Source organism: Vanacampus margaritifer, chromosome 20, assembly GCF_051991255.1.
Source record: "Vanacampus margaritifer isolate UIUO_Vmar chromosome 20, RoL_Vmar_1.0, whole genome shotgun sequence".
In the NCBI taxonomy this organism is placed as follows: domain Eukaryota; kingdom Metazoa; phylum Chordata; class Actinopteri; order Syngnathiformes; family Syngnathidae; genus Vanacampus; species Vanacampus margaritifer.
In genome coordinates, this window is record NC_135451.1 from 4,593,498 (window position 1) to 4,737,676 (window position 144,179).

General features: G+C 40.5%; 1 protein-coding gene across 2 annotated transcripts; it reads right to left on the minus strand.

Annotated features, from left to right (window-relative positions):
• Positions 1–5,788: 5,788 nt before the first annotated feature.
• zfhx4 (zinc finger homeobox 4) lies at positions 5,789–99,344 on the minus strand. 2 transcript variants are annotated; one of them, XM_077553986.1, is made up of 12 exons: positions 99,164–99,344; positions 73,156–75,685; positions 72,793–73,005; positions 72,067–72,358; positions 69,082–69,623; positions 49,940–50,174; positions 24,994–25,092; positions 17,741–17,874; positions 16,461–16,661; positions 16,112–16,229; positions 10,629–16,001; positions 5,789–10,159 (listed from the first exon to the last, which is right to left on the minus strand). In XM_077553986.1, the coding sequence occupies exons 2-12, from the start codon at positions 75,637–75,639 to the stop codon at positions 8,607–8,609; spliced, it is 11,244 nt and encodes a 3,747-aa protein (XP_077410112.1). In that variant the 5' UTR covers positions 75,640–75,685; positions 99,164–99,344; the 3' UTR covers positions 5,789–8,606. The 2 variants fall into 2 exon arrangements, with proteins under 2 accessions (XP_077410112.1, XP_077410110.1); XM_077553984.1 differs by lacking the exon at positions 99,164–99,344 and adding an exon at positions 96,353–96,729.
• Positions 99,345–144,179: the final 44,835 nt, after the last annotated feature.

The following is a 144,179-nucleotide window of genomic DNA, read 5'->3' on the forward strand; positions in this document are numbered from 1 at the left end:
GCCAGCCAATCATAGGGCACACCGAGACAAACAACCATTTACACTCACAACCACACCTAGGGAGAATTTGGAGTGTTCAATTAACATACAATGCATGTCTTTGGAATGAAGGAAACAGGAGTACCCGGAGAAAACCCACGCAAGCATGGGGAGAACGTGCAAACTCCACCCAGAAAGGCCGAAGCTCGGGCTTGATCTCACGTCCTCTGCACTGGGAGGCGGACGTGCTAAGCAGTCAACCACCGTGCCGTCTCAGTTTTGTATCTGGTTTAAATAAATTAAGTTAGATTATAAACATATGCTCATAGAAGGCGGAATGGTGGCCAAATGGTTAACATGTCTGCCTCCTCGTCCAGAGGTTGTGAGATTGAATCTGGCCCTCTGGCCTTCCTGTCTGGAAGTTGAATGTTCTCTACGTTCCTGCGTGGGTTTTCTCCGGGCACTCCAGTTTCCTTCATTCCAAAGACATGCATTGTATGTTAATTGAACACTGAATTATCCCTAGATTGTCTGTGTGTGCCCTGCAATTGGCTGGCAACCAGTTCAGGGTGTACCACGCCTACTTCTCGAAGATAGCTGGGATAGGCTCCAGCATTCCCGGGATTCTCGTGAGGACACACAGTGTTCTTATGGTTTGGACTTAATCCAGTGGTTTTATAACATTTATAAAATAGTAACTGAGAATAATTGAGTTGCTGTAACAGAAAGCTTCTAAGTAACTATGTATCAAAAAAAATATAATTTGGTGTAATCAAACCATTCTAGTTCTGCAAAACTTTAACTTTTGAGTTGATCAACTCAAAAAAAGCGAGGCAACAACTCAAAAAAAGTGAGGCGACCCATTACCTCACTTTTTTTTTTTTAGTTCTGCTTACTTATTGGGGTTACCAGTGTAGATCGACCAGTAAATCGAGAGCTTTGCCTTTTGGCACAGCTACTCCTTCACCACACCAGACCGATATGGACTCCGATCCACCTGTTGATCTCCTGCACCACTCTTATCTTACTCATGAATCAATCTCAATAATGATCTCATCCCTGACCTGAAAAGGGAAATTCCACCATTTTCAGTACCATGGTTGGTTTCAGATTTGGAGACACTGACTTTCATCCCAACAGCTTCACACTCAGCTGCGAACCGCTCCAGTGAGAGTTTGAGATCGCGGCTTGATGAAACCAACAGTATCACATCATCTCCAAAAAGCAGAGATGTAATACTGAGGCCACCAAACCAGATTCCAACCCTCATTGGAAACAAATCCAAATTACTGTTGGTAATGCAGACCTGAGATCAGTTGTAGATGGACAGATCATCCCGTACAAGGGGGTTTGGCACCCTATAGTCCCAAAACACATGTAGACTGGTTGGCGAATTCCCATGCACCCTCGAGGACCCTTCCAAAGGGTCCACAGCAAGGATGGAAACCACACTGCTCCTCCTGAATCTAATATTTGATTTCCTCCTCTCCAGCATCAGTGACTTCAGCCCCAATGATAGGAGAGGCTACCTCCTTCCTAAAAGGAAGTTAAGGAGGTCTTCGAAGTATTTTCTACACCGATTCACAACGTCCAAATTCGAATTCGGCAGCACCCCATCTCTACTGTATACAGTGTGAATGGCACAATGCTTCCACCTGCTGAACTACGGGATGGTGGACCAGAATTTCTTCAAAACTGTCTGGAAGTTGTTTTCCATGGCCTCACCGAACATCTACAATGCCTGTGTTTTTGCCTCGGTGACATACTGTACAAAAAGCAGTATTAAATCAAGCTACCAAACATGACTTAAAAGCATCCTCTCCTTTCACTGTTCATCCTTTCTCTACTCTGGTCTCCTAATACTCAGACAAGGTGTGTATGTGAAACAGACTAAATATGTGATGATGAGCTGTTTATCCTTGTTAAATCCTGACAACATAGCAATGCCAATACACAAGTGGCATCAGATGTGATGCCAGTCAATATCTATTGACAGGCAAATCAGCGTTGTTGTTCTTTGGTTCTGTCATTGTCCAGGCCTGATGCACGATGGGCTAAACTGGGAGTAAATGTGATTGGATTTTCAGTCTCTGTCATTAAATTCCCATGCGGGGAATACTAATTCCAGTATTTAGTGTGGTGATGCTAGGGCTTGCTTTCATCTTAAACTGATTCCAGTCTAATTAGATTGGCCATGTGGGGGGTGCTGGATGTATCCGTCTGGACTAATCCCTGCCTCTCTGTCCCAAACATTGTATTATCCAGAGAAAATCCATTGGCTGCAGGCTATTCAAAGCCAGATCAGCCTCTGCACTGTATCATGGAGAGAGCCGAGAAGGGCGCACCATGCAGTGAGGGTGGAACCTAATGGTCATGAGTGATGTATGGCTTGCAGAAAAAGCCATTTTGAATTCACAATAAACCCTTTATCACTCAGTGGAAGCAAACACATGCATTTTGACTGATAAGAACACTGACATATGGTCTTCATAGCATTTCTTAAACAACGCAGCTAATGGTGCCTAATGTCTCCTTTTCCATTACAGTGACTACATGCTGTCAATATTCGGGTAGGTCTAAATTTCGTTTTCTGAAACATTTGGGATAACCCATTTACGTGTGAGCGGACAACAGTTACTCCCATACACATGATCTTGAAATCGCCACGCATGGACAACGTCATTATGCAAATAGACGTAATCTCCGCTTTTAACTTTTTTTTGTCAATAAAAGACTTAATATTCATGTCACTCACCACGCTAATAAAGTAGTCGTTTTCTTCACTCCTAGAGAGTTACAATGTTAAGCTGGCAGCCACACATACAAATAGTTCCTGTACTCAAAAGATGCAGAACACAGACCAATGCTCCATTCAATTGAGATAATATTCAGGTTAAAACAGGGGTAACCCAGTGGTTTTCTTTGCGTTTTTACAAACAAAGCATATTTGTTTTTTCGCACGTCACCAACTATGTTTACCTGCAGTCAATAAAACCCCACATAAGACCCGTGAGTTACCCCATTTCTAACCTGAATATTTGGACAGAAAAACGAGGCCGTGGCACCTCCTTTGAACAGAACATTGATTTTTGTTGCACGCATGCTCTAGTCGCAAGGAATCTTGGTCTTTGAGAACAGGAAGGACTTGTATGATTGGTGGTCATCTTACGTTGCCATTTGCTAAGCAAGCCTAACTTGAATACATTGATTTCTCTGCACCATTTTTACATTCTTTTCTGTCGCCATGGCAAAAATGTCAACGTGTGTATACAATATATACACACATATGTAGTAGGCTCCAGGCCAAAAGTTTGTGGTTACTTTGTAAATTCTCACTGAAGGGATCAAAACTATGTATAAACTGATGTGGCGTTATAAACTTAACAAAAAGAAAGCTGAAATAACTGAAAACATGTTTTATATGATAGATTCTTCAAAATAGCCATCCTTTGCGCTAATTACTTTTTTGCATACTCTTGTCATTCTTACCTCTGGGAACTCCTTAAGACTGTTGGAAAATTGTTTCAGGTGACTACCTTTTGAAGCTCATCGAGAGAATGCCCAAAAAATTACTAAAAAGTAATCAGAGAAAAGGGTGGCTATTTGTTTATGCATTTATTTTAGTATTTTCACCTTTTTTTGTTAAGTACATAACTCCAAATGTGTTTGTTGTGATAGTTGTCGTAGTTTTGATGCGTTCAGTGAGAATCTACAATGCACATAATCATGTAAGTAAAGTATTGAATGAGAAGGTGTGTCCAAACTTTTGGCCTGTACTGTATGTGTGTATATAAGACCGTGCGTCTGGCACGCAAAACAAGCAGAGGTAAACAAACTTGGCTAAACATGGCGACGCAAGCATAGAACCACACTTTTGGAGCAAGGAAGAAACGCAATACTTTATTAGAACGGTGAGTGACATATAATGTCTTTTTTTTTTAAGGCAGAAAGTCGTAATGATGTCTGTGCATCGTGTTTTAGATCAGGATATGTATACGGAAGTAACATGCATATAAGTGTTTCAGACAGAATTTTGACCTCAACCCGAATATTGACTGCATTTAAACTTAGTCACTGTACCTACTTTGTTATATACGCATCCACTGGCAAAGATTTGTTTGTTAGCATGTCTCATTCTGAATGATACAATTAATGCAATGTGGCTTTCTACAGTTTGTTTCTTGCTAATAGGATAAGTAGTAATAGTGTTTTGAAATGAAAAGCCAACTTCCACAAACCGAGGCGATACTGTGCAGCAGAAAAGCACCGTAGGACTTATTATTCTATATAATTTCCACATACATTATGTGTGTGTATATGGTGTACTTCACTGGATCACACAGTGATTTAATGGCAAACCTCAGTGAACAAAAAGTGTACAGGGGTCCTTCTTTAAGGTGTCTGAGAAGGCCAGAAACATTGAAAGGCCTTGAGCCATTGTTCTCCACAAAGGTCAAATGCAATTCAATCCCATAATATAGCAGGGGGGAGCCCTACCTTGGCAACTGCTTGCACTTGAAGGGTGGGCAACGGCAAAGGACCATTCAGCAAATCGCTTGCCCGCTGTGAGCCGAGCACATTTGTCAAGGGCGACGAGTAAAGTCGGAAGGGGGCAAAAAAAAAGGGGGGGGGGGCTGTTTTTGAGGCTTTAACACATCATGGCTGCTTCTCCACAAAACCAAAAGTGTTGGCGCTGAACATTAAAGGGCACAAGTCATTCTTGCTAGAGTGAAAAGATTCACTTTATTTTTGCTGCCCTTGTGAAATTTCATTAGGCTGGATGTAACGACTTGTGAATGTCGGCTCTCTATGTGACCCTGACAGGGGTGCCGTACACATTTGGCAGGCCAGGATGTGATCTACTGTATTGAGTGAGGTGTTTCACAGGACCAATTCTTAATGTGACAGCATCAGATGACCTTCCAACGGAAAGCTGCATTCTGCCCCACACACTGGTATCCCTTTATCTTAGAGGTCTGCGACATTAAATGAATCATAGTAGTGAAAATTTTGATCAAGATTAGACGACCTTTCAACAAATATATTTTTATTCCTATACCTATACCAGGGTTATTATAGTTTGTGAATTTTTATTTTAGTTATTTTTTATTTGGTTATGTTTTTAAATTTAGTTAACCGAGGCATTGGAGCCTATAAAAGTCAAGCAGGCAAATCTGTCGCCTATGAGCGACATAATCTGAAGGTGCTTTTCTATTGGCTGCTGCTAGATGACATTACTTCTGCCCACTTTCAAATGTCTTTAAAATCAACCCCAAAGGCTCATGTATTAATTGCCAAAGACTAAAACAAAGGACATTTTCACCATAATTATAGTTATTTTAAGTTTTACGTTTTTTAAGAAGCATTTTTGTTATTTTACTTCACTAGAAATTTTATTTTATTTTTTTATTAGTATTTCGTTAATTAAAATAAACGTGTCCTTTACCTATTACTGGTACAATTCAAACAAGAAAATACTTTAGAGAGGGTATATAAATAAAACGGAACAAGTAAAAAAAAAAAAAGTATCTACCTACCTACCTACCTACCTACCCACCCACCTATCTATCTATCTATCTATCTATCTATCTATCTATCTATCTATCTATCTATCTATCTACCTATCTATCTATCTATCTATCTATCTATCTATCTATCTATCTATCTATCTATCCATCTATCCATCCATCCATCCATCCATCCATCCATCCATCCATCCATCACCTACCTAAATAGTAATTGGACATTTAAAAATGTATAAACTTAAAATAACGCTAAAAAACACACATAATAACCAAAGAGACAATAGTGTTTTGCAGATACAGTTTTTAATGTATCACAACAATGAGCAACAAACATACTTGATGAACTATTTCCAGAAGTTGTTCAAATACCATCTACAATAAACGTCATTTCAACTATGACAACAGGTCTGTGACAAATTAAAAAATAAAATAAAAGGTTCCAAAACCATGTTATTACCGTGATACGGTACAGTTGAGACCTCAAACAGTACAGTAACAAAAACTAATGCGACTACTCTCTATATATAAAACATCAATAACATTTTTGGTTTAGTTTATTTAAAGTTTTAGCCATAGGGGCTTCTTCTTAATAAAACCTCAGGGTGCATTTCCTATGTTACCCAGATGTTGAAGACTACATATTGAGTAGGATATGATTGCGCCATGAAAATCCCTTTGACATCCAGAAGAACAATTCCAATTTTCAACCTTTTGAAGGCTGTCCTCATAAACATGACACAATCCGTCCACTTTTTTTTTTTCCAAAGTTCTTTTTTTTTTGGCTGCTGTGCAGTTGCAATAACTATGTACAGTTGCTGTTGGACCATCCGTTTTGTTGGTTTGTTAGCTTTTACCAGTCCTTGGTGTGGAAAGCGTCCTGTCTGTGATGCTAGCATCTTAGCACGCGATGCTAGCAAGCGACAAGTTCAGTCTTAAAATGCTGAGCCACCGAGTGGGGAAAGGCAAAAAGCCAAGTTGTGAAAGCCTTTGGAATCAGGACAGTCGCTCATGTTTGTACAATGGCAGAATTGCACCTTGGGAGGCCAGAATGTCTCTTAGGAAACACAATCGAAAAGTGTCTTCAGGATTAAAGTAACTGATAAAATACTAAAAATCCAAATGGACAAAAAGCTCACACAGAAAATCAAAAACGGACATTTGCTTTAAAACTTTGGGAAAGAACACCTTTATAGTAAAACATAAGAGGAAATGTTACTTGATTTAATTGTTTGAAACAATAACTAAGCATGATTTGATTTAACCTGTCAAACAGTTGCATTACATGCTACTTGCTCATCTCAGAATAGGAAATACCAAAAAAGCAATACATTTTTGCATTTCTTCATATTAATAAATTTGTACCATGCACAGCCAACTATGAATATGTACAACAGCTTTGCTCTTTTTGTTCACAAGCCTTTTTCTTTCATACAAATAGCCTTCTGTTACTTTGGAATGAATCACATAGTTTCAATGACCAAACTAGAAAGTGATTCTTAAAACAACAAAACAAATCAAACAAAAAATAAACTGAACACCCTTTGACAGTTTTCACATTCTTAGTTCCACAGCAAAATGAACAACATAACATAAAAAAAATAGCAGAAGCAAATTAATTCATGGATCAGTATTTTGTTTGGTAGAAGTTTTGGGAGAAATAATGGCAGGCAAAATACAATTACACAGTAGCAGCAAAACTTTTGTAAGGTAATACTTTGCAATGTTGAAATTCTTTCATTATATGCAGATGATCACAAGTGCCCGGAGAATTGATGGGATGTCCACCTATGTACTCACTAGCGGTACATACTGTAGGTGTAACACTGTTTTCAGTCCTACAAGTACATGAAATGGTTGAGTATACAACACAAATGCTGTGTTTTTTAAAGCAGCATAATTGCAAACAAATGATCATACCTTTTTTTTCTTTCTTTTTCTTTTTTAAAACATCGTGACCAACTTGTACCTTAACAGTTTCAAGTATACAGTACTGCTTTCATGGATGCACCAATTGTTAAATAGATTGTTAGGCATCAATCATGTAACACATATGGACCAATATGCTGCTGCAATCGACACAAATAATAATTAAAACACATACGTACAAACTTACAAAACGAACAAACAAAAAAATCGCTATTAAATTAACAAATGGCCTACTTATATGATAAAAAGACAAATAAAAACGAAATAAGTGCACTATAGTCCAGACACAAGCAGGTACCGTAACAGTACAGCAATTCACCAAAGAAAAAAATGTTCTATTCACATGATCGGAGAGTCTATCAAAACTAGAGTTATTACCTCTTCAGAAAAGGGTGTGAGCAGAGGTACAAGTGAGAAGGTTGGCACAGATTAGTATAGAGTACAAGAACAAAAAGGGGGCAAGGAAATAGTTACCGCTTGTTGTATTAAAAACTGGCAAACACGGGGTCGTCATACACATTTACTTCACCATCCTAAAGTCCCTCAATGGCAAAACCACACTGTCTTTGTAGGGCGCAATTAAAAGAATATGCACATCGTCCATTGTAACAGTTATATTGTCTCTTGGTACTCTATACACACCAAGGAAATGCGTCCGATAAAGCTTGACATGTTTTGGTTATAAGCCAAGTGTACCCAGGCTTGCTGCTTTAACAAATGAGAAATGTTATGTTATCTGACCTGAGAATTTAAAGCTACTGAATTACACCTATCTAAAAACTAAGAGAGATTCTCTTTGAGGGTTCTGGATCGTCATCCCATACAGTACATGCTAGCATTTGGAAAACAATCCAGCTGAGGTGCAATTTGCTATCATGAGAGTTTTTTGGCTTGAAACAAACCCCCCCATTGAGGGAGCCTGTGAATTGTTTTTCCTACTCCGTGTTATTTGTATACAATATAAGCTCAGTCAAGCATCTGCAACAGTTCTGTCCATAACAAAAAAGAAAAAAGAAAAAAAAAACATCAATCAATATCTTGCCAGCATATCAATATGGGAAAAACAATCCTGAGTCAATCATTTGGTACTGAATTTTTTTGGGTTAAGAGAAACTTTGGAACTGCAGTTTAAAAAGTCTTATTTTTTTCTTTACGCAAGGGATCCTTTTGTCACTCCTACACACTGAACATATCCATTCTGATACTACTGAAGCTCGCGTCTAGGCCAGAGGCCGGCTTTGCCTTGACTTCCAACGCGTTATCTAAGTCGTCCAGCTTCTGGCTTAGCTCATTGTCAGACTCATCTGAACAACTCTCGGTGGGTAGTGAAGTTGGAACCCCTGAGGTGCTGCAGGAAGTTGAGGTAACCGTTGACGGCGAGGACAGGGGTGGGGGAGGAGAGGCTGACGGGGAGGAGGAGGAAGCAGCTTTCTGGGCTGTGGTGGTGGCCTCGAACAGGACATTAGGCCAGGACTTCATGGACAAGCGAGACAGATGAGGAAAGGTGTTATTAGAAGAAGCTGCAGACTGCGAGGTAGATGTGGTGTTAGGAGTAGGGGAGCAGACAGAATGAGGTAATAATCTAGTATGCTCTTTGGCATTTCTCATTGCTTGTTTGATTGTTTTCTCTTTGTGCAAGCTCGACTGAAGGTGTTGGCCAAGTGCTTCGTTCCCATTGACGACCACATTGCAGGCGACGCACGTGTAGTTGCTCACTGCCTTTCGAAGCACCGTCTCTTGCGCCTCACTAAAAGTGTGTCCAAAGTAACAGAGGGATTTTTGATGACGCACCACAGAATCCTCGTCAGCAAAAATCATCTGGCACTTCCTGCATATAAACTCATGCTTGATGGACGGTACGATAAAAGCATCTGGAAAATCCTTGGTACTTTTGGTATCTATTTTCGGTTCTTCTTTTGTGCTTTCTGTTGAAGAGCCTGTGTTGGTGTCATCCTTAGTATTATTAGCTTCTTTTGGTTTGAAAGAGTTGGTTGCGGTGCCCTTCATGCTCTGGGGTGTCTTCACATGGGTTGGTTTCTGTTGCTGCTTCTGCTGTTGCTCCAGTTGTTTCTGCTGCTGCTGTTGTTGCTTCTGTAGAGAATCTTGGAGGGACTGCTGGTACTGCTGATACTGCTGCAAAAGAGCGGTCGGGGAGAGACCAGCAGCCATGGCAGCTTGTGGGACTGCTGCAGGGCTGTATGGGAACAGATTCTCCATCCCACAAAGGGGTGGGAAGTAGCCCCCTGGTTGGACCCCTCTCGGTAGCTGGGGTGAGAAACAGTTCGGGAATCCAGGAAGAAAGTAAGGCAGGAATTGCCCTCCCAAGAAAGAGCTGGGATCACCTGTGGCCAGAGCACTCTGAAGGGCCTGCAGCTTCGCTGTGTCCAGTGGAGGCTCGCTTCCTGGTTTTCCCGCAGCTAGTTTCTCTCTCTTCTTGGCCATGCTGGGGGTCTCGGGCCGTGAGCCGCTTTCTTTCTCGCTGCCCTTCGGCTTCATCTGTGGTGGCTTGTCTCCTGTCGTTTTACTGTTGTCTCTCTCTGAGTCTTTGCCTTGCTGCTCTGTATTATTTACTGCTGCCAAATGTGTGGTGGGAACAGGAGGAGGAGGTGGAGGAGGAGGAGGAGGAGTCTGCAGAATAGTCTTGGTTGGGGTAGTGCTGAGAGACATGGCAGGAGATGGGGTGGCTGGTGTAGGGAACCCAAGCATGCCAGCACCAGGAGATGCTAAAGCTGAAATACAGTAGTATATAGATACGGAAATATTCAATATTTAGATATTCAACCACAAATTTGGGAAATTTGTTGTAAAGTTATTTCATTTATCTTGTCATGTTTATTTAAACCTTTTTATTCAAATTTTGTTACGGATCAAAACTGTCACATGTGCTTTAAGACAACGTTATTCAGTCTTCATATAATGCTATAAATATGCTGAACTAATAATAAGGAAATGGAAAAAAAACGAAAGTCATGATAAATATACATTTGTTGTACAAAAATCTCATTACCAGTTCGACTGGTGATGAAAATCATGCATGCATTATACCAATCATTTGTAATTTCAAATTTGTATTTAAAAATAGGACTTTCTGACTAACCCCACTGTGATACAGAGTAAACAGCAGTATTGGAGAATAAAACAGTGCATGATCAAAATCTGTTCATAAAGCTTGTAGTCTATTTTGTCATACTAACTCACCAGGTGTGTTGGGTGGGAAAACAGGAAGTGATGATGGCCCGTTGACTCCAGGAAGTAGCACTGGCGGAAGGCCAGAGATCCCTGGGTAGCCTGAGGGCAGGCTAAGGCCATGAAGTGCATTACTGTTGTCAACTGCTGTCTGTTGCTGCTGGCCAGGCAGGCTGAGTCCCTCACCAGCTTTCTTCATGCGATCAAGCTCTTGCTGGACCATCAGCTGTCGGACAGTGGTTGGCGCTAGGTAGTCCTTTTCCCTATCCACCTGGTTTCCCAGGGTTTCTTGCACTTTGGTGATGTGCTGTTTGGAGAAGATGTGGTCTCGGATAGACATACGTGGAGTGTACTTAATGCCGCACAAAGTACACTCTGGCCTTGGTCCATCTGGGGAGCCTTGACTTATCATGAATGGCTTTCCAATGTTTATCTTGAATTTCTTTTCTTTAGCTCTGGCATTCTGGAACCACACTTGAACGACACGCTTGGGAAGTCCAATTTCATTGCCCAGCATCTCACACTCTTGCATCGTAGGAGTGCGGTAATCGCTAAAACAGGCTTTGAGGACTTTGAGTTGCAGGTTACTCATCTGTGTTCTGAATCGTTTATGGCCTGGCCTGTCCCCAGCATTTGTGCCTTTACCAGACTTGAAGGGGTTGCCTGCCCCAAATGGACTTGGAGAACTAGGATCAGCTAGGCTTGACGATTCACTTCTGTCGTATGTATCATCCAGGTCATCATAAGAGTAAGAGTCACAGTCTTTCCCAGAGAAACTGAGGGCAGGGCTCACCATACTGAATTGGAATCGATCATTGCCACCATCAGAATTTGACACCATGCCACCCTTGTTGTCAGTCAACTTGTCCCCTCCATTAGCTGTGAAGCTTTCAACCTCATTGTTGTTGCCCTCATCTCCAGTCGTAGCATCACTAATGGCTGTATTAATTGATGATGTCTCATCAAAGTCCATCTTGCTAAGATCATAAGATGATAGCTCTGCTGCGTTAACATTAGGCCCATCAGTTTCATCACAGTTTTCAGCTTTTAATGATGAAGGGCTTAAGAAGTTTTTTAGTTGCGCTTCAGTTGGTTTTACTGGGGTTGATGATGCAGTAGGCAACTCGTAGTCGTTTGGCTCTGTCTTTGTAGGCAGCTGTGAGAAGTCAAAAAAATTATACTTTGGGCTATCCCCTCTGTCGTCTTGATTCATCATTGGGCTTGGTGGCAAACTAAAGCCTGCTTGCTTCGCCTCGTGCCAGTGTCTAGATCGTATGTGACTATCAAGAGCTGACTTAGCTTTGAACAGTGCCCTGCAAAAGGGGCATTTTTTGTGGGACTGGGAGGGTCCAATTGCTCGAAACTGCCCCTTTCTCTCTCGAGCACGAGTGTTTTGGAACCAAACTTGTACCACTCTCTTTTTTAAGCCCACCTCTCTTGCAATGTGATCCAACATTTTTCTTGTTGGGTTAGAATCAATTAGGTATTTGTCATAAAGGACCTCAAGTTGTTCAGGTGTGATCGTGGTTCTCAGGCGCTTATCTCTGTGCTGTTCTTCACTACTGTTTCCACCATCTTTATCATTGACACTTTCATCCTTATCATCCAATTTTCTTTTCATTGACCCTGACCCTGCAGCAGTAGTCAAACCAGAACTGCCTTGTGAAGAGATTTGGGAGAGGCCTCCAGATAATAGCTGGCTAGTCATTAGTGGGTTGTTTGGGTCAAATATCATATAGGGCATATCAATGGGTCTTTCAAGGAATTGTGAGTGCAGAAATTGGTTCTGGGCTGCCAAGAAATGCATGTGTTGATGTTCCTGCCATAGCTCCACTGTCGGGAATGCAATCTTACACTGGTCACACTGGTATTGAAGCATCTGATGCGGGAGGCTGTTTGTGAGGGAGGAAAGGGCCAGTGAGAGAGGACTAGAGGGCACTGTGGCTGCCTGTGGCTGGGAATGGGGTCTTGACACAGGGGGCTGGGCAACTTTCTGAGGAGGCGGCTGAGGTGTGCAAGCTTTAGATGGCCTTGGTTCCGGTAGTGATTTGACCACTGGTGAGGGTGCAGTCTCAGTTTTATTTGGGTCACTTTCAGAGCGAGCTTCAAAGTCTGGCTTAGGAGAGGCTTTACCAATGCTGGCACGAGGGGAGGCCATCACAGGGGAGCTCGAGCCAGAGCTGGTAGCAGTTCCCTGGGAATATTTGGGTGGCTCCAACGATTGTAGGGTCATTCTAACCGGAGGTTGATCATCTGTGTATTCTTCACATTGGAATTCCTCATTACCTTCCTCATCCTCATCCTTGTAACACAGCCTCTTCTGGTGAGTGATGAGGTCAAAGATACGTGGGAAAACAATGCTGCACTTTTTGCACTGGTACTGCATGTTGCTAGTTCTGATGTAACGTTCATTAGTCAGCTCTTTTTTCTCACTGTCTTTAGAATCGGCTTGGTTCTCATAGCTTTTACGAGCTTTCTGGCGTGCGTTCTGGAACCACACAACAATTACTCGTGTTGGTAAATTAAGGACAGTAGAAAGTTGCTCAATTTCATCATCCTTGGGATAGGCATTGGTGTCAAAGAAATCTTGAAGAACCCTCAATTGGTAATCTGTGAATCTGGTTCTGGAAGACCTCTTGTTGATGGCTGAGTCGGTCCTGTAGTATTCATTGGTGCTTAGCTGAGTCTCTATTCGGATGTCATCCAAAGTAGTAATGGGAGGAATATTAAAATTGTAGGGGGAGTCTTTACTACGCTGTCTCTCTTTGAAGAGGGTGTTACGGAACCAGTGCTTTATGACCTTTTGAGGCAAACCAGACTTCTCTGACATCTCCTGAATTTGCTCTTCATTGGGGGAATTGTTGATGTCAAAGTTGGCACGAAGGATTTTAAGCTGGTCATCAGTTATACGAGTTCGTGGTCGCTTAAACTGGGACTGGCGGAGGAAGTTCGGATCGAGCCCCAATTGCTGCTGGCAGAGTTGTGTAAGGTCGGTGGAGAGAGAATCCATAGTAGGTAGCTGGAGGGCCAATTGAGGGGGCAATCCTGGGTGCTGCACGGATTGCATCATGAGTGGTGAGAAAAGGGGCAGATCCAAAGGAACAGGAAGTTGCACTTGAGGAGGTGCAGGAGGAGCAGTGGGTTTTGGGGGAGGATGTGGTGGCTGCAGTGGCGGTGTCTGGTGAGTAGTTTGGTGTGAGGTCTGATGAGGGACAGGAACTGGTGACGGTGTTGGTGTTTGGGGCTTGGTCATTGATGTTGAAGTTGGTTGCGGTGTTGTCACTGAGGCTGTCACAGAAGCAGGTGGAGGAGGTGGAGGTGGTGGTGGTGGCGGCGGTGTCTCAGGTGAAGCAGGGTTGATTGGGTAGAGTTTGTCATAGGCCTCTCTGTACTGCTGGGCAAACTTTTCAAGCTCTACATATGGGAAAAACTGACTGTGCACATGCTCTTGATGGCTTTTGAGGATAAGCATATTGGAGAAAAGCTTTCCGCATATTCCACACTCAAGCTTATCAGTGTTCATATCCATTTTTTCACCTCCATCTTTATTTTTCTTTTGGTTCTTCTGTCTATTTTCATTGTACTGGATGACAAGTTCAAATCCAAAATTCTCCAACAGTGCTTTGGCTGCATTACCCCTAGCTCCTGACACAATGCGTGGAGGAGGAACCAATGGCTCTGAGAATTTTGACTTTTTACTGTCTTTGTTGTCTTTTGCTCCATCCATTAAAACATCACATCCATTCTCCAACTTTGCTCTTGTGTCTTGTTTTTCAAGGTCTTCTGCCTCTTTTGGCATTTGAATGTCAGAGACTGATGCATTGCTGGACTCTATTTTAGGCTTTTGGTTTAAGATTTGCTGATTCTTCTGCTGCTGAATCTGTGACTGTGTCTGAGAGATTTGCTGTTGCTGCTGCTGTTGTTGTTGCTGCTGTTGTTGCTGTTGAGCCTGTTGCAGTTGGTGCTGCTGTTGCAACTGCTGCTTAAAATCTTCTAGGAAAGATCCTGTAAGACCTGGCATACCAAAAGCTGCTGCTGAATGCAGAGCAAGCTCCGGACTTAGATTGAACTCTGCTCCCGGGATGTAGAAGGGGAATAAGAACTGTGGTTGTTGAAATTGCAGCAATGCTTCTGGGGTCATTGGGAAATGAGGGAAGAAAGCTGGATTAAGAAATTGAGGCTGGAAGAAAGCAGCCTGTTGCTGGAGTTCATGTTGGAGTTGCATTTGCAGTTGCGCTGAGGACTGAGCTGACTGGTGGCTGCTAGACTGTGCTGACACATGGTCAGTAGTTTGTTTTGTGTTGTTTTTGCTATTAGCATCTTTGGGTTCCACAGTATTTTCTTTGTTAACTGACAGTGGTCCACTTTGAGCAGAGTCTGTGTTACTGTTGTTTCCTTGTGGGCTTGGAGCCGGACTTTTTGCTAGCACTGGACCACTAGTACCAGTGCTATGACCGCTCATTTCAGATTTGGCTGTTCGAGCTTTAGTCTGGTGGAGTACTGACCTCATGTGAATCTCAAGTGTTGAACTTTGGCTATATGCAACATTGCAAATATTGCATTTGAATGGTTTGTTGTCAATGTTGTTGCCTGTTTCTTGGGGAACTGGGCTTGATGCCTCTTGAAGGACTTTCTTCAACTTGTGCAGATGGGAAACAGAATTATAGTGGACTAGTAAAATATTCTTCTGAGTGAAAGACTCTTTACACACTGTACACTTGTAAGGTCTAGAAGGATCTAAAAATTTCTCCATAGTAAAGTTTGGCCCTTTCCTAAAAGGTAAGGTCCGTTTTGGTTCTGCTCCCATGTCATCTAACAGAGAGCTGCTGTCACTTCCGGTAGGACTAGGTTTCTCTTCCTGATCCATTTCATCATCCTTGTCCAAGTCATGCTCAAATGTGTGAGCTTCCTCCAAAGCCCTGGCTTCGCTTTCGGTGATATCGCCATTCAGAGGGAGATTTCCAATCAGTTGCTGCACTTCAGCCTCTGTTAGTTCAGGATGTCCATTCTCTAAATGCTTCCTGAGGGCCAGGAATGTCCTGAAGCTGCGCTGGCAAAGGCTGCACATGGTGGCTGCTCTGATGGCATGGTACTGGGAATGTATCTGGAGCTTCTGCATTGTCTTGAAAGCCAGGCTGCAGTGATTACAACGATATTTGTAGACGTGGCGATCAGACACTGACAGCTGCTGCTGCTGCTGTTGGAGCCTCTGGAGTTCGCTGAGATGATCCTGAAGCGCATCAGGGGACTTGCTGTCATGTCCTAACCCGCTTGCTCTCCTCCAGTCTGGAGCCTCTGATGCCTCCTTTGGGGGCTTCATTTCCTCGCTTTGGAGGTCTAATTCATTCTTATCTTGACTTGCCAATTCATCTTTTGAGGAGTTTCCTAAAAGCAGACGAAACAAATTAAATTTGTTAACTCACCATCAATAGAACAGAATGTAGGGATATCAACATACAGTATTTGAACTAAATGTTGCGCAGAGTGATGATTACCTTGTGATTTTCCAGACTCCTCAGCAGAGGCTGATGGATCTATTGAAGGCAACCCTTTGTCTTGTCCAGTCTGGGGATGAATAGTACTATTTGAGGCTCCCGTATCAGGTCCAACAACCTATCAAGACCAAATAGTTTTTCTTTCATTACGACAGCTTCAAATTCAGTTATATGACAGGGTGGGTCAGCTCTAATTTCTGACAGTGAGGACAATAGTTTCAAAGGCAAATGTTCCGTGAAACTTTTTTAATTGGCAATGAGGACAGCGAGGTCACTCTGTTGCCGTGATGAAATTATGCCATGCAATTACAGGCAATTACACGCACACATGCACACAGTCTTTACATACCGTCATAATGAGCTTTTCTACACAGTCAGGTGCCACACTGTGAAGGTGGGTGAGATGCAGTTGCAGGTGAATCTTGTTGCTGAGGACATCCTGACATAGTGGGCAGCGGATCACTGGCTGCATGGAATGCTGGGACATCACATGAAGCTGCATACGGTTGGCATCTTTACTGCTGAAGTTGCAATAAGGACACTGCTGAACCTAGAACAAGAATGTAGGTGGGTTGAGTTACATTTGCTTGTAATCCAATCAGATATTTTTTTCAAGATCCATATCTTTTGCACTGCTACGGGTAAAAATGTCCATGCATCTGGGACATGGAATCTCCATACATACTGTAATCTCTCTCTAACATAACTCTACGATTACAATTTTTCATGTAATTTATTTCAGTCAACTCATTCCACTTTCTTTCACTGAAAACATAAATGGCCAAAATTTTTAATCAGGAGATTACAAATGACGAAGTTGGGTACTTTTCCAAGCTTCGTCCCCAGGTGCTCATTACATGGAGTATGCACGACATAGCTGCCTCTGTACCACCTGTCTTAATAGAATCCATTTCTGAAATGACAGTCTTCCATTCTTATTGGATCCAGACAGGCTAATACTTCATAATCTAATTTAAAAACACATATAATTTAAAGAGATGCAAAATGGGGAGCATCAGGGAGGGAGTCACAAGATGACAGCAGGTATTCTATTTAAGAGCACGATGAGTGTTCTTGATAGTAAAAAGCTCTACCAAGGAGGGAATGGAGGGCTGTGTTTAACCCTTTCCAAGGAATATTGGAGCGTCCTATCGTCCCATTTTTGTACTGTTTGTCCCAACTGACTTGGGGTGAAAAACAGACAATACTCTGGACTGATTGGCAGTCAATAACAAGGGTTGCAATGGAGTGGGAATTGATCTCACTTCAACTGCGTGAACGGTCAGCTTAGTGAATTACTAAAGAACTAATGGCCTTGAAACCAGTGCTGGCAATTTCAAAGTTCAGCGAACTTTGCCTTCTAGAGTTCACAAGTTGAAAGGTTGGATATACTGTATATTCATATACATGAAATAGTGCCTTTTAGTCACACAGTCAGACATTTTAAATCATTTCACAAATAGCTAAATAAACCTGCATTTGTGTTAAAGGGTCAAAACAGTAACAAATCCCTCAGTGCCCCTGAAACACGTTGAGGATCAGTTGGATCAAACCTTCACACTGACTGGGAATTTCTACAGCATTGTTTAGCTTTGTGTTGCACAACTGAAAGATTCTGCAGACCGGTACCTGTTCAACGGCAGAGTGCCTTGCTTCAACAGATTTGGGTCTTTTGGGTGGGCTTTCAATCTGGTGATCGGTCTGGAGTGAATGTTTCACCGCTGTGTTCTGTCCAGTCGATTCTTTGGATGTGGCATTCACTCCTTAAGTGGGGGAGAGAAGACAATTCATAAGAAAAAAATAAAAATTTTAAAAATAAAAATAAAAAGATTTGTATAAAATCTCATTATTTGTAGAGAGGAAAATAGTGTGCTGCTAAGCTAAATACATGCAAATGTTGTCGCTCTAAGCATGTCTATACAGTATTCTTTCATTTTTTAATGCAATAATGAAAAATGGCAATTGTTATAGATGCAAATCCTGTTTAATGTGAAAATCAAGTAAAATTTCAGAAAATTATGCAATATTAGCTGTAAAAAAAACCAAGTTTGTTTCACTTTCATTACAAAATAAATGACAAGTATTTTTTTAATTTTAATTAATTATCCCAATGTCTAAAATTAGAGCCAGCTCAAAGAAATTGATATAATTTTCGGACTCAGCAGCCCAGAATAACTCAAATAACATATCTTCGGCACTCTGAAAAAAAAATATTGGCCAGTATAATCAAAAAAAGGATGCCAGCAAATCAGAAGACCGTATTATACAAAAGCACAGAGGGAAAAAAAAAAACTTTTTAAAGCTGATTTTGGGTGGGCGTATGATAACACGGGATTATTACGGTAAATAATTGAACCATGTTTAAATAATAAAAATTGTGTATTGAAAAAAAAAAGAATATTATTCTTAAATATTTTAAACAGATTGTTTTTCTTTTTACAGAAAACAATGCTATTTTCACCGTGCTGTGTTCATGTACTGCATACGATCAGTTTACAAGGGGACAAATAGGTGATCATTTAAAGACTTTGACACCGCCACAACATACGTGCGCAGGCACGGGCTGTATCACTCATGCACATCCGCTAACACACACTTCCTGCCCTCGGGCCATGTGAAATGGAGAAAACTCAGGCAGGCTCATTATCACAGCACGACATACATTAAATGTTATGGTAATATTATACACTTCATTGGATCATATACATTTCCCCATTTGCCTCAACTATAGCTCTGTCTGTACGAGATGCAACATTTTCGTGGGGTGGGGGGGTGCTTGTCGTCATGGTACAGTAGTGTGTGTGTCGATTTCTACGTGCATGTGCAAGTGTGTGTGACGTTAACAAACAGCGCCCGGTGTGGGTAGATCAGCCTCTGGTTGCATTTAGTGATAAATCTTTCATTAGCTTCATCCTCACATACGGCCGCCGCAGCTCAACGCAAAACAAAGACCCGGCAACAGAAAAAGACTCCCAGCCACCCGCACTCCCCATGTCATCATCCACAAACCCCTCCCTCGCCTGGTCACTCAAGGCAATATGCGAGCCTCACTCTTGCGAATCAACGCTTCATGCTAGATGCACAAAGGGAAAAAAGGGGGAAATCAAAGCACTGATACATCGCGAGAGGGTTAGAAGAGAGAGGAAAAAAAACATTTTGTATTTCATATTATTCCGTGGCTCATGTTTTTATTGGGTGCATATCAATTCCTCTGGCCCGTTCATGCATTTTAATTCTGTTGCATTAAGTAGGCGTTCCACTTATTTTATTTGTAATCCCCTATATCTGGAGCCTGAAATATTGGCCTGTCAAAGGAAGTGACAAGAGAGAAGGAGGGAGGGTGAAAAGGGGGAAAAACACAAGGGCACAATGTGAATTTCCAAGAACATCCGAAAATTGGACCGCAGCTGAGAATAGCGAGGTAATCTTGTCTTACGCCACTTGCCACGCGGCTCCTGCAGGGCTTCCATGTGTGTTGCCGTGCATGTATGTGCGCACATTATGCCTTCCATGACAGGCCTCTGACACTTTATTGCCGCCATCATATAAGCTGACCTTTCTGCTCTCCACCTCCCCTATTCATTATGACCAATTCTAATTTCAACTTTCAATTTTTGCCTCACTCAATTTGCAACTAAATTGCATCCTTGCGAGGGGAGATGAGGCGATTGTCGGACAAGAGGCTGCAAACGCATTTACATGGCGGATGGGAGCGAGCCCACACATCACCATTGATTACTGTCATAGTGAACGGCGATGTATGTTTGTGTAATGTGTGTCTGTCTGATGTGGATTTGTCTTCGTGCTTTCATTAAGAAAAACAGTTGGGCTAACCTTGAATGTCCAGAGAGCCATTCTCTCTGGGGCCACTTAGGAGATTTAAATGGCGAGCCCTGCCAGTGCATAATGAAGCTGTTTGGAGAAATGCCTTCTAAAGTCTAGTGTCCTTCAAACATACCTGAAGCCCAATTGTGCACAATGGGGTAAAAGCACAATTCAAAAACCATCTACAGTTTCATGAGAGAAAATCAAATATCCATTTGCTGGTTTTTGCTCTCAAAGTCTGCATGGATAGCAAGAATCATTCAAAAATAATAATGGGAGTGAGCAGGATCCAGAAGAAGATGCCCCCCCCCCCTTTTTTTTCTCCTTTGTCTGGGTGAGTCTGCATCCTACCCTTAATGACTCTGCCCTTTTTCCCTCCTCCCTCTTCTTCACCTTCCCTCCATCCTCATGTGGACTCCGCCAGCTGCAGCCCAGCGAAACGGCGGGGTCGAATAAACCTGACGCCCCGTAACCACTGCAAGCCGCCCCTCCCACCTCCGCCGATGACAAATGTCCGCATGCAGCTGGACCTGGCTTGATTAGATAAATCAAAAGGAGATTTATGACACTCACCCCCCTTTTGCATTTCAGTGGGGAGAGCACAGCGCACTCGCCACCCATCTTTATTTGCAACTGTCAGTGGTGTTTAGGGTGTCGCGGACGCGCACTTAAAAGCAAGTGATCTCAGATGGAGAGAAGCAGTAAAGGGAGAGAGAAAGAAAAAGAAGCAGAGGATAAAGAAGTGTGGAAGCTTATCTTTACTACAACATTAGGTACATTTGTGCCATCTAATGCAGGGGTTCCAAAAATTCCAAAAATCGTAAATTTTGGATTCCAATTCAACATAAATCTTCTTTTGGTAGGGATTGATATTGATTTTTTATTTTTAGGCTGATGTTGATTTTTACCCCCCCCCCCCCCGCCCCCCCCCCCCCAAAAAAAAAATCCGATCATAGATTAATTAGCCAATCAAATTAAATTGAAAAATATACTGTATATAATGCATAAAATACCCAACAAAAAATATGCATTTCAATTATATGCAGATTTTCACTATTCCAGGGTTCCCCCAAGTGCTTTATAGGCCAGGCAGACCGCCAAACTTTTCTCTGAATAGTAATCGCCTGACAGCATGCGCACTCCCTTCCCCCATCTACAAATATGATTTGGTGCATGTTTTTCGTCAACCCCCGTTTTGAATTTTGTTCCCAGTCCGTCCCTGACCACCAGGCAAGTTTCCGGGTCAAATGTAAACACATTATTTAAAAAAAACTTTTCGGTTCACAAAATGCATTGTGTGTCGTAATACATTCAATTAATCAAGTTATAAAGACATTAATTAGGGATGTCCCGATCCCGATCACCTGTTTGAAAATTGGGTCCAATCATATAATTTTCAGATTTTTTAAAATGTGATTTAAAAAAATGTTATTAAGGGCTATAAATAATCCAGAGGTACACAAGAATTCCCCAAAAATATAACATATTTATGCATTTTATTCTACTCAACATCAGAACACAGACATAAACAGCAGAAATAAACAACCAGTGGGGAACGTTGTGGTAGTTGTTGCGGGAGGCTAACATGATGCTAGTGTCTTTTAACAATGATAACGGATGCAGTATGGAAATGTTTTAATGTGTTAGGCGGAGGACGTGCAGGGTATCAGATCAAGACTTGGAATCGGCGTATCCTCAAAACCAAGTGACTTGGACTTGGGTGCAAAAAAAAAAAAAGCGATCGGGACATCCCTGACATTAATCCTTCTCGTATGTGTGTTTGTGTTACTAATATTTATTTATTTATGTATTTGTTTATTTATTTATTTATTTGTTTGTTTATTTATTTATACTTTTTGTCGTGTGTAAAATAATGACATCCAGGTCACACTAAGAAAAAAAATATGACCTGATCAACAAATCTAATCATATAGTCAGTATTTAGTGATACAAAGTTAGGGTATAGATTTCTGTGTATGAAATAATGAGACAATTTGCACTTTTGTACATCTGCTTTTAAAAGTTTAGAGTATATAAAGGCAAAAATAATCAGCAAATGGCAATTTAGTTGGTCAGCTGATTAATTGGTCGGGCCCTAGCAATGTAGATAAATTATGTTATGGCAGACAATAAAAGGGCTGCATGATAAATATTGATAATTACTGACATCAAGGATATTAATGTCACAATATGTTCATTATTGTGGTCTGCAAAGCAGTACAAATGCGCTGTAACATGCTAAGATCTTTTTCAAATTATTTTTTTCTTTCATGCAGTTAAATACAATATATTAGATAGACCTCTCAGTCCAATATGGTGCATTTTGACACTACTACAACTACAAGCAAAAGCATGCTTTTGGTAAATGAATTACTCTTTGTCAGAAGCATCAAAGTTGAAAATTAGAATGTTCGTAACAAGTTTTTCTTTGGTGGAAATTTACCTACTTTGACCTTGCGCAAGTGACTTAGCAATTAAGAGTCCATTCCAGACGATTTCATGAAAATACGAAAGGATCCACAACTTAAGCGAAAGCAGGCTGGGTGGCGGCAGCCTGGATTTAGTATTCAATTTAGCACTGCTGAGTCCTGGCAGACTGGCTAAGGTTATGAAGCAGTAAATCTACAAGGGGGAGCCAGCCAAAATGGACCGGGGAGGGTCGGTTGACATGATTTACTTGTCTCTTGCTCTGAGGTTACGCATTAGGCTGACCCCCGGTCACTTGATAACATTACAACAACACACTCTGAACCCCAAACTCCCACCGAAGCACTCAGCGGGCGACAAAAGGAGAGAGAGAGAGAATGTTAAAAAGCAACTGTCTTGCCATTTATGTGTGTTTTTTTTAATGACTTGCCTTCCTTTCTGTTGCAGTTGCATCTGATAAAGGAGATGAATATGAACAGGGCCTTGTCAAATTTGACAAATCGGCTATGACGCACAACAAGCTGACGTTATGAAAAAACACACATGCATACAAGAATAGCTGCAGGCCTGTAATTAAACATGCTAATATCTTTAATATATTTTAATCTCATCTCGGAGAGACTGAAAACAAGTGGAGCCCTCATCTCAAATTTGTTAGATGGATGCAAATTTAAAAAAGAGAAAACATGGAATACATAAAATCGAATATGGTTTGTGTGCTATGCTTTTAATAAATTTGACTGCGGGAGCCATGAGTAATAGCTCTGCTAATTTGAAGCAGGTAGATATCTGCAAATTTCCTTGGACCCTATGACGGGCTCATTTCCATGTTGGGGCCTTTTGTTTAGTTGGTTATTTATAAGAAGTAGGCCCCTGAGCCATGGTGACATGCACTGTCTACACACACAGCACAAAGCTATCTGGAAGTAATCCACATCAGAGACATTTGCATGGAGAATGTAACATGGATTATAATTAATCTAAAGTGACATGGGATTTAAAAAGACAATGTAAATGAAGCTAGGGAAAAGCCCACTCTGCCTTTCCTTGCTCCTCCCCCCTCCTCATATCTCTGCTTTTTTTTCACCATCTCTCGCTTCCTCTCTGCATCTATATGCGCCCTCTTTGTTTAAAGCGTCTCGGAGATGAAGTGTGCGAGCAGCAGACTGCTCACTTGGCCACACTGTAATCCCTCCCCTCCGTAGGGAATCACACATACACACATCTGAAGCGTGCCACAGACTGGAGGCTGAGGAAGGAGTCGCTAAATTGTGCTACTTCAAAGTTGGGAAAAGAGGAAAAAACAGTATAGATAGATAGATAGATAGATAGATACAGTAGATAGATTTTTTTGCATGTGTGCAGTGGTGTTAAATGACATTAGCAGTAATATACGGTGGTGAACGCATGGATGGTGGTTCCGCCTGCCAGTCGCTCAGATAGGACTGTCAGAGAGATAGAGCTGAAAGATAGATGACGAGCCAAACTAATAGGCCCCAGCCTTGCTCGGCTCGCCTTCTGCCTCATTGAGCCTCACATTATGGAGCAAGGTATGGCATGCTCGGATGCAGGAGGCGGGCAGGGGAAGGGGGGAGGTTACTTAGAGATGGACGGAGGGTAGGAGTTGGAAGGTGTCTGCATGGTTAAGGTGGAAGAGGAAGAGGAAGAGGAAGACATTAGTGGAGAGAAAGAGGAAGGGAGAATTCCATGCGATGAAATGGAGGCGCCAGGTGCCATGTGATATTCATCCCCGGCATTGGATTTCCATCTCATACATAAACGAGCATATGAATTTGTATTTGGGTGAATCACATCTAACAAGGGCATGGCTAAAATGCCATCACCAACCAGAATTTATTCTTATAAACCAAAGACCATTTCTCTGCTATTTTACATCTTAAATTAACACCTGGTGAGTGTTACATATTGGCCAACAATTAAAGGATTGATTGAGCCAGAGGAAAAAAAAAAACTAATTTAGGGGTTGCAACGATGCAATATTAGAAAAACATATACACAGCAGCCACCTCACCCAGCCCCCCATCTAATCTCAAGCTTATGAAAAATTAATATGTCATCGGAGAGGGCACAAGAACGGGAAAAGATTAATGCAAGGCGCTTATAAATTACAAGCACGCAAACTGATTTGATTAAAAAATAATCTGGGGCCTGGACATTGCCTTGTAATAACCACAACTTGTCCCTCTCCTTTTCTCTCTGTTTTCCTCTTTCCCTTCTCTCTCTCTCTCTCTCTCTCTCTCTCCCTCTCTTTCTCTCTCTCTCTCTCTCTCTCTCTCTCTCTCTCTCTCTCTCTCTCTCTCACTCTCGCTTTCTGACAGATGGAAACGATTAAAGCAGGTCACATGGAGGCTAGTCAGCAGCGTTCACATGTTACACACACATGTTTAAAACTTACTCCTGAGAGAAAACGAGGGAATGATCACTTGGGAAAGATGGGATGCTTTAAGCTAAGAGGTGTGTGTGTGCATGCGCTGTGTGTGTGTGTGTGTGTGTGTGTGTGTGTGTGTGTGTGTGTGTGTGTGTGTGTGTATGTGCGTGCGTGCGTGTGCGTGTGTGTGTGTGTGTGTGTGTGTGTGTGTGTGTGTGTGTGTGTGTGTGTGTGTACTCACGGTCAGTTCTTCTACTGTCAGTCAAGTCTCGGTCAGTGAGGTTGGACGCGGGCCTGGTAGAAGAGCCAGGAGGTCTTTCACCATCCTCAGCGGTCTCCTCTGAAAATGTAACAGACTAAATTACCCATGATGCTCTGAAGAGGGAAGATACGACACTAAAACTGACGGGAAGCTGACACATTGAATGATGCATTTACATGCGTTACAAACAATTATCGTCTAAGGCAACATAAGTCAAGTTGACTCAATGTACAGTATATAATAACTGAAGAGAAATATTACATGTGCCACTTTAAACATGAAAATATGCCTCACATGAAAGCTGTATTTGCCATTTTGGTCAAGTTTCCAACATGAAATTACATTCTGTTTATTAAAATACATACAACATACATTATTTACATTACCACTGCATTCTGTTTACACTGGTTTCAATACCTTGAAATAAGCCCGGATATTGGCCAAATGTCGATACCTGGTAAAAGTGAAAATGTTCCAAACTAGTCTGTTTATCCAGTATACCTTTCTAACAATTTCTGCATGCAAACGTGTGAGGGGAATGCTCATGCATGTGCGTGCGTACACACATAGATACACACATACGCTCACTACTATTAGCAGATTAGCTTAGCCATCTCTGAGAGTTCAGCCCCTTGTTTGATAATTCTGTGTATCTGCAGTGTTCTGCCAGTGGATTAAAGCCAGTGTGTGTGTGTGTGTGTGCGTGCGTGCGTGCATTTGTGTGTAAGTGTGTATATGTGTCGCCAGCACAAGCTAACACTAATCCTAGCCGAGCTCCAGCGCTCCCTTTCATCCAGCCATCATTTGTCTCCGGCTGGGCTGATGTCACTTTGTAATGAATTTTGAGTAGTCTGAGAGAGGCCAGATAACCAGGCGTGCGGGCGCGCTCGCGCACACACACACACAAACACATGCACGCACATATGCGCGTGTGCATCTCCCCATCCAGAGCCCTCCTCCATTTCAGAGCTAGCAAATGAATAAAAATCCCAAAGTGAAACACTTGCAGCCAGGCGTCAAATCACACAAACTCAAATGCGCACACACTCTTACACATGAAACTAAATGCAAATAAAAAAGGAAAAGCGTTAAGACTGTCATGTCTTCTTAATGTGTGTGTGAGGGGGCAAGGCAAGTATGGTAAGACGACTTCTTACATATATAAATATATATTAGGGGTGTCAGGCAATTAAAGTTTTTAATCATAATTAATCGCACTGTCTAAACGTAAAATAAAATGTACAATGATTTTTGTTTCAAGTTTTCATACTTGTTAACATAAAAGTGAGAAAAAGTTAAACTAATAGAAATATGGTTGCATCTTTCAGTCATTCATAATAATTCAAAAAATTGGGTAAAAAAAAATAAAAGTACTGTACCGTAAAAAAACGAGTGTGATATTGATTTGTATTGAGGTCATTTTTCTGCCACTAGCTGGCATTATTGCATTTGTAAGATGTTGTTGACAGCTCAGTGCATTTTTCTTTTCACATTAAGAGCAATCTAATCTTTAACATAAAGTAACTTGTGAAATTCTGCACATTTTAAAAATTGTAAAATACAACTTGACCCCATTTTCCACAAATATATGCATTATTAATACATTTATTACTACAAAATTTTGATGTGGACGTGTCTGCCGCATTGTGAATGGAATTGCCCCAGTACAGGCCTTCCAAGTAAGGAACGGCTATTAATCGCACGTTAAGAAAACTAGTGGAGTTAGATTTTAGCAGAGTGGATAATTAAAATGGCGGTGCGCATCTTCTGCGCCTGCTTTGGCTTATAATATACAGGGATGTGATTTGACCAAAGTGAAATTATCTGAAAATTTAGCCAGGGGTCTGGGGGCCCGGGGGTCTGGGGCAGTGCCCTGGTGGGGGGACACTCATGGGTTTTCCGTGTTTTTAAGTACTTTCAATGCACTCACATGACAAAGAAATAGACAAAACAACAGCATAAATTTTCAATGTATATTGAACTATCCCATATAAAATGGCAGTTTTAGTCAACTCAAAATCAGTCACATTCAAAAACATTGGACTGTCTTTGCTTTTAAAAACTATCACTGAGAATATCATCATATCTAACTAATGTGATTACTAAGTTAACACATAAATAATGTTGAAGAGTTCAAATTTCATGAACAAATAATTGTATCATGACCAAATGAAAAGTAACTCATATTAGAGCATACCACAAATGTCTTTGTTATAGCTGAAGATGTTATCTGTCGGAGTCATGTGCATACACAATGAACTACAACAAAAAAAAATAAAAAAATTTTTTTTGGGGGGGGGGAGATAAAAAAAGCGGAATTCCGCGAATTAGCGGAAAAATCACATCCCTGAATATATCCTTCAAATAAGAACTAAATGACATCAAAACCTGTAGAATCTGAAACAACATCTTAAATTTTCTATAAAATACAGTATCCAGTTTTAACATGTGGCCACCATTCATGCAGTTTTTATCCAGAGTTGTTTCAAGTGAGAATGCTAGTGTGAATCATGTTTTTGCTTGTAAAATGTACACTCATGTTCATTAAAAAGCCTTACAAAAAATAAAAAATTGGTTTCATTTTTATTTTTTATAAACACACCTACATATACAGTACACACACACATACTCAAACCCAGGGTCATAGTCATAGAAATCAAGTAGATGGTGCACTGGGATCATCTTGCAATTTGCCTGCAATCACTTTGGCAATTGAATGATGAGCACAGGTGTGTCTACATGCACCTCCTCTTTGGAAACAGGAGATTATTAACCCTTTCAAATACAACAATATATGCAAAAACAGGCAAATATGAACAGTCAAATGTATGTCAATGCATGCATGTGTGTGTGTGTTTGTGTGTGTGTAAAGAAAGACTATAGAACTGCTGATGTTTTATTAATACGTGAGTGACAGCCAAGAGAGGCCTGACTGCAGAAACAGCCATTTTAACGGCTGCTTCTGGTGCGTCCGTTTCGTATTTTAATTTCTCCCCACCTTTATTTATTTGTTGTCAAAATAGTCACAGAGGGGGAAAAAACAAACAAATGTATGTTATTAATATAAATAAATGTTAGTTATTCCATGCAAGATGGAATATACTTCTCAAGCAGTCCTGGATCATTACATTCCCCAATAGGGGTCCATACAAAAACCTCTAGAGGACACTCTACCTGTAAGCAGAACGGGACACAAGAGAATGAGGGACAGTGAACAGACAGGAAGAAGCGGGAAAATATAAGAGTGGAGAGGAAAGAGGAGAAGGGCCATCATCTGGGCCTCATCAGTGTTTTTTTTTCTTTCACTCCTTTAACACCCCCCTCGCATCGGTTAGATCAGTGGCAAGTGTGTGTGTGTGCATACGGGAATGCGTTTCCACGCTGAGGACATTCCCAGACGAGCTCTCTCAATACATCAGCACAGTGTCTGCCCTCTGACTGACCCTGACAGTTACACACCACATGATGGTGTAGATGCGTACGACTCGGCGTGCGTGTGCGTGCGTGTGTGTGCGGATGTGCGCCATTGATCAAGTGAGTGAGACAGTGACTGCATGTGTTTGCATGTGAGCTGTCATGTGCAAGCGTGTGTGTGTTTATGCGTGTGTGTGTGTGTGTGTGAAAGAGCAACGACTATCAACTTAATCACAACCAGAGCAAAACTTTCACAGCCACCTTCCACCGCCTTGTGGACACACACCCACACATGCACAAGCACACATAAGCACACACTCGCAGTGGGTCAGGCAGTGGGTGTGAGTTTGGATTTTGGCAGCCTGGCGAGATCCTCCTTTGATGTGGCTCGGCCGGAACATTAAAGCCGGCCGGTGAGCTCGATTCTAACCACACGGCCCGGGTCCGATTACCCTGGGCGACCAACGCCGGCCTATATTTAACTGTTAGGAGTGGAAGAAGAATTAAGTGACGCTTGATCAGCTACACACCCAAATGGACGTGGTTTTACGTTTAGTTATTAATTGGAAGCACTGGCTGTGGCCATGAATAAATAAGAAATCCGCAAGGGCAAAGACAGGCATCTTTAAAAACTAAAATGTTCTGCCTTTTGTCCACAAGTTTAAAAAGATATATAAAATCCTTTTATAGACAGCTTTTCCAGAAAAAATGTGATCGCATTTATTTATTGTATTACTACAGAAGTTTTTAAAAGTTTTTTTCCCTAATACATACATACCTATTGCTGAAATAATCTACAAAAGCAACATTTAGTTGGTATTATTTTGAGATTCATAGTACAGTACCATGACGAGTAAAAATGACGCATGAAGACGGAAAGCAAGAAATAGATGTTTAGAAAGAAAATAGAAGAATAGACATATGGGAGATGGATACAATGGAGGTTGTATAGTGTGTGTGTGTGTGTGTGTGTCTCCTCTGGCTGTATAATGACCTGCTCTGAGACCACTCGCTCCCCCTTCAGTCTCCCCCTAAGGGCCCATAACCACCATGCCGGGTCATTATGTGCCCGGTGGAGGACTCGGTCGCACAGCACAACAACCACAGAGCAATAACACGCCAACAAACTGAACTCGGAGACTCCAAAATGGCTGAATTCATTAGCGGGGGGCCAAGCTGCCACTAATTTGCTTCTTTAGGGTCTTGGATTGTGCTCATTAAAGGGGAAAACCAGGAAAATATATACATGTGTGTGTGTGTGTGTGTGCGTGTGTGTGTGTGTGTGTGTGTGTGTGTGTGTGTGTGTGTGTGTGTATATTAGGGGCATGCCAGCCGATTTTTTTTTTTTAAATTCTAAGTAATCGCATGACTTCAATAGTTAATTTACGATTAATCCCAAATTGTATAGCTGTTCTAAATTTATAAAGTACAATAAAATATTTTTAGTTTTCATACTCTTGTTAACATGAAAATGAAAAAAAAGTTAAACTAATAGAAATATGGCTGCATCTTTTCGTCATTGATGGAGTAACTTCATATTAATTCTTAAAATTGACTTAAAATTAAAAAGATGTACTGTACTGTAAAAAATGAGTGTGATATTGATTTGTGTTGAAGTCATTTTTCTGCCACTAGATGGTATAATTGCATTAATAAGACATTGGTGACAGCTCAGTGCATTTTTCTTTTCATATTATTTAATCTTTATCTTGAAGTAACTTGTGAAATTCTGCACATTTTAAAAATTGTAAAATACAACTTGAACCCAGTCTCCACAAATATATGCATTATTATTACATTTATTGCTGCTAAATTTTGACGTAGCCGTGTCTTCTGCATTACGACTAGAATTCCCCTAGTACAGGCTTTCCAAGTAAGGGGCGGTCATTAATCGCACAATAAAAAAAATTGTGGCGTTAAAGGAACTTCAAAGGATCTTTGTGCAGTCACTTCTTTTTACTCACGACTGCTACTTCTGGCGCAAAGCGTAACTGCAGCATCTGTGTGTCAGGCTCATTCATGGTGTGCCTGAGAGTACACGTGCACGATCTTAAAGCAATAGTCGCCGTTGACAAACGAAGAGATGATTTCAAATGAAGTAAGAAAAACTCTGCCCCTCCCCTTCCCAAGGAAACTGTGGAGTGTGAGGGTCCGCACACTCTACTATAAAAGAAAGATAAAAGCTGATAGGTGCAGTCACAGTAGAACAGTCAGGGCTCTTTGTACACAGGCATTGGTGGAGCATGCATGATGTAGAAAAAGCTTTAATATTTTATATATATATATATATATATATATATATATATATATATATATATATATATATACAGTATATACATATAGCAATGAATTAGGTATAATCATTACTTTGACATTACTACCAATTGTAAAGTAATAAAAAACAGTAGATAGTTTACGTATGTGCATTTTGTGGAAATACTGTCGCTCTCATGGCCAGTATGTTTCCTGCACTTAACGCTGATGTTGATCTTGATTTCTTCTTACAATCATGTCATGAGTGACCATCTGCATGTGATCGTGCACAAATGCAAAGGGAGCCCTGTGATGTCACATTTCTGTTTTGCGCACGTGGCTCCAGTTCGGCCTCTTGGTTCTAAAGGGGAAAACTTTGAAACACTACACTGACCCACACAGACGCACACGCACGTACACGCACAAACCGAGTCAAGGGCCAGCGGTACTACTGCCAGATTAATAACCTTATAGACTTACTGATCTCCTTCCCTCATGTTCTCTCACCCTTAAATCTTTATTTACCCAACTCTCCCCTCTTTACACCCCCGCCGGCCCACTCTCCCTGTACCTTTCCCCCCGAATTTCAGCGCATTTAACAAGCATTTAGATCTTAACCAGATGTTGTTAATGTAGCATGTCTAAAATACTAAACATCAACCCAGCGGAGAGGGGCTGCAGCTCCTGCACAACAGGGCCTGGGAATAACTCACACACACATTTACGCCCACGTACAGCTCCATGTATTTAACGCCGTGTTCCACAGCACACATGCTAACATGTAAACACACGTGTTTCCATCCACACGCTCAAATCCACCCACACCCGACTATTTATTGCGAAAAAACACAGCCGAACATATTACGCCAGCAAAAAAAATAAAGTGTTTAGCTTCTGCTCAAACTGGAGCGTCAGACAAAAGCATTGTCACATTTAACACACTCCTGGTGTGACTGTCAATGCCGGAATACGCTGAAAAACTACTTTTGTGTGGAGAGGGGGGAAAAACGCTCGTATCAGCAGCTTCAAATTTGCTTTGTTGTTGTCAATTACGACTTCCTGAGACACCATATTGTATTTCATTTTCCCTCAAATTGCCCGCTCCGCTGTCTTGCGGGCAACTAACAAAACACGTATTAACGTTCAGGGGGAAAAAAGAAAGGAATTTGTATAAACATAACCTAGATTAAAGGCTTGCTTATACAGAAATAAGCTGTTGTTGCTCGTTAACAGAGGGGGAGGTTCATTTTCAGTTCTGCATGGATGAGAGGTAATGTTTATGATTCTTTAAGGAGGAAGTCAACCCAACAAAAAATCTTCACAATAATATGTTGTATCCACCCGTGCTAGTCTAAACACAGCATACTGATTAATATTTAGTGTGTGGAATATGAAATAAGCAACAAAAGTTTTTATCCATCTCAGGGGCTGGCAATTTTGCCACTTGCTGTAGACTGAAAATGACAAGCTTTTCAGCATTCCCACATATGTTATTCTGATTCTTTATTATACTTATTATAATTTCAGGTACTGTTTATTTTCCACACTTCTTCAATGTGCCAAAACTCCCACATAATACATCCATCCGATTTGCATTGTTCAAATTTCAACTTGCTACAAAAATTCACACCTGCCGGGAATTATATCACCTGATTCCACATTGCTTACGGTTTTCACACATTTTAACGTTTAAAATACATTTTTATCCATTAATTTTCAATGGGTCTGACATTGAATTTTTTCAGTCCCACTTTCCACACCCACTTCCATACATACTGCTGATCATCATACTATACTACTCAGTGGGGCAGTTGGTAAAGTGCATTGTCCAGTACCCAGTAAGCCGTGGGTTCAAATCTCACCTATGACTGTAAATTGCAAATATATCTATGGCAATTATGCTAAGTGATATTCATGTATATCATCTGACTATCATATCCAGAAATGCATTATAATTTCACTGAAATTATTACATTTATTTTAGCTTTCAGCATCAGGTGACAGCTTTAAAAACTAAATACGCTATTAGCCATGAATTTGAACAATTCAAGTTAGCTCAGTGCTTAGAGCATTTGCTTTCCACCATGGAGAACATGGGTTCAAAACCCGACTTGGATCACATTTTAGTACATTCGATGGTCTGATACCAACTGACTGATCATATCAGGAAATGGATTATAATTTCTCTGAAATGATTAAATCCCACTTTAGACAGATTGCAGTTCAAATTTTATTTTTATTCGTCATTTAACTACAATTAAAAATGTGTAATTTTCACATAATCTATCTTTCTATTTACTTCATAAGCACATGCATTCAAGTTTTATCATTCAGCTAATATCATTCAGCTTTTCAGCATTCCCACGCAATTTCTGTAGAAATTGCACTTTGTCTAATTATACATTGTTTTTTGTGGGCCGGGCTAGTCCCTATCCACCGTGAATGGTGGCACTCAACTGTAGAGTAAATATACAAAGTGAAAGTTTTTAAAATATAGTGCTCCATCGTCTTATCAAATCTGTGATTGACATTCTTTTCTTTTTCTTTTTTTAACTGAATTGCTGATCGTGATTGGCCGAAAAATCCTGATCATCTAAAGCAGGGGTTGCCAAGTTTAGTCCTCGAGAGCCACTATCCAGCCTGTTTTCCATGTCTCCATCCTTCAGCGCAGCTGAATCTAATGATCAGCTCATCAGCAAGCTTTGCAGAAGCCTGATAACGATCCTGATCCTGAGGCAGGTGTGTTAGTGGAGAGAAACATGGAACACAGGCTGGATAGTGGCTCTGGTGGACCGAACTTGGCCACCCCTGATCTAAAGGCTAATATTTAGACTAATGGGGCTGCATACGACATACTGTAAAGAAACTTATTGGGTTAACTTCCCCTTTAATGCCAAATACAAAGACATGATAACAATATGGCTTCAAAAGGTTCTGTGGTGCAACACCTGACCTTATCCAACAGCGCTTGCACACATTAACATCTGCGTCTTACACAACAGCCATATTGCATTTCGCCAGCCTGGATCACCTGAGGCAGAAGGGCAAGAGTGTTGAGGCGGCACGACAAGCTCGCAGGGAGATTTAGGAATCATCTGCAAAGAGAATTCCTTTCCCCTCTTTCATTCCGACTCTATTTTCTTTTACTTTTTGCTCTTTTATGATAGCTTTATTCAGCCCCCGATTATAAACATCTGGTGGACGAGGCAGTCCACGCACGCACACAGCGAGGTGGCACACACAGCGGAAATACCACACACGCTCACGAGGTTGACCCTGTCAGGTCCAGTGGATGGAGGGATAGAGGGAGGAAAAGAGGGAGAAACTGCCACAAAAACACACAACAAGGAGCTGAGGGTTAATGGCGTTCCCATCTCTGTGATAAGAATTCATTCTCTTCTATTACCAGCACTTATCTACAGACACTGCCTTGTGTCGCCGCTCTGCTCCTCAAATACACACCCAAACACGCACACACACAATCATGCACAGCGAGGGTCTCAGATCGATAGATGATCCTAATGAAGAAAGCAGCTGTTTCTCGGCATACCTGCCCGACTCTATCAGATCTCGCCGCCACGTTTGTCCTTCTTTCCATCCATCCATTTAGCTATCTATCCATCTACTTTTTAATCTTTTCACACAGCTAGCCGTCCACATATATCCTATTTGTCCCTCCATTTATTCCTCCTATCTGAACATCCATCGCTACACTGGTTAACAGCCATACTGGCGAGGCAGATATCGTTTGTAATTGCCCAGAGTGGCTCTTGTCATGTAGTCAGGGTTTATTTCTTCTTCTCTGAACTAATACCAGGCCAAGAGGGGGAAATCAAATTTTAAAAAAGCAGCGGTTTTAAGAGCATATGCCCTCTGTTGCCAATGTGTGTGTATCTATGGTGTGCAAATGGGCCTGTGAAAGCAAGGAGACGAATAGATGTTGTTTAAAAAGATCTTTATCCTATTAGGCCGCTGTATTGTTTTAGCAACATGGAAACTGACTGCTTTCAGAGCCCTCAGACACAACAATGTAACGATGTGTGACAGTCAGAAAAAAAGGATGTAATTCAAAGCTTGAAAGACTATTTTTTTGCGAATCAACAACTTAATTTAAGGAGCAACTTTCTAATTTTTTGGAAAACAACCCTACCACCCCGCTCCACGCCCCCCCATTCCTGAACCAAGGTTTTGATGAATAATATGACAATATAACAAATTAATTTATTTTATTTTTATTTTTCATATAATCAACAGTTTTTATTTCTTGAATTACTGGTAATATTATTATTATTATATTACATCATTTGTGAAGTGGAGTCAACCACCCTAAGCACTTCGATGCGCTACCTGTGTCAGTTTTAGGCTAGTTTAGCAATTAGCATGACTTTTCCATCTTTTCTCGCAATCCCTTCGTGAGAACAATACTTGTCAGATGTGTAGCTTATTTGCTGCTATGGAGGTGATGACTACTGACTCAAGAGCGGGTCAGTAACGTGTTCAGCCGCAGTAGTAGCCAGTAAAGCTTGTTGCGAGCTAGATGGTTGTGGCGGAAGTAGCATTGAGCGTGTGTGCGTAGGTGGCGGATATGTTATCATGCATACGTACAGATCAGCAAAACATTTTGGACAGTCTCCGCTGTTAAGAATTTTTTTTAGTAGTTAATAGTTTTGTTTTTCTGATAACCGCTGAATAGGGTTAGGGTTGGTTGAAATGATTTATTCACTTTAATTGTGGCCTTATCTACTATACTTGTGTTGGATTCACATTACAAGGGAATGCATTCGTGTCAAGGCAACATTCCTGAATGATGGGCGCTACCATTTAACTAGTCATGTGACATGATACTTCCCTTTAGAGAGGAGGGCAAAAAAATGCCTTGTGTTATTATGTCTTCTGGAGTGCGGCATGACTTCTCAACATAAGAAGAATATCTCTAGGCAGAAATATTCATTAGGTTGCTGAGAATCAGCTGCGAAATGACCACATGGAACCTGTAATACACAGGCACAGACCTGGGGCAAATGCCCCGGAGAAAATATTCCCAAATGGTTATAAAGTCGAGTGTTGGCTTTCCTTAGACCTTCTCAAAAACATGCAAAAAATGTCCATTTCATTACTAGCTAAACAATGTCATATGGGCCCCCACCAGCCCTAATAGAGGCAGACAAAGACGGAGCAGCACACATATGCTTCGAATAAATCAGATTACCCAGGGAGCGGGGGTGAGGCGGGGAAGGGAACGAGGGAGCGAAAGAGGGAAAGAAAGGGAGACACCGCCAGACACTTAGAGGATTGACAATATTCCTGTTTTTTGCTACCTCTCCCCCCCTCCCCGCAACCCTCACTTTCCTTTCCTACACCTCCCCCCCGTCATGCCCCCCCCCCCTCCTGCCTTCTTCAGCGGGATCTGTTTTAGATTTGAGCCAGAGCTTCAGCCATATCTCTCCCTTATCTCTGCTAGCCGTCAGAAAACAGAAAGCTCCGTGTTTCCATGCATTAGACTCCCAGTTCCTGACACGCCACTTGAAAATCCCCACAGCCCCTCAAAATGGACGAGCAAAAGTGCAACGAGATGATTTAATCAAACGAAAGGCAGGTTAGCGGCTTGCATTTGATATGACTTTTTCTGGATTGGTCTGGGATCATATTTTTTTTAGGAAAAGTATTATTATTATTATTATTATTGTCTTAAAAAATAATTGATTGATAATCCATTATCAAATTAATAACTATTTTAGTAATTGAATAATTATCCCCAAAAATGTATTATCCAAAAATGATCAAAATCCTCTGATTTCAGCCTCTCAACATTTCTGTCAATGATTTCTGTAGTCCTTCATGATAGCAGACTGATATATTTTGCATTTAATGCAAACATCCGCTTTTAATTGACTGAACGAGTAACTGAATCCATTTAAAAAATGTTGTTGAGAACATCAGTAATCCCCCTATTTTAATAATTAAACAATACCAAGTAAACAACAATAATTGGTTAATAAGCAGCAATTAGGGAAATGTTTTTACATTTTAATGTAAAATAAAATATTAACCAATTATTTGATTTATCTAAAAATATTCAACAGTTACAGCCCTAATTATTACTGTTGTTATTATTCAATTTTTGTGTATCAATTAATCACATGCTCTGAGAATAACATGCACCTGATCTAACTATAACTGCTTTCAAAGCAAACCCAAACAAAACATTTTAACGGTAATATAGGCAGAGGTGTCCAAATGTTTTTCTTTGAGGGCCATATACAGAAAACTTGAATATCCAAGGGCCACTGTCATTTTTTGTATACCTGTATGGCATGGACTGCTTAAAAGTGGACAGCGGGCCACTAATGGCCCCAGGGTCTTAGTTTGGACACCACAGTTTTTTGGTCTTTACTCTTTATTATTATTACACACGTATTTTCACAGGTACAAATATGCCCACATATACAGAGCTTAACTTTTTGCACAATTCCATAATAATAAATAATTCAGCATCGCGCCAACAAATGTCACTTTAAATATCCTTCACATTATCCTGTATTCCCAGCTAAACCAGCATCCTTGTGCTTGAATCACAATTTGAGAAGCGTCAACACGCGCTGTTGTTCTTTTCTCTCCAATTAGCACTTTTGATGACAGGACATGGAATTATCGACTCCCCTTGAAGTTTGAACAAAAACATGGGAAAACTGTAGTGGTGGGGTGTATGTTCAAAGAAACAAAAATCTATATTCAAATGACTCTTTCTATTGATTTATAATTAAGTCTTAATTACAACTGGGCATGGACATTCAAACTGCGCCGTCACAATAGCGGGAAAGGAGATAGGAGAGCATTATTGATACACTTTAACAGCGGTGGTCGCCCAGACATTGATTCAGACATTTTGCGGTGCCTTTGGCATGCTTGGAGGATTTAAATGAACAGGCAATTGAGGAAACACACACACACACACACACACCCTCTACTGTGCACCTGCATGCACAAACACACAACTAAGTGAACTACACAGGATAATTAACCTTCATTGGGGAAAAGTCAGAGCTGGCTTATCTGCAAACTAAACTGTCTGTGTGTGCCCATCAGGTGTAATTACATTATTAGGTGAGGAGCTGATTGACTTCAGGTGGGGCTGCAGGAGGGGGAAAATAAATAGGTTGTGATTTGTGCGCGTGTGTGTGAGGGCCCATATTTATTATTGGCTCAGATGCTTGTGGCGTCTTTTGGCGGCATCTCGCCACATGGCAGTGTATGTCCCCACGGGGCTAATCAGGTATCTGATACCTTTTGTTTTGGGAGCTCATTGATGGATGAAATCTTTATCTGCGCTATTGATCAGGGAAGGGTGCACGGGTCCTAAACTGTCTGTCTAGCAGCCTGCCTGCTCCGGCTCTAACAAGATTGCCAGGGCCGAGTATATCAGTTAACATTTAATCAATGGCAGCTTAAGACACTGGGGCACTGGGAGAGCGGCCCGCCGCTTCAAGCCTTCTGCCCCAAACCATTACCTGGGATTGAAGGCAAAATGTGTGTGTGTGTGTGAGTTAGATGGGGGTCCGGCAGATAATTACGAGGGATTTGGACGGGTAGATCACATGTCTTCGGGGGACAGCGGTGTGTCCATCTGTGTGTTAGTGCATTTGTGTTCACGGATGTGAGTGCGGACTTGTCAATAAAAGAAATGGGAAACACACGTACTTGCAATATGACATATAGGTAAAGCCATTTCTTTTCTTACAATGCAAAATAAATACTACGGTAGATGATTGACTGTAGGGATGTTTGATAGCATTTTTTTCAGACCGATAACAGTACGAGTACTCAACTTTACCGATACGTATCAAGTAAAAAAACTGATATATTTAATGAAAGACATATAATTTAATTGCAATTTTCTATTCTTCTAATTTCTAGTTTCTGATATTAAAACGGCCAGAAGAGGCTGGCAGATAATGGTATCGGCTGCTGTCGCGCATACTGATACCTTGAAATATGGCAGGTATCGGCCTGATACTGATATCCGTTATCAAGTTCTCGCCCATCCCCAATCAAATGTAACCTTTTGATACTCTATAGAAACTTATCAGTTTTGATGAAGTAACAGTTACATAATAAAACACTAGTATTGGCTGCTCTCTTGTGAGCTAGAAAGTAGAAATTAGAAAAATAGAAAATTACATTAATTTCATGAAATTTTAAGGAACGATTTTGTGATATATAGGTCTTTAAAATTTAACGACTCAAGACGGCAGCTTACACCAGTATCGGCTATCCTTTTGTGGCCATTTTGCAATCAGGTACGAGAAATTACCAGAATAGAAGATTGCCATTCATTTCATGCAATTTTAAGGAAAAAAGCTATATCGGGTCTCTTTTTTTAAAATCATCTGTCTTGTCATCTGACTTGAGTACTCACACTGGTATCTGTCTGAAAAAATGGTGGTATCAACAGGATTGTAAAACACTGTTCAATCAATAGCACATATTTGTCAGCCTTCGTCACTGGACTCCATCATCATCATCATCATAATCATCATCATCATCATCAAATCACAACTTTAAAGACTTTTCAATGAGACCATATACATTGTCTTGTATCTGTGTGTGTGTTTGGTCTTATTTAACGGGGGAAGCCCCTCGTTTTATCCAAAGCCTGGGAGAATCCCACCACCGAAAATCAATGTTTGTGAGAGCAGACTACGTGAGGTAGCGTGTGCGTGTGTGTCAAGGTTTTGTAAGACAAATCTCTCCAGCGCGCGTCGCTTTAGTGCTATTGAACCAAGCTTCGATCACTTGGCCGCTGTGAATAATGCAAGGGAGGCTACTTGCTCACTTACAGCACAGGACTCTAGCGGCCGTGCGAGTGTGTGTGACAAGATGGCCCCCTTTCTCCTTGCAAATGCAACACGGCAGTTCCCCGACATTCTTCCAATTGGCCTTCTTAATCTCGTGTCAGATACAGGAACTCCCACATTGATATTGTCTCATTGAGTGTGTGTGCCACATATGTGTGTGCACGCACGTGTGTGTGTGTACGCTGGAGGCTCCTACAGTAGATGGGAAGAGCTTAACTCAAGTGGACAGCTCCGTGGTACGCACTTTGACACAACCTGACTCATTGTTACATTAGTGGAATATCGTCATTAAAAAAAAGACAATTAGAGACGAGAAGAGTAAAAAAAAAATAGGTGAACACGCTCGTCTTCATGTCCTCAGGTATGTGAAGCATATATATTAATAAACAGAGCTACAGAGTAATTATTTTGATTATAAATGATGAGAGTCGTGTGTCCTTCTGCTAATTAAGCTGAAAGATGTGGAATGGCACAAACCGTAATACTTTCATGGTTGATGTGGCCGGGGGGGACAATGGACACACAGATGCTTAATGGCTCCGTCTATGAACAACATCTTCTCTTTGGCCATAACCATCCCTGTCATCACTTATGAGGCAATTAAACAAAACATCACTTCCTATTTCCTCTCTTTCTTTTTCTCTTCCTCTCCCACTTGGCTGTTCTTCTTCCCTTCCCATGCGACTCAAACAGGGTTTCAATTTCAGAATGCTGATTGTCTCATTGCCGACTCCATGCATGTAACACTCACTGGCACTCTCGGGACTGGCCTCTTTGACTCCCACAAGATTCACCTGCCTGTGTGTATGTGTGTGTGTGTGTGTATAAAGGGGTGATGAGGGTGCAAAATGCCTATTACGTTGAGAGTGCGGTTCCTCTTACACTGGAGAGAATTCTCTGGTGCCTAAAGAGCAGAAAATTGCAATGCTCCTCTTCCTCACTCCCCATTAACCTGTGTTTGGAAACAAAGAACTAGCCAAGTTGTGTGTTTGTGCGTTTGTGTGTTAGCACTGAATTTAACTGCAGCTTCCTCCTGTCTAGAGCTGAGAGTACCTCACGATGCGGTATGATGTCGATATTTTGTCAACAATTGTATCACGATATACGTAAATCAGAGTGTTCCCTCCCACAACAGCACAAACAAAAACTTTTACCTGCGCTCGTCAAAGAAAATACCAAAAGACGTCATCAATTAGACTCCACTCGAAGAAATTAGTTGATTGAAAACATGGCAATGATTTATCCACAGTTAAAAAAAAGAAATGAAAATGTTGGGGTAAAATAAATAATAAATAAACAAATAAATAATAATAATAATAATAATAATAATAAATAAATAAATAAAATAAAATAAAATAAAAATAATTATAATTATAATAATAATAAACAGTACACTGGTTTGGTAACCTTAAATCTTAAATTTATGTAGAATTTTTTTTTTTTATAGAAAAATAAGGGTGTTTTTTTTAACTTATTTTATCTTTCACCAGCAATGCTCACCAAATTGAAGATTAAGGAATTGACCTGGATGTTACAAATTTACACACAGCCTAAAGTCACTGTTTGTTAAAAAAAAAAATAAAATGTGAGCATTAAATATGACACACATTCAATTAATGGCAACACAAACACACATATCTGACAAGGATTAATGTCCTTATAACTTCATGAATTAAATATATTGCAATGCACTCTTGGAACAGAATGACAATAGTTTTGCCCAAATTATACCATAAAATGTATGATTTTCTGACATTTTTAATGTCACACATTCTGTAAATTATCATTTTAACGTTAACGGGTATTCGGTGTATTTAATACAGTAAAACAACATTTTTGGTTTTGACAGTCCTTTACAATGACGGTATTGTATTTTTAGTGACTTTTTTTTTTTTACAGTGTGCACTATGGTAACACTATGTTGCAGTTGGTGCGTAGGTGCGCAAATGTGTACATTTGAACACTGGATATACTGTATCTGATACTGGTGTATCAATACAGTACTGCGGGAAATATTAACATATCACGCCATTTTGTCCCAAACCTTCTCCATTCTTTATTACGTCACTCCTATTCATTTTTCAGATCTGTATGCATGTTTCCAAATGAAATGTTTCCTCTTTTTTGTTCCTCCCTTATGTCCCTTGTTATAAAAGAGCAAACGAGGAGATGTCATCTTATGAAGAGCTTGGAGATGAATCCAAGGAGGCATATTTGTTTAATTTACACAAAGACATCCTACATCAAAGTCGAGACCCCGGGATCATTCTGTGGATTTTTCTTCCGTTTCTCTCCCAGCATCCTTTTTTGATTCAGTGTCACATTTTTTTGTCTGTCTCTATTTTCACAGTGTTATTAGTACATGATAAAAGCAAAAAGGGATGTCATGACACAAGACCCCCGGTAAGCATTAGGGGGTGGGTGAGAAAACGAAAGAGAATGAAGGAGAGGGTAGGGAGGGTGCAAAGGGGAGCAGCAAAGATGAAAGAGATTTTGTCTGGAAATGATTGCTCACAAGGCATTGATTCTGAGCTTTAATCTCACATCGGGCGCTCAAATTTCCTATTAGGGAGATGAAGAAGTGAGAGAGAGAGAAAAGGGGGATGGGGGGGCGTTGTCTTCACATACTGTAGGTGGGAGGTGAAACTTGGCAGGAATCACTATTTGGCAGACAAAACTTGCATTTTCCTTATTCTAGACACTTGCTTGGCCAAAAATATATATTTTTACACTACAGTTCAGAAAGCGAACGTTGAAGACTGACACACACACACACACATACAACAAGCCATTGACAGGGGCTATTGCCGCAAAGCTTCCTCCAGTTAGCGACGATTAGCCTGAGCTATAGGTAATCAATAGCCTCTATCAATTCCATACCTCCCGCTGATGGATGAGGTAAAGGAAAGAGAGAAGAGTGAGCAAGGAGGGAGGGATGACAGAAATTCTTCCTGACAATACCAACTTATCATGTGGATCTGCATGTGTGTGTGTGTGTGTCAGCCGCCTCCGATGTCCATCTGCGAATTGTATCATCGCCGTCTCAGATTAGCGGCTGCTTGGACCAAGCCACAGCATTGCCTGGTTACCGTGGCTCCGGCCCCGCACGGGCCCCCTCCCATCACCTGATTGTTTGTCTTAATGCTGTGTGACACAGCCCATTGTTTTGTCCATCTGTGGTTAAGAGTCAATGGACAGAGGGTGTATGAGGGGCTCAGGGAGAGAAAAGAATGGAGGTGAAGGAGGATGAAATAAAGAAGAGCAGGGGCTAAAAAAAAAAGGAGGGGGGTAGGAGGGGGAAAAAAAGCTGAAAAAAAGCTGAAACAAAATGAAACGAAGGAGACTCCAAGTGAGGGAAAACATCGGCTGTAATAAGCATTGTTCATCAAACCGGACTTTATATTCAACACTTCCTGAACCATAGGCTCCCGGGTCCATATGGACCTGAAAAGAGGCCTTTTGTGACATCATAGACGTCCTCTTCAAAAGACTTAAGTCATATTTAGTATGCGTCCTCAGAGCCCTACGGCTTTGTATTGTAAATAAGGCTAATGTGGCATTGGTCAGCTATGCTAATTCAGATAATCAGCGCAATTTTTGTAAATTATAACTGTCAGTGTGGCAGGGCGCAGAATCCTTGGCGGAAAACATGAGGGAACAATTTAGCATGGGTAATACCCCCTCCACCAAAGAGCTGCCTCCACTCAAAGAAAAACAATCGGGCCGCGATCTGACCGCCCCCCCGACACACCATTTCAAAAATAGTTTATGGTGAACGAGGCTCATTTCTTCAGTCAGGCTCTCTACAGTATGTGCACACACAAACCGCACAGTAATTATCATTTGCTTGCATGGAATTATTCAAAAAATGACCACACTGCCTTAGAGAGCTTGGTTTTGGGGAATTTTGGAGTAAATTACTGCTTGCCCAAAATATATTAATAATACATATATTCATCATTTGCGTGCAGGGTCTTATTCTCTTTTGGCTAATTCATCATTTCACTTGTTAATCTTTATTCTTTATTCTCTATTCGAGAGGGTATGATGCAATGACTTGTTTGTTGTCATTTTACATACATTTGAATGAATCATGTAAAATATGCCATTTTGTTCTAAGATATAACTTACCAATAAAAGACGATTTGATACGTGTCTCGATATATTTCAAAGTGATTTGGTTCGGTTCTCTTTTACATGATTTTTTTTTCAGTTCAAACCAGGTTTTGTCATGTATATATTAGAGCTGTCAAAAGATTATTATTTTTAATCAGATTAATCACATTTTAGAATTCTGATTAATCACGATTAATTAAATAATAAAAAAGGCTCTTTTAGCAACTTTTTCCTCCGCCAAATTTGACAAGTACCTGTTATCTGTTAATTATTTCAACATTTAATGTTATGAGGACGTCTTCCACATTTTTGATCCACTGCACGCTCTCATCTTCCTCTTTTTCTAATCAGTTAATTAACTTGCATAATTTAAAATAAAAAAAATGACGCCAATATTTTGACATGAAAAAATATTCAGAATGTCATTTATTAAATGTTTTACTTGAATGCATGTAGTTATGTTTATTGCTAAAGGATAAGCTAAAGGATCATCTGCGGTCAAAATTAATAGTGTGATTAATCTGCGGTCAAAATTAATAGTGTGATTAATCTGCGTTAATACATGATTAATGCGATAATTTTTTGTGATTAATTAATTATTTAACGCTTTAACTTTGACAGCCCTAATTAATATATATATATATATATATATATATATATATATATATATATATATATATATATATATATATATATATATATATATTGATCAGGCGTTGTCAGATTGTGCAGCTGTATCAAATGTTGTGGCCGGTAAGTATATAAACTAGTAAGTTTATCAGTTAGTCTAACTAGTTGTAATGTGGCCTACTCTGCAAACCAAAGGAGACGGACGGGTGTGTGTGTGTGTGTGTGTGTGTTGCATCCATTCTCCCGCTCCTCCGGCCATCCGTGAATGTTTATGTGATGGCCACAAATTACGGAGACAAACCCTGGAAATAGACTTCTGTCTGAAGAGAGACCTTCCTGAAAATAAAAGAGAACCACTGGAATGGCAAAACCATCCCCAGCGAGTAGAAAAAAAGATAAAGGAGGGAAAGTGAGCGAGACAAACCAAAAATGCCTCAAAGACATCTTGATGTCATCACGCACACATACAAAATGATCTATTTTCCATGCTGAAAATCAAGCGATCACATGTTTACAAATGCACACGCACACACAGTTGGTGAAGCGAGGATTCATCAAGGTCCAGCTCCTCATGCAAGTCCACATCTCCATTCATTTACAAGCACATCCAGGAATAATAAGTGTCCATTAAGCTCATTTTAGCCTACAGCCGCTAGGAAAGTGGTTAGCATGGTGACAATAATTTGACTCGAACCCAACATGCCCCAGAGCCTTATCACTTAACAGAAAACAAAAGGACACACGCAAAGTATTTTTGGTCTCCAATTTCGAAGAGGTCTTTTGTTTAAAAGGGGGACTCAGACAAAGAAGGTCCTCTCCCTCTCTGTTTATTGCATGTTGTGTGGTGGGGGCGTGTAGTGGGAGGTGGGGGAGGTCGCGGCTACGGATGACAGTCCCGGCTCTCACAAGTAATTACCTCCATGAGATCCCATCTAACATCCTTTTTTACGGAGGACAAGTGAAGAAAAGAAGAAACAAGTATGCAGGGGGGAAAAAAGTGTGCCCTTGTGTTTCTGCTTGATCTGACTTATGAGGAGCTTTGCACATGACGGTCACACGGCCGGCTAATGGGCGACGACACACACTCACATGCGCACACACCTCCTTACAGTACAGTTGAGACAGAGCAGCAAGTCAGAGCTAAATCCCTTAACTTCAGAGAGTCTCCACAAGTTTGGCTAAAAGTAAAATGAAAAATGTCATGCAAGCTGTCATATTTCACTTCTTCCGCATGGACTTGTTTAAACAGCTCCATTCAGGGCATAATTTTATTACAGAGTGGAGAAGCACACACACACATTTTTCCCAAAAACTTTTGGATGACCCTTAAAGCAAAACGGCCTCAAAGCTGAAAGGCAATTCATTTTAGCTAATTCTTATGATGCAAATGGGCTTTTTTTTCTTTTTTGAATCAACTGTAACACTTGTAATTATGCACACAGAAGCACAATTTATCACAGGGATACCAACACAGTGAGCTTTTTGTCTTTGAGGGAAACCACTAAAGGATCATAAGAATTTGTCCTTGATGAATTATGGGACAAATGATCAACCAATGGCATGAATAAATGTGGTTTGGAATTTTTTATAGTATGTAAGAATGTATCTCTGAACGTTCTGAACTTATGATCCCATGCTTGTGTTGTATTGAGCAAAATAACACCACCATAGTTGAGGCTTGGAGGTCAGCTTCCATAGTTGATGTAGACACCAAACTCGTTGAAAATGACAATGCTTACATGCAGCCAATAACCCTTACAAAACCCGCATATTGACATTGTGCCATGTAAACACACACAAAAACTTGAATATTCAAAACATGGAAATATGACGCTTGGGTTACCCCTTTTTTAGCCCGAATCATTTGGTCATATACCTACTTTGCCGAACATTGCTTTGTGTTCTGTGCATGCTCTATTCACAAGGAATCTTAGTCTTTACAGTCAGGTATGCGCGGCGGCCATCTTACATTGCCTTTCCTAAGCGAGCCTAACTTGAATACATTGATTTCTCCGTGGCGTTTTCACGTGAAAGTGGTGAAAATGCCACAGTGTGTATATATACGCACATATATGCTGGTATATACGTCCGTGTGTCTGACACATAACCCACCAAAAATACACAAACAGAGGTGAACAAACATGCCGACGCAGCACAATTTTGAGGCGAGGAGGAAACCGACTACTTAGTTAAAAGTGGAAATGATGTGTATTTGTGTAATGATGATTTACACGGGAGTAACTCAATCACAGAATATTTCACATATCAGAATTTTGACCTTAACCCGAATATTGACTGCATGTAAACATAGTCACTGAATCAACAGTGCCCCAATTTACCAGAATGTGATTGTTGATTCTCATATTTGGATGTATCGTGTGATGTTTCAATGTTTTTCCCCGAATATATCGATTAGCACAAAACACTACTTTAATAGTTATAATAGTTAGCGTTAAACCAATACAATAAACCAGCGCAATGAGGCAAAGAGACGCAGTAACAAAGCAAGAGAAGTGTTGCTTGCGTACGCCTGTCAAAACACCTCCTCCCCTATGTTGCGGCTCCACAGTGCTGTACCCTTAATTAGGCCATAAAATCAGCACCCAAATTGTTTAATGAAAGCCATTCACATGTACATAAAGTCTGGAGCATTAGAACCCTTATTCCCAAATGGGCCTGTAATTATCTGGCTCAGCGCCAGGTCCCGGCTTTAAGAGAAAGATACCGGTCAGCACTTAAATTAATCTTTTTCATACCGCTCTCTAATGAACCGAAAGTGCTCGAGTCAGGAGTTGTAGCCTCAGAAAAATAATAGCATGCGCACACATACAGACGAATACAGGCTCTTTAAAGGGACCGCTGGCTGGAAATGTTTCCTACACTGGAGTCGTTGGCCCCTTAGTTTCCCCCGAATCTTAACTCTTCATCTTTCCAAGACTTTGTGGGCAATTCTTTGTTTCTAACTTTGGTGAAATCATTTGGGAAGAGATTTTTTTTTTAGGATTAAACACAAAGCAAAGCCCATAAAGACTTGGAGGAGTTTGGTGTGGAACCACTTGCGAGTCCTAATCTCAACAACCATTGCAATCAACTGTATTAAAAAAAAGTAAAAATAATTTGAGTAACTCCATGTTTACAGTGGATAATTTTGTCCATAAACAACTGCTTATCTAACCATATGACTAGGCTGCTATTCCCTGTTTTGATCACTGACTAGGATTGAACTTTGGCTGACAAAAAAGGAGCTGTACCGATATGTACACTGTAAAAAAAAATACCCTTGACATTCACTCTAATCACTTTAAATATATAGCCTGGCCAAAAAGAGGGCAAAAGGGGAAACAAATAAGCCCAAAAAGTGGTTTAAATGCTGTGTGCTTTCTTTTAAGTATTACCGTAGTTTCCCTTGGAAATTCCCCATCGGGAGTCAAATCCGCCTATCAAAGAACGGCGCGGTGACAAATATGGTGCATTTGATGAGGAAGACTTTTGAATTAGGTGCAGTGGTCGAATGTTGCTTCTTTTTTTTTTAAATCTGGGATTGCGGCATCTAATGAGTAGGACAAAAAAAGGAGCGGAATTTTGTGCTGCAGCTCCAAAACTTACAGAAATGTGATCTGTGTGTAATTAAAACCAAAGTTACACCAGTAATGAGCGTCCATGTCAGGGTGGAGAGTGTGTGGTCAAGAAAGGACACTTTGGAATGCACACACACATACACACACATGGATGTCATGCCAAATGCTATGCTGGAATGCTATTCAAAGCATGTTACCTTCTTTCCCCCCAGCCCCTCCCCTCCCTCCACCCGCTCCGTCAGGTCAAGCAAAGCAAAAACAAGTTAAGCGCTCATTTTCTCCCTACAGCATTAACATAAGGATGACTAAATAATGGACCCTGACTCTTCTGGTTTAAATTACACCACGAGACCCCGCTCTCCTCCTCCACCCCTCCCCTTACACCCTCACCAACCATCAAACCCCCCATTCAAAGAAAACGATTAATCTTTCTCCTTTTTTTTTGCTCTCTCTGAATGTTTTACAGTTCTGTTACACTTATTAGCTGCTGGCAGGACGGAGACCCTTAAATGAAAGCCAAATTGCTTTGGTCATGAGAAAGGAAATGAAAGCTCACTCCAGGGAGAGGCTGCAAATGTGTGTGTGTGTGTGTGTGTGTTGTGTGTGTGTGTGTGTGTTGATTGTAAGTGTGCACAAGCTGCGAGATCCTCCCAAGGTGAAATTTCATAAGCTGCCCGCCTGCCTGGGATGTCCCTGTGCACGCAGCTTGTGTGTATGTGTGTGTATGTGTGTTTGTGGGAGATATAAGCGGCAGCCTAATAGGAACAGTATGCTCATTTTGGAGAGATTAGGAGGGAAGGAGGGCTCTGTATCGGGAGACGTGATGTGGATAGGAAGGCCAAAGGCGAGAGGGAGGGAGAAAGATTTGACAGCATGTAGAGGGAGTGGTGCGAGAAAGACGAGATAGCGGGACTGTTAGGGAGGAAAGTAAGGTGGATGTAATTATAGCCAAGGGCAATCACAGTGGAAAAAAATAACATAAGTGGAAAAATAAGCACGATTTTGTAAAGGTTGCAGAAGTAAAAATTCGGCACTCCAAGGTATATGCCAGAATTTTGATGTGAAGATTATCCAATTATTGTCAAAAAGTGGACCAAAATGAATTGCGATCTAGCTCTTTGTATTTCTGCTAGGTCAGTGGCTCTTAATCTGTGTTCAATCGAACCCCGGGGGTTCGGCGAGTCAGTCTTGGGTTCGGCGGCGGTCAAGATACACACCCAACTCAAATGATTCGTGGTAATTTGGCCGTCATTGGCTGCAGGTTATCAAGCTACATTGCTTGGCCTGTCTGCTGCAGGGAATTTGGTGCGCTCAGTAGTTGACTTGTGGCTGTTGTGATGGTACGTCGTGTGAATTCTTTATTATAGAAATCACTTTATATTTGGTTGAGCAAAAAAAATATGTGTTTGGACGAATTTGTGCAATATGAATTCACATGTATAACGCAAAATATGGTGTACCGCAGGGTTCAATTTTGGGACCTCTCCTGTTTTCATTGTATTCCATCTTAACTCATTAATTTCCAGCCATTTTCACTGAAGCAATCCCTTTTGCTCCCGGCTGTTTTATTGGATTTTGACTGATTTTGCAAGGCCCACAGACTATTGTGTTCTATTGCTATAAAAACATGGAACCTACCAAAAGAAAGATTAGAGTCTCTTTCATCATGAAGTACATTTCTATCTGTTTCCGTTTTGCAGCAATTATCATTAGAATATAGCAAAATGTCATCATTATTCACAAATCTGTTTAAAACAGTGGGGAAAGAGCTTTTTGCAACATGGCCCTGCTTGATCTCCTATACTCTGCTGCCACCTGCTGGCCATTTTTGTAATAACTGCAATTGCTTCAAGCATTCCCTTCAGTTCAGAGGCTGCATCAAAGCCTTCTGTATGCTCTAGTATAAAAAACAACAACATGAAATAATATAATTATGTCTTTGGGAGCATGGTAATATTTAAAATAGAACGTATTTATACATTTTTGGAAGCAAATGAGTTAAGAATTACTGTGCTAGGTGCTATACTATCTCCTTGACCTGAGGTAAAAAATAAAAATAAAAAAGACCAAGTCACAGACCTTGACTTGAGGGACACTCCTTAACGTGGAACAGCTCATGGAGGCTGAATCCATCATCGTCCGCTCTCAGGCCTTGCTGGTGCAGCTGCAACTTCCTCAGGCCTTCGTTCTGCTGGTGCCGGGCTGAGCGGGCATGCTGGACCAGATTGAGGCGAGCCTTGGTGGAGTAGTCGCACAACGTGCAGTAATAGACGCACGACTCATGGCTGTAGGCGCTGTCCAGCTTGTGCAAATACTGTTAGAGAGAAGGGAAAAGACAGGAAGCTTTTTTAGAAGCAACCTCAATCATACCAAAGAACATTTGGGGGAACATCAGTGAAGCAAGTTGCCTGAATCATGCCTATATCATTTACCACTTTATTGCTATTAAAGCTTTTCGTTCTGCTCTGGTTGCAGTTCAGTTCCAAGGATCCAAAGCCCAGAAATCCCACTTCCCTGGCTTCAAACGAGCCAGAGACGTCAATGGATAACGTCCCAGCCACTTTGTCTATTATTTCCAGCTATACTGTACATGTTAATTACACACTACAGTATGTGAGCTGAAGCGGCCCTAATAAAGCAAAAAATATATATTCTGAAACCCACATTGGGTTTTGCGCTTAATTTTGCATTTTATGACAGCATCATGTAGCAGTTAAAACATTATATTTATCTCCAATAAAATATTATATGACAACAAAGAAAAGGAGAAGAAAAACGCCTGTATGTATTAATTGGCTAAGTCTGAGGTGAGGTGCAGACTCAGCACATAGAAAAAGTCAAAATAAGGGCCTGGGAGGGGAAAGCTGTTTTTCTCTGAACATTCACATTGTCCAGCTCTTTTCATTGTTGCCAGCTGCAGGGGTTTCGCATTCAACGTGTGCTGTCATTTGCAAGGCCCGCATCTCCAGTTGCCTATTTAATGGCACTGCAGCCATGCAAAGCCGCCCCCTACCTCTTGCCCTGCCCTCAGCGCCTGCATGTGCACAAACTTGCAAACATGCACGCACAACACAGCGAGCCTCCCACCTCCGACCCCCACTGACCCCCTGGTCTATAGCAACCCACCTTGTCCCGCTCCCATACACCCGGTCAAACCAAGCATATCGAGTGTGCTTCTGTTGTTGCTGCCGGGCTAATGAACAATGCACAAAAACAAAAGAGCAGGGCAAGCTTTTATTATCTGATCCTCTGTGGAGGGAGGAGGGAGGCACAAGTGGGGGCTGCAAAGACACAGGGCAAATGTTGCATTTCATTTCATTCACTCTAAAAACAGTTGGGTCACAAATAATCCATTTAGGGTCAATTGTGTTATTTTTTGGCCCAACTCTTAAAACAGTTGGTTCACAAATAACCCCATTTGGACCAATAATGTACTGATGTCCAACGTTTTCTCCTGGGTTTTTTTTTAATCATAAAACCCTTTTTGTGGGGTTGTTTTATGTGATGCAACTTAGACATTTAAGTCAAATTGACCCCCCAAAAAACATTGAGAAAACTTTTGATATATTGACTCAAATATTGGATCTGTCTTTTTCTTTTTTTTCCTTTCTTTTTTTTTTAACCCAAATTTTGTTACTTCTGACAAAACTCAATTTAGAATATTTTTCTTTATGGGCAAAATCACCCATTTGCTTAGGTTATTTTTTAAAAAAAAACATGACCTGTTTAATGTGAAGCAATTTAGAAAGTTGGGTCAAATTGACCTACGTAGTGAATTGGTCCTTTTTTTTTTAAAAAAAAAACAAATTCGGTTATTTTTTAGCCTACAACAGTTGGGCAAAAAAATAACCTAATTTGGGTCAATTTTGTTATTTTTATTTACCCAACACTAAAAACCGTTGGGTCAAAAATAACCCAATTTAGGGCAATAATGAACTGAAACATTACTTGAGTCAATATATCTAAAGTTTTCTCCAAGTTTTTTTTAAATTTTTTGATATAAAACGACCCATTTTTGTTGTTGTTTTTTATGGACAAAACGACCCAATTTGTTGGGTTGTTTCAAACATGTTTAGTGTGCAGCAACCCATAAAGTTAGGTCACATTGACCCAGGTAGTGATTTGATAATTTTTTTTACCCAAATTTGGTTATTTTTGACCCAACAGCTCAATAATGGACTGATCCACTACTTTGGTCAATGTGTTGGTCAAAGTTTTCTCCAAATTGTGTTATTTTTGACCCACCTGTTTTTAGAGTGTTCTTTCCTGCTACATCCAAACATAGTTGCATAATCATAATGACAACTTTGTTGAACAGGTGGGGACAAAGGTGTGGGCATGTGTGTGTGTTTGTGTGCGGTGGGCTGCAGGTGTGTGAGCTTTAACTACACCCCCCCCCTCCCCCTTCTGTCTTTGACAAACAGGGATTAGCAACTTAGCTACAGCTGCTAACACATCTTTTCTTCATTTGTTCTTTCTTTCTTTTGTCGGAAATCTGACCAGGTTTTTCTCATGAGGCGGTGGGACGTCCCTGCGCAGTCAGAGGCCCTTTCAGAAGTCTTAAGTTTTAATTAAGTCCAAGTTGTCAGAAGAAAGCTCCCCTAGACCAGAGCTCAGGGCCATTAATTACAGCTATCTTTGTTTCTCTGTGAAAGGAGGCCTCCCTTGCACCCCCCCCCCTCTTTTTTTCCCCTACACTCCTTTTCTTTCCTGCCCTCCCTGGAAGGAGACAACTGAGCTGCAGTCATTGCACATACGTGTGTTGGTGGACACTCACAAGCATATGTCACATGTAAGAGTTGAACGTCTGTTGTCTTTCCCAATACCTTTTTTTTTTACTGATACCAATCATCATGTTCTGGCCTGTCATAATGGCCTTACATCATCACACCATATTCTATGCAGCATACACAAGAGCCCCTATAGATCCGCCATGTCTTTCATTCTGTCATCAATCATTAGTACTCCAGTGTAAAAACAATGGCGCCTTTCACCACGCCTTCGTTTTTGTTCTTTCTTGATTCACTTGGGATTTCACTCCAGTTACTTATTCTGTACATAAATGGAAACTAGCGACAATGAATGAAAGTCGTTAGCATTGAATAGCAAACTGACACTCAAACACGGCCTTGATTTTGTCCAGTGACAACAAAGCCTGTGTTCTTTTTCTTGAGCCTTGAGCCACTGATAAGTCTGTGAAAAAGAGTGAGGTTTCAACAGGAGTCATCCTTGACTGGTTTTCAAATGTTTCTACTGGCAAAGCCATTCAGGTAATTGAACTGGTTGGAAATTAAAACGCTCATACAAATCAGCAGCGGCCCCAAAAATGCTTCACGTGGTTCAACGTTTTGACTTATTTGCTTTTAGGGATATGAAGCGTCAGTCAGACAGAGTTGAATGATACACTTGGGGTTGAAGCGGGCTGCCAGCTAGGTTTAGACCTAATATTAATTCTCTCGCCATCAGCACATTCCAGAGGGTTTGTTTAAGACCTAAACTAGAGGGCTGTCTGTCTGTCGCTCTGGCACTCGGCAGGCGCTCTGGAGATCGCAGGCCAGAATATCCATGATTTATGAATGTTTAAAGGAGCACTTTGACTCCTGCCAGGCGTGGGCTGTGTAATGCATATTCAAACACACAAACAGACTGTTCCTGCTCCTGGGTTTGCGCTTGTGTCTGTATCCCATTTAAATGTGGATATAATGGATGAACCTGCTCTCTGGAGACATCAGCGGGATTTAGTTGTTTGGAATTAGTAAGAAACTGACATTTTTGGGGTGATGTGAGAAAGAAGATGACCATGGCAGATTAATGACGTAATGAAAACAATAAAATCTAACCCTTAGCCTACAAATGTGTGGCTTTAGATGATCACAGTGTCTGCTTCTCATAAGGCTGGGTATTTAATTAAATTGTAATCATGATTTAGATTTTTTCTTCTCACGGTTTTATAAACATAATCAAACAAAAACGATTATGATGCCGAACAGTGCCATGTGTGCATGCAAATTCCGCACCCTGTATACACTGTGTTGCTTGTAACAAGCGTGTGATGTATGTTTTTCTGAATTCTCTGAGCATGGTTTCAGCTGTTTGATGACAACCGAGTTACAATTGAATTAAAAACTTAACACACAACAAAAATAATTATGCACATTCTTCTTTTACAAACTTCCCCAATGCTAATGCTAGCATTCAATGGGGAAGCCTTTTGATGGGCTCACAGAAAATTAGCATTGAGATCTGGGAATATTATTTCTTCAAATAATGAATATTCACACACAAATGCTGTAGTAACAAATACAGAAAAGTAACATAATGATATATTGTCTTCCTAATCTGTGAAAGATATATATTTTTTATTGCTGTTACTTTAATTTTAAATTTATTATTGTACTATTTATTTTCTGATTGTAGTTTTAAGTTATATTTAAAGTTGAGTTGAGCATTTGAATTAAAACAAAGTTTTGAAACCAATGAAAAATAGTTTTTATTAATCATGATTTTAATATCATGAATCAAAAATAACTTTGATTGTTATTGTTTTCCATAATCGCCCAGCCCATTAGTGATTTGGTATACAGTATAAACACTGAGTGTCCCATAAAAGTTGTTTACCTATAAACCAAGGGTGTCAAAGATATGGCCTGTGGGCCAGATCCGGTCTGTCAGGGGGCCCAATTTGGCCATGAGGACAGAACAGAAACTGCAGTTTTTCACGAAAATTAACTGTTGTTGGTAATGTTGTCCAATGCTGAGCGCACTGATGACCACTTAAATGGTATTCTGAAATTTGGCTGTTACTCATGATTTGATACAAACAAATTGTGCTCATTTTTGTTACTAAATTTCAAGATTAATCTGTAGTAAGATAATAATGGGAATATTTTCAGAATGTATTTGTCATTATTTGCACCCAAAAAAAGAGGAACATTTTGACCTGTTGTTATAGATTGGGCCATGAACATTCTGGTCCGGCTCACTTGAGATCATATTTGGGTGAAAGTGGCTCTTGATTTAAAATGAAAGGGTCACAGCATCTTGCATGCTGAAGAAAGTAAAATAATAGGCAATGTAATACCTGGTTATATACAATTTTCTACCAAATTCTCAGGGGAGCACTTTAAATTAACACGTATAAGCATTAGTGCCACATTATTGCCTGTGTGGTTCCACAGAATTACAAAAACACTCACACGTCCTTGTAGCTTATGGCACCTCAGCACAGCTCCTGGTGGTGGTTAATTGTTGGAAATTAGTGTTTGGCAAACAACCAAATAAGCTAACATTCCCGGTGGGCCAATCAAGCTCATAAACAGCCCCCTGTCATGGGCAGAGCATTTTGTAGCGCACACACCTCTCTGGATGGTGGCGGATGTGCATGCTCACATCCCCCCAGCCCTTCACGTGGAATGCAAATTACCACACGGGGGATTTACTGTTTATTTGTCAGAAACACAACATTGTCAGTCTTGTCCATAAAACACACGCGCGAACACACACACACACACACACGCACACAAATTGGGAGAGGTTGGAGGAGAGTTAATTTGACAGGTGTGGGAAGCTCCCGTGCGGTGTTTTTGCTTGTGTGTGCGAGAGGCTGACAGAGGACTACATTCATTATTCTGAATGAGATGTTTACAAAACACCTTTCTGGCACACACAAACACAAGTACACACACCCCAGCGCGCGCTTGGTTCGTGGGGAGGGGAAGCGGCCGCGCTGCATCACACTCATTTGTTCTGTCTGTGGTGGCAAAGCTGTCTCATTAACTGAATTCTTAATAAGGCAAGGCAAAATACAGCCCCGCAAAAACTTATTTTATCTTTCTTCTTCTATGGTGTGTGTGCGTGTGTTTATGCATCAGTCATTTCCACAGCACGTTTTTTTTTTTCATTTTGCGTGTGTTTTTGTGTCTGCCTATATAATTTCAACTGTGTACGTCCCTTTTTTGTCTCTGCCTCTGATTGTGTGTGCAAACTTGTAACGACAAAAATATTTCAAAAGAAGAAGGCTCACTATTTCCTCCATAAACCGTATTACAAATTAGGGTATTCACAAACATGACTCCTTCCTATCATTAAGTGCAGAAGCTGGCTATTAATGAACACATACAGCCACCGCAGCTATGTCTTAATAACCGCTACGTGTGTGTAAGAGCATGTGCATACATGTTTTACATGTACTTACGTTCTTGTGTCCGCTGAGGAGTGGGTTGCACACATGCTAACTTGCCCCCGTCTCACTGCGACAAGAAATATCTCTTTATCTTATTTTCAGAGTTTTTTTGTGGAAGCACGGAGCTAGTAGTTAGCTACTCCTTGTAGAGCGTCACCAGCTTCCGGTGCTATCCCATGGGCCCCCCTGGGAGCCATCTGAGACAAAAAACAGCCCCACTTGGCCCGGCAAACAACAAAAGCGTGTTTTGTTCCTTCAAACTATTTTAAACACATACCAGCGCTGCCTGGAAGGCTGCCAAGTGTAGAATTCCAACCTGTGCTACTATCTCCCAAAAGCGTTACTGCCTACCACCACTCAGCCCGCGGGACAAAGGCGAGTGAGTAGCGAGATCACTGCTGATGAATCCGCGGTGCTAAAAAAAGAAGCTGAGGGCGCTAGGTACGTGCCACCTTACTTTAAATGTTAGCAAGAGTAGCGAAAGTAAGTAAGGAGTAGAAAAACTATTTTGAAACCACATACAAAAATTGTGACTGAATCGACTTGAAAATGAAAATGTGCAGTTGGCTAACAAGATTCTCAGTGCTATCTTGGGTGCATTGTTAAAACAGAGTAACTAAACAAACAATAGGTAGGTTTCCACCGACCTATTTCTTTTCAAATTTTCAAGAATTGCGAAAATAAGCCTGAATTTAAATACTAGAAATTCGAACAAAGGCATTTTTTTATTTACGGAAAGCTTTTTACACTGAATTTTCAGCGTCTCGATAAAAGGACACTGCAAATTTTGGCTATGGAAATAAGTTTTATGAATAAATAATGATAGGAGCGGATATTACGTTGCACGACTACATAGTACGTGACACATACATATTACATATTGTAGTCACGAAAAATGACGGTGGACCATAAAGTAAGGTATTATAAATAGTAAGAAGTAAGAAATTGAAATATTTCTGGAATTAATAAAAGAAGCAAACATTCTTCTTTTGTTTACAGTCAGCCGAGTGTCTTGTGGCAGTGAGATGCTCTCATATGGTGTCATCCCATGGCGCAATCTCAATATTCGCAAAATACACGTAAACGGGTATAAGTCATATGTTCGTTTTGGGAATTTTCACAAAATTTGCTTTAAAAATTTCATAGCCAATAATGCGGGCATAAAGCCAGCTTTTTAACTACTAGCTTTTGCTGCCTTGAACCAAGGTAATTTTGGTTAGCAAAAATATGAAATACTGTAACTGAAACTGAAATTGAGAAAACCATTATTAGTTATTAGTTATAAGGACATTAATCTTTTTCATATGTGTAGTTTAATGTGTCTCTTATTCGGCACGTTTGTGTTTGATTTATGTTGGTCTTTGTTTTTTTGTTTTTTAAACAAGTTATCTTTAAATTGCATGTAAAATAACGACATCCAAAGCAATACCGTGTACAAGTTGCATTGCTCATCATTAAACCCCTTTGCGGGCCTAATCCTGTCCGTGGGGCATATGTTTGACACCCCTGACATAGACCATGACGGTTTGTGCCACTCAGTCAATAAGAACACATGACAACAAAAGGACTGGCCAAGGCTCTTTCATTGTCACTCTTGTTATGTACAAAATCCCAATTATGTGTCTCTTTTTCTTTTTTTTTACATTATGACCTTTACTTAGAACATTGTGAGTTTTTATACAGTATTGTGAGCTTTTTTAAATCGGCGACCTCTTCAAAATGTTGTGATAATTATCTCGTATTGTCAGGTTTATATAATGATAATATTGTATCGTGACGTTTGGACATCGTTACATCCCTAAACATTATACAGTGAGAGAAAGATGAAAACGTTATACACTTATTTACAAGTCCCTTTTCAGACCTGAACTTTCTGGAAAAGTATGCTTACACATTCACATAGAAGGCTATGACAATATAAATTTACATTTGCCTTGCAACAGTGGCATCTTTCCATGAAATACCTCACTTTAAATCATGCTTGTCATCAGATCTGTATTGTACCTCTACACACTATGCAAATCTTTTGCTTTATTTTTCATTCCCTCAAGGCAACTTTGTCCTTTTGTATAACTGCTATGCTTAAGAATATAAAAAACCTAAATAGTAATAATAAAAAAACAACTTTTTTTTCCCCTTCTTGCTGATCTTCTTTCCTTGTTTTGCTTGCAAAGCTTCCACTATCATAAAAGCTAAGAAAAATATTTCCTCAAGCTAAATTGCTTCTCCTGTGTCTCAGTCCTGGCTGATGGCCGTCCCGTATAATCACAGCTCTGAGGCCCCTCCATGAGGTGCATGAGGGCCCGTGGGCGAGCTTAGCTTAGGTCACCCAATAATAATAAGCATCCCTTGCATAATGGCTGCCAAGGCAAATAAATGAATTATCACACTGAGTCTTTCGTATAAAGCCTCCTGCCATCAGTCTGCTAGTATGCACTCTCCCTCCCTCTTTCTCTCCATTCTGCCTTTACTCTTTGCTACTTGTCAGCAGAGACAATGAGGACGTAAAGGCGATAAAGCTTTGGGAAAAATAATATAACTCCCCAGGCCCACCAACCGGATTTCCTTTTCTCTCCCTTCCACACACATGCATACATTTTACACTCTTGCTGTAGTGATGTAAGTATAGCTGACATATGGGCCAAAGGTCAATCTGAAGTTCACAGCTTCCTGACCTTCCTGGCCCTCTTTCTTGGAAAAATCACTTCAGTCTCCCGAGCTCTCGTTTTTTCTCTCTCTCCCTTTTACACAAGCACCCTCCATACACACACACACACACACACGCGCAGCCACCCCCTCACAAAAGGAGGAGACAAACAGCCTGGCTAAGGATTTACATGATCCATTTCTTCTGGTTTTAGTCAATGAAGCCTAGTCACACATATTTTACATTGTACTGAGCCAGCAATTGGGAATAACAGACTAAAAGAAACGCAGACGCCAGAAGAGGGCTTACTTACTCATCAGTGCATGTGCGTGTGTGCATGTTGAGTGTGTGTATGTGTGTTAGGTGTCTTAAAAGCCAGTTCACCTCCACCCCCACCAAAATGGATGAGTATTTACATTAGCATTAGATTTAGACAGCAAGGCTCAGCCACTTATTCCCTATTAGCTATCCTGACCTTAACCCATTAGGGTCTAAAAGCTCCCGCTTGTCTCCATTGCTGCCAGGTGACTCTGACCAGACCTCCCCATGTCCCTAAACCATATTCTTCATCATCTCACAATTGGACAGAGATCATAAATCGCCAAGATCAAGATGGTTGAAATGCTAACATGCTCACAGGATAATGTTTTTTTCTTTTTCCAAATGCTGTGCAAGGCAAGGGATTCTGCGCAAATGCTAACACGCTCTTGGGCAGTGTTAATCATTTTCCAGTTTTCCTAACATGCAAAGATGCTTTGGGTGAAAATCAAGGCAAGGCCTAATTGACAGGATCTGTGAGAGACGTCAAGAAAAACAAAAATAAAAGGAATGGAAATCTGGGGCTTCAGCTAATTGCTTGGTACCATCAAAGAGGTTTGTACTACACTGATGTTGTTATATTTAACTAAAACCGAAAGAGAAGGGAAAATAATTTTGGCGCCGGGAGGGGCTGCATTTTTTATTTTTATTTTTGCCAAGTTTGGTTTTCTTTGCTCTCTTCATGATGCATGCTTGCAAAAAAATATCCAATAATGATAGTTAGACAGAAGGAATGCTAAAAATGCATGGCAAGGAAAACTACAGTAACCGATTGGTTTGAGAGACAAAGACAGTAAGAAACTATAAGTGGTGAGAACAAAAGAACATCAGACAGAATGGAGAGAGAATGATAGGGAAGAATCTAGACAAGCAGAGTCGGGTTCAAATCACTAATTACACATTCCTGAGCCTGTGAAGGGAGTATTGTTTTCCAGTTAGCCCCTACCCTGTCACATGGTTTCACTTAGCGCAAAACAAAAGGTACAGGGAACAAAACACGTCTAATACCGAGAGTCCTGCTAATGAAAGAGAAATGGGAGAAATTATCCCTGGGGTGGATCCTCGTGAGAAATCGGGTGGTGATTACAGGACAAAGGGAGTTCATTTTGAAACTGTCACAAAATGTCAGACTGCCTGTCTCTTTCCTCTAAGAAGCGCAGTAATTAAATGAGGCTCTCATCATGCAGCAACACTTTGCACATGACATACTTGAATCACACCTTTCAATCTTTATTTAAGATGAGCTGTTGTTGTTTAGTGATTACAGAGTCAGCACACTATTATAGAAGGCCAACCACCTTAGTATGAATACTTACAGTATTACCGGTACTAGGCCGAGACAAAAAAGAATGTGTGTCTGTAAGCGCACATAGATAATTCCTGTAACAATTACTTGCATGCCACATAAACTCAACCAACTGCATTTTCAACAACCTGATTTATTTAGTCTAACACCATAAAGTTAATGCTTCTTTCCAAAGTATAGATGAGTCTAATGCGGCGGGATGATCAGGGAGCAGTAAGATGATAGCGGTGGCATCATAGGGTAGAGTTGCCTGGCTGGTGGTGTTTGCCCAGGCCCCGGCGTGTAAAGGAAGGATATTGTTTTCCCTTGAAAAAGCCTTAGCCGTAGTCCACATACCAGCGTCCACTCAACATACCAATGGACTCTTTGAAGATTACTCAAATGTTTGCCTTTGTTCCCCCACCAACCCCCAACCGCCCAGTCTGCTAGCCTTAACCTAGACTCCTACTTGACTGAAGAGGCGGACGGATCAAGAAAATGTACAAAAAAAAGCATCATCATATGGCCTCTGCTCAGGATACACATCCATTAATCAATAAAATTGTCCATCAGAAAACTAAACAACAGCAAAGCAAGATAACGTTAATCAGCACAAACGTGCACAAAGTTGAGCACACCACACTAACTCCACAAATATGGAAGACATGTTGTGGTGATAATTATGGGCAGCTAAGCAGCCCCTATTACTATTCCTCATCTCATTGTTTATTATTCGAATGGTAAAAAAAATGTCCACAGACAAATTGTGTCACTCACCACTGAACATACCCCAAGAAATGAGACATCAAAATGTGTCAAGATATGTAATTACGCTGTGGCTTTGCCCTAGCACTATTAGCATGACATTTTACTATATGTTAGCATAGGCCTACCAACTGTTAGCATTTGAGCTCTTCTTTTTTAAAAGTATCTAACCAGAGGGCAGAGTGGAAAATGCTCATCGATGTGCCTCCACCCGTATCGCTATATACTGTTGCTGTTGTTAGCATTTGAGCTATCTGACAATAAGGGCACAATGTAAAATCCTGCCTTCACACTTTCTCTTCTGAGGTTGCCATCTTGCTATATGTTAGCATACAAGCTATTAACATTTTAGTATTTCAGCTCATCACAAAGTACCTGACCACACTTGCTCTGCCTTGGCGCTTTCTGTAATCAAGTTCCTACTCTACTGTATAATTGTATAACACATGTTAAAATATTAGCATGGTTATGCTAAAATGGCATTAATTATGACTACAAATAGCATAAAAGAAAAGGGAAAATGTAAAAACCTTATATGAGAGCTTTCTCCACTTGGGTGGTTATCTTGCTAAAAATTTGGCACAACTGTAAGCATGTTAGAATTTGAGCTATTCCTTTCACACACTAGTAGGCCTACATGACCACAGGGTTCAAACCTTATTGATCTGCCTTTGTGTGTTTTGTACTAGGGAAGCTATTATGCCATATTCTACCATACCAACTGTTAGTAACAGCCTACAGGTAGTCAAAATCCGACTATTGAAAGTTTATTATTATTATTATTATTATTTTAAGCCATTGTTTAAAAGTTCCACAAGCAAGCCAACACACAATATTCCCTTCATAAATGCGGGTTTCTGACATGCAACAGTTAGCAGGCCCATTCAAAATTTCTTCTGGAAATTTTCTAGTTTAAAAATGTACCTCAATCAAGCAATCCTGAAAAAAATGAGTAATTGCAGCATTTTTTGCACCAAATCCTATTAAGCATGGGTGAGAACGACGCTAAACTAAAAGCTCTTATCTTTTTTACTGCTTAATTTAAAAAAAAATCCACCACTGAATCATAATTAATTGTGAATGTGATTATTCCGAAATGTGCAGAAAACCAACGAATCGACACCCCCCAGCATCCTCCCCGTCATCCGACCCACATTAATCCCGAACAAGTAAGTGGGCTTTCTATCAGGTCTATTTCAAAGCATTAGGGATTACCTCACAGAACCTAAGCTGCTTGAACTCACTGGAGGTCAGGAGCATTGTGCTGCTGTTGGAAGCATCGGGGGCTGCAGTGGGTAAAGGTGGATGAACCACAGGACAAGCCGGTTCCTCTTCCCCCTCCTTCCACTGGGCCACCAACACCATTTCTCAAGCCTTCTAGCTCTCTTTTCATTCCTGCCTCTCTCTTCCACCATATAATCGAATATCTCCCACTACTTATCTATTCACTGAGCACCTAATGGTTAAAATCAATTAGAGCTGGAATGCTGAAATGCCGAATACTGGGCCACATGCTGATAATGACAGAGAGCGTGTGTGAGAGCGAGAAAGAGACTTGGGACCAGTCCAAGGGAGGCACAATTACCTCCAAATCGATTGATTATTGATTTGGTAGGGGCGTTGAGGAGTATTTCAGCTCAACTTTGTCCACATCAAGATTTTATGGTTTCACAAGAGGAGAAAAGCGTGAGAGAGTGAGGATCTAAATATCTATGTTGTAAAATAGGATGCCTACTTTAACATCACTAATAAACATATATTTAACTACAATAAGGAGTTTGGACTCCTCTCTGATAATCATATTATTTTGTGAAACACAAAACCGCCCAACCAGCTTTCAGAAATTTAGGAATGTGACAACACAAAGCTTGACATTTTCGGGAAAACACATGCTGCCTGAGGAATTCTAGGGCTGTACTAGAAAGCGCAACTGAAAGATTGGTGAAGCAATAAATTGGGTTCAACCTTGGTACACTATCTAGGGTAACTGGGACACTTCAATTTCGCTGAAAATCCAAAGTACAATAAATTCTCACCAGGAACTACTTATAACAATTGTAATCGCTAGTCAATTTGCTGACCGGTTGTGTTATTACTTTAGCTAATGCTAAATGCTAACTTGGTTGACAGTTCAACATCGCTAAACAAGGCAATGCATTCAACATTATCCAACCTTTTTTGCTCGGTCCCGGCAGCTATTGGAAGCTGTGCCGTTTACCTCGCGCTAGTGCAGCATTGTAACATGAGAAATAAGCTGCCAGAAAGCTTAACTTGCATTGAGTCTGACCGGCAACCACAGCATTAAACTAAATAGGACTACATTTTCCATGATTCTTAGATACGGAAACTGGAAGCTCTGCTAACCATCTGGTTGAAACCTGGAAAGAAGAAACTCTTATTAATATCGAGGAGGATTATTGAGGGATAAAAGCTGTCCACTCAAGCACACAAAGCCGCAGTGTACACACACATACACACAAGCACCTGCATTTACGCTTTAATTAGCCATCACCCGTCACCCTCCCCCACTTCACCCAAAGCTCTCATAGATATCCATTGTAATGGCGACAGGTGAAAGGCGAGGAGATGAGGAGGTGAAAAATGAGGGGACAGAAGGTGAGGCAGGTCGGCCGACGGGGGCCGCATCATGACAGGTCGCGATGCTCAATCGCGTTTAGAGAAGAATAACAACTATTTGAGTTAATGGCAGACAAGGATGCGCCGATCAAGCAGACAGCGGCTCAAGTGGGAAGACTTCACAATGGAGACCACGAAACTTAACTGTAGATATAATACGCCTCCATGAATATATGCAACGATATATGTACGAGCATATGCGAGGGACTGTCATAAACGGTGTCATGCATTTGAAATAGATATGACTCTTTACTATTCCTGAGGACTAACACAATGGATTTTTATGCAAATCAACGGAAGTCAATCTCCTGTCTCTTACCCCATCACACTGGTCTAAATGACAGTCTGATCATTTGAGCTGCATATATATAGAGAGATATTTGGTTTTCAAATGAGAGTGGGAAGGGTTGACCCTCACTAATAGCCAAGGCACAGCGCTTGACTTAATAGCACAAATGCATAAACCAAGCTATCTGCATTCTAAACAGATGGGCTGAGTCCAATATGTATGCAAGAAAGGCAAAAATATCAATAAAATAGGAAGACTTGATGATAATGAAAAAAGGGGTGACTCTTAAGATGCTTCACCAAATGTATTCTCTTGTTTAATTGGCACCTGTTGCTTGCCAGGGGAATTATGGGTAATGAGAAGGCACACTATGTCAAAGTGAGGAAAAAGGGAAATGAATGTGAGACGCAAACGTATATGGAGACATCTATATATCGGAGCGGGATGTCTTCTGCTCTCTCTTTCCATTTGGCCCATAAAAATGTTGAGCTTTTCATATAAAGCAGAGTTCAAAGAAGGACACAGGGGACAGAAAGACGAGTGGGAAAATAAAGAAATATGGAAATGCACAGTTGATCCCGGATGTCCATTTCTGCTTGAATAATGATGGAAAACTGGACAGACAGACAGACAGGCAGACAGTGGGACGGACGGGGGAGGGGTAATGGCGACGGAGGACAGTTGAAGATTTATTCAGACAGCCATCTGAGAAACAGGTGCTATGGCCTATGAGACAGTGTGTCTGTGTGTTGTATATGTGTGTGTGTGTGTGGTCCCTGACCATGCAACATTGACCATGAACATTCTCCACTCCTAATGACCCAAGGGCACAGCCCTGATCACAACCTCAAAGCCCAGCGGACACACACACACACACTGGCTACAAACTGACCCCCCTACTTAGCCCTGCTACACTTGTGAATGGCACTGACAGATTTACCCCCGTCTCCTGTGCGTATTAAAGGCCACTGTTTGTTATTACAAATCATAAACGAAACCATACATCATCATATTCAATGCTAAGCTAAACACAAGCTCTGGCCAGCGACAGACATGCTACGCTATGACAGTGTTTAATGTTCAGCTAACCACACAGGCTACTGGCACAACATGTGCACAAAGACTTGCACACAACAGCTGTGCTAATACTGTATTTAATCATAGGTGTAATTTATAATAACTAATACAACTTTCTAAGAAATGTAAGAAATAAAACGGTTTTAACCAGGGGTATGAATTTGGCAAAATTTCCTTGCACAACAATTGGAAAAAGTGATAAATAATAAAACATATTTAATGGGATTAATGCCCAGAATTATTGTGCCTGGATGAGCCTCAGTATGTACTTTATGTAGCTCAATTTCCCAAAACTGGTGTCACATTCTGATTTATAAAGTATAAAGTATTAAGCCCATCAAACAACACTATGTTTGTTCTATGAAATTAACTCAAGGCCCAATTGATCGACAATTAATTACATATATTATGTGTATTCGTACCTTTATTTATCTAGTATATTTATTTATTTATTTATTTATTTTTCTGAGAGAGAAAAACAACACAAATTTACATGCATATATTAAATGCGTAAGCAAAATTACGAAAATTTGTCACATGGTAAAATGTGTACTTTCATTTCAATATTATTATGTAATTATTGCTGGCATCGGCCGAAACCATTGTCACAATTTAGTAAATTTCATTTTATCAATCCGTTTGGTCCGTCCACACATATGGGTGTATTTTTTATTTGTTTATTATTGACCAATCAAAAGTGGTAAAGATGCAAATGGTTGAACAAATATGCTGTTTTTCAGGTCTCCTAAAAAGTTGACTACTTTGGCGCTTTTGCAAAGGTGTACGATCGATCGGTTAGAATCAGTATTGGGGCTGATTCACTTAATTTTGGGGGATGGGTGATTGGCCAAGCCCCTAAAATAAAAACAATTTTGTGAGATGACTATTATCCATTTTTAATTGAGAGAAGTATCTTTTGTGCAGTTAAAACAACCTGATTGTATTTTTTCACAGATATTGTTCAATGTTTTATAATAAAAATTTGTAACATTGAAGGTGTAGGGTGTTGGTTATGAAAAAATCTGTATCAGTCGGTCAGGCTTTTTAAAGCAAAGTGATCGGCCAGAAAATTGTGATTGGTGCACACGGATGCCAGTGATAACAAATGTTACAAAGTTATACTGGATATAGAAACCTAATTTTAACTGGTCTGTGGCATGTTGAGTGGATTTGTTGTGCCGAGGAACAAGGAAGCAGTCATAAATGAAAACAAACGAGTTTTGCATAAAAGAAGGTTCCTTAGACGGCAAGAAGAATTTTCCAAAGCAAATCTTTTTCGCCACCGCCATTTTTACAACATCCTCGCGTTAGTTTCTGCAACACTTGGCACATATCCGTGACTTTTTTTGTCGCATGAGCACACGAGTGCTTCATGTCACACCAGGAAGTGGAACTGAGCACTTTCGAGGATGTCTCGAGTAATGACAGCCAAAATCGTAGCAAGGTAAGAGAACTTTTCTTTACACAAAAATATCTAATAGTCTGTCAAATTATTATGCTGATGATATAGCGTATAGTACATAGGAAGATGGAAAATACAATTTTTAAGGGGCTATTATGGGGGAGTGTATTATACACGAGAGCATATCATATTTGAAAAATGATACGGTAGTTAGAGCATTTTCTCTCCTAAGCACCAGCTGAGAGGGATTTTTTTTTTTTTTGAATGAGGCCCATGACTTTCGACACTTGCTGGTCCCGGGATGCCCGTTTACTTCATGTCTATGTGCAGCAAATGTCATTTGTCTCTCTTTTTTACAAAGTCTGGAAAATAAGACACTTTCAAATTCCCCTTAGAAGTGCTCCATCCCTGCTACAAAGCGGTCATAAAATCTCCTGAATATGCTTTTTGTTTTGTGTCTTCAAATGGTTTCCCGTGCCATAAAGATTTTCTGTGTTTCCAAAAAAACAGATGGCAAAGTCGTCAACACTCGGATCTTTTATGCGCAGGGGCCAAGCTACCTCCATTCCCATGTGCTTTTCACCTCTGCCAATACATGAAAGAGGAGGTGTTTTTTTTCTGATCAAATAAAATAAATGATTTTTTTCCTCTACTCCAGTTCTACCACTCGTTGCCTTCTCTCCCACTTGCTTGGCTTTACTAGCACATGTACCACATGTCCAAGGGTAAAATATTGGGACTTGTGCCAGAGGCATTAAAAGCCTCATCTGTGGAACACATTTGTTGAGGCCTGTAGGGGTCGGTGGGTGGGTAGATGAAGTATTGCGGTGCTCAGGGTGCACAGAGCGGGCATTGGGCTGGCCCTCACTTGCCATGCTTAAAAGACTGCCTGGCTTGAGTGGAATATCTTGAGGGAGAAAAAGGACAAAAATAGAAGTGCTTTTACAAAAAAGCTCTTCTCGTGGCCAATGTTTGCCCTGCCTGTTTTTTGTTTTTTTTTTCATAAAAAAAAAATCATTCTTTTGTCCCAATCAGATGACAACCATCACAAGTATTAAGTGTGGTGGCACTCTCACAGCATGGCTGACATGGTGGACAGACAATGCTAAATGTTGCCACAAAAATGCATTTGAAAGAGTTACAATGTGTTTTGTCCAACTCAATGAAAATCTAATTAGGACGATTAGCTAATTTTCAGCTAATTTCAGTGTCCTTCTCTTTGCACTAACTCCAACTAAATTCTCATTTCAAGTTTTAATAGTAAATTGTCTAATGCAGCTCGTCTATGGTCTAGGATGCCAACAAATATATTTATGTAAAAACAAATTATATAAAAATACTAATCATTTAATACATTGTGTATGAAAAGTGAATCTAATATTCAACCTAGTTCACATCATATTCAACTCAATAATTGTCAGTGTAGACATTTTTTCCTAAGAATAGCAACAGACATAACCATTTTGATCCTGAGCACAGTAAGTTTGAATCAGTCCCACATTTCCAAAGAAAGTCAATTCCGAGAAGATCATTGTGCTATGCATTCATTATCATCTCAGTGTTTCACAAGGGGGATTATAATTATATTTGTTAAAGGTTAACGATTTAAAGTTTTAAACTTTTAAGTCTTATGTCGTCTGGTTTTGGATTTCAATTTTGGACTGTGGCAAAAAACACAAAGTTATGGAGGTGAAAGGCTTGGAAATTGCCTTAAACTAATTGACGAGAAGACATGCACCAAATTCACTTTATCATATGGTACTGCCAAAACAAATTCACCATGACATACATAAAATTCAGTAAAACAGACCGTTTTTAAATGAATGGGGGCTGGGGCCTGGGGTAACACCCACACTAACACACACACATACAAACCCATTGTCTAAATGGCTTCACTGTAATTATTTATTCATGAAATTTATTAACTTTATTGTTTGTCTTAATCTAATGCCACTCTATGTTGTCACAGTATATCAAGTCAGCATGTGATACACTCATGGCAATGGTGCAATGTAATGCAAACCTTACGAAGGTATTGCTTAGTATCCACCTGCGCTCTCCCCAACACACACAAACACACACACTACTCGGACACCCTCCTCGAACCACCAGTGAAAATGCACGGGCAAACTAAATTATGTGTGCACATTTTTCCAAATGTTAAAAATGTATTTATTTTTTTTTTTGCATTTTTAAATAAATGTAATTTTACCTTAGATCCCTTTTGAACTATTTTATACTACTAATATGACTATGAGCACAAAAACAATGTCTTGAATTATATCAAAATTATTTCCTTATCTGAAAGGTTGAGCTGAAGAATTTGAACCACGTGGCTAATTAACAGCAACAGTGATGCCCGCCGATACCAGGCAGGAAATATGCCCTTATCTGATTGGAATCATTCCGTAACCACTCAGTGACCTTTTTTCATCTTTGTCATTGCATTCTCATGGGAACTTTTTATCCTCAGTTAAAGAAACAAACTCTTTATAAACAAAAACTAAACTAAACTAAACTTGGATTGCATCAAGTTCCCCCTATAGAGTATAGGAAGCAGACCGATTGCGAAGTGATATGATGTGCAAAAACACTGTGATTAGATAAAAGCATTTTTACCTTGTAAAGTCGTATGGCGGCCTCATGCCTCTGATTGGTGGTGTGTAGCCTCAGTTTATCCACGCTGTTGCTGTAGTAGTCACAAGCGTTGCACTTGAGGTGCACGGGGTTGCCAATGGCCACACACTTTAATCTCCACTGGTTGGCCTTGCCTCCCTCCTTGATGTGGGCCACCAGCTGGTGCTTCTGCATGTGCTTGTCCGTCTTGCAGTGCAGCTGAAAGTTGGCCTTGAGCTGCGTGTTGTAGCTGCACAGCTTGCACTGGTAGACATCGCCGACCACGCAGCGCCACTCCTCCTCCGGCAGCGAGCGTTCCGTGTTGACGTGGGCATTAAGAGCCTCCAGGCTGTCGGTGGAGTAGCAGTTGCACACGGCGCACTGGTAGAGGCGCACCGAGGGGTCACTAATAGGCGGCGACAGGGAGGAGAGGGAAGGCTCCACTGAGGACATGCCCCCCATTCCACCTGAGGGCACCAGTGAGAGGTCGTCAGCCATCAGCTGACCACTGGCGAGACGCAATTCCGAAGATAGGTCACTGTTCACTACAAAGACAGTGAAAGGGAAGGTGATATTATCAATAAGATAAATATGAAACTGGGAGAATAGTGTGTAACAACAAAAATATCAAACAGGCATGAAAATTAATTTGAAGAAAGCATTGAGAAAAAGACGAGACGGGAGAATGGAGGCCTCTTTTACACAAAAGGATTTGATAAAATAAAGCCGTGCAGACGACTAGGGTTCCTTGCAAAGTCTCGTCTATAAAAAAGCCCTAATAGGATTGAATCAGGATCAATTACAATCATCCTTTTCAACTTGCTAACTCGCTCATCAGGTAGCTTTAATTACTCCTCTCAGCAGCGGTGGGAAAACGCTTTTAAAGCACGGGATTTTCTCTCATCCACACACACGCGAAGATGTGAAAAGAATGAACTTTTTTTTTCTTTTTTGCCCACCTAGACCTGAAAATGAAAAAAAAAAGCCAACCACAGAAATGTAACAAAACATTTTGTTTGATCCATTCATTGACCCCATTTATGCTATCAAAGCACGCAACGTCTGTTTTTACATAATTTAGCACTGTTTGGAGCACAAAACGACTGACTGAAATAGATTAAGGAAATCTATTATATTAATCACGGGGTGTATATTCCCAATGAGCCTCTTCAGTATTTGAATATAAAACAATTTCGCTCGCACCATCTAAACCAATGTACAGCTACGCTCACTATAGGGAGCTGTGTGCTATCGGTGTAAATCACTGTGAGTACATCTGCTGGCTGGGCTGTGACCTCAACACTGGCGCAGGGAGTGTGTGTAACACTGCAGGGTCATTGTTAAATCTCCCTCACTCCTACGGGAATCCACTTCCTGCTGCGTGCCAGTGTGTGAGTGCGTATGTGTGTTCTCTCTGGGGTGTGGAAAGGTGGGGTAGTGTGTACGGTGGCGAGGATTAAGCTGATTTAAGAAAATTACAAATGAAAGATTAAGAATAATTCTCGTGTGGCGTCTCATAATCATCTTTTTAATCAGTGTGGGGTCAGAGCAAGGAGATATTGACAAAGAGACAATATGAGAGAAGAGATAAGGGAAGGAAAAAGCTGGAGCCAAGGGGGGACAGTAAAAAAAAAAAGAGAAAATGAATGGGAGTGGTAAAAGATGGGTTAAAAAGAATTTAGATACAAATGGAAAGGAACAAAAAAAGATACAGAGATGATAACTGAGACATTAAAAAGAGATAACTAATACTTCCTACAGTTAAACGCCAATGCCAACGAAACTGGGATAAAGACAACAGCAACACACTAAATTTGCAAAGGTAAGAAGAGACACAACATCCTCGATGTTTACCTTCATCTGTTAGATGCAGATAAGCTAACTGTCTGAACTACGGAGCTAAGATAGCTGTCTGAACTGTGAAGCTAAGCTAGCTAGGTTAACGTGATAGTTTAGCTCAACAATAGCTAGTCAAATATGAACTAAACTTGATGTCAGGTATGTTTTTTTTTAATGAAAAGACAATAAAGTGGTAGATTAATATATTACAGTGAGTACAATCTTGAAATTATACCATCAAAAAAGTGATTGCGATTTAAGCATAGACATGATAGAGATTGAGTTGCTTTTTTGGTTGTGAGCGTGTCCACCATAAGTGGCAGGGCACATAAACTAACCCACGTCAACTTGACTGGACTTCATTAAGCGACAACTACAAAGTCCACAAATTGACTGCCAACCATTTACACTCACTAACAGATTCTGAAAACAGATTGGCACCAAAAACAACGTAAGGTTTTTAAATGATGATTATGGTACACGTTAAGTCCCATACACACTGTCGAACACATCAGTATTTATCATCACAGTAACAGTGTAGGATGGTAATTGTAGATAATCATTCAAGTGTTAGTAAAAAAAAAGAAAAGTAAAGAAAAAAAAGGAAAAAAAACATTCTTCTCTAAAGTATATAGAATTTCATGCTCTAAATTGGTTTGATTTTTAGAGATTTTTTAATGGCCTTTTTGTTATTTTTTTAATATTATGTTAGAACTACAAATGTGCCCCATTTGTGTTATGATCAGTGAAAATATATTTTATTATCACTACAATATAAGTTGTGAGCAAGAGTATGTGATACAACTTGTTTGAACCAAGTAATGACTTGACTCGAATTGAAATTAGCAATTTTGTTTCTTTCTTTTCCACACTAACTTGGTCGTCTCCCAACCCATAGGTTGTGGGTTTAATCCCATTAATCCCATTGTAACCACGTCAAAGTATCCTAGAGCAAGGTACTGAACCCCCAGTTGCTCCTGATGCTGCATCATCAAAAGGTGAATCAGTAGTCGAATGTAAAGCGCTTTGAGGGCCTTGCAAGGTGGAAAAGCGCTATATAAATGAAGTGCTATTTAACCAATCACAGATTATGTATGAATAAAACAAAGTTAAACCCCAGTGTTTTATTTGGATTTACACGTCACTTACCAAGACCGGATCCAAGAGCACTTGCTGTCGCAGCATCGAGCTGGAAGGGATTGATCATCATCTGGGTATCTGGGCCACCACCGCCGGGGTTCTCCAGTTTGACACCCGCCAGGCCGATGTTTTGAGCCAGATAATACTGGTAAAGCTCAGCCTCAGCTGGTGCCAGCCCTAAATGAAGGCTGTGCTGGATCTGTTTCATGTTCTGCTGCAGCAGCATCATGTTGTGCATGTGTTTTTCACTCGTCATATGAATTCGCAGGTTTCGGGCCACATTGGTCTCATAGTCACAAACCTGTAGGAAGAAAGCGTTAAATTCTTTATATGTGATTGCATCTATTAAATGAACATGCAACCATGAATGACTACACCATGAGAATTGAAGATGATTTATACCAGGGGTGCTCAATATGTCGACCAATCAATTGCAAAGGTAGTATTGATAGATCGCATAACTTTGCATGACATTTAAAAAAAAATATGTCAGCTCACTGTACTGCACTGCGCTGTGCTCCCGACTTCTTGGGGCAATTTTTTTTTCCCTTAACACTGAGGTAATGGGAGACTGTATGTAAAATTCATTTTTAATTTATTCAAGATCACATGAGTTTTGTGGAGGAAAAAATATTATAGTGACACAGGTGAAAAAAGGGCTCATTGTGTTGCAAATGTGTATGTTGTTACCACTGTACTCCAATACTGCTCTAATCCTTTTGTTTTTTCAGTTACCTCACATCGCCATGTCGGCTTTTGTTTGGGCTTCGATGGCGAGGGTGCCCCACAGCCGCCACCAAGGCTCACACTAGGTACTGGGTTGGCATGGTTGTGGTTGTATTGTGCCTCACTTCCACCATTCTGGAGTGTTTGGACATTGTTCAGATGCTTGTCTGACTGCATATGGATGCTAAGGTTGCCTTTGGTGGTAGTTGAGTAGTTGCATACCTAAAATGGAAGATTTGTTATTATATACAATATTGTGTATAAAAACTAAAAGTGACACAATCCACACACTTTGCAGTTTATAAGGATTCACCCCTGTAATCATGTCCTTGTCAGATACACAAAAAAAGAATTATGTAAAATTAGACAGACCTCACAGCGGAAAGGCTTGTATCCACAGGTATAGCTTTCCCCTCTGGCTAAACGAGGGTGAGGCTGTCCTGTACGGCAGTAAACACACGATCCTCCGGACTCTGGATGTTTCTCCTTCATATGAGCATCCAGTGTCTGCTGGTACTTGTAGTGCCAGTTACACTTGGGACACTTGAGCGTCTTGCAGGAGTTCCGCGAATGCATCATAGTCATGTGGCCCCCAAGAGAACGTGAGGATCCCAAGACTGTGTCACACTTTGGGCACTCCACACCACTTCCTGGTGACCCTTCACCTGGACCTGGGGTACCAGGTGTGCCTGGGGTCCCAGGGGTACTGGGATTTCCAGTGTGTGGATGAGGAGGTCCGGGACTTTCATCATCCCTCCGCATCAATATCATGTCAAGGGGATGGGAAGATGGCGATGACCCGTCCCGCCCCATTAGAACTTCAGTGGTGGAGTCATTACTGCTCTCCCGCTCTCTGGCAGCAACCAGGGCAACAGACAGACGAGTCTTTTCCATCTCCAGCTTCTCAAATATAGGCAGGGAGGAAGAGGAGGTGGATGCAGGACCTTTGCTGTCACTGTTAAACATTAGCACACTGTTGGAAAGAGGGGAAATACTTTGGTTTAAGAGAGGGAAATCTTTGCTACTGGTGCTGTTGGCCCTCTGGTCTTTGATAACTACACTCATTGCCTGCTCCGCTTCGTCCTCTGCCTCAATTTCTTCTGCGCCACCATTGGAGTAACTGTCCTCATCCTGCTCCGGACTTTGTTCTCCCACTGCACCGGGCTCCCGCTTGATGGGCGGGTAGTGGCTCAGGTCCGGCCCATTGGGTTGCAAAGTGCATGTGTCCCTAATGTGGCCCTTACTTTCAAGATCAGAGTTCCGGCCATCCAAGTTGCCACCAATGGCAGCAGCAGCAGAACTTCCACTGGAGGTTCTATGGGCACCAGCCCCACCCCCGAGGTTTGGGTTGGTCTCAGCCTTTGGCATGGTTTGGGATCTGGGATTTTGGTCATTGGAGGAGCTGCTGGCACTGCCTTTCAGGAAAGCAAAGCCTGCCTGAAGGGACTCGGCATTCTCCCCACTACTGTGGAACGCGTTCCACAAGCCGCGGAGCCTAGTGTCTGGGCCTAGGAAGTTGGCAGGTGTGGGAAAGTGGGATAGCACAGATACAGGGGTTTTTTTTGGTTCCAGAAAGCTTATAAGAGGTTCTTTGTCCTTGCCGATGCCCTGTATTATAGCAGAAACACGCTTGTTGCTCAGCAGCTTCTGCTCTTGCTCATTCAGAGTCATACAATGGTCATGGACAGCATGTGTCACAAATGACCGGCTATAGCCAAACGAGAGCTTGCACAGGAAACACATAAGCACTGGCTTTCGCCGCCCGTCAGCCACACAGCCCTCAAATTTGGATAAGTCCACATTGTTGGGGACATCTTTGGACACACAAGAATTTTTGGCTGCACCATCCCCCGTCAAATAGTCTTTGTCATTCTTGTGGCGGAGGTCATAAACACGAAAACTGTGCAACACAGGACTAACGCCAGCCCGCCCTCCAGTTGAGGTATTTGATATGGAGGGGGGGTCGACCACCAACGATTTACTTTCCAAGGATGATGCGATGTGAAAGGAGTTAATGATCTGGGGATAGAAGGACATGGGTGCAGCAGGCTGCTCCAACCGCTCCCCCCCTTGGCCCAGACAACTTTGGCCAGTGGTAGCCTGGGCATTGGGGAAGGTCTGGGAGGATAGCAGGCCCCTGAAATGGAGAGCCCCAGTGAGCCCTTCCTGGTTGCCACGCTGCTCTTTGGAGTCCTCCACGATGAAAGCGGAGCCATCCGGCTGGTAGATGATCTCACCGCACAGGTTCTCCACATCGCTCTCTTCTTCCATTTCGCTGTTTATTCCCCCTCCATCAGCCCCACACCCCGCACGCTCGCCTTCGTCTTCACTCTCCTCCCCTACCATACCTTCGATCTCATCAACATCTTCATGACCTCCGGTGGTAGGCAGTCGGCCGTTGGGGCAGTGGTGCTCCATGTATTTTTGTAAACTGGAGAAGGAGCCGGAACATTCGTTGCAGGGGATCTCCTTTGCCGGTGCCACAGGAGATGTGGCAGGGGCAGAACAGTCTGAACCCAAAGCTGCTCCTCCTCCTACTCCTGGTAAAGTCCCAGTAACACTCCCTTTGTTACCGGTTGTAAAGCTTTCTCTTCGACTCTGTTCTGTAATAGAGTCAATGGTTGCACTGACAGAGGTGAGGTTAGCTGTGGACCTCAGTGGACTGACAGTGGGCTCTCCAAGGCCATTCTCCATCTCTCTGGCTACAGGTGACATTTGGTTGCTATTGGCATTGTTGCTGTTGGCGACACCAGTCTCCATGGCCACAACGGAGTTGTCCTCAGCAGCACTGAGCCTCTGGCCACCATGTTCCTGCTGCCGTGACGAGACCATAGGGGGAGAGTCACAAGTTGCCATGGCGTCCACTACATAGGGATCTCATCGCATCCAGCTTAGCAGGGACCTGAGTTGGAGAAAAGAGAGGAAAACATAATGGTAATTGATAAATAATCAGAAAATGTTATAGAACATTTAAGGCTTGCACCCAGACTGGAGACCAGAACTGGATTAGATTGAAAGGAGCCTTCAGTGACTTGCTACCTCAGTCACAACATGTTCTTACCAGTCAAGGGTTGTTAATTAGACAGCACATATTTAGCCCATTAAGTCCTTTGAGGCATAAATTTGAGCCTACGTGGACAAGGGAAGACAATTAGAAATACTGATAGTTCTTAATATTAAAGTATCTTGTTTGATCATATTATATATAATATTTCTAAAATGTGTTTTCATCATTGAAGCAGAAAGGCACAAAGGGCAAAACAAGAAAGAATGAGAGATACCACAAAAACGATGTTTGAAAGGATGTGATTCACAACCAGGATGCCGTGGCTCACTCGTGTGCCGTGAGACAAGAGCAGGGGTGAAACGATAAATCATGCAGTTCCACTTAGTCTGAAAATTATTTTAATTAAAGAGTTTATTTACTACAAATATATGATTGTCTATATATCTATACCAGCAGTGTATACTGACAGGCAGGAAAACTAAATTAGATGCCATTAGAAAACTTGTGTTTTTAACCCGTTGCCATTTGTACAAAATAATAAGTCATGCTTGCTGCTAATATGTCAGCTTTCTGTTCAATGAAATAAGATCAGATTTCACTCCAAGTCAATTTGTGTTACTACAGATTAAAATAACACACCCAGTTGACCTATTTCATTTTGTAATCGCAATGACATAAAAAACAAATAAGAATAGACAAAAAGACACTGACTGCTAACCTAACGAAAATCACTTGTCTTGATCAGTCAAGAGCTACAAATGAGAAACAGTGCGTTGTTTTACTTGATACAGTCCCACTCCTCTCAGGTAGCTTGCGTGTAAATGAGCTGACTTTAAAAGAAATCTTTAAAGAGCTATGTTGACCTTCACCCCCATCCACCTGCTGTTTAATTCTGACTGGCTTTTGCTACTCTCTCCCATGCCGCACAACAAAGCTACAAAGCAATTAGAGGATTAATCCGTACCAATCCAAGGCCAAACAAAGCCAGTGGGAGGGACAGTGAAAGCGTGAGGAATGAAATCAAACGTGTGTGTGTATGTTTGTGGGGGAGTGCGTGTGTATGTGCACGCGCTATAATCAGGTCTAATCTGACATATCCAAGAGATGATTCCATGGGGACTAGTGATAGATTAAAAGAGAGAAATTATGTTTTCGTTCTCTGTGTCTCACTCAGGTTCTGTCGTTTTATACAGTAAGATTAAAGGGGGCAAGAGGAAATGAATAAGTTGAGTATGAATTATTTTAGCTTTTTTGAGCCATGGTGAAAGTTCAAGCCTATTGAATATATAAAATGTATTTATTAAACTTCAAATTGTGTTTTGGATTTACGAGAAACAACACTTCTCGCACTGACCCTCATAGGCCTGCAAATCAAAAACCACAAAAGAAAGAAAGAAAAACAAGCTCACACACGTCTACCTATGAAGGCACCCTTGTAATTGTGGAAAAATTAGCAACAATAAGCTTTACCTTCTAAACAAGCCACAAGTTAAAACACGTTATAAATATGTGTTCTGTCACTGGAATGCATGACGTTATCACGCGATGTAACAATCAGTTTTTTTCAACGGTTCTGTTCCTCGAGAGGACACTGGTTTTGACTGCCTGTATTTGACTATGAAAGTGAGCAATAATAATAATAATGCAGTCAGAAATTGCTGTAATGAAAAATATTTTTTTAGAAATGTCTCCTCTCTTCACAAGCTTGACAGCAAAACATACACATCGGTATTTACCACTTTGTCATTTCAACCACTTAAGCTGTAGCCCAGACATAAAATGCATGTTTCACTTCAATGTGGGCTTACAGTATGTCTTATGGATAAGCCAATGCATTTTTGATCATTTGGCAGCCTCCATTGCTAATAGCTGCTTATAGGCGTGCTCCCAAAGCAACAATTATAAAACATCTGCATGTCTTGTATTGTATTTACGGAAGCGTGGAACTGCCAATGTGCAATAAACATTTTTGACTGGTGAGTATGTTTGAACGTATTCACGAGTACGTTGGAAGACTTGGAACATATTTAAATATGCTCGAACATACTCGCAAATAAGTTCAAAAATGTTTACTATACATTGACAGTTCTGAATGTATTAGTTGTGTATAGCTAGTTAAACATGCAGTATACTGCACACACGCGCACACAAACACACACACACATACATACTGTACGTACACATTGCTAAATAGCAAAAGAACCAATCAACCTCTGCTTTTTTTTTTTTTAAATTAAGCATGTCCCTATGCTCTCACATGCACACACATGCGGTACATACTCTGGTAATTAAAGTGGCAGATCGGATCCAGTGAGAGGCAAATAATAGGCCAGGAATTTCGGCCTTGGACACTGCGTATTTTAATGGGAGAGAGGGGCTCAGAGACTTCTGGCCCTATTGTTTTTCCTCTCTCCCACTCATCGCTCAAGCCCTTTCAGTACCTTACTAAAACATAGACAGTCAGTCTAACGCAGGAGGATTTTCTTTTTAATTACCAGTACAGTATTCCCCAGTTTGTCCAGCTTTTCTCTTCTTTCACTTTTGTTCTTTAATCATAAGAGAAGTCAAAAATTTTGACAGTACTTCTATATTGGTGATCAAAGATTATTCAAAAACAAACGTAGCAAACGTGTTTCATAAAAGTTTGCAAGTAGTCTGTGTTTGTTTTTAGGCCTGTCATAAATCACATGAACCAAAAAAAAACAAGACAAAAGACTCAAGTGGAATTTCAGATGTGAGAAACTGAGCTCCTGTTGATGTCACAGTCTCCTCCGGCTTTTGTCCTCCTGTCGCACTATCATACATAAATTGCAGTCTTAGCCTGCTACCTGTAAAACCTGTAATTATGGTGACGCCACACTGTCACCTCTACATATGTGGGAATTCGTTTTAACTCCCAATTGTCCATTTGCAACTGTATCCTAATGTTGAGAAGTCAAAAGAGTGGCCATATACACAATCTTTGAGGTTTCCCAGAAGGTCATCCTTTCTCACCATGTGGCCCCTCAGGCCAGCACCAAATCCTCTATCAAAATGTCAGCAAGCGTTAGCCAAAGACAAAGGCCGAGGTTGCTGTGAAAGCCTGTGCATCCATCTCCCACTGACATTGGCATGAATAGGCCAACTCTGGTCTAATTAGGCCTGTTTATTTGCTGCCATGCATAAGCACAAGCGGCAAAATACAAAAGTGGATAGAGGAGGAGGAGAATGATCTTCCTTTGGCTAAATGGACACGCATCTGCATTCGATCACAGAACAAAGTCTCGTTCTTATGTATCAAAGAGAAAACAGGAGCAAATTAGAAATGGGAATGACATTGTTGTGACCAAATTGTTGCCTGAAGGCAGAAGACCAGTTACTAGACCTAACCTAGTTAGATGCATCACAAATATTTTACTAGCCAAGCATTTCATTCTTTTCTGTTTTTATTGCAAACACAGGCCTTCTTCATATTAAAAAAAAGATCCCTATCAATATTATGAAACAATACAACATATGTACAGATATTGACTCAAGAAACAGTGAGGTCATAGTACAAAGGTTTTCATTTCTGTTCCTAAAGTTACAGTCTGGGGCTAATAATACTGTATCATATCTGTACAACTCAGATTGTCCACTTCAAAATATTGGCCCGAGATGCTGAGAAAACCATAAGGCATTGAACTTTCTTTCTTTCTTTCTTTCTTTCTTTCTTTCTTTCTTTCTTTCTTTATTTCTTTCTTTCTTTCTTTCTTCTTTCACTAATTCCATATTATTAGTTACAAGACACACAAACAAAATAAAAACAATCGCAGTGAACAAGAGTATTACTTATTGTTTACTCACCGACCAATATGTTTTGTTTTTTTAGGGCCCATACTGATTATTAGCAGTTAAGGAGGTCAATATCATTCGCAGTAAAAAGGAAAATATTTATGGCAAAATTTTGTTTTATACAAGCACCAACACTTTACCTAAAATGCCTTTAAGCATGTTTATTAGCTTTTTTACCTTTTCAAATTTACAACATGTTAACAGTTTTAGTGTCTATCGTGGGCAATAGATGTCTTTGTTCTCCAATTCTAAGGTAAAAGTGCAGCAGCATGTCTGAAAATTAAATGATCACCTCCACAAATAAATACAGTAGTTCTTTAAAATTTTAATAAATAAATAAAGTTTCCAAAATTTCAGTATAACTCAAATGTCAAGATTAGTTGTCTTAGATTTGTTTAAAGTTTAAACAAAAACAAAAAGTGCAGGGCTCAGCAGAATCTCTTCGAACGTAAAAAAAAAAAAATAAATAATAATAATTAATATGATCTCTTATCGGCCGGAAGATTTGAAAAAAGGCCAATGCCGATATCTATCAAAATGCCAAATACTGGCACTGATAATAAGCCAGGTCAATAATCAGTCTATCCCTAGTAGGGCTGAATATTGTTATCCATTTCATGATACAACAAATACCACGTTACAGGGGTCACGATACGATGTGCATCGCAATTCACATGTATTTCGGTACATGGCCTTCAAGCGATACACATCCCGCTATTTTACATAACTTAACATACATTTGTATGAACAAAGACTTATGTATACCCATATGACATTTTTATTGTGCTGGATGGCAAAAATTCGTTCTTCTAATGTTACCAGCACTTCTGGTTTACCGGCAACACCGTACCTGGCCAAAATGCCTGACGCCTCCGTATCGATAAATGTATTGCATAGACAACGATACATTCCCGTATCGAGCACTAATCCTAATCCCAAGTAAGGAGCACAAGTTTATTGGAGCGAAGAGAGAAGTCAGGTAGAAATCAGAAGACTGAAGTAAAACACTACTGTCAATCAAAGGTTGCAAATAAATATGCTCAACCAATCAGCAACCATGTCAAAAATACCGCTCTGCAGGTTTGAGTTTGAACCCTTGCTATCTGCTTCCGCCACTGGAAAAGTGTCAATAGTCAAGTCCACGCAGGGGAAAATTTGAAGTATTTTTGAGAATTATGTAGGGGAAAAAAGAAGATTGAGTGGTCAGAGGGGCTCCTTATTTTCACGCTGGAGCAGGAACAGGTATGCAGCACCTATCACTCAGCTTGATGACAGCTAAATTGGCCTGACTGCATGCTCAGGTAACATTACACTAAACTGCCCTCAGCTCCACACCTGATAAGTCATTGTTAGTGAAAGACAATACCAGGCTGATGTCGGGAAAAAAAAACAAGCCCCCCTGCATCAAAAAGTCAGATTCAAAATTAAACTTGCTGACTACCGGCTGTGTGGATATGTTAAGAGATAGGATGGGTCAGAAAAGCTGCTGGGGTCAGATTTCACAAGCTCATTTGTAGGCCTAAAGTTAACCAAGATGGTGGGAAAATACCTCCTTGGTCCACCAGTTGTTGCTTAAGACTGATAAAACTAAACCAAACTATTATGATTCAATATGAGCCTTATCAAAGGTAATACTTGAACGATACAAGACAACTTTGACGAGAGTTCATTTTGTATCTAAATGGGCTTACACAGTCCAGTCTAAATATGCGTAAAAACTCAGCAATATTTCCAAATGAACCCAAGCTGAAACATTAAAATAAATAGTCAGACACTGCTGGGTCACAGTCTGCAATTACGGCCCTTGCTAAAGATTTTTTTTTTCAGCATCAAAGGAGAAGCCAATCTACATAGCTAATGCTTCCAATTTTTCCTCTTTCCGTCCTCCAACTCAAAACAGCAGAGGCTGAGGGTAAAAGGGAGGTGGAATGAAGCGGGTGGGGGGGTGTTGGGGGTGGAAGCGGGGATTTTTCTTTTGCTGGCAATCTGGAAACACTCTCCAGTTAATTAAGGTTGATTGGAAATGAACCGCACAAACAAAGGGCAGCCTATGCCCTGAATATTATGACTTGCGCACATGCATGCACGCGTGCATGAGGGTGGGGGTGTACGGGGTTGCTTTAGCCACCTCGGGAGCAGAGAAGAAGCTCCCCTCTTTGGACCCTCACCCTGATAACCCGCCCCCAATAGACACACACACTCGCACTGCCCACCCACCCCAGATTAAGGGAATGCACAGCCAAAAGAATGTGTGACGACCTCCACTGCCACAGAGAGAGAGAGAGAGAGAAACTTCCACCCCAATGCCACAAAAGGCAAGAAGGTAATTAAGTTTGAAAGAATAGAGGCACTACCACAAACAATGCAGCAGTGTCCATGGGGAGGGATTGGAGAGTGTGTGTATGTGTTTGGATGAGGGGGCAGAAAATCCATTAACATTCAGCGGCCGGGTGAGCGAGAGGAAAGAGGGCAAAGGGGAAGTAAGGATGGCATTCTCTCTCTCTTTTTGCTCTCCCTGGCTTTTCTCCAATCGCAGCAAGACTCGTCTGTGCATCCCTTTTTTATGTGTTTCTCTTCTTAAGGCTCACATCTGCTTTGGAACCCCCTCCTTCCATCCTAAATCCTGCGCCCCCTCCCTAGTGCACAACTTCAGCCCTGCGGTGATCCTGCTTTTGCCCTTTTGCTGTTCGTTGGAGTAACCCTGTTAGTGTTATGTCGTATACACTTGTGTGCCCCCACCAGGGCAGGTATGCTGTTATAATCAGTTTTTTAAGGGGGGGGGGGGGGGGGGTGACCAGATTGACATTACAATTTCACTGAAAAGTAAGTAAACCATAAATTCTCAAGAGGAACTACAAAGTTATAACATATTTAATCACTAGTCAATCTGGTGACCGGTGGTTGAAATATTAGGTTAGCTAATGCTAAATGCTATCTTGGCTGACATTTCAACAGCACTAAACAATTAATGCACTCAACATTATTCAACCTTTTTTTGCTCAGTATTTAGGAAGCTGATCGTATTGTTTGCCTCGGAGTCCCACATTTTGGGCACGTTAGACAATATGCTCTCAAGTCTGTGCACTAAACTGAGAGTGTGTATGTTCAGTGAGGAAAAGTGTGGTCCACTCCTATTAATTTCCAAACACACCAGTGTGTTTTGTTGACAACTCGGTTCAGTAGTAATCAACTTGCTAGCCCACACAGCTAGCTAACGACAACGTAAGCCAGCCTAACAACCACCACCTTAATTAAGAAACGCCCCAGACCTAGCGCCACAAAACCAAAAACCTCCCCAAAAAAGTTAATAATTTACCAACTTCAGAATTATCCATGGTACACGAATGTTAAGTGGTGAATAACGTTTGTAATATGTATATCCCCTGTCAGACCACAACACTTGCATCTTGCTAGTACCGTTTCCATCTCCGACTGCCCCAAGCTCTGGCCCACTGTCCCAAATCGGAGCGCACTGGCACTCTGTTTTTGTGTTCTCTGAATTTCCGAACCTTTATTGAAATGTTTGTAAGTTTGTAAGTAACTCTAACATTTGGCTATTAGGACTACCTTTCCCAGGATTCTTAGTCAAAGAAGCAGAAAGTAGTCGTAGATCCGGTATGACAAAAATATGGGTTGCAAGCCATTCGATGTGAATGAGAATGAGAACACAAACGTGAATGTGAGAATAAATAGGAAGGTATTTAACAGTTATATTCCTTTTTAATTGGTTTATCGTATAAGTTACCATTACAACTGTGATTGACACATTCGTGCACATGGCCCAAACAATTGGCTTGCTGACTGGACTAATAAAAAGTGAGACACTGGGACAGGACCTGCGTAAAATGTGACGAAATAACATAGCTACCGAAATCCATGGAACTCGAGACACAAGGCTCAAATGGGACTGTCTTGATTTGTGACACTAACTGAGCTGTTATTATGCAAACAAGGGCCCAAAATGGCACTATTTTAGCTAGGCCTTAAAAGAAAACCCACCTGAGAGTGCTAAGCGCTAACAAGATTAGCGCCTGGAAAGAAGAAAAAAAACTACAGAAACAAAACACATGCCCACATTACTTTCATCTTTTCGCCACTTCTCCACCACAGCGGTTTAACTCAATTAGCAAAGAATGTAATTTGATTTGCCGACTCAACATGAAACTTCGCAACACGCCTGCACTCTCACACGGTACGAGCCAGCTATCCGTCTGCTCCCACGTGCTTGCAGCTAAGAAAGAAGTATTCATTGCTCATGCATGTGTGTCGGCCTGAGTGTGTGAGTGCCTATGCATGAACAGCGGAAAGATCATGAGACACCTAAGTGTCAGGCAAAAGACTGCTGATGCCAATGTGAGTTTCTTAATGAGGGAGGTCCAGAACAAAAACAAAAGCCGAACTGTGTTTCCGAGCATGTTAGCACGTCTTCTGTCCATTTCTGGTCCTAGCTGACAACTAATTGTGAATTGGTGGCGCGTTGTCTATGGTAATCTGCCTAGCTTTGTCTCTGCATCTCACCAGAGACGTGGATTAACGCTAAAACGATGACTGCTTAATCCTTGATTTGCCCGTACTAAATAAATATTAATCTAGCATGCTCATCATGCTCTTGTAAGGTACAACATACACAATATGAAAGAGCTTAGCCGTTACATAAATCATGGCCTTATCTTTGGGATGAAGCTAAAGCATGGGGCAACACACACACATACACACTCCATACTGGGATTATTTGCCAAGTGAAATTATTAATCCTGCTAAATACAGAGCCCTGAAAAAATCTCTAAAAATGTTTTCTCTCGGGGTGTGCGGATGCACACAATTACGTGCCAGCGCGAGGGGGAGCAAAAAAACAACACAAATCACTCATTTGTGTTGATTCAGACCCCTCTCACACTCTCACTCAGCCTCTCAGCGGGTTTGTTTAGCAAAAAAACTGCTGGGAATATAAAAAAAAAAAAAGAAAACTACCTTTGCTCCCTCTCACTCACAAATACACGCGCATACCCGCACACACACTTAAGTTGACAAGGCCATGGCAGCGCAGCGCAGAAGAGGTTAAGCAAACAGTGTCCACGTCAGTCAAGGATAGCACACACTCACAGACAGACACAGAGCGCAGTCTCTGACGCAGGCATTTCACATCCACCTGGCAAATATAAAAGGCCGGTTATACTGTATCAACTAGCCAGAGCCCCAAATTCTTTGCTTGTTTTGTGCTATCACAACTGGCCCACTTGTGAAGCAACTCGTATTTCTGACTCATTGATTTGTGAAGAAAAAAAAGATAAAACATTTTTTTGGAAAGAATGGAAAAATTCTGGGAAGATAAAAGAGGTAAAAGTGTAGCTACGTGAGTCCAAAAGTTTTTGGACAATAGCTTTTTACACTCTTAAAAAGGATTTGAAAAAAATATGTATATATGTATATATGTATATATGTCCATCCATCCATCCATTTTCTTGGCCGCTTTTTCCTCACAAGGGTCGCGGGGGTGCTGGAGCCTATCCCAGCTGGCTTCGGGCAGTAGGCGGGGTACACCATGAACTGGTTGCCAGCCAATCGCAGGGCACACAGAGACGAACAACCACACTCACATTCACACCTAGGGACAATTTGGAGTGTTTATGTATATATGTATATAATTTATTTATATATATTTACTATTTAGGAAATTACAGACATTTTGTGCAGATTTCAGGAGCCGTTTTAGATTTTTTCCTGCAAGGTCTACTTTGGCTTCCCTGCTCTTGAATGTTACCAGCGGTTTACAGGATTTTGTAAATCCTATATTTATTTGACAATGACAGATTTCGTTGATTTCAATAGTGGTTCAATGATTTTGTTTTGTAGTGAAGAATCATACCATAGCAAATTAAGTTCATGTGATTGAATTGTGTAAATGCTTTTCAAATGCTGAAAATGTAGCTACTATTTTCCATCCAGTTTAGGGTGACCATATTTTCATTTCCAAAAAAAAAGGTCACTCGGGCCGGCCTCGAAATACTTAAATAAAACTCGAAGTTTATTTAAAGATGCCATACATCATAATTATTTTACCGTATGGCTCTTCTGTATGGGTCAGGGGGGAAAATCATAATTTGTTTGAAGTCTTACTTGACAAATTAATGAATAATAATAGAATGTTCTAATGCTCATATATATATGTTCTTTTGCTCCACGATCAACCTTTTTTTTTCATTTTCTTTTTTTTTAATGGGGCGAGACGGGATTGATCAAACTCCCTCCTGTTTGGCAGCACAGAGCGTTACCAGTGACCTTAAGTTTTGGGCCGCATATAGCTAAACCTTATTTGAACACTTAAGAAGTAAGGCACGTAAAACGCTGACCTACTTTTTTCTTTCAAAAGAGTAAAATACTTTTTTCATGTACGTAAAGCAATAATAACACGCACGCACAAAATCCACCCATCATTTTTTTCTCCTACACCCCTCACAATCTACGTGGTAGCAGTCCGCGGTCTAACAGTTGCGGTAACATGGTGCACTCCGTCTTACATTTGCTGTGCAATGACAACCGGACATTTCCATGACTTACATTTTTTTTAAACAAACGCATAGGAAGGATGTAAAAGTGTTTGGGCAAAAGAGGATGTTTGGTCAACCTAATCCAGTGGTAAATCTCTTAAACTAATGTAGGCATTCATGTAGTCATTATTTTAGTATGTTAAATCCAATACACAATTTAATACCCAAAACTCTGTCATTGTCATACTTCTAGAGCTAACTGTCACACATAGCGATCAATCCTACTTTTATTTCTCAGGTTATCATGAATGTTGGTTAAACACCACATCCGCCTTCTTCAGGTTTCGCTATTTTCTTCATAAAAATAATCATAGGGCTGGTACCTTGACATACGCCAAAAGCTATGCGCACTTCACTTAGCCGTCAGAAGAAAAAAAGAAAAGAAAACTAAAACAACAAGCATGAATACAGTATGTTGCTGAATACTGGTGCAGACAACAAAACAACACAAACCTTTTGCCTTGAATACTCGTGACAGGTCTAATTTCTGGACCCAGGGAATTACTAATTAACTTAAGCTTTTGGCTCTATATTTAATTAGAGAGGTCTCCAAATGAACTTTAGACCAAAGCCATTTGCTTTTTAAACAACTCGATGCCCCCTTCTTTCCCCCTTTCTGACAGCTGTTGTTAGTTTGCCTTCTTCTCACACAAAAAAAACAAGGAAAGCATTATTTAGGCCATCATGGTTACTTTTTCTGGTTACCATGAGAGAGAATGAAGAGGGGGGTGAGTTGGTGAAGGTTGAGATGGGAAAAAAAGTATGTTTTAATTTGATTTCACTACAAACAAACAACTGTCAGATGCAGTAAGTGTGGTTTTTAGATTAGCTCCGAAATGTCCCTTTATCAAATAAACACATGTGAAGAAGAAGTTTATGGATGTAGTTAAAGAGGACATGAAGGTAGTTGGTGTGAGAGCAGAGGATGCAGAAGACAGGGTTAGACGGAGGCAACTGATTTTGCTGTGGCGACCCCTGAAGTGAAAAGCCGAAAGGAAAAGAAGAAGAAGAAGGCCATGTCACGCATAATCCAGGACCAGCCTGCTGAAAGGAGAACCAAGACGAAATGGACCCATTATTTTCCTGCTCGCTAAGAAATGACACTTGACGTGCAAAATACTGACATTTAACAACCCAAAAAATGTTTACCCACTGTGTAATAAATGTTTATAAAAACACAAAGTAAGTCCTAGTTATTTTTTTTCTTATATGTCAATAATATATAGGATGCAAGAAAATACAGCCATAGAGTCAGCTTTCTGCCTTACATTTTCAAATATGTTTATTACTACATCTTAGACAAGCAGTGTATGGAATAAATGGTTACTTTGTAATAGTTTCTTCTGTTGCATTTATAATAACACTATAAAAACTCGATCCATCAGCACTTCCTGACATTTGTTTGGTTTCACGTGCAAGGCAAAAGAGGCATGCTTTGCTTTTTTAACAATTCCAGCACAGCCTTCTTCTATCTGCTCATCCAAACGGGGATGAAACAAGACAAAGCTCCCCCTCTTTTATTTAGTCTAGGGGCAGAGAGCTGATTCATCAGCCAAAACCACTGACAAATCCGCCCCTGTTAATACCTACAATTTCATACACAGGAACATTCCTGCGCCCGCTCTGCTCTTCTTCTTTTTCTCCACTGTCACACAAAAAGCCTAATTTTTTCCCTCCCTTTTAAAAAGCAAATAATTAAAGATTATTCCATGGCTGGTGCCAGGCAGGAAAAGTCCGGGTTTGAGAGGGATAGTGTTGGCTGGAGTCTCCCCAGGGGATATGTGGAGACACAAGCTTGCCTGTTTTAGATCATTCCACTAGAAAAAAGAAAAAAGAGATCTTCAGGCCTTTTTTACAAAACAGTAACTCTTCTTTCCAGATACCGTAGTTCAATTCTAACTTGTTAAAGGAAATATTTATTTTAATTATTTCTCTCTTATCATTATTAGTGGTAATGTCTTCATGACTCAGGCTAAAGTCGTTGGTAAACTTGTCTCATTTTTCATTAATTAAACTGTTGTTTAAACCCACCAGTCATGCGTAATTAATTAGCCACTTATTCCCTGACGAGCCCCGCCAATGGCCCTGGTATTCCTGTGCGATCGGCTGCAGGAATAGCAAATGCCAATCATCATGGCGGCCACTTACATTAACACTGGAGAACAAGCACGGAGTGACGCGCGAAGAGGATAACTGATTTCACGCGGATGGCGTATACAAATGTGTGGGTTTTTTATTAATTTGATTCACAACGCAATCTTCTCCTCACTAATGTGCAAACGTCCTGTGACTGCGCTCTTCAATCTGCATCTTTGTCTTTGGCAAACAAGGAGGAGAATGTATCGTTTGTCATGAGACATCTTGTGCTATTGTGACATACAACCTTCTGCAAACTTAGTCATTCATTCAGCAGCTTTTCTTTCCCATTCTAATTTAGGGCATCTTTCCGAGCTCTGTTGGCTTGACATTTAACCAACAGCTGGAGATTTGGCATTAACATTTCTTTTAAAAGTAGTTTGTTGTGCTAAAGAAAACATAAGAAGTGCAGTGTGCCAGATGTGCAGCATGAAAGAAAAAGTTTGGAGAAGTGGATGAGTGTTTGCGATTATCAGCCGCTGCCAACATGACATGGCTGACAACAAGGAGAAAAACATGCAGGGGACGGAATGAAAGATGACAAAGAACATGCCACAGACACCAGCAAATAGACAATATAACACAAAAGGGGAAGCCACTGTTTTGCCTTCCAGCACTCCATTTTGTTTGACCTAAAACTGAGAACCACGGCTCAGTTGGTCCATGAAATCTCCCCACTTCCACTTTGAAACGCAAAGAATCAGCATATTATTCTGCATTAAATAGCCAGGCCCATAGCTAATATCCTGGAGTAGATGCTGAGCAGGCAGGAGAGCCTGAGAAAAAGGACTGAGAACATAGTGAGAGAGAAGGAGAGGAGGGGGAAAAAAATCCCCTCTTTCTGTTTTCCCTAAAGAGATTGATGAAGGCCCAGCGAGATGAGAGCGAGAGAGAGGGGGTAACACAATCCCGACTGGCGCGAGACCAACAGCAACAAAAACATTTAGATAACCGGGCTCAATAATGTACGATTTCAATGAGGACAAAAATTACATTTCCTACAGATAACATGCCCCCTTCCCATAACACAGCCTTGAAAAAGAGTCCTGAAACTGTGTCACGCTAAACAGCGATGTGCTGGCGTATGATGCTAGCTAGCGCGGCGTTGTCTTAACTGCATTAGTATCTTTTTACCCCACAAGAGAATGTGATTTAAGCTATGTCCACACATAATACGTTTTTGTTTTTATTCTTTCTACAGCAATGATGTTTTAAAACAAGAAGTCTTGGGCCACAGGTGGTGCTAGAAACCCAAACAAGGCCATTTTGAAGACTGTATAAGCAACAATGGGGAATTGAGGTGAACGGAGATCCAACGCTAGAATGCTAATGCTAATGGAAAATTAATAAATGGAACTTTAAATGTGGCTTATTTAAGGGGATAACATGAGTTTCAACCATCAAGAATATTTTACCGTATGTCTTAGTAACCTAAAACATAAAGTGAAAATAAAAGCAAAATACACATGTTTTAAGCACACGATATCTGCATTTGTATGTAAATGACCTCATCACATTCCCGAGGCGTCATTTACTTTACGTTACATTATCCATCCATCCATTATCCAATCCGCATTACAACAACAACTAATGACACTTTCTGTCATCATATAACATTATAACTTTTGATTCAAATGAAAAACCACATGATTGTAGTCGGGTGAAACATGATTCCTGCGTCATTATGGGCTATTGAGAGAAAACTATCAGCCTGTGTGATTGCTCTTCTGCATAACCATACCGCTCGCTACCTGTGACACGGTTTAAGCGGTCACCCATGTGCATGACACACAACAAGGGCCCACTCCACCCAAACACTCGCGATCCACAGCCTACTTGATCCTAGCAAGTGCTAAGAGTCACAGCCAGAATGCTATCGCCACCTCTCTTACGCAGCCAACGCTTCCTTTCACACCAAACTCTGTCAAGTTGCTTGAGAATGGGAAAAGGCAGGAAAAAGTGGAGATGCAGAAGAGAGCGAGAAAGAGGAAGTCTTTGTCCTCTTCCACTCTGCTCCAGCGTGTTTCCTCCTCTGGCCTGGCCTCTATTTGCATATGAAAGGCGAGCAAAGGCGTGCAAAAGGTCAAAGAAAGAGGATCCTGTCCAATAACAGGCAACAAAAACAGGCCGCGTCGGCCTTTGTGGCGTTGCATGTTCCCCCTCCACCATATTATCTCACCCCCACTCATCCCGGGATCATTTCCATACAGCAGACGCAATGGCCGATGATGACGGTTGATCATAAATTAGTCACAAAAGTCAAGTCGGGTCACATGGAAGTCACGGTGGCAATTTGAAGCTGTGTCACCCCCCTTGTACCACAAGAGCTCACCCACATGGTATTCACATAAAACACACCTGCTTCTCTCGTCCACAGTAACAAGACAATATACCAACAAATCCACCTCAGTGTGGCAACAGTCGGATTGATTGTAGAACCTACCTAAGCCACGACATAATTACACAAGAGCTTTTAACTGAAGAGTTGCCTTAGATGACAGTTCACATCTGCCAGAAAACACAGGCCCGGTATTTCCGTGTTGCCGGTTCACGACCGACAACGGCGTCTAGAGACAGCAGGACTGAGGCAAGGAAGGGGGGGCTGGGTAGAGCATTTCATCTCCCTTTCATCTCTGTCACCCAGTCAAGCATTCAATGCCCCATTCAGCGCCCGGCCAGCATTATGCAAAATAATGCTAATCCCCTTTCCCGTGCTTTCACACTTGTATAAACTGCCTATCCTGCCTCTGAAAAGCAATTATATCAGTTTACGTTGCTGTCAAAAAACAGGATTAGCATGCAACTACTAGCTAGGCCCAATCTTTAGCCACCTTTGGCTACTATATTTGTCCACCAGATGAGAGTTGGGGTACTTACAAAAATGTGTCACAATGACATATTTGTAAGGAATCCAAGTTTTAAAAGGCCATATGTTGTTTTTATGCTAGTTTGTTTGACTTGACAGAATCCCAATCGTGTCTCATAATCAAAAACAAACTCCGCGATGTCTCAGTGCCAGTCTGAGCAGACGTTACACATGTGACACACCACTGAACCGCTGTCGTCCAACCAAAGCCCCCCGCCCCCGAACTCCACCCGCCGCACATTGACACCACATGCGATGCACTAACAGCAGACAAGCAGTCATGGTGGGGGATTTTTTTTTGAATATGCAAATGTTGGTACAAGAGGAGCGTGTGTGCAAATAGGAGCCGCTTTAATCTGGACAGTTGGGCCTCTCGCACTCTAACCTTCTCATGTTTGTGTGTCTGGGTGCGGGGGGTGAGGGTGACATCCATCCTGACGGGCAGCAGATCATGGGTCATTAGTCAGCACAATTAAGCAGGTTGTCATGGCGACTAATGAAATTTGGCAAAGCGGCCAGCCAGAGATTTACATAAGCGAGCTGGTTATGTGCTCGCCATTATTCTTTCTCCCTGCCGTGGCGCTACAATAGAACCACTTGTATCCCAGCCCACATACCCACCGGCGCTACAAGCCCTCCTCGCGCCTGACAATTTGCATATGTTAATATAATTAAGTGCTAATTACACTAAAACTCGCATATTCACAAGCAGCCTCCCCAGGAGCTACAGAGAGGCTTGATCTTATTCCAAGTCTTTAACCCTCCTCTGTGATAGCGAGACCGTGCATGTGTATGTGTGTTCGCTTGGTGGTGCCCCAGGCCTGACACAGGAACCCCCCACACCCACCCAATCACCACCAGCGCCGCCAGCCCTCCCCTCCTTGAGACGTAACGCTGAGCTGCAGCACACTTCTTAGCTTCCTTTGCCACTCACAACAAGGAAACATAACACACAGCAACATACACACACCTGATAGAGCCCAACTGAAATTGCCCATTCACAATTAACCTCATACATTTAGTACGTTTACGCGCAGAACCCGAATACAGTGTCCCCTCACTATAATATTATAACATTTTGAGGCGTCGCTGTATTTTAGATTTTTTTTGTGGGCTCTTGCATGCTTTTTATTTTACAGTATTGTGTCTATTTTATTTAATCTAGGAAGGTTTGAACATTGAGAGTGTTCAAACAAGAGAGAAATGTGTAAAAATGTTCATTTCTGTCTGAGAAAAGTGTGTAAAATGTGTGGTGAGGAGGTTTACAGCCTTAAAACATATTGCTGGCATCGGGGCTGAAACCTTTGTCAGAAATTTTTTCAAACATCTATATTTTGATCAATACACATGTGGGTGCCATTTTTAGAAATTATTGACCCATGTAAAGTGTTGAAAATAGCTTGCTCACTTTGTTAATGCAAAGTACAAACATGCCATCTTGGGGTCTCCTGAAAAGTGATGATTTTGGAGGTCGAAGTTTTGCGATATGATAAATGTAAAAAATAAAAACCAGAATAAGAAGACCCCCTGGGTTACAATTTTTTCTAACCCGAAGATTTGGTCAAATGCAATTGGGGTATCTCTGGTTTGTGTTCTGCGCATGTTCTATTTGATAAAGTATTTTATGCGTGGCGGCCATCTTACTTTGCCACTCGCTAAGCGAGCCTAACTTGAATACACTGATTTCTCTGCTGCATTTTCATATTATTTCTGTCTCTATGACAAAAATGCCACAGAGTGTAAATATACACACAACATGTGTGTATATAATTCCATGCGTCCAGCTCGCAACCCACTGTGAAGACAAAAAGAGAGGTAAACAAACATGGCGACGCAGCACAGAAGTACACTTTTGGAGCGAAGAGGAAACCGACTACTTTATTAGTGTGGTGAGTGACATGAATATAATGTCATTCATTGACCGTAGAAAGTTCAAAGCGGAAATTACGTCTGTGCCTGTGCGTCACATTTTCGAACGGGGTATTCCAATTGAGCACAACGGCCATATATACATAAGTAACATGTAAACATAGTCATTGACATTCCGCTTCTGTTTATTTATGTCATAAAAATGCTGACATCGGGATCTACGAGACAGTGTCCAAAAACAAAAGTGGATGAAAGTGTGTGTTTGTGTGCCCGGGACAAGGCGGTCGTGCCTTTCACATTGTAATGTCCGTGAATCTGGAGGAAGCCAAGCGGTCGTGCTACAATTAGAGCTCCTTTGTGCTTCTTCCTCTGTTGCTTTCTCCCTTTCCTCACTTGTTTTCTCACTCCCTATCAAACGTGCATTTAAAAAAGCCTGAATAAGCAGGGAAAAAATATTTAGGGGGCTTTCCCCCCTGCAACTGGACACATATGTATGCATGCACCCAGCAGATGGCACAGAAAGAAGGATTAAATAAACACACACCTATAGGCGCACACGCTCCTTAATGAACGTCTGTAGGGAGTCAAAAGGCTCATTTAGTTGACTCGCAATGAGATGCGGCGTTATGACTCTCATCATAATATGCTCCTCCATTCACTAATCACCACCGTGGTCATTGTGTGGCAGCGTGCACACATACGCCAGATGTTGCTTGATCTTGACACGCTATTCTATGCAAATATCAAAAGAGGATGAGTGAGAGGATGGAGAAATATGGTTAGAGCGAGCAGGCCGCCGTGTGGTAAGCTATAGTGTTCGCTCAGCCGTGACAGTTTGGATGTAGAAGGGGGAGGTGTGTGTAGGGAAGTGTGTGTGTGTGTGTGTGTGGTGGGGGGGGGGGGGGTTGCTTTTACTAATACCTGCGACTTGGATTACACAGCGTCTTATGTATTCAACCGGACTCATATTTTCTCTTTCTGCCTTTTTAGGCAAAGTGGGTGTCTTTACAGTGTAAAGCAGCGATATAGCCCTCCTTCCCTCCTTACTGAAGGCCTATGGGGATTCACTGAGATGAACATTAAAATGCAGCGATAGCCTTGTTGCAAAGCTTACTCGCTTTTTCCTCTCTGTCTCTCTCTCAGCGGCAGCAAAGGCTTCTAAATCATCCAGCCTCCTCTATTAGACGGGAGACTTATTGAGGTAGAAACCATAAAAAATGAAGAAGGGAAATTTAATCCCTGAAATATTGATTTGCACATTAATATCAGATAGGCAGAGGGCAATCTAGCTGGGTGGAAATGACACATTGTCGACCCCTAGGAGAGGCTCGAGCCAATCTTCTTGCTGCATGTGTCTCGGGCCCAGGAGTTATAGGACAGACCCCCCCCCCCCCCCCGCCCCCTCTCGCTCTCTCTCTCTCCATCTCCCATCATCTCCTCCTCCCTGTAACCTCTCATCCCCCTCCACCCCTCCTCCCTGTCGTGTGCACCCTTAATGAAGGCTGCAATACTGCAAATGCATTAGCTTTTAATAATCAAGAAGCATTTTCAAGCCAACAGCTATTGTCCTCAGCCCATCTCTCACACAGTTTTTTTTTATTCGACCCCCTCCTCATCGCTCCCTTCCACTGCTATGAGTAAAATGAATACAGCGAGCTGCTTAACTAACATGCAGAGATACACGCTCAGCCCTTTGATAGAGCTAAGACATCATGCAAAGGAAAAACAAAAACAAGGGACTCGCTTTTGCAAACAAACCTTTAAAAAAAGAACTCATTTGCAAGAGGAGAAAATAGTGAGACAATAGAATCATGAACTGATGAAATTCAATGCAATTAGAGAGTCATTTCAGTTTTTATTTTATTTTATTTGATGGTTAGAATAGATTTGCAAAATGATACATCAAATTAAATATGTGTTGAAATATATTAATTGATCTGATTAAATGTCAACAATTAATATGAAGGACATTATTTTAATTTTAAAATTAATCAGTTTGATCAAGACAACAGTAACCATTCTGTTTTAGCAACTGTCTTAATCCACACCAAATTGTAAGAATACTAGTTTGCAGGTAATATTCAATCAAAAACATTTAAATAGATTCGGGGCTGAATAATATCAAAAAATCATATAATAAGAAGTCAAGGCAGACAAGACACCGAAATAGATTTTTGCTCAAAAAAAGGTTGTCCTGCATTCAAAGATACAGTTTCAACACACACACACACACACACACAAACACACACACGCACAAACTGTCTCACAGACACGCGCGCGCACACACACACGCGGTTAAAACTCGGTTTGGAGACAGACTGGCCCTTTGGCCCTGATGTTTTTTTTTTTCTGTGCGATCGATGACCTCCACCCAATCCCACGACCTGTCACTTGTGTCCCACTTTGAGAGGTATTTTTACAACAAAAACAAAAACAAAAAATGAAGTAAATAAAACATCTGACGCCTTAAAAATGAATCATAAACGGATGGATGGACGGTTTATAAAAGATGTAGTCAATTTCATGTTAAATTGCGAATGTTTTCGAATTAGAATTGTAGATTAGCGTATTTGTATATATATTTTTTAATTATTATTATTTAATAAATAGATCATTAGAATAAGGCCGGTGGATAGTGCTTGGCTCTCTCCGATCTTCCTCGCGCTGACACCGGGGAGGTGAGCGCTCTCCCCCGGACTGCATGCAATCAGCAGCCGGACAATCGCTTCTTCCTCCCGGGTTGCACCCGTAACACACCGCGATAGTACAAGTGAGACTACTTTTTGGTGTACTTTAAGATAAGCAAGTGAACGGACGAGGTCGTTAAAACTCGTAATTTAACACACATAAAAGTCCAAAATGTGCGCTAGGTGCGTCCACTGGCCAGAAGGTCCAAAAATGGGAATGAAACGTGAAGACGTGAGAGGAGGGGGATTCACGTCCGAGAAAGCCGACAAACTGCGAACTGGAAAAGGCTTCGCAAAAGCGAGGAAGCGTTTGCTGTGGTGTCGCGGGACAGTTGCGAGTATTCGTCCGGCTCTAGTCCCTGAAGGCTTCGGATCGTGGTCGCGGAACCGTGCGTAAAGAGCTCCTCCGAGGCTGGCAGTCACCCAGAGTGGCTGCAGCCAAATTGCCGGAGATGCACGGACAACACCGGCGTCCACATCCGCCTCCAGTGTGTGAAAAAAGAGACAAGGCATCCAACACCTGTTCTCCAAACTGACCCGATGTCAGTGAACCAGCAGCCAGATAGATAATCGATAGGCGAGCCGTAGATGGAGCGCACACACCGAGCCAACTACTCAATAAAAGTTAAAGGAGAGAACTTACTTTCTTCCCCCTCCAAAGCCGCCACCTCCGCTCCTCTTCGTTCTTGCTCGTACAAAACACTCACATCCAGCTCACGAAGACAATTACGAAAAACAGGTGAAATCGAAATAATCCTCCCACTTTGCGATGGGGAAAAGGGAGAGGGGGTAAAAAAAATCACAAGCGGTCTTAGAGTCCCTTATTTTGGTTCCGGTGGCGGTGAGACGACGTGTCGACGGGGCTGCTAACGCGGGTCTCTCCTGTGGACTAAGGCTCGCCAAACGCCGAGGGTTGAAAAGGAAATGAAAATCCGATATGTCTTTATTCTGCTAATTATTATCGTTTTAGCCCTGTTTTTTTTTTTTTAAAAAATGGCTGATTAAGTTGAGTGCGCATGTCTTTGTGTGTCCATTTCCCGATATGCACTCTGGGAATGGGTCGAGAGACGGCGAGAGAGAGCGAGAGAGAGAGAGAGAGAGTGAGTGAGAGAGAGAGAGAGAGAGAGAGAGAGAGAGAGAGAGAGAGAGAGAGAGAGAGAGAGAGGAGGGAGGGTGCAGAGGAAGAGGAGGCGGAGAGAGGGAGAAATAAGTGTAATTAGTGAGTTGATCAACAGTCGCCACAATGCAAATGAGACGACCACAGAAGGTCCACGGAGAGATAAATGAGTGCGATATAGATCGAAAAGCAAAACATAAATAAACATTGTTCATGTGAATCCAAAAGTATGAGACACATGCGCAAGCAGAACAATAGAAAAAATAAACAGGATGGACAAGCAAAGGCATATTTTCACATAACATGTTTTGCAACGTAAACATACTGTAAATTAAGAACATAAAAATAAGAGTTTTAGTATCATGATGAAACATATAGCATTTATTTTATTTTATTTTTTAAATAGGTGAATACAAAATAAAGAAATCACGTATGCTGTAGTGGACAAAATGTCCAATATGCTATACATTGTTTATGTGTCAAGGTCTATGTGTGATCTACTATACGTGCATGTGTTGCCCCTTCAGAACCATCAAGGGGGCCATGTGGGTTCACAAGAGCCCCCAAAAAAAAATACTGTACAAGTTCTACAACCGCCCCCCTCCCTCCCCCGCCCTCTTCTAAGATGCACCACAAAGTGCCCCTATTGAGCGTTTCAATGCAAACTGTTTACTGTGTGTTTCCTCAATGTCGGCTTATAGGCGAGACTTTCTCTATAGAGGAGAAAATCAAGAGATCTGGTTCGCCTTGGTGGTGGTGGGGGGGGGGGGGGGGTGTCGGTCGAAGCTGGGGGGTGAAGTGAACCGGGGCTTTGGATGTGATGATAAGGCTGCTACTGGCAAGTGAACTACTTGCTCCACTTTGCAGTCATGCACGGACCGGACCGGATCCTTAAGAAGCCACACGACCCCAGGCTTGGTTATTCTGTCTTGAGACAGGTCTTTAGAGAGAGAGATGGGGAGTGGTGGGGGTGTCGTGGCTGTCACTTTTTCACCGGATCCGAGGCTACTGCTGCAACTGCCTCCCTGTCCTCCAGGGGGGTTCGCAGCCTGCAAAAGCCCGGCGACGATGTGTTCACAGGCGGCCCTGAGAGTGCGGCGGAGTCGCTCTTATGACGGATGATCAAGTAGCGCATCGGAGATTTGGACGTATTCTTCATTGCATAAATTAAACACCGAAAGGGAGGATTACGGTAGTCATAAAACATCGAATTCTTCTTTAGGTAAACGGTGATTTTTTTTGTCCCCCTTATATGCTCATTATGACTTTGCCGTTTTTCCTAATTAAAAAATGAGGCAAATTTAACTAACTAACTTAAGGACGTGATATTGAACACCGATTATCTTTAAATCAAATCCACCCTGGCTGTTGTTGGTCTATGTCTCTCTATGTCTGCAGACGATGCTCATTCTCCGGAGGACTGCTTTAAAAATGGAGCGCATATTTCCATACGTCCAATATCAGCAGTATCCTACATTCATAATTCATAAATTATCTGCAAACATCGCTCTGATTAAACGTGAGTACGCCTTAAGTTTAGAATAAAATCGATCTAATTTGTATTTATTCGTAAAACCAAAAATTATCGTCAAAAAATCATAAAGCACTGATGTTTTTATTTGTTAATTTATGTAATATGATAAACGTGTTTAAAAATGTGATAAAATATAATAAAAAGCATGCTTTTTATTCACCACACTTGCATTAATAATAAATAGAAAATGTCGTTTCTCTTCACATAAACACACCCGGTTGAAAAAAAACAAACACTTTTATTTGCCCCATGGCACACGGCTGACCCACTATGTCTCACAAGAATCCGCCTAAAACACGCCAAAAAGCCCACAGTTGACCCACTACCTGCCACATTCAGTGACCCACTGGCCAAGTCTCTGTCTCTTCCACAATAACTCACACACGTGCACAAAACAGCAACACAAACAAGAATAAAATGGATACAAAATAATGTGGGTTATATGAAAAAACAAAAGGGGGAAAAATCAGCTCAAAATCTATGCATATAGATTATTTAACTTAAATCATTCGTCAGTGGCAAAGTTGTTTCCTAATGAACTGCAAACGAAATAAAAAAAAGAGCAAACAATTTTTTTTAATTCAACATTTCTATTTTTAAAAGTCTCTCATAATCAGCAACATTTAAGCCATAAAAGGGAAGATAAACAAAATTAAAATAACGAAAAAAATAACAGCTTGTCCTTATATTCTTTAACATCAATTTTGTGTGCTCCCACGCACCTTTCGCCCTAAAGCCATCAGACAGTTCAACATAAATATGCACACACACAAAAAACAACTTCAAATGTACCTTTTTCTTACCTCGTTTAAAATCACCCATCAAAAAAGATCACAAACACCACAAAGCCAGTGAAAAAAGTGCAGATTCTCGATACCTTTGGTATAAAGCATTCCGTTTTTCTCTTGCTCGGTAGCGATCCGATAATAGCATATGGAAAGTGTTGTTCAAAATGCGCACATTTGGCACATTGTCATTGAGAGCAGAGGAGCAGTGATGCGCTGCTCCAACACGGGAAATGAGTTGCGGATTGGACGCAGCCCGCCTCGGTGCCGACTTATCCCACTTTAATTTAATATTCCGCAATCACACACACTAGTGATGGCATATAATTCAAGGAGAAATTCACAGGGAAGGAAATGCTTTGTGTGTACGTGTGTGTGTGTGTAAGTGCGTGTGTGTCTTTACACCACTTTATTTGATTAAGAGGCAGCACATATTGTATTTTTTTTCATGTTAACCCAAATCACCCTCGAGGTAGTTTAATACTCTTTACACATATTTTATTATTTTTTAGTTACTATTCAAATGTTTTTTAAATATAAAAAACAATCTGGACGTGTTTGCGCATCATCGTCACACTGGAATCAGTCCTAACACAAAATCGAGACCCATAAACGCTTGTTTGTAAAACACTGAACCCAAAATCAATGTATTGGGACATTTCGATCGATTATATAAACGAAAATCCATACGCAACATGAGACCGGTATCAGCCCACTCTTCCGCTCCACTTCGTGAGCGAGAGAGAGAGAGAGAGAGAAAGAGAGAGAGAGAGGGAGGGGTGGGGGTGGGGGGCGTGTAGGGGCTACACTGAAAACAAAGAGTAGTGCAGACTTTTGCCTGCTCTTTTAGATCACATCTTAGCCAACAAGACCCCAAATGGACACCCCATATTTATTTGTGACCCCCCCCCCCACACACACACACACAATTGGCACATTTCACTCCTGGCACAAACTGTCTTTGCTTTTTTTTAATTGGGTAAACTATTGAAATTAATCAATATTTGAGTAACCTTAGAGAGGATTTTGGGAGCCCCTTCTCTTTTTTGGGGGGGCGGGGGGCGGGGGTGGGGGTATAGGACAGATTTGGAAGTACTTCCAGATGCCTGCTGATAGTGCGCCAAACTGATGACAACAATTAAGACAGGAAAATGCCCCAATCAAAGAGGGCACACTGGATTACGTTGCATTTTAGGGGTCAAGGGGAATCACCCCCCAACTCCACCTGTCCCCCCCACCCCTCCAAAGCCATCTACCCCCACTCCCTTTGCCCTTTGTTTTCATAGCAAATATCACTTTTCAGCATCATGTAACGTTTTAATACAACAATCATTCACTTGGAAGGGGGGGGGGTACAATCAGGTATGCAAATGTGGACAAATAGAGTGACATATTACATAAAATGCATTAATATGCAATATGATATGGAGATCTGTGTTGGGTTGGGGAGGGGTGGTTGTAAAATGAGGTGCCAGTCATGTAAAATTTACATGGGACCACAGCTGTTTAGGCTCTTGAGAAAGGAGAGGGAGGGTTAGAGGGTGGTTGGGAGGGTGGGGGGTGCACCAGTTCCACTCTGTTTATTTTATAAGAGCAAATCAATGGCCTCAACCTGGAAGGAAGGCTGCCATGTTGACGGCGTGTAGGAACATGTGTCGTGGCGGCGTGGAGGAAGTAGGAAGAAAGCGGTAGGGTCACTCAGCAGAGGTCGCCCCTCCTGATTTTTTTGGCACCTCCCCTCACGAGAGGATAGGAACAGAGGCAGGAAGACCCAAAGCAGCACCAGCGATTTCTTTTGAGCTTCACCTCGCCCCGCCGCCCTCCTCCCACTTGGCCCTTTGCTCCTGCCATCTTTTTTATTGTTGATCCCTTTTTAATAGACACACGTCCGGTCACTGTCCTCCGTATATGGACTAGGGAAGGAAGGAGGGGGGAGGGAATACAAAAAGAAGTACCCCCAAAAACCCCTGCGTGATGCCCCAACACACACATCCACTTCCACAGCGAATCCTATTGATTATCACTCAGGCACATGCACTTATAGAGCCGTAACATGGCAGTAGATGGGAATAATAGCACCTGTGTGATCCCTATTCAAGGTAAGGAACTAAAGCTAAAATATAAATCACAAATATCTTGGAAAAATATATTTGAATATGAATTGCAGAAATAAAATAAATAACCAACTAAATATATACAAAAATAATGTAATCCAAGCAAAACAAAACAAAAGATTATACGAGAAGGCCCACCCTTTCGGAAGTAAGACCCTATATGTTGTCACATGGCTTATTAGAGTGCTTCCTTCATGACAACCCACAAGCTTGAACATGTCAATTTGGTGGTCCGAGAGGTCCTTTTAGAACTCAGCCTCTCTCTGGGGGACTGTCACCCCTGCACTTTCCCACCCCATCATCCATTCATCCATGCGCCCCCCCCCACCCCCCAAACACACACACTCCCTTTCTCTCACTCACACTTTCTCTGTCTTCCTTAACACTCAACGGGCCGTCCCAATGCTTCAAATTACCTGGTCAGTACCAAGAATTCAATTTGACGTCAACACATTGACATCACGACATCAGCTTATTGCCATGTGGTCTGTACTTCACAGAACCTGTTCTCCGATAGCTATATTAATAAATTAATATTATATATTATATATATATATATAAATATAATGTATATTTGGGAGGAGGATTTCACTTGTTTATAAAATACACTTTACTGTGTTACTGAAAAAAATTGTGTCTGTGTTGACTTTACTCAATTTCATTTCGTCAAGTGGTTGCACAAAATAAGATAATCTAGATCGGGTGTGTGCGTGAGTGTGTGCGCGTGGGTATGTGTGTGTGGGTGTGAAAACATTCTGTATATAATGGAAAGACAAAGGAAATTATGACCTTAACAGTGATGGTACAAAACACTTGTTGGCTTCATCACACTAAATAAAGTCTGCATGAGGGGTCTTCACCTACATTTTAGACATCAATATAACTAAAAAACAATCATTTATTATAATAGCCAAAATAGATGGAAAGGTTTTTGAATAAAATGATAGAGTCTGCATTCATACGTTTCAAATTGATTTGAGAAAGTTAACCGAATGTACGCAATCAGAACTTCAACAGCAAAGTGAAATTTCACACTTCCTCTTTACTGTTTTATTTGCCAACATGATTCTATAATACAACAACATAATATGTTTTATTCGATTTAGGGAGAAACCATTTCTTTGGGTAAAAGAGTAAACCAAATCTTGTATGAAAAAAAGCAAGCAGTGGATAGTGTTGGGAGCGACTCCTCAACACACACAAACATGAACGCTGTTATGTTTTCAATTTGGGTTGAAATGCAGACATTTTCCCCGGTTGCATAACCGTCTTCTCTCTTCAATTAAATGCTATTTCTCCCAAACAAAATGTCACAATCATTGCACACAGTGCAGTTCACCAGTGATTTGTTCTGAAAGCTATGTGTCTTTCTTTGAGCTGTGCATTTTTTTCCCTGTGTTCTGACCTCGATTCTCGCTGGGTTTACAAAAGGGATGGAAGAAAGAAAAATAAATCTAAAAATACATTTCATTCATAATCAGTCCAGTTGAGAATGAGGAATTATTTTACAGCTGTTAAAGGTGACATAAAAAAAAAAGCAAATTGTGTGTGGAATGAAAATAGAGGCAATATTGGAGATTGTCTTAAAAAACACACATTTGTATATATTAAAGGGGTTAGATATGATATTTAGTGTTAATCATGAATAAGTAAATTTATGGACAGGCTACGGCAGTGAATTCGTGCTACGTGCATGTCACCCTTTCACTACGTGATTCCAAGATGGCCGCACACCTGTCATGGTGCATAACCACCTTCACAAACGGAGATAATCTGAAGGCCTTTAAAAGCTACCATACGCAAACAGTACAACCCAGGTTGCTGGTTAAACGACGCTCCGGTTTTTAAAGCCGCTGTCTGACCCTGGCGGACTGCCTCTCTCTCATCTGTCTCTCTGTCTATTTCTTTCTTGGTCCCTCTCTCACATCCGAAGCGTTGAAATGCACCCCAGGGCCAAATAGCACTGAACAACCCCTCTGAGCCAGAGAGAGAAAAAAAAAAGAAGCTGGAATCCGTTTGCCCTGATATTTCACCAGCACCAGCCAGGAGAGAGGGGGAGAGAGAGGGAGAGGCGATGGGATGGATGGGAAAACGACAAACCGGGGCTGCATTTATTTGGGGTGTTTGTGTGAGTGCCACACTGCAGGCTGTGGGATGGTCTGGAGAAGTGTGAGGTGTTGCCGTTAAGTGGGAAAGAGCATGCATAGAGAGCGTGGTGGAAGACTTAAAAAAAAAAAAGTGGAGGTGGTTGTTGTTGGTGGGGAGATGGAAGGATTGGTCATGCGCAAGGTAAGAAAGAGGCTTTGTTTGATTGTATGTGGGAGGAGGGGGTGAGGGGATGGGAGGGGATGGGAGGGAGGTGGCTGAAGCTGTTGTCTGTGGGGTTATTATTATTGCAGGCAATCTGTGTGTGTGTGTGTGTGTGTGTGTGTGTGTGTGTGTGTGTGTGTGCTGTGTGTGTGCACGTGTGTGTGCGTGTGTGTGAGAGAAGGCGAGATGAGGCGATATAAGATTCAGCTGCAGGGTCATTATATATATATTTTTTCCATGTTACAAGGCTAAAAGGAGGTTTGAAGTCACACACTTCCTGTCTTCCGGTCACTGCTAACCTGCCAAAAGTAATTGTGCAAGGCTGATTGACATTTCTCATGATGTCATCATAACTAAAATATTAACAGACTACAAGCAAAGTATTAGAACAGAGTGCTTATTGGCTACTTTTGGGACATTCCACCCAATTTAATAGAAAATCAGTTAATGGGCCTTTTTTTTTTAAATATACAGTATATAAGGCGCGGACATCAATCAAGAGGTGTCAGGCGACTGCTGAATCTGGGCTATGCTCCTCTTCACAGATGACTGATTAGCAAGCCAAAATCACCAGATCCATCTTCCGACGGTCACTTTTATTACAGTCATTTTTAAAGTGACAGCAACCTGCCTTGTCTCACAACACTGGCCAGCGCATATAGATTCTCATCCCCATTCTCAACCAGGTTGCCCCCCACCCAGCAGCATCCGTCTTCCTATCCCCTTCTGTCACCCGCTGTTTGGTCACTAACTCTCCTGTTGTTTGTTAGCCGCGCTTCTTCTTCTTTTAACTACTTTTGTCTGACTTTTCCTTCGCAAACACACACACACACCTACTGTGTAAGTCATGTTAGAGTTACTCTCCCACTCTCCTGGGCAGGTTATGTTTGGTCAGAATTGTGTGGAGATGATGAGCAAGAGGGGAAAATAGGATTCTGCATTGTCTGAAGCATCCTACAATAATTTTGCAAGGTATTTTTATGCTACGGACAAAGTTGTTCATACAAAAGTGCAAAGTTGTATGGTAAAGAGTCAGATATTTTTGATTAGCCATATCAATTCATTATTTGGGAACTATGGTTTTGTGGCAAACTAAATGTTTCAAGTACAGCATGTTGTCATTGTGTTGATATCTGCATGTTTTTTTTTCCAGGTGCATACTGTGCTCCCCGTTAAAAAAGCAGAGATTGGGCCTTGTGTTTTCACTCCCTCCTTTGTCACGTTTTTTTTCTTTCCAGCTAACAAACTCGGGGATCTGTCTCCCTCCCCCATTGTTATATTTTGTGTTTCTCTGGCGGGTTTCTTTTTTTTTTTTATCAAAGAAACTCGGGGCGCTAATTAGTGAACCTCCAAGCTGCCTGTTCTGTCGCCCTCTGTTGGTCATTGTTATTTTTTGTGTTCTTTGGACGGGTTGTAAGTGTGAAAACAAATTCCTTGCGTGTTTTTGCAGTTTTTCTTTTTTATCCATCGAATAAAGTTAGTAAACTACCAAGCTTACAGTTCTGTCTCCATCTGTTGGTCAGTAGCCAGGTTTCCATCCACCTATTTTTATTCAAATTCTCAAGAACTGAGAAAAAAAAAACTGAATGGAAAAGCTCGAAATTCGAAAATAGGCCCAAAATTAGCAAAAAAGGTTTTTACGCTTGGAGGGGGTGGATTTTGAAGTGCAAGCGAAAAAAGGAAAATGTGCATGTGTTTTGACCGGATACTACGTCACACGTACGTTTTTGGTCACAAAGCAATGATGGACGATGAAGTAAGATATGTTTGAGGGGACAACGAAACAGAAATCTTTTTGGAATTAATTAAAGAAGCGAATATTAATGCAATTTTAGATGGAAAACAGTAAAGAAACGCTACGGTTTATCAAGAATTACAAAGGCAAATTCATACGACGTCATTCCACGGCGCAGTCGCTTCCTGTTCTTCTTCTTCCTCTTTTAAATTACTGGTTGATCACATCTCTATGGCATATACCGTCACCTACAGCAGCGGAGTCCACTCTCAATTTTGAACACCCCACTCTTTGCTGGTTGGCTGCTTTTCTTGGCTTCCTCGAGCATCAGTTTTGAATGTTGTGTTTACAAACAGCAATGAAAATCCGTCGAACAGTATCTTTAAGACAAATTCCTTGTATGTTTTTCAAGTTTGTTTTCCATCTAAGAAACTCGGGGCGCTAATTAATGTCCCATCAGGGTTCCGGTTCTCCTTCTGTTGGTCATTGCTATTTTTCATGTTTCTCTGACAGGTTGTGTGTTTTTACATACTGTAGTTGGCTGACAAATCTGATTCTGGTAAAGGAACAGAGTATGGAAACTAATGTACTTGTACCAGAGAGTACATTTTGTATTTGGGGATTGGTGCAAAAATGTACTCATTGGTCATTTAAATTCTCGTTGATTGTGTGGATTTGTTGTTTATTAATTGGTTTTAAACGCATGAGAGGCAAAATTGAGTCTACTACGTGGTTGCAAATTGCGGAGGTGCTGTTACTTTAGTCTCAACTAGTTTGCTGTTAAAAAGCAAAACATAATACAAGCTATGTAAAGTTGAGCTAAATCTACCCAGGCTATACAAGGCTTAATTCCTCCAGGTAGCATTATTCTGCCCAATAATAAATACACAGAGTTATATTTGCCATCTCATTAAAAACAATAAAAAAGATTGTTTCTGTGTAAATGTTGTAGGCTGGCCCAGTTCTCTTGCATGTGAGCGCTTTGCCTGTGCAAGATAGCTATAACTGAAACAGAGAGCATTGCGTAGGTCACAGCTGCACTTTCAGGCGGTATTCTAAGAAACAGTTGAGTGGGACGGACGAGTGTTAAAATATGTAATAATATGTTGCAGGAAAAGGAGTTTAGCCGATCAGTTGACTTGTCTTGTGGTAGAAATTAGTTTCACAGCTTGTCAGTCACATTTGTCCTCCTTTCCTCAGTTTACTTACAGGCTGTGTTCAAAATAAATCACAGCATCAAATAATGATTGTGAAATTGTTCAAAATGGCAGCCGAGCTGTGTTTACCTAACTATTTGCGTATACACGAGGGCCTGGCACTCTTACAGAGCTCTCTTGTGTCTTGGCAGGAGATATGCTAATCGCAACCGACATCAATCTGAAAAACATCAGGCCAAGTAACATGTGTCTAAGATTACATTTACAACCTCCTGAGCAAAGAGGGACACACAAATGCACACATGCACACGCATACACAGAAAAAGTGGGTCAGGTGAGGCAGGCAAACATCTTTCAGAGACAGACTGCCATTTAAAATGCCCTAAAAACAACAACAAAAAAAGCTGATTGAACAGTCACAAACATGAAGGCCTCAATTTTAAAGAGCTTTGGCGTCACGATACACACAGAACGCATTAGTCGATGCTTTGTTGCATTAATGCTGAACGCAACACAGCTGAGACGTCTTCCTTTTGTTCACATTCAAGTCGTGATTTTCTTCCTTTCCTTTTTATTATTTTTTTTCTTGGAAAAATTTGTCATAGTTTTTAAAGCCTGCAATATGTATTAGACTTAGATGACAACCTGTGGCATATTTAACAGGGACGCACCTGAACATCAGAGTAACTCCGGCGTGTGTAAAATAAATCTTGCGCAAACCAATTTGGTTATGGTCGTAAGATGTATGCATGTGTGTGTGTGTGAGTTGAGGGGGCAGATAGACGTGCACACAGGAAATCATAGTAATGGTGCTAGCAGCTGTGCCTGGCTAAGTGAACACATACGACTGGAGATATAGCGGATCAGTCCTCCCGAAAGCTCGGGATCAAGTGTGTGAATGCGTGTGGGTGTGACTGCAATGTAAAGTTTGAAACAACCCTTTAGTGTGCACCCTTGGATTAATTTGTTGAACATAACATAAAGCATTTGAAATAACGCTTTGGTTTCATTTCAAATGATTTATTGCTGTCACAATTGCATATTACCTTTTTTTTTTTTACAACATCCTATTACATTTTCTTACAATTGACAATTCCAACACATTTCCACAATGCAACTCAATGCAAATGCTTCGACCACTGACGACGTATTGGATTGCTTTTGCCTTTGACTACTACTACTAGCATAAATACAAACCAGACACAAGCGACAGTTCATCACATTTTGAAGTCAAAATAATCCCCACAAATCAAATTACAATGATCCAAATGTCCAATGCTTTTCAATGCATGGACCACAGAGAGCTTCCTTTCACCGTCATTAGTTGTACCCTGTGGTGGTCATCACGTTATCTATTATTGATTTAGCGTATTGCGTTAAACTAGCTATTTGGGTGGCCTTTCGGCTAATTTATGCTTAGTTGCTTGTGCTGTATAAGACATGCTACTTCACAACAAAATGATTATAGGTAGGGAACAGAGGGTAAACAAACATAGTTAGTGTAGTCTGCATTCACAGACAGAGAGACAGAAAGAGACAACTAGGTGGGGGTGTTTGCGCACGCGGCGCATATCAGGGATTTTCCCCATGAGTTTATTCTAAATCAGAGGTGGGCATCGAGGGCCGTAGTCCTGCAGGTTTTGCATGTTGCCCTTCTCCAACACAGCTGATATATGATTAGCTCATCAGCAAGCTCTGCATAAGCCTGATAACGATCCTGTTGATTGGAATCAGCTTGTGTTGGAAGTGAGAAACCTCCAAAACCTGCAGGACTCTGGCCCTCGAGGACCGAGATTGCCCACCTCTGTAAATGATTGTGTCAATATTGACCTGTCCTCAGTAAATTGTTTAGAAAAAAAATAATTAAAAAATTAACTTACTAAAGGGCACTTTTTTGAGAGAGGGCAGAGTGGTCTGTCTGTGTACGCCAATGAAGCACACAAAAATTTAAACAAAACACTATTAATGCAACAGTTGGATTAAATGTGGGCTGATTGGTAACACCTGCACACCACTGTAAACAATATATAGTCATTGAGGTTAAAAAGTTGTAAAAAAGCTCAAATTGGTATGTCATTGCTATTTAGCATTTTCCAGCCTCCCCAAATTTTCTTTATTTTATTTTATGTGCCTCAGTAGTATATATATATATATATATATATATATATATATATATATATATATATATATATATATATATATATATATATATATATATATATGTATATATATATATATATATATATATATATATATATATGTATATATATATATATATATATAGTATATATTAGGGGTGTGAATTGCCTCGTACCTGGCGATTCGATTCGTATCACAATTCATAGGTCACGATTAATCAAGATATACGAATCTATAAATTGATTATTGCGATTTTTTAAAACTCAAATTTAGAAAATACTAATGCGTAAACATGTACATGTACACTGTAAGAATTTGTATGAAAATATGTTTATTTATCTGGAAATTCAGGCTCATAACTGAGCCACTGCATTTGATAAACAGGTTGCAGTCTGTTTCATGTTTGAACAGCACTGAAATAAAAATATTAAGGTTTAATGTTCCATTAATATAACATTCTTCTATGCTCAATGTGTGAATCCTAAGCCCAAGTAAGAGGTTTTGTTTAATATTCCCATAAAAATTGATGTTTAAAAATCGCATATCGAATCGATTCAAGTATATATATATATATATATATATATATATGTGTGTGTGTGTGTGTGTGTGTATCTATCTATCTATCTATCTATCTATCTATCTATCTATCTATCTATCTATCTATCTATCTATCTATCTATCTATATATTTATTAGAGCTGTCAAACGATACATTGTTTTAATCAGATTAATCACATCTTAGAAATTTGATTAATCACGATTAATCGCTTAAAAAAAGGCTTTTTTTAATCAACATTTTTTCTCCGCCAAATTTGAAAAGCATCAGGTTATGAAATAATTCTTTTGACATTTAATGTTATGAGGACGTCTTAAACATTTTTTATCCACTGCACAAGCTGATCCTCCTCTTTTTCTAATCAGTTAATTATTTGCATAATTTAAAATGGGAAAAAATGACCCCAATTTTTTGACATGAATAAATATTCTAAATGTGATACGCAAATATTTATTAAATGCATTACTTTAATGCATGTAATTATGTTTTTTGCTCAAACACAACCTGTGCTACCTTAAACGTAGTCATCCGCTGTCACGCTAAAGGATAATCTATGGCCAAAATTAATAGTGCAATTAATGAAATATTTTTTTGTGATTAATTATTCAGTTAACGCTTTAACTTTGACAGCACACACACACACACACACACACACACACACACACACACACACACACACACACACACACACACTATATATATATATATATATATATATATATATATGTATTTACACTAATAAAGCGCAACACCCTCTTTCAAGTAAGTGATACGAGCTGTCTGGATGTTTCATGTACAAAACCACTGAGACCACATTTCGGCTGCGGGCCTCCTCACTATCCCTAATTAAGTGGCCATCCCTTATGCAGACAAACAGCTCGCTACTTAAAGTCACCACAAAAAAGAAGCGGAAAAAAAACAAGAGAATGATGTGCAAGACAACAAGAGCAACACAGAATTGCTTTTCTCAACAAAAAAAAAGACAATAGTCCATTGTTAAAATTATCATAATCTTTAGACTAAGTTTGATGCCCAATCAGATCAAATCGTGTCCTTGGCATTTCCTAACTGTTCACATATTAATATGTTTTTTTTTTTTTTTTGTCACCTCACCACTTTGCAATGCCACCTGGTAGTGGTGAAAGGCTTGTCTGCACTTTGAAAGCAGTCAGAGTCAAGGATAAGCACGGGGAGGTCAGACAGAGGTAAGTCTAAATAAAGTCTCCAACTGGAATGCTTTACAATCTTCAATTAAACATATTGATCCAGTCAACATTGTGCTTAGTGGAGAGAAAGTTGAAGTTTACAGCTTGTATGTGCAAACCATCTCATGGCATTCGCTTGCTTTGCCACAGTTATGCACCCATAATTACATTAGACTTATGACCTCTCACAAGGGTGGGGAGCTGGGCCATTAAAAAAAAACATCTTAATTTGATTCCATTTCAAACAAGAGAGGCCAATTCTGGAAGAGGAGGAGAAGGCTGCACATATTACATATGAAAAGGAAAGGGGTGCCAGCTAAAACCGTGCCGTTTCTACTTCACAGTCTTCAGTGAAAGATCCTTTTGTTGCCTACAGCTAGACTGACTTTAATAAGAAACATTCCATTGTAATGAATGTTGGTTTTACATACCGAATTTGAAGAGAGAGAGAGAGAGAGTAAATGCGGCTTGAAAATCTTTAAGAATCAAGCTTTTTTCTCAGCTCTCAGCTGCAGCGGGCATTTCCACTGAATGTGGTGCAACTATGTTCAACTTGGTCAAGCATCTTTCTTATGACTACATACAATTTCGCTATATGTTTAAGTCATGAAAGCAAAACTTTTTAAAGCCTCTGGTGGTTGTAATATATCCCTCCGAGTCACAGCAGGGCTTTCCATGCCGCAATGAGAGCCACTAGTCACTAGCTAGTAGGAATGTAATGATATCCAAACATCACGATACGATATTATCACGATATGAAGCTCACAATATGATAATTATCACGATATTGTGGGGACGTTGGCGATATTAAAAAAAGGTCACAATATTGTAAAAAAAAAGAGCTCATACTAAAAATAAAAGCATAACATTGTGCTTTTGTACATAACACAATGCATATAAACAAGCTACAATCTCTAATAACACTTAATATTGAGGCGCTTACTTGCTAATACACGCACTCATTGAGTTGCTCCACATATCGACTCGGTTCCCAAACATATTGCGTTCTCCTTCATCTGACGATTAGCATGGATTTTAAACATAAAAGGTCCAAAACATTCGTAATGAAAATTAAACTGCGCTAAAAAACTAGCGACCAGAGGGTGCTAGAAATGCGCAAATGGAAACCAACCTGACCTTTTTAACAGTGTTTCTTTTAATATCGTGACATGACGACGACGATATTGTGGCAGTTTTAATTTTGCGATATCACGATATTGCCGTTATTGTTACATCCCTACTAGCTAGTTTGTGTGCTAACAGACGGGTGGTGGGCTAGGCTGCCTCTCTTGTTGTTGTGTTGGTGTTAAGGTCCACATAAAAGTACTTCAGGGAAAGTTAAATGCTTATTAAACACAATGGCAAACGTTATTCAGCCAGTGGCTAAAACTACATGACAGACATTTGAGCACACACTTTCTGATACTTAAGTACCCGCAATGCTTTGTGCTTCATGATCTTACGATAGCCTGAATGTCACAAAAAATAAAACGTTTGGGAATTGAATAACCATAGCAAGATGTTCTCTTAATATTGGCATTCAGAAAGGAAAGAAAGAAGAAGTAGAAGCTTTTTTCCTGCCTGCATTCAAATAATTTATTTCCATCAGTGTTTGAGACCCACTGTTGTGATATACAATGACATTCATACACATTTGTTGAAATCAGAATCCGTCTCCAATATCAAAATAGACTGGCTGCACCAGTATTTAGACATGGTCCGAGTAGGTATAATTTTAGACCGACTTTTGCTACCTGCATATGCTCGAGTACACACCCTTACTATTTACATGTCCAGCTTCTAAACAAAAATCAGTATACGCCAGTCATCTTCAAATATGTATGATGCATTTACAATAGAAACAAATCTCTGAATTCACTTTACAGCAGTGGTAGGAAACCCTGGTCCTCAAGAGCCATTGTCCTGCTTGTTTTCCATGTCTCCCTCCACCAACACACCTGATTCATGAACAAGATCGTTATCAGGCTTTTACAGAGCTAGCTGATTAGGTGATCATTTGAGTCAGCTGTGTTGGAGGAAAGAGACATCGAAAACAGGCTGGACCAAGGTTCCCTATCCCTGCTTTACAGGGTCATTGAAATAGGATTTGATATGAAAAGTGATACATAAAAAATAAGGAAAGATCCCACTAAGCTGACTCTCTGAAGCCATATCCAAATTTTTTATATACACATAAGCCTCCAGCTCCTGAAAGATGCAAAGCATGGCCTCAGTAGACATGGTTTTTAAATGACATAATTTTAGCACTGATGGAGAAAGATAAGGAGGGAGAAGAAGACACAATGAAGAATTTTGTTCAAACTATCCTTCAGCATTCAACCTGTTACTGCCAGAACATTACACACATTGCGGTCTGTGTGTGTGTGTGTGCGCGCGCGCGCGTGCGTGCGTGATATCGACAATATCATCCCTTGATCTGTGAAGAGGAGGTGATGTATCTTAATAGTGTAGATTTGCACGGGAAACAATCACATAATGCAAGTTGCATTTGTGTGTCTATGCGTGTGTGTGTGTGTGTGTGTGTTTGTGTACTGAAAGCAATTCCTCAGAATAACCACTGACTTGGGCGACCTGCTGGCATGAGCCAATCTGGAGATCAATAACAAGTGTTTGTGCATCTATGTGCAAGTGTTGGTTGTAGGGTTATTTGTAAGTGTGTGTGTGTGCGCACTGTACACTTACTGGAAGACTTTCTATATTTGGCAGGTTTTGTGAAAGCAATCCATCTGAATCACAGGCCATATATATTTCCATCAGCACAAAATCTTTAAAGTGAAACTAACAATTGTATCAAAGGTCATTATGCAATTACATGTGAGCTGGAGCAGATTAGATGTTAGAAGCTGCAGTTTACTCAATAGCACCCATTGTACAACATATTGGACCAATCCAGGTACACACAGCTAAACGCACGTGTAGAAATCAGTTGCTATGGTTTCTGGATGCTTTTTGCATGTCGCTGTAACTTGAAGGTCAGAGTGACCCAGGCAGACAGACTCCTCTCCTTCTGCTGACACGTCTATTATGCCCTGACAGCAGGCAGTGACAAACCCGCTAGCACCTTGAACACAACTGTGCCACACACCCTCACTGGTGTGCTAATCTTGCATTATCAACAGTAATGTCTAAAATGACTACACTGGAGTTGAATTTCCAAAGTATCTATCTATCTATCTATCTATCTATCTATCTATCTATCTATCTATCTATCTATCTATCTATCTATCTATCTATCTATCTATCTATCTATCTATCTATCTATCTATCTATCTATCAGTGCACGAGCTTCTACTCTCATGCAACACACTTTACCTTAGAAACTGAAAGCGGCTTGTTTATAATTTTCGTCTGGCTTCTGCCAACTTCACCACGGGCAAATAAAAAGAGGACCCATGCAATATTAAAGTATGTAATGTACCACAGTCAATCAAATAGGCCCAAAGAGTGAATGGTGTCTCGCTGCACAAGGTCTGCCATAGATCTGTTTTAGTTGTGAGTCAGCAGTTCACTGGTGACATTTATTACAGTTTTTCTCCATAGGTTTGGCATATTTCTTGAAACTGAGATGACTTTTTCAAAACTGCAAGCTCATTTGGCCAAACAGACTTACATTTGTGCACAATCAATCGGTTCATTAGCAAAAGCATATATCTATCCCAAAACTGGTCCCACATGCTTCACTCCAAGTTCCTTTCCCAAACAAGGAGTCAGTACTGTAGCAACTGCAAAGATCCTTCTCAATTGCTTTGGCTCATCTGCACTTAGTGCTTTTGCTAAAAGTAACTTGGAGGATTTTGCAAAACAAAATGGATCATCTGTAAAAGCTCATATCTCTCCCAAAACATGGCATGTGTCAAAAATCAAATTTCTATGTCATACAAGTAGTCATTGCCCCCAAAATGCATCGTCCCTGTGGCATTCTGTGAGCACTGCAGGTCAAAATCATTAGATGTTTTGTCACAATAGCAGAGGTGCCGCTAATAAAATACAATTATATATCAAACTAAAGGGAAAAAAGGATTTTACAAAAGCAGTTTTCAAAGTTTGCGGTTTGACATACTCCACTCACAGTCAATGAAATTACACCACTTTTTATTCACACAAAGTTACTTACACATTAGAGTGCAACAACAGAAAGTGTAAGAGAAAATCTGTATATTCATGAAAAACAAATAACTAAAATTATATGTAGCGCACAGCGTAAATAAAGAACCAACTACTGTAACACTCAATACACAGTAAATTCTGTCGAGTAAATTTGACTCTATTTAAAGTGCGACCAAATAGACTCAGTTTTAGAGTAATATTTACACTTGGAAGATTGTAAAATAAAGAATTGAAAAATAAATACATAAATAAAAGTCACTCAAGGGTTGAGGAACAAACTCACAACCTTCAGCTTGTGAGACAGCCGATCGACGCCCTGAGTAACATTGCTCCTGCTGTGTGTAACTGTACTATATCACACCTGTCAGCTGGAATCGTCATAACTCCCAGACCATAAACAACTTGGAGCTAAGCAAACAGTAGAAGTGGCGTAGCTCAGGTGGTACTGCGGCCGTCTCCCAACTGGAATTTTCCTCAACCCTTTAGTGACTTTTATTTTATTTTATTTCCAATTCTTTATTTTACTCTCTTCCAAGTGTCGATATCACTCTAAACAGAGTCTATTTGTCAAATTTACTGTGCAGTCTCTATCGTCACCTTCCCTCTCTTGGTCATCCATACGCTGCTCTCTGTTTGGCCAAAGGTTTTCATCCACGTTGCAGCCAATATTTTCCCTTGCAATGCAGCGAGGGGGAAAAAAGCGTGAATGTCTCATCCTCTACACTGATCCCCTGTGATATTTTTGACTAATTTTGACAATTGAACAGATGATTTAGTATATTATGACTTGCACACTGAAATCCTGCTGACATGTTTTGGAGAGGACAGCCATTAGACTGAAAAACAACTAATCCAGTTCTATTAGCAAGGCCTATTCATTTAGAAAATGTGCTAAATGTGGACACATTATGCTAACTATAGGCTAAATGTACACTACCATTTGCACAGATCCATTGAGGCAATTGAGACATGTACTAAGACATTGGCAGTTTGATGAAAGCAATGAGAAATGCCATTCAATTGGCACCAATAGTAAGGTGGTTTTGGGTTTTGTCCATGGTATTTTAAAAATGTCATCTCAGTTTCAAGAAATGTGCCAAACCTATGGAGAACATTTTTAACAGTTTCAGCAAAACTATATATAAAGCATTTAAGAAAAGGTTTAGGAATTGTGTCACAAATATATATGCATTTTAAACACTCATGGACACGTATGAGGGGTGGAAGGCGGTCTACAGGTACCCACTTCACCGAATTGTGCCTCAATCTCCTACATGGACTCCAGCAAATCTATTTTTTTCCCTGCCATGTCAAGGACTATGCGACGATTTTAGAGGAAATTAAATGAACCCACGCAAATACCAAAACCCAGTCTTGCCTGCCCCTGAACAGATTTAGAGGGTGCCTTGCGCTGGGCACAAAAATAGAGCCCCAAAGTATGCAGAACTTAACGGTGGGAGCTGATGACAATAGCTCCCAGGTATCCGCCTTCCTGCTCAATTCCTTCCTGTGTGCTGCTGACGGGAAACAGTAAATAACACAGGAAAAGCCAACTAACAAAAAAACAAACAAAAAAGAACTCAGAGTGTATCATGACAAAAAAATACAATAAAAGTAAGTTAAACTGCTGTAGAACTAATTGGCAACTAGGCTGCAAACTAATGTTGGTTCTGCACTTTTCCCTTGAGGGCTGTTTGTCTGGTGACTGATTACTACAAGTAAAGATGCTTGCAAAAACGTGTTTGTGCTCTCATAACGAAAGTTGACTTGTGCAAGAAAATATAATGTGTAATAAGCCTGAATTGATTCAACATGAACATCATGTGTTTTACATTGCACAAAGAAAGTAGGCTACCAAAATAGACAGTACAACAGGTTGGAACAAAATCTAATGCTATTTCCCAAAGCAATTACATTTACGGCCTAGGACTAAACATAATCACCAAAAAATGAGGCAAAAGAGTTCTGAAAGTCTTTTTTGAAGCTCGCAGTGACCTGGACATGGTAATGAGGATGTTCATTTGGCTCTGATTATAAAGAATTGTGCCGCTGCTGTTGATATTGCTGCGCAGTGTACTTCCCTCCTACCGAGCAACATGGACACCAAACTGCCAACATTCATTTGAAATTACTGACTGTCCAATTAGTCACTGTGACCAGCAGTTCAATGATCAAGACATCAAATTGGAATAACTTATTTCTTATTGGCTGGGCCCAACTTGTACTAGCAAACAATAGTTTTATCAAGGGGTTGGAAATAATGGATTTATGGATTTTTTTATTTTGATAAAATGGCATGATAACAATTATCATGTTATTCTGTATTATTATTAAGGACTGCGTGGCTGTGATGTATGCCACATAGTCACTGCTCTTGGACAACCTCTGTGTGGTGTTTGCATGTTCTCTTCAAGCAACTTCAACTTGATTAATCAACAAGTCATTCCACACAAATGAAAATAAATAAATAAATAAATACATATATATATATATAAGGAGTTCATGTTTAAGGAGTTCAGTCTTTTGGTAAAAGGCTTCTAAAGTACGTTGCAACATTTCATTTCGTCACATTGCCCTGACAGTGTACCAACTTTAGATGAAGATAAATATCACCGGTTCTCCATTTACCACGAAAAAACTTGGAAAAACAAAGAAGCAAATCTGCCATCAGCAAACAGTTGCACACACTAGAAATTTCAAGAAGCACTTAAAAAAGTGTCCAGAAACAACTCAAAACATCCTCAAATGCTCTTAGTAAAATGCAAAAAAATCCAAGCACTCCCATTATACATAATTTAGGGGAATCTATATTCATAGAAGTGCAGGGCGTGTTGTGCTCAATGGGGTAAAACGCCCCAGTGTGGCTAATGGAACGGCCTGAGTTGCGTGATTGAGTGAAATGTGCTGGAAAGATTGGGAGGAATAGCGCAGATAAATAAAGAGGAGATTCTGCTTTTTGCCGGGCTCAGCATTAATGCAGCATCTCCCCAGGTGATCAACACATTCAAATGAGGAGATGGAAGTAATGCGGAGACAGAACGAGGAAGAGGGGCTATGGGACACAGTGAGGCACGCCAGGCGAAGGGGAAAGAGAGCGGGAGAGAGACGGGCCACTTGAAGAGATAGTCCCGCGCCACATGCACAAGGGCTATAATATCTCATATATCATCGTAATGTTACTGTTGGAAGGTTCAAAGGAAGAGGGGAGAAAAAAGCGGTGAGAAAATGGATCTTGGCAAATTCAAAGAAAAAAAAATAACCAAGGGACATTACCAAGCTTCTACAGTAGATGACTTGAGAAGGCCAAGGCTGTCACATGCATTTCTTGTCTCCTTTTTACTCGTCTTCCCTTCCATAATTTTGCGTCAAATGTGAGCGGGCAGCCCTTTCTTTTCACCTTCCCCTCTTCACATCCATTACCTTTGGAGAGATGCAAAGTGAACATTTCAATTGGATTGCAATGGCCAGTTAGCGCTGCTTTGATCCCCACTCTGCTATTTGGGGCCTCCATTGTTCCTGATTTGCTGCCTTGATTTGCCTGCCTGTGGATAATGGCCGCAGAACTGCAGCCTTCACCTGTCTACCTCTTCTTCCTTATAAGAGGTCTGAGGCTCATAAAAAATGACTGTATGCCATGATAGGTAGTCCACTTCCATGTGGACCAATACATACAGTACACTGCCATTCAAAGTCTTAACTTGCAGAATCAAAAGTGCTCAATCCCCGTGTGAGCTGACACCAACCACATTGCGCGTTAACTCCCAAGATACCGCCTACCTCCGCCTGAGAGCATGCCCAGAATGCAGAGAAGCGGCTGTTCAGCTGCAATTTTGTTAGGACACATCGTCTTTCATTTGATCAATCAGACGCTGACAAGATGAAGATTGATGCAGCGCACACTTCAAGCATGCACTCATCTCAAGATTGTTGGAATTCAGCTCTTTCAAAAAACACATTTCAGAACAGAACATAGACAGTTACGCACCTCGTTGTCAAAGTGCTTCTTTTTTTTGTCTTTTGATTTATTGTTGGGTACAAAGTAAACAATGACAGTATTTCTTTAACAGGGCAACAGGCTGTATGGCAGAGTTCATAGTGCTGTTATGCACATCGAAGTAGGTGTAATAAGCAAAACCTTCAGCCTACACACTGATTCACTATGTTTTTTTTTACTGTGCAAAAAAAAAAAAAGTTCAGTACATCATATTCACTTTTGGGTTATTTGTATTAGAGGATGGCCATGATTGGTCCAATATTTGATCAATCTAATATTTATAATAAGGTTTTGTTGCGTTTGTCACACATTGCACAATTAACTCAGAAATAGAAATTGTGGAAATCATAAGTAACATAAAGTTATTTACGTGTGACTAATATTATTATAGCTGAAATTGACTGTTAAACTAGGTTGTGCTGGTATTAAAAAACAATAAAATAAAACTGGAGTTACTGGGCTCTATTTTCGTGCTCAGTGCAAGTCTAGCGGAAAGTGCAGTCTAACTCATATGCATATGGGGGGGTTTATGTTTCTTTTGATATTTTTGCTTGACTAGCGTAGATGGAGTAGAGCATTTTGCACTGTTGTACACCGCTGTAGAATGGAACTCAGCTGACTCGAGGCCAATCAAAGCGGCTCCCCTCACTCCCATCAAAATCAGGATGTGGAAGCACACATTGCCGAAGCAAAAACTAACTCGCCGGAGTCATTTATGCTGGTAAATTGCAAGAGATCCCCTTGCGGATGATGTAATCGGCCGCACATGTGACTCCTTTGCGCTTCATGCAAAAGAGCGTCCTTCATATTCACAACTCAGACACATTATTATGGTTTACTTGTCACGACACTGTCCAAACCCTCAGTCACACTTTAGAGAAAAGAAAAATCTATAATGATCAATAATTTTCCCATGATCAGTAAATAACATTTTAGTTTCAAATATCCACCTGTATTTACTGTTTACACACTGATTCACCATTATATTTCAGCTCTTATTTTGTGCAGTTTGGAAAACACACAAGTGGTTGGCAACACACACTGCAGTGGAATGGCGCCGAAGGTGCTGATCAGTGCACGATTCGCACATACCTGCAGCAAGTGTAAATAGAACATGCGGCCAGAATTTGCTCGAGTGTCTGGTCTCCTCCCAGATACAAATGAACAATTTGTTTTCCAATTCTTTGCAAACCTTCATCTCAGACATTCAGCTTTGAAGTAGATAGGGGAAAAGGGGGGGATGGAGGGAGGGGTCTGTTCAGATTGTACGATGCCGTGTTTGTCTTCAAAGGGTCCCGGCTTGCTTACAAATGCAGCGGTGAGCGCAACACCTTCAAGGTAAAATTGATAAATCTCGCTCTTTCATGGCAAAAAAAATAAGCTGAATTTGGATGCTCTATGGATGCAAATGTTGTCAAACATAGCAAACAGAATCAAACTGTGCCAAGTAGATAAGAATATTTGGGGATAAGCTGGAAGGTAATTACATTCATGAACATCCACCTGTGTCTTGCTCAGCTTCATCACAGCTGATTGAAAATTGATCTTGAGCCCGTCCCATCTGAATATTTATCAAAACAAAGTTATAATAATCAACAATATGTAAATATTGAAAAAAATCTTGCTATATGTAGTGTTTTTTTTCCAGGTCCATACTGTGCCCCACTTTAAAGGAGCACAGATTGGGTCATGTTTGTTTTCCCTCCCCCACTTCCTTCAGTCGGTATTCCAATGAGGGGGTGAACGTTCATCGCCACTTCCCGTCGATGACGACGCCTACCTTTCAGCGAGTGCACAATGACATGAAACCTCGATAAAATACACGAGCTGAGCATCGACTGAAGCATGTTTACATCCGTTGATTGGTGTGAGTACAGATGATCCCTCTAATTTCATGTACATTTGTGAGACATAAAGCATTTGCTGAATATATGAAAGCATTCTGCGAAAGGTGGGAATCGTCATGAACGGGACTTGACGATTAACGGAAGTGCTCAGCTTTGTTAATTTCTCCGTCAGGTGTCATTCAAAGTTGCTAAATGTTTTGTGCTTGCGAAGGTAGCGAATGTTGATTTCGTCTCAGGGTTTGTTCAAAGTTTTGCTAAATGTTTACCAAATGTTTTAATGTTTTTTCTTGTCACAAGGAAATGTTGTATATGTTGAAAATTTCCTCGCGACCAGAAAAAACATTTAAAATGTTGGCGAACATCTGGTAAAGTTTTAGCGATGGAAAATCAACATTTGCTACCTTCGCAAACATTCGCAAATGTTCGCCTCTCAGTGGAATACGGGTTTTATGTTTTTCCTTTTTTCCATCTAAGAAACTTGGAGCACTAAGTTGTGGACAGCCAGGCTTTCTGTTATGTCTCCATCTGTTGTTTATTGTCATTTCATTTTCATGTTTCACGTATGGGCTATGACCGTGAAGAAAAATACCTTGTGTGTTTTCCGCACTTGGCCAATAAATCTGATTCTAATTCTGATTCTGATATGAGATCGACATCATATCAGAATGTCAAAGTGGTCATTAAGTGTGCAACTATACAAAAACAAGCCAAGTTTGACTTGCTCACTTGATGTCACTGTGCCGATTCGCAACGTAACTTTCTAGAAATTCTTCAAGCAAACAAACAAGAAATGAGAAAAAAAGAAGAAAAAGACAACGAGAAAAGTCATCAATTGTCCATCTGCTGTGGATGACATCCTTTGCACCCTCTCTGTCATGTCTGTCTCATCTGCTTGGATGGACACCATCTTCCTCTTCCTTTCTCTGGGATGACTGCCTCACTCAACTCCCACAAGACACCTTTTTCCCTTCTGTCTCTCGTCTCTTTCTTCCTCTCAGATGCTGTTATCTTTCTGAAACTTTATGAATTAGTTACAACCCCCTCCCTTTCCCCGTCCTCACCTCTCTTACTTTCTCATTTCAGCGGGGCTGTGAATTCAATGTACGCCTCGAGACAAACTGTCTGTCTCTCCGTCTGTCTGCATCCACCTCAGCCGTCAAACCAAAAACCTCCTTGGGAAAAATACAGGACTGATTAATAAAAAAAATTTTTTGGGGGGGGGGAATTATATTGATGTATTTTTCACTCCCCAAAAAGTTCTACCATTGCTAAATGAAATGCAGCTGTGGCTCGAATGGGCTCACAACTCTTTGGCGTCCACGCCGCCTTCATTCCTTCTTTTTCCGAGATCGGGCAGTCGCATGGGGTGGCGTGTATGCGTGTGCGTGCACACACGTATGTGTGTCCGACTCCTTTGTGACCGCTTTCCTGAACCTGGAGCCTCCCTGCACAGAGGGAAATAGCGGACTGTGGCAACGACAGGGCAGTTTTACAGTGTAGCGGGCTGAATGTTAAACTTATATTTAATGTATGACATTTCACACAAATCATCCGGCCACAGACATGACCCTGGGGTATTCCGCAGATTGCTTTTTCAGTGCCTCAGCAACTGTGGAATTGTTCATCCCTGGGAGAGAGAGAAGAAGAGAGAGGGAGAGTTGGGAAGGAGGGAAAAAAGGCTTTGAATTTGGCGGAATGATCGCCCTCTCGCCACTTTGTCCATCCCGGCCGGGCTGGTTCTTTTTCTCTGTGATATCATGATCGCAGGCCGTGACAAATTGAAAACATCTTGGCAGTCTGGAGGCTGTACGAAATACCCATACATTATGTGTCGTACAACACCAGATTGGATAGCAAAACAATTATGCTGGTTTTGCCGTCTCAAAAGATCCCCTGCACCCCTCTCAGGCCTCCCCGTCCTTTAATTTCTATGAAGAAAAACGCTGTAAATATTGCACGTTTGATTCCCTCGGTGGGGAGACATGATATGGAAATAGCGGCAAGCACAATAAGTTCATGAATACGCAGCGAGGGAGGCCCGAGCATGCCCCCCTCAAAAAACACTCAGGCGCTGAAAATAAATACAGGGCTGCGGCAAGCTTTTCAAACTGCCGAAAACCATACAAGCAAAGAAAAAAAAAATCAACATTTTCTTGGCCCTTCTTGTCAGCTCAGCCTTGCAAAACAAAGTATTGATACCAACTGACTGTAGTAGGGGTCATCCATTTTATCTGAAGGGACATTTTTCAACATTTTGGCACGTTTTGCTGCTGCCAAGAGCTGCGCCGTCCACTAAATCAGCGTCACTCTCAACTCTCAAGGTTAGAGAACGCGAGTGGGGAGTTAAGGAGCATTAGGGCATGCTTACCTGTCACACTCAAAATAGCATGGACACGCACCTGAGCGCATACACACGTACACAAATCAATGTGGCGGTGAAGAGATGTACGAGGAAGTATTAGGGCCACAGTGAAAATTCATATGAGGTGATTTTACAAACACAAAATCATAAAGTACAATTGTGACATTTTTAGACTTTTTTACATTTATTTTACATTTGCATTCATTTGATTTGGCAACTTATTTTCTAAAATGTCTTTTTAGAAAAAATCTTAAAACTAAATGTCTTTAGTTTCGTAACAACAATATAAGTTATATGGCGCTAATGTCGTTGTTTTTGTAACATTTGGACTTTTTGTCAAAGTATAACCGGAATGTTTTCTTGAAATTATTTTTGTTCTTGTATTATCGATTTTATTATTATAATATTGCAATTTCTTACAATGACTGTATTGTGTAACATTAGCAAGATAACGTTATCATATTTAAGAACTTCAGTCATGTAAACATGAATTTAACATGAACTTTATTCCTCCAATGCTACAAATTTCCTCAGAATAACTTTATTCTCGTAACACTGACTTTTTTTGTAATATAATAATGTATTCCTGTAACATTACAAATTTTACATAACACGTTTTAACATGTTTGCCTGTAATATCACAACGATATTTATGACTTTATTTTCATCGTCGTTATTCTCATCACATTGCAACTTTTTCTTTTGTATATTCCGTATCATGACTTTTCTCTGGTCATATAATAACAACAATTGTCATAACATCGCAACTTTTCTTATATTAAGCTGCTAAATTATTACTTTTTCAGTACAATCACATCATTATACGCTTCATATTATAAATGTTTCTCCTCAAAGCATTTATCTCTACAGCTTTATTCTGGTAATGAAACTGTAATTTTTCATTTCACTTTTCTAAGAAACTCAGGACTCAGAAGAAATTTAGAACGGCCCGTCAGGCTTCCCGTTCTGTCTCCTTCTGTTGGTCATTATTATTTTTATGTTTCTTGAATGGGTTGTGACTGTGAAGACAAATTCCTTATTTACACACTTGACCTGGCTAAGTGTTGTATTTCATAACATAATTTTTTTTCCCTCTGTTATATAAAATGGTACTCTGTAATATGCATCTGCCATTTAATTATTATAACTGATATCTCTCTCATAACATAACTTGTCTTGTAACAAATTATTAATTTGACCAAATACTTTCTCGCAAATATTTTCTAGTTAGTATTCTAACATGGTTTTCTCGTAGAATTAATCTCATACCATTAGTCAATAACGTTTTAACGGACAAAGTTAAATAATGCATTGCAATTGTGTTTCTGCAATAGCTACTTACTGCTATGTCAATTGTAAAAATCCGTACACAAAAATAATATGACCTCCCCACACTCCCATGCATGAAATATTAAGGCACATCAAGGCTAAAAGATGCTTCAAACTGAGAACACAACACAATTTGGTAGCATACTCATGATAAACAACTGAGATGCAAGTGCATGGTGTCTAATTATGCAAACACCTTTGATAAGGATAGCAATGTCAACATTGTAAACACTACAAGGGAGATAAAAAAGAAAATCATAGACTGTAGTGTAGTAAAGTCCCCTTGAAACCACACGCACAAATACACAAATACTCACTCACAAATCCCGACCACAGCCTACAGCATAATTAGCAGTTTTCCCTCAGGGCGCTGGGAAACCTGTTCCTAATTGGAACCCAGTTGGGACTTTACATGGATTAAAATACATGAGGCGCTTGTAAAAGGGAAACACACACACACACACAAACACACATGTAAAAAGGGAATAAAAGAGCCCAATAAGTTGGCAACTTTTACCCAAAATGTATATTTAAGCTAAACCCAGCATGATCCGTGCTGTCTCGCTTGGCGCGGCTAGAGCGAGTCTCCAAAGGACAATTACAAAACTATTTTGGCCCCTTCTGTTTTGTATTCTGTTTTTCTTTTATTTGTGTTCCATTTCCCTGACTTAAGCTGTTGTTTAATGGACAGCATCGTGACAAGAGAGGAGTTTGCGATCAGATTGAAGCCGCTTGGCCTTTTTGCCAATTTGCCAGCAGCCTCCTCTGTACTTGTGAGACGGCCAATTAGCTGACCATCTGACAGAGGCTCTCTGACCGGGGCTATTAAAACACCGACACACACACACACACACACACATGCATACACAACCATCAAGTGCAGCTTGCCTATGACTGGCCGTCTCTATCTGCAGTTTTTGTGCCTAGATCTCACCCCTCACCTTGCACTCACAATTAAGACGGGTGCACACACAAACATAGCCGTGCAGTCATTTTCCTCGCCAAAAAGACGTGCTCTATGACCTCTCCTCCACACCTCCCCCCACCTGTTTGCCATCCTAGCTCCTCCTCCAAAACCTTTTCCTTTCTCACTCTGCATGCAAGGCCTCCTTTCTATCACCATCAACATCCAATCTGTCCACTTTTATCTTCTCTATATTTCCTTATTTTTTCTACTTAAAAAAAAAATAATCGTTTTTGGAGAGTGTTATTAAAAAAAAAAAAACGTTCAGAATTATGTATCGATGATAGTAAAAATAAGTTGTGATGGGCAAGTATTGATACCAGGTATCTGTATTGGGCTGATAACAGACATTATTTCAAGGTATCAATGCTCACCGTTTATGGCATTTTTATGACCAGAAACTAGTAATTATAAATTTGAATGATAGAAATTTGCCATAGTTTCATGCAATTTTAAGGAAAAATACTACAACGGTATATATAAAGGTCTTGCTTTGTCATTATTTATTGTTGGAAATTTTATGTATCAAAAGTACTCATGGTATTGATACTTGGTATCATTGACTAATGAAAAGTTGAGTACTTGTACTCGTATCCTACGTTTCTAAAAATAAGTTATTTACTCCCACATTCAAATACAAATATACGGCAAAGAGTCATTATCGTATTCTTCAACAAGATTTCCAGTGAAATAACAACAAAAATCAATATTGCGATGATGTCGCTCAAAACTGAGCAACATTTGACCCCCCCCCAAAAAAAGAATATATATATTTTTAAATAAGGTGCCTGCACCTTAATAAAGTATTTTGTGAATATATACATGCAGACCACGTGCCTGACCAGAAATGTAAGAATGCGCGTTTATCATAAATAATGATTTACAACAAAAATTTGTATTATTAGAAAATTATTATTAGCCATACAGGTCAATAACGGATAGACAAAATACAGAACAATACATCATATTATTTGAACAAAATATTTGAAAAAGATATTTGGAAAGAACCAAAAATACAGGTCGGAGAACCTCTCCCCCCTGAAGTCTGCACCTTTAAGCAACACCCCCCTAAAAGCAGCCCAAGCTTTCTAACCCAAACACCCCCACCTCCCCACAACCCTGTCTTTGTTGTCCATCAGTCGCATCTCAGATGGCATCACCCCTCTCCCTCCACGGTCAAGTTCAAGGGTCCTCTGGAAACACACCGGGTGGTTATGCCGAATGTGTGTGTGTAGACGTGCTTGTGCACCAGCGGCACACATGAACACCCTCGGCCATATTTGTCACATGGAACTATCCATCCATCCATTATAAAATAATATAAATAAATATGAATGTCATAAAAGCACACTGGGCAGTTTTTTTTAAAAGCATGCTTTAAAAAAAATGTCAATAATAAAAATGAAATGCACTGACACCTACACAGTGTTGGCGGCGCACCTGCCTCCTCAAGGTCTGTCGGCTGCAGTCAAAATGGTGGACACAATAACGGCGGGCTTTGATTCCTAATATGGAGGAAACAATTCTATTTTTTCACCGGGGCAGCTCTTACTGGGCGCTCAAAATTCAACCTCCCTCTCTTTCTCTCGCTCACAAACACACACACCAACATGCACACACACTCTATCTCAGTCTATTTGGTGATATATGTGGACATCAGTGTGCATGTCAGCTACAGCAGAGAATTTAAGCAAAGGGGAAAGCACGTTCAAAATACTGCCTATAGGTGAATTAATAAATATCCATGCTCTGTTGACTGAAGTTTAAAAACATTATTTGAATAAAATGATTGTGCAAAACTGTGATAGATGAAAAAACATAAAATAAGCATTTATGTGCATTTGAATTGCAATCCCTTCGTCTGTTTTGCAGTTATTCCTAATTAATTTTCATATAATTCTTTAGAGAGTATTTCATTTCCAGAATTAACACAAAAGGAACTCTTCGCATCAAAGATAATTATACAGCTAAAGAGGGTTTGCTCATTTAAAAAAAAAAAAAACTATCTGCCTGACATCAAAAATGAGTCTTTGATCTATCTCATTCTGTCCCTGATGGTTAAATGCCGTTAATTATATTCGGAGGAAAAAAATTAACTTCCTTGGAATAATTAACAGAGCGACTGCACTTTTGTTTGCTGGGAGAGTGTGTTTCTAAATTAATTCCCGTGACAAACAAACTCCATACATAAAACTAGATGAAGCAATTTCTGGAGAAATTGCATGTGAAATGCTGAGTGAAAAAATATGGAAAATCATAATAAATGAGGTGGAATGTGGTTGAAAGATATGGCATTATGTCGAATGGTACTGAATGCTTTGGAATGATATTAAATGATGTTGAACAATACAAAATGATATTGAATGGTAGTGGTTGAAATGGATGTAGAATGATACTTAATTACATGGAATTAGGTGAAATGATATTTGTGAAAATGCATTAACTGATTTTCTTTTATAAGATAAGAAGGCTTTGTTTTACATTGGTGGCAGTGGATGCCAAAACTTGTCAAGATAAAAACAAAACCTTATTGCCTTGAAAAATAAAAACATTGACTGTTTTAACAAGAAGACAAGATGAACATTTTCAACCATTGGTGAAAATGTGCAATATGTGAGTGAAAAATATGGATTTTTTAAATCATTTTTTTGATGTGGGAATTGAATGGATTTAATTATATGGAGTTAGTTGAAATTATATTGAATTGAATGCATTTTGAAGAGGAGCAATATGAAGTCCAACCCTAAATCCTAACGCTAACTCGAACTACTCTCTCGAAATTAGTGACAAATTTTGTTAGCCAAAAATGCTAAATATTTAGTGAAAAACACAGAATTTTGCTGTGTGGAAATTAGGGGAATGTTGAAAACCGATCCCAAGGTGAATTGAATGAGCTGCAGATTAAGAATTTCCATTAGAGTGAATTGTTATATTTCTAACTGAAAATGAATGTGGATTTTGGGGGTGGAAAAATGTCGAATTGTGGGAAAACTGTGAATGTTTGCAATGAGAAAAGCAATTGCATGCATAGCATGAATTTTGTGACGTTAAAATGTTTTTACTCGGTAGATAAATTTAGAAGTAGTTGAATGGCAAATAATGTTGGAATAAAAAAATAATAAATAATCCAAACAATTATGCACATACCGGAAAGTCGTCAAAACACTTGAAGATATTTTCGAACAATTTAGCATCATAATTTGTGTATGTTGTGAAAATTACACAAAGCTCACATTATGACTCTCACGTACAGTATGTGTTCTTGACAATTGGGTGCGGGTGGTTGTGATGGAGGGGACCGTCTCCATATTTTATTATACTCCCCTATAGAATATCACCATCTCCCTGGTGGACTGTGTGTACATACACAGTCAGATGATTCATATTATCTTTAGCACCCAACTCCTGGTTATAACCTTCTTTACTACCCGCCATTATGTAAAACTATGGATTACTTTTTGCTATGCGTGCAAATCCCACATTTGCCAGGGTGGTTTTGGGATGGATGTTGTATATACATCCATGCATGCATGTATGTATGCATCCGAGCAGAGACCCCCCTCCATCGCCCACGCCTTCCACATCTATCATGCATCCATAGGTCTATCAGCTCGTCGAATGAGGTGTGGGGAGAGAGGAAGGGACACAGGGTACATGGTTGGGGTGGTGGCGAAGTTAGGGGGGAGGGGTGTGTGGGGGGGACAAGAAATAAATTTAACCCCCTCCCTTACTTTAAAAATGCACATACATTTCCATACATTGAAAAGGCAGTGAGGTGCATACACCCCTGCTGCTCTATCCCAATATGCATTCCCCCCACCCACAAACACGCACAAGAACAGTGAATACAACAAAGATGGATGTGTGTGTCCCGTTCAGTGGGTGTGGGTGAAAGTATAGCCCTCGCCATATTTATCTTCATAAGAGCAGGAGGTGCGAGTGTTTGTCCGTATACTGTACATGCCGAGTGTGTTTGTTTTTGTGTCTGTGTGTACATAAAAATATTTACCACACCTGAATAAAAAATAAAAAAGAGATGGGTTACACTTATATTTATATACTACAACTAAATATTTAAAAAAAGCTATTTTTACTTCCATGTATTTCATTGCAACATATCATGCAGGGCCTTGAAGTACAATTCAGTAACTTTTCATATTTTCATCACAGTGTGATTATTAATGGAAGAATTGCAAAAAAATTTAAGCAGGCATTCAAGAGTTCCAAACAGATGCATCACCTTTCCCTAAAAAAAAGAAAAAAGCAGCAGCACCATCACTCCTTGTTCATAATGACGGGCCTGTTGTGAGACACAAGCGTGCTATTGTGCAGCAAGACGAGTTTGTTCGGCAGAAGTGATTTTGGGCTTTTAGAAAGTTCCATTTTGCACTCCCCAGGCGCCGCATATAGGCCACCCCAGGGAGGCATGCATGTGTGTGCGTGGTGGTCTATTGTGTGTGTGTGTAGTGTAAAATATTCTGACTGAACTGTCTTGTGGTTCACGGAGCAGGGAGATGTGTCCTGTCTCTTGCATTCTAATGTGAGTGGGTTTTGGAAGTAAAAGTAAACAGATATGCTTGCTTGAACGCACACATGCAATTGTATGTGAGTGAGTGTGTGTGTTGGAGTGTATGTGTGTGTGTGTGTGGGAGGGCAAACCTCGTTTGAACCTGTATTGTGCATAAGTGTATTACGATGCACATGTAAACAAGGGTTTTCACCAGTTTTGGCTCATGACCTTGATAACACAACCTCATCAACAGGGCTGGGCGTGGTTCAGAATTTAATTGAAACTGAGCCCTAAATTCAATTCTTGGCAAACAGGAAGCAGAATTGAAATTCGAATGGCAGGAAGTAGAATGGAAATTCCATGAAATTCCATGAAATTCATGATGCAAAATGAAAGTGTATTTAACAGTAAAGAAGCCTATATACAACATGATTTTCTTACAAATATCGTCACTGTGATGTGAAAAACACTTATGACCCCCGCCCACCCTCCACCCCACCAATTTTAAAATGTTTATGTTTTTTGGATGTCTGCATTCAGTTTCATCCCAAAAATGTAAAAAAAAATGACAAAAATGGACATATGTTTTTTTTCACATAGCAGCGACAATATGATTGTTTTTAATTTTTTTATTAGCATTAAAATCTTACAGAGATAAAAGCAGGGGCAGGGTGGCCATTGGAAATTTCAGAATTCCCAAATGCCAGTCCATCTTTGGGCCAATGGCACCTTCCTTCCCCTGCTCCATTTCACTGGTTGACGTGTGCACTCCTTTCATCGAAGACCGAATACTAATCGTTGGACATCGTCACATGTCGTCCGTCTTTGTATTTTAAGTGTGGTGTAACATTTGTTTCATTTTTCCTTGAATTTATACATGCTGGTGTCTATTAGATTGAAAGAAAGGAAGCTGAAGCCTTAAAAGTTTTAGGCTTCTGATTACTTAACCTGTTTCATGTGTCCATTTTCATACAGATTTAAAAAAAATTCTATCATTGTCTCCATGGTCTTAAATAATTGTCCATATGGCACCTGCACGGCTGTAATATAAGAAGCTAAGGGCTCTCTTGGCCGGGAGTTTGTTATAACGGAGGTGGAGAGATGGGGCCCTTCAAACAAAATATGACCCCGTTAAAACGATCCCATTCCTATTGTCGACCATATTTCCTGCAATTCTTCCCTCTCCCACTCTTGTTCCTGCTTCCCCGCCCGGGTCCATTGGCGCACAGATGTGCTCTCTGTCACGGCGGCGATGATAAATTAGCGCGGCTGCTGCCGTGTGAAATAGGAGCCGGTGTCTGGGTGCAGAGGGCGATCCAGTGGACAATGCCAGGGATGAGCCACTGCTAGTTCAGCTGTGGAGGAAAGCTTTGGATGGGACCATGTCATGGGTTGGGATTGTTGCCAGAACCCTGACGGTATGCTGGACGGTCCTTTAGGTGAAGGGTTTAGCACCCTCATTTTTTTCTAACTTTCAGTTCAGTACAATTGGTTAGTGCTACTCTTTGTATGTGTTTGTCTCAACAACTGTTAAGATCACAATCTGTATCAATCGGGTGTGCGTGTGAGTGCTTGTGTACGGGGTGGGATCTGGAAGCAGCTGCATGTCAAATGTGTGTGTTTTCTTTGTGTGTGTGCGATTCTTTTCTACCTGCAGGCTTTGGTTTGTGTGTGTGTGTGCGCACAGACATATGTTTCTTATGAAGTAAGGCCCATGCCGGGCAAATTAATTCTCAGAAGTTGCGTGGCAGAGGCTCTCCTTCCCTTTGAAATGGGGCATACGGCTCCCTGTAATCAATAAGTCAAGCCATCTTGGCTGCGTGTTGCAACCCCCCGGTACACAGATGAAGAAGCCCAATTTACTCATCATAAATTCTGATTCCCACAATAAATATGAGAGGAGGTCCCTCGGTATTTGAATATGTGGAATCTCAGGGGCGTTTGAAATGCCGAATGGCTCTCGCCTCCGCCTGCAGTTGCTTTTGTTGGTCCGAACACGCGCTTTGTGTTGAATAATAATGACGCGTGGTCAAGAATATTTATTTTTGATCTGAAAAGATGAAAACACGGGAGGCCCAAGCCTGCTTGGCTCATACAGATGTCCGATCCCGTATAACGTTTGATGCATTTCATGTTTTTGTCTACCTTTGGAACACATTTCTCTGCTCCTCGCATCTTCACATTTTCAAATGAGGCTCGACAGGCACCTCCAGACAAGTGGTGACATGCGCAGGAAAAGCCATGTGACGTTTGGGGACACGCTAATCTATCGGACAAGGGATGTCTCTCCCGTTTATAGCCTCCTGTTTCAGGAGACAGGGGGGGAAGTGTCCAAAATATGGCGCACCTACAATACATGGATGTGGGTGAGGCCTTCTGCATCTGTTCAAGTAACTCAAAAAAGAAGACATATTGAAGCACTAAATCTTTTTTTTTTTTTGAGAGGCAGCAACAGCATACTTTTTTTTTTACAAGCGTGCATTTAGTCAATGTTTTCATGCATGTGTTGAGTGCATACATGTGGGTAAATATGATTTAATGCAACGTGGCATCTCTATAAGTAGCGGTTTTGTTTGTTGGCACATCTCTGCAAAGTTCTTTTGTTAGATACATGACATTTATGAGCCGCGGTGAATGTCATGACAAAAACGGCATGACAACACGTGGCCTGGTGTCAACAGCTTTACTCCCCCCCCCAAAAAAGAAAATTAAATAAATAAATACAATAGTGTGTGTATTTCTTAAAAATCACGATGATTTCATGAAAAAAGTAAAACTCCAAATGTAGTTTATTATTTTATATATTCCATTTTGATTATCATTATTTCGACTAACCCGGTCTGGTCTCCTCCACAATCCAAAGACATGCACGGCAGTTTAATTAAACACTCTAAATTGTCCCTAGGTGTGATTGAGAGTGTGGATGGTTGTTCGTCTCTATGTGCCCTGCAATTGGCTGGCAACCAGTTCAGGTGGTTCCCCACCTACTGCCCGAAGCAGCAGCCCCGAGACCCTTGTGAGGAATAAGCGGTTAAGAAAGTGGATATTTTTAGTAATTGCATATTTTAAAATAACAGTGACTTTTACAACATGCTTTAAAACATACAGTAAAAGTTTTAGTCATTTTTCATATATTTCTAAACAATTAAATTAGATATGCATTACAGTATTACTTATAAAAACTACTTTTTGAGTCAAGTTAATCCATTGTTGCAGCTGAAAATATCCCGAATTAATAATCATACTGCAATTAGCAGATTGCTCATCAAAAGTTCTACTTTTTCATATAAAGCGCTTCACAAAATTATTTTTAACCTTAAAGGTCACCATAGTTAACCACATCCGGATCTTAGGAACTTGTAAATTAATTATCTTTAGCAGAACCATGGACTAAAATCTGGGTTGTAAACCATTGATATGCAATAACAATATTACGTAAAACGTAAACATAAATGAGCTACACAAACACTAACTGCAGAACACATGCGGAAAATGAATGAAGATCATTGTGGAGTTATTCATGTGGATTCACCGATCACTATGTCCTTTTCTACACATAGATGTCTCCAAGCGAGATGTGAGGGCACCATATTTAGAAGGAAATGATTTATTGATTGCGAATTATGCCGGCTAAATTTATGCCAACCAGGACACAAATTGTTGTTTTTTGTTTTTTGTTTATATGATGGTTTGTGCATGTCTGTGATATTAACAACACCTGGTTTATCCCATGTTCGCACATATATAGACCATGTCCCGTGCCAGATTTGCGGCCATCATGAAAATACATTAACAATCTAGACAGCTTAGATTTTTATTTTTATTTTTTCATGCACTAGAATTAGAATTACTAGTGGTGTTTTGGGGTTATTAAGATGGAATTTAAAGGTCCTTGAAGACACCTAAAAAGGGTTAAAAACAAAAATCTAAAACAAGTGGAGGCGACTGTTGGGAAATGCTAACGAGAGGAGAAAGCAGTTTCCAGTGTTAGTCAATACAGTTGTCTTAATCGGCCGGGAAGCATTACAAGCGCTAATTTCTCACCTGGTAGTTACATGCGTGAAGAGCTAATCCATAAATCTGCTGCAAAGTGGTTCATCAGTGAGCGCCCTGCCATTGAATGTCGCCAATTAAGACGCCTAAATGGCTGGCTAATTACGCTCGGAATGTAACGCCTTGTCTCTCACATGATTACAACTCTCTCACACCTCACTAATTGCGGCCATTTTTTTTAACAGTGATGTTTTAGAGTCTTCTGATGTTTGATTGGCAAAACAATTCAGCCCTATGGTCGAATCATTACCAATTACAATCAAACAGCTTCCACAGCAAAGTGTAATGATAGAGGTTGTTAATGAATACATGTAGGCTACTTCAAAATATTAGCTACTGATTAAACATTACATGTAATTACAAGTCATTAAAATATTGTTATGGTTTTTATTGGCACTAAACACCCAAATAAAAACGTACTAAAATGAGATGATGTAAATCTTAAGGCTTGTATTTACATTTAAAAAGATCAAATGTTCTAGTCATTTTGAACATCGTAAGTAGACATTTCTGATATTGCTTGAAAAATACATTTATTTCAGGCGGTTTACGATGGCGTCCTGTTCCTAAAGTGGCGACGTAACCCAAGGTTATAGTCTACTACTAAATATCGTAAAGTCATTTAAAGTAAAGTAAAACATAGTAAATTTTTAATGGAAAAAGACTTACAGTTTAACGGTGCGGTATGGCGTAGTGGTAGAGTGGGAAGTTGTGGGTTGGATATTCACCCCTTGTGACCATGTCGAAGTGTCCTTGAGCAAGTGACACTGAATCCTAAATTGCTCCCAGTGGACCTGGCAGTGCCCTGCATGGTACCAACCACTGATGTGTGGTGGGTGAATGTGAGGCTTTGTGTAATTTTGTTTTTCCTTTTCCGTTCATATGTTTATGTAATTATTGTTTTGACAATGTTTGACCACTGAGAAACTCAAAATATTACTTTAATTAATTACTTTAAAAATACCTGTACAGGTTACTGTTATTGTATAGATGTTTTTACTTACTCACCTAAAAAAATGCATTTGTTTTTTGCATAGCACATCCTCCATATTTGTCTATTTGACTGTGTGTTGTGGCAGAACTTTTTGTTAGCGTTCCTACTAAATTCTCGTGAGAGCCTGTTGAGTACTATCATGAGTCAGCGGCAAAAATAACAGACGGGAGCGTTTCGAGGAGGCGGCGGAGGAGGTCTCGTGAAGAATGAGAGCCGATAAAGATCTGCTCCGGGCCTCTCCTTGTCTTGGCCCACAGGTCTGAAGAGCAGAGCAAATTGTGCCTGAAAGGGGATGTTACTCATCGGAATGTTAATGGTGCTGAATATTTCAGAGGTGGGATCATCACGTGGCAGGAGGGGGATGGGTGGGTTTCCCGAAAGCATTTAGCGTTTGAGGTTCATCTCTGTTATTGTAAAGCCCGAGTCAAAGATGATTCCGATGCGCGGCTAACAAGGCCCGCGAGCTGTCGGCGAGGTTTGATCTCCACCAAAACACACTGAAAAGTTAATGCTTGTCGGGAATTTCTGATCACTTGGAGTAATAATTCCTCTTTTTAACAGTTTTTTCCCATGTTATATAGCTCACTTTGGATTAATGAGACTTCCTGATGCAACTTTCTGCAGCTTTTTCTTTGTTTGCAGCAGACATTTGTCAATCTCAGGATGCGCCGCCTATTCCTTGTGTTCCATAAGCATGTGTCATTGTAAAACACAAAACATATGGAAAATTCAGTTACAGTGACTATATGACAAAGTTGTCCTTTTTGAAGTCGAGAACCGTCATGGGAGTTATAAAACTTATATAAAAAAAAAAAGGGGGAGTAGAGGAGTAGTCCCAACATGTCTATATAAACATCTGTCTCCCTCCCTTTAATTCAATCAAAAGACTACTTTCTTTAGCCTTGGGAGTAAGACAGAAAGAGGAGGCTTTATGAGCAGTGAAAGTTGAAAAAAAAAAGCAAGGATGCAGGAAGGGAGGAGGAAGTAAGGGGGTCTAAAATTAAGAGAATTATTGCATGTTCCCAGATGTGCGCAAGGAAGATGACCTGCAAGTCAAAGTTGTCCCCCATCAATCATTCCCATATGCTCCCGGAGAAATGGATCCTGCAGGACACTTCATATTCTTCCTTCTGATTAGTTCATTTGAAAGATGAAGGAGGGGATGGGATGACGGGTGGGGTGAGGTGCGGTTGGGTGGGTGAGGGGGTGGCGTTCTTTACAAATGGACGGCCCCAATGTAACCCAAGACCGGAGAAGGTTCAATGTCAAAGTGAAGCCTCGCCATTTAGGACTTCAGGGATTTTTTTTCTTCCTCTCGTGGCTACCTTTTTTTTTCCCTCATTCTTTTTTTTCCACGTCAGGCAGTGAAGGCAATTTCTTCTTAATGTCAGTCTTGATATATAACTGACTGAAAATTTGTTATTCTACTTTAGCGGAAGCCAACCCAAAAACTGTCTTTACAATAATACATTATATACAGACCAACTAGTTTCATGAATCAAGCAGCAAAATCCCCCCGTTTTTTTCCATCTCAGGGGGCGGCCATTTTGCAACTAAAACAGGCATCACAGTTACTCAGCGCTCACGACCAATCATGGTTTAGTCTGTGAACGTCACATGGCAAACTCAGAAAATAGGTGAGTCGTGGTTGGTGTGATGTTTCTGTCATGTTATTTTCAGTTGACAGCAAGTGGCAAAATGGCTGCCCATGGATTTCGCTTTCTTAATTCATATTCCACAAACACAATATTAACCAGAATACTGTGTTTAGATTAGTTGGGGCACATAGAAAATTTTGTAAAGAACATTTTTGGGTTGACTTCCCTTATAAGTAGTCGGTCTGTAGATTACTTTGTTACTCCCCCAAAAAATCTGAAAAAAACATTCATTTGACATAATGCCTGATATGCGGACCACAAAGCAAAAGAAGAGTCCTGCCTGTACTGATGTGGTCAAGTTACGGGTCGGGGAATTCACCTAAATGAGACACAGGTAATCAGGAAGACTTTATATGGGCGCACCCATAGTGTGTGTGTGTGTGTGTGTGTGTGTGTGTGTGTGTGTGTGTGTGTGTGTGTGTGTGCTTGAGGCCAGCAGATATCAATGTTGTGTGATGGTCAAGCTAACTTCACTCATTACCTATAACACAGCTCTTTAACTATTGCTTTCTACTGAACTAAATACAGAAAATAAATGAAATAAAAAGTTGTTTTCTGTTACGATATGTGTACTTTTACTCAAGTTATCACTTTCAGGTACTACATAGTACACTGCTTAGTGTTGATCAATCGGTCGGCATTCACCCTCCTTACTTAATCCGTCTTCGTTTGCTTCTTCCCTCTCCTGACTCCGCTCCCCCTCCGCTCACCTTTCCCTCCCAGGGCATCGGTAATTATCGGCGAGGTCTTAGTGACTGCAAATGAAATTACCATTTAAGAGAGTGAGGGAGAAAGAGACATCCCCTTTGCCATAGTAGGGGAGCATAAGTGAGGCGGCTCGGATTTCAGCTATTGATTTTTAAACTGCTACATCGGAGTGTAATGCTTTCATAATTTCAAATAAACTGTCCAGTAAAACGAAGTACTAATGAGAAAAAGAGTAAGGGGCATACGGGGCAAAGCCAGGGGTTGAATTTTAAGTGTTGATGCATGTAGGAGGAAATTAAAGTAAAGCGCTAATCAGGCAAGACGATCCATGTGTCAATCATCACCAAGCAACTGGAAGTCCTGTAAAGCCTATTAAATAGTCTTGGTCTAAAAATTACACTTTTAAACATGTAAACTCATTATATTTTACAACTCTCACAAGTATGGGCCAAATATGCAAACTCCACAAAGGCCAGACTCAAACCTCAGAAATGTCACTTTAACAAAACACTTAGGGCTCTACTTTGGTGTCCAGTGACAAGTCTGGGGCAGGTTAAACTAAGTAAGGGTATTTTTGCAGACCCACACAGAGTGACACATTTAAAAGAGGGTATTTTGTGCCGTAGTGTGCTTGAACAGTCAACTTGATTCATCACCATTAGAAGTCACTCCTCTAATTCAGGTGCCCTGACTGTTCTCGATATGGTGGAAGAAACTGATTTGCACATGTTCAGGTTAATATCAACATATGTCATTTTTTACGCTCAAGCACAGCTGCACTATGAATACTGGTGTGTGACCATGTGACTGCATGGCTTCATCTGATTAGTGAAGTCAAACGTAGCTCCTGATTGATTATGTTGGATTGACGAAACAGAGTCTCCTCTGCCAATGCCACTGCCCATCCTGCAGTTGAGTATATAAACATTCCAGCAACTCTCTGAGGAAGATTTGTTCTGCGGTGTTATAATTTCACATGCTGTTGAGCCGGTAAATCATACTCGTCTAAATGTATTTCATCTGGCTTTGTGCTCCGTAGTCAAATTTTCATGTTGACGGAACTAACATCTAAACTTTCAAACTTTAGATATGTGCAACAGTAACTTGGTGAAACAAGCTGAGTCACTGATAAGGCACTGAGAGACAATAAAGAGTCCCCCCCGCCCCCCACCCCATTTTTTTGGGATTAAAACACATAAACCCTAATCGGTCTCGCTCTTTCTGTTTCCCACCACAGACCGCGGGCCGCTGGAGGCATCTTAGAAATCTCTTACATCTGGAGGAGCCATAATTCACGGGATTTGGCCTGACAGCCATGACAGCCATTGGGGCGGCCAGCAACAACTGTCTCCTGTGATCGCAGCCCACTGTGTATCTGAGTGAGAGAGAGAGAGAGAGAGAGAGAGAGAGAGAGAGAGAGAGAGAGAGAGAGAGAGAGAGAGAGAGAGAGAGAGAGAGAGAGATTATTTTAATGTACACTTAATGTATGCAGGAACTCAAAACTATTGTTTCTATTAATAACAAACTATAACGAGCTAACGGACTACATACTGTATTCAGTAGTTAGGGCCATATTTTGCTGTCAAGTGCAAGCCTATAGCACGATGTGCAGTTTAACTGTGTGCTTGGGTGGAGTTTTCTTTGCTTTGGTATTTTGGTAAACTGGCACATACAAAAAAAAAAACAACAACAAAAAAACATTTTGTGGCGTTTGCACAGTTGTGGGATGGAACGCAGCCGACTCCCGGCCAATCAAAGCGGCTCCCCTCATTACCTTTAAAGGGATACTTGACTCATTTAGCCATTTTCAGCAGTAAGAAGATAATATTTTGTTTAAAATTAATGTGATAACTTGATTATTTTTCAAGTAAAAATTAATACCTTTAAAATGACATATTTGTCACTTGCTGTCTACTGAAAATGACATCACAGGTGCTCAGGAAACAGGTAACGACCAATCACGGCTCACATGTTTTCTCAGTTTGTTCAAATGTGTGACATCAATTATAGACAAAATATAATCTTTTTACTGCTGAAAATGGCTAAATGAGTCAAGTGTCTCTTTAAAACCAGCACAGTTGAGGCGCACATTAGTCCATGAAATTGCAAAAGCATAAAATGACACGCTGGGATACGTGCAGGAGAGATGTTTGTAGCATATTCCATGCATGAGAAACTCAAAATATTTGACCTAACTCCATATGAGCATATGGGATCAAAAGCAACAAATAATCTTGTGCCCGAAGAGAATATGATCCATCATTTTTAAGATTAGAATTAAGGCACAAATTAATGAATTAGTCCCAAATTTAAACTATTTCAAAAATAAAAACCCAGTTTTAGCCTCAGCTTCTTCTCAAGAATATTGTATTTTCTTCTCAAGATTATTATTTTTTTATCTGTGGCTTGAAAGTGAGTGAGTCATCAATTAAGACACATAAGTATTTATACACCTGGACCCCCTGTATTTCATTGCTCTTGAGAGTGGACACTGTGGGAATCGTTTGCGTCAACATTCTACAGTGAGAGAACAACAGGAGCGTTGACAACACGTTTCAAGTGAAATAATGAGTGCTGGACAGCTACAAAGGCTGCAAAGATTTGACAGCCTGAAAAAGGGTTGATCCAAAGCATGAATAAATAAATAACAGTGCCGTCACCCTAAAAATGCAAATTTACATTTTACATATTTTGACAAATTAGTGGGGACCTAATACAGAACCCTGCAGCACCATTTTCAAGGGACCTCAACCAGAGGAATTGCTGTGATGTTTTGTAAACATATGCTTGTGGTAATTTGGTCAATTATTTTACTAACAGGAAGTCTCCCATTTTGATTGACTTTGGAATCTGTTGCCATTTATATGGGTCATATTTTATTGAACGCCTCCTAATGAATTTATCCGGCCGGTCATCTTCAAACTTGCCGTGTTTCATCTTAAGATTTTTAAAATGAAAAGTTAAGGGAAGCTTGTTATTTTGCCGCATGCTGTTGCCGTGGCAATGCACTGTTTGTAAGGAATAACTTTGCTGTTTTTGAGCGTCTAAACATGGGCAAAAACTCATGAAACTTTGCGCACACATAGACCTGTCATGAACACAAATATTTTAGAAACTTCTTGTGTAAATTTCAATAAATGTCTCAATAGCACCCTCGTCAAATTTTTAATGAAGCATTCCCGATTGTACAATTCAGCTAGAGTTGTGAAAATTGGGAGGCATACCTATCAGCCTAAGACCTAGAAAAAAGTATTTTGTAGCCATGTTAAACCTAATAGGAAGTCACCATTTTGATTTGATTTTGGGAATTGCACACCATTTTTAGCTTTTTGCAGAGGTCATATTTTAGTGAATACTCATGAAACCTTGCACGTACATTAGGCATGGCAATAACATTTATAATTTAGGGGATTCTTGTCCTATGTGACAGTACCCCAATGTGCCAGTACCCAAATGTGAAAGTACCCCAATGTGGCCAGGGTTGCGAGGGCCCTTTATAGATGCTCGCAGCTCTAGTTATATGATTGGTGTTAATGTCAACTTTAAATAATGTGTGTGAAAAACTATTTTTTTAAGTAATAAAGACCCACATGTTTCAGTGCTTACATACAAGTGGCCTCAACCTCATAAATGTCCAGTGTTTCATGGCGTGCCAAATGCTCGCCACATCGACCCTAAATATTACACCCATACAGTAGCGTTCACTTCCAAGCCTAAAATCCTGCATTCCACATTCCTGATTCTGATCCTGATGCTTGCCTGCTAAGCCGGGCACCACATGAACAGCCATTGTTCGAGAGGGAGGGGTTGGGGGTGGGAAGGTTCATGTATTCCCTCTTTCCCCGGCCATCCATCTGTCTGTCCTTCTGTATCCACTTCTCTCCACCTCTTGTCACACATCCACGTCTCCCTCTTCCTGTCTACCTTCGTCGCTCTTTCGTGTCGCTTTTACTGCCCACTCCTACCGTTCGCTTACCACCTCGTATTTTATTTATTTTATCCCCGTCTATACCTTACTTCTGGTTCCCACTGATGCTGTTAGGCTCGCTACTCTTTTACGATGCCTTCTGCTCCCTCCGTCTTTGTGTCCCTCTTGATTCCCTCTGCCTGTCTTCTTTTGCCGTCAGCGTTTGCAGAAATTCATGTCAAGCCTTACCTCACATTAGATATAGATTTATGACCCCCCCGCCCCCCTCCTGATCCCCATGGTCACTAAATTTGATACCATAGACTTAGCCATGTTGTTTTCTTGTGTGTTTGGGCTTCACTGTGGTTGTGCAGCACTGGGTAGGCTGTGCAACACGTGTCGGTTTACAAGAATTCCAAAATGGTTGATTTTTACCGTGACGGTATATATATATATATATATATATATATATATATATATATATATATATATATATATATATATTAATATTATTATTACTATTATTATTATAGGGTTCATGTTGCATATGGATGAAATAGGGGTTGTTGGGGGCATAGCAGTCAGGTGTGTGTGTGTGTGTGTGTGTGTGCGTGTGTGCGAGGGGAAAAAAACCTTATGGGACCCTATATTGTGTTTCATTTTCATTCCATCTACATTCTATTTCATCTTTGAAAATAAGTAAAATATGTGCGATATAAGAAATGTTTTTTTCAAGAACAGATCAAGTGAGAAAAGGCGTTGATTTTTTATGTTATTTTATTTTTTTATAAATCTGACATATTCCAAATTGTTTTGACAAGCACATTCTTAAAATATGAGCACATCATTTTTGACCGTTGGAACATTTTGTTCTAAAAAGCATTCGGAGAGTTGAGCTCATTGGAGTGTGATAATTCTGTTCAGCTGTTGAAATGATTAATACCGTAATATAAGTTGGTGTACCTAAAAACATTTTTTTGTTGTTCTAATTATTTTTCTTGTTTTGTTTGTTTTGTTCACATGTGACATATCTCCATATATTTAAGTGTATAAATATAAACATAGCAAGGAATAGAAAAATAAAATAACAGACAAACAGGTGGAATCCTGACAGAGTTTCACAAAGAATTCTGACAGTAGTCACTTCACAGGTACTTGTCCTCTTGCCATGCATATTTGATTTCCTGTAGGTGTTATTTGTTGTGTATTTATGTTGTCTTATTTGAATCCCTCAACCTATTCCACAAGTTGCCAAGGGTGGGGCGCATAAAAATGGCACCATCCATTGTAATGTTGTTGTTTGTTCGAAGCGAGGTGGAATTTACCGTTTGATGTTTGGCTGGGCTGAAATACACAAAATAAAATCCCCGCGAGATAAAGGTGTGTTCTTGCACATGTCTGAGTGTGCGCGTGTTGCTTCAGACTATTTATCTGTCAGTCAGCGAGCGCACATTGTTTGTTCCGGTGTGTGTGCCCACATACACATATAAAAGCCATATCGTGCTTGAGATCAAATGGTGTATCAAGAAGGAGAGTGACAGAGATGGCAAAAGTGATGGCTCTTTAATGCAACCTATCCACTCTCAAACCAAAATAAATAGAAGACCAGGAACACACAGAATTGGCAAGTGTTTTAGGGCGTAAGAAATGACATGAAACACTTATGCAGAAAAGCACTGAACATGACATCGACTTTGTAGTGGCGGGGAAAAAAATGTTGCACCAAAACTCACAGAATAATTTTCATGCAAGGCAGACTGACACTTTTTTTTATTTGCACTTGTCTAAGACACAGTGGGACTCCCACAGTCAAACACAATACGTTTTGTGACTTGCCATTGCAACTTACCATGAAGATCCATTATCTTAGAAATAATAGGTTACCATCAAACCGTTGTTATCGTTAAAACAGGCTAAATACGAAAACCTTTGTTCACGACACAATTTTTTTTAGAAGTGAGTGCAGGTGTAGTAATGATAATATTAAAAATATTAACAAGTTAAAACTAAGGACTAGGGACGGTAAGAATAACGTGTGGAAGGAAATGAGGCATGTTTGTGTTCTTTACTGTACCAGCAGATCAGCTGTTGATTCAATATCAAATAAATGCACATGATTCATTTAATGCTTGGAAAATATCAATGATATATGATGAGGATGATAATAGATGATAAAGTTTCCACATGATTTTCCGCATTTGGACAGTTAACATTTTAGGCACTTTAATGTGTTTGATTGTTGATATTTAACTGTATACCTTACCTTACCTTACCTGTACACCAGCTTTTATGAACATCACAAAATCTGCAATATTCATCATAGTAGTTATAATAAACTAAATAATCAGGTGAAGCTTGTTTTTTTTTTCACAGTCGTTCATGCCACATTAAACCATTTTATTACGACGTAAATAATATACATCTATCTAGCGAACATCTTTACAACATGGTCACACTCTTCTCTCTCTTCACACACACACACTCCACATTCCTCTCCTCATTCCTGGTCCCACTCTTCCCTGTGCCTCGATCTCTCCTTACCAGGAAATTAACCTTGACATTGCCAACACATAATTCTCTTTAATAAAACTTGCATGTAAATATATATAAACAAACACATGAAATATTCACAGAGGCAGTCGTACACATCTCAAGGGCCTGCATAACAAAGACCGAGGCTGTGCTCAAAGAGGGGGATTTTCTCTGCTTTTCTACCATTATAAATGTATGCACTTTGGACAAAGGAGCAATTATAATTATGACACGTGCATTACACAAACTTTTAATGGTGACTGTTTCAATTTACAAACTTCAATAACTCACTTTGTTCACCTGATGTTGTTGGTTATATTCCTATTCTCTTTTTTCCTCACTAATGTCGCCGTGTAGGAGGAGCATACCTTCGTAATTGCTGCGAATACTGCCACAAACGGCCAAACAGACTCAATACATCCCCCCATACGACACCTTAGCTGTCCAACAACATGTCTGACGTAAAATACACAAATTGAGTGCAACACTAATGCCTGCATACAGTCATCAGCGAAATGGGAGTGTGTCAGGGACAGACAGATAGGTCCGTTGGTACTGACGATTCCGGTGACGGATGAAAACCCACTTCCGTCAGTGCACAGTGCGTCAGTTTTTTGAAGTTCCCAGCATTTGTCATTTGTCAGCAAAACAGCCGTCTGTCAGTGACGGAGTGACGGATTGCCCACTTCTGGTACTGTATACAGTATGTATGCTATAAACAGAGTATAACGGGATGGTAGGCAGTAGAAAGAGTGTGTCACGATTGAGAGAAAAGATAACGGTCAACTTAATCCATGTAGTGAGTGAGTCAGCGTCTGTTGTATATCTGTAAA

What these genes read in the sequence shown, in the direction of transcription:
- zfhx4 (XM_077553986.1), bottom strand. Translation starts at nt 75,639, where the DNA reads ATGGCAACTTGTGACTCTCCCCCTATGGTCTCGTCACGGCAGCAGGAA. An exon ending in ACAAGCCTTTCCGCTGTGAG is followed by an intron (nt 73,006 to 73,155) that starts GTCTGTCTAATT and finishes CTTCCATTTTAG; the next exon opens with GTATGCAACTACTCAACTAC. An exon ending in GGAGTGTCCCTCAAGTCAAG is followed by an intron (nt 25,093 to 49,939) that starts GTCTGTGACTTG and finishes TTACATTTTCAG; the next exon opens with AGGAGACCGCTGAGGATGGT.